The sequence below is a fragment of the Rattus norvegicus genome, chromosome 7 (genome assembly GCF_036323735.1).
Source record: "Rattus norvegicus strain BN/NHsdMcwi chromosome 7, GRCr8, whole genome shotgun sequence".
NCBI lineage: Eukaryota > Metazoa > Chordata > Mammalia > Rodentia > Muridae > Rattus > Rattus norvegicus.
Window position 1 is genome coordinate 110,423,516 of NC_086025.1, and position 141,238 is coordinate 110,564,753.

At 46.3% G+C, this 141,238-nt stretch overlaps 6 protein-coding genes, 1 long non-coding RNA gene, 1 other non-coding gene and 1 pseudogene across 19 annotated transcripts in view; 6 read left to right on the forward strand and 3 right to left on the reverse strand.

Moving 5' to 3' along the window:
- The first annotated feature begins 15,957 nt into the window (after positions 1-15,957).
- LOC134479930 (uncharacterized) lies at positions 15,958-21,975 on the forward strand. The gene is made up of 2 exons (XR_010053862.1): positions 15,958-16,858; positions 21,738-21,975. It is a non-coding gene; the product is annotated as an uncharacterized LOC134479930 (long non-coding RNA).
- A 3,703-nt stretch (positions 21,976-25,678) lies between these two features.
- Positions 25,679-55,703, reverse strand: Zfp251 (zinc finger protein 251). 3 transcript variants are annotated; one of them, NM_001191911.2, is made up of 4 exons: positions 54,947-55,703; positions 54,584-54,716; positions 54,140-54,253; positions 25,679-28,632 (listed from the first exon to the last, which is right to left on the reverse strand). In NM_001191911.2, exons 1-4 carry the CDS (start codon positions 54,974-54,976, stop codon positions 27,008-27,010), a joined length of 1,902 nt encoding a protein of 633 aa, NP_001178840.1. In that variant the 5' UTR covers positions 54,977-55,703; the 3' UTR covers positions 25,679-27,007. The 3 variants fall into 3 exon arrangements, with proteins under 3 accessions (NP_001178840.1, XP_006241916.1, XP_008763811.1); XM_006241854.3 differs by lacking the exons at positions 54,584-54,716; positions 54,947-55,703 and adding an exon at positions 31,066-31,158 and having other exon boundaries at positions 54,140-54,254; XM_008765589.4 differs by lacking the exons at positions 54,584-54,716; positions 54,947-55,703 and adding an exon at positions 31,066-31,161 and having other exon boundaries at positions 54,140-54,254.
- Positions 55,704-55,871: 168 nt separating this feature from the next.
- Zfp7 (zinc finger protein 7) lies at positions 55,872-76,037 on the forward strand. Of its 8 annotated transcripts, none has more exons than XM_063263601.1 (5): positions 55,872-56,006; positions 66,480-66,523; positions 66,859-66,985; positions 69,166-69,282; positions 70,480-76,037. In XM_063263601.1, exons 2-5 carry the CDS (start codon positions 66,521-66,523, stop codon positions 72,243-72,245), a joined length of 2,013 nt encoding a protein of 670 aa, XP_063119671.1. In that variant the 5' UTR covers positions 55,872-56,006; positions 66,480-66,520; the 3' UTR covers positions 72,246-76,037. The 8 variants fall into 8 exon arrangements, with proteins under 8 accessions (XP_063119671.1, XP_063119672.1, XP_063119674.1 ...); XM_063263602.1 differs by having other exon boundaries at positions 69,169-69,282; XM_063263604.1 differs by having other exon boundaries at positions 66,862-66,985.
- LOC120093953 (U1 spliceosomal RNA) lies at positions 57,768-57,930 on the forward strand. The gene has a single exon (XR_005487663.1). It is a non-coding gene; the product is annotated as a U1 spliceosomal RNA (small nuclear RNA).
- Positions 76,038-78,976: 2,939 nt separating the features above from the next.
- On the forward strand, positions 78,977-80,401 carry Commd5 (COMM domain containing 5). Its single transcript, NM_139108.2, is given in 2 exon segments — positions 78,977-79,049; positions 79,392-80,401. A coding segment is annotated over 1 exon segment (675 nt). The 5' UTR covers positions 78,977-79,049; positions 79,392-79,444; the 3' UTR covers positions 80,120-80,401.
- A 2,898-nt stretch (positions 80,402-83,299) lies between these two features.
- Rpl8 (ribosomal protein L8) lies at positions 83,300-85,591 on the forward strand. The gene is made up of 6 exons (NM_001034916.3): positions 83,300-83,324; positions 83,513-83,660; positions 83,750-83,891; positions 84,019-84,237; positions 85,132-85,247; positions 85,397-85,591. The coding sequence occupies exons 2-6, from the start codon at positions 83,523-83,525 to the stop codon at positions 85,553-85,555; spliced, it is 774 nt and encodes a 257-aa protein (NP_001030088.2). The 5' UTR covers positions 83,300-83,324; positions 83,513-83,522; the 3' UTR covers positions 85,556-85,591.
- Positions 85,592-89,350: 3,759 nt separating this feature from the next.
- On the reverse strand, positions 89,351-104,165 carry Zfp647 (zinc finger protein 647). The gene is made up of 5 exons (NM_001427380.1): positions 104,116-104,165; positions 94,451-94,543; positions 94,116-94,242; positions 93,768-93,881; positions 89,351-91,304 (listed from the first exon to the last, which is right to left on the reverse strand). The coding sequence occupies exons 2-5, from the start codon at positions 94,490-94,492 to the stop codon at positions 89,983-89,985; spliced, it is 1,605 nt and encodes a 534-aa protein (NP_001414309.1). The 5' UTR covers positions 94,493-94,543; positions 104,116-104,165; the 3' UTR covers positions 89,351-89,982.
- A 3,823-nt stretch (positions 104,166-107,988) lies between these two features.
- Znf16l-ps1 (Zinc finger protein 16 like, pseudogene 1) lies at positions 107,989-127,342 on the reverse strand (annotated as a pseudogene). The gene is made up of 4 exons (NR_175277.1): positions 127,048-127,342; positions 123,816-124,181; positions 112,222-112,446; positions 107,989-112,135 (listed from the first exon to the last, which is right to left on the reverse strand). The product of NR_175277.1 is annotated as a Zinc finger protein 16 like, pseudogene 1 (transcript).
- An 11,877-nt stretch (positions 127,343-139,219) lies between these two features.
- Positions 139,220-141,238, forward strand: part of C7h8orf33 (similar to human chromosome 8 open reading frame 33) — a 2,251-nt gene continuing 232 nt past the window's right edge. The window contains exons 1-5 of one of the 2 annotated variants that reach the window (NM_001398982.1): positions 139,220-139,482; positions 139,563-139,853; positions 139,996-140,080; positions 140,394-140,540; positions 140,997-141,238. The exon at positions 140,997-141,238 is cut by the window's right edge and continues 232 nt beyond it. In NM_001398982.1, the coding sequence (NP_001385911.1) occupies positions 139,477-139,482; positions 139,563-139,853; positions 139,996-140,080; positions 140,394-140,540; positions 140,997-141,136 (669 nt within the window). In that variant the 5' untranslated portion in view covers positions 139,220-139,476 and the 3' untranslated portion in view covers positions 141,137-141,238. The remainder of the gene's footprint in view (positions 139,483-139,562; positions 139,854-139,995; positions 140,081-140,393; positions 140,541-140,996) is intronic. The other variant, NM_001398983.1, reaches the window with a different exon arrangement.

Consider the following 141,238-nt stretch of genomic DNA (forward strand, 5'->3'; position numbering starts at 1 on the left):
TGAAGAGAGAAAGGATATATCTTGTCTAGGTTTCCTGCCCCTTGGAAATGGTGAACAAGCAGCCTTATGTTTCTTCCACAATGGCAAGCCACTCCACCCTCACCATGCCTTCCCTAATCTACTTTCAAAGTGAGAGGTAGAAGAAGCCTCTCTCCCTTGTGTTGGTTCTTGTCAGATACTTGGTCACAGTGACAAGAAAACCCACACAGAAGCACTAAGTGTAGAGGTCCAGGGCTCCCAGGAACTGACCCTGTCCGTTGTCTGCATGTGACACAATAGGTGTCGGTTTGAGCCGAGAGCAGGAGGAATCACATCACACAGTTGAGGAAAACACCACATGTGTCTTCTAGTAAGAGGACTGGTAGTGGGAGAGGGACAGTATGACCACATTTCTCCTCCAATATGACTCTAAGTAAGGACTCAGACCCAGGATGAGGGTTCCTTAGAAGACAGTATAGATCTAGGTGTTCATGGATCTTTTCCTCACTGATACAGAATAGCCGATATAAGACCCAATGGTGCACGCCTATAATCCCAGCACTCAAGAGACTGAGACAGGAAGAGTAGCAAGTTCTAGTCTAGTCTGGGATACATTGTAAGACCAGTCAGTGATGATGTAACAAGATGGTGTCTCAAACACAGAAACAAAGTCTGACATATGCCCCAAACAGCTCCAGAGAATGTATAGATACAGTAAAAGTGAAATAAAAATGAGAGCATAATTCTTAATTAAGAGCAGCCTAAAGGGGGTGAGGGCAGTGAGGTGGGTCATCCGGTGAGACCACTTGCTACTATAACAGAGAATCTGGGTTTGGGTCCCAAGGTCCACGTGGAAGCTCATAACCATAACAAATGCAGCTCTACGAGGTCCGAAGCCCACCTCAGGCCCCTCCCCTGTGAGCATTGCATACATGTGGCACAGAAACATACATGCAGGCAAAACACAGAAATAATAGAAATACACAGGAAATAATGACAAATCTAAAACTATTCATTCACAATATCAATTCTATTAGATTTTTTTTAGATTTATTATATGAATGCACTGTAGCTGTCTTCAGACACACCAGAAGAGGGCATCGGATCCCATTACAGATGGTCGTGAGCCACCATGTGGTTGCTGGGAATTGAACTCGAAACCTCTGGAAGAGCAGTCAGTGCTCTTAACCGCTGAGCCATCTCTCTCCAGTCCCCCTAATAGATTAGTTTTATTTAAGCTTTTTAAACAATATATTTTGAACATGTTTTCCCCTCCCCCAACTACTCTCAGATCCACCCCTCCAAAAAAAGGAAAATCAAAACAAACAGGAAGACGAAAAATAACAAAAGAAGCCAGGAGTGGTGCCACATGCTTTTAATTCCAGCACTCAGGAGGCAGAGGCAGGCGGATCTCTGTGAAGCCAGCCTGGTCTACGGAGCGACTTCTAATATAGCCAGGCCTAAACACAGAGAAACTCTGTCTCGAAAAACAATAAACAAAAAAAACAAACAGCACCACCCCCGCCACACACACCCCCACACACAAAAGAAAACCCTACAAAAACAAACAAAAAAACCCCACGGAGTCTCCTTTGCTTTGCCTAAGTACTCTTGGGCAGGGGCCTGCCTTGCACTGCTCTTTATATACCCAGTGATGTTCCAATGGAGAAAACTGATTTCCCCCCTTTCTAGCAGGTATCAAATGCAATTGTCTTCTTGGTTAGGGGTGAGACTTTTTTCGCCTTTTCCACCCTGGGATTTCTGTCACATGTGAACCTATACAGACCTATTGTGTGCTGCACCATCTGTAAGCTGATATGCATATCAGTCCGTTTGTGTCTGGAAGATGCTGTTTCCTTGGAGACATCCACCATTTCTGGCTCTTACAATCTCTCCACCGCCTCCTCTTCCTCATAAACCCTTGAGCCCCGAGGGCTCTGATGAAAACATCCCACTTAGGACCAAGTGCTCCAGAGTCTTGTACTCTACCTGTTGTTCGGCTGTGGGTCTCTGTGCTAATTACTGTCTACTGTAAAAAGATGTACTGTCTACTCTGACAATGTGTCATTTAGTCATTTTATTGCTCTTTATGTTGCTTTAGTAGAGTAATAATAATATCAGTTTTTCCACTCGGCCCGTGACCTATCTCGTCTCATCTTCCCGGCTACTCTAGCAGTGTCTGGTATGCATCCTGTTTCATGGAGTGGGTCTCAAATCCAACCAAAAAGTGGTCCGTAACATTGTGTCACTCTTAAACCAGTATTCATCAGGACAAGCCACTGTCGCCTATTACAGAAGCTGTAGCTGGGCTATGCTAAGGCTCGCCTTTCTCCTCCATTAGTGTGCAGAGTACCTTCTGGCATAGTGAACGCTAGTCAGTTGGAGGTAGAGAGACTCTAGTGGGTCTAGATGTCCAATTGGGACATTGTCTTCTCCATTATATGTTTATTCCATTTAAATTCCTTTCATATATGTATGTATATATTTAGGAAGCTTCCATAATAGTAGGTTTCGGTGTTTTTATTAAAAGGCCTTTAGCGTTAGTAGTCCCTCCCATATTCCCTCTCTTACCCTGCCCTCCCAGCTCCTCCCTGTTAATCCTGCTAGATTCCCCACCACAAGTCCTCAATAGACACATGTGTATAATATCTGTTCACATTGAAACAAGCCTATTGAAAGCTTAAATACTAACAGATGAGAGATAACATGTAACATTTGGCTTCTGGATTGTGTTACCTCACTCAGGATGACTGACCTGCTAATTTCATGTTTGTTTTTCTTAACGGCTGACTAATATTCCATTTTGTAAATGACCACATTTCCACCATCTAGTCACCAGCTGATAGCCCCTAGGCTGTTTGCAGCTTCATGTGAAGAACACGGGTGAGCAGATATCTCTGGAGTAGGAGTTAGCATGCTTTGGGTGTATGCCCAAGAATGATATAGCTGGATATTAAAGTAAATCAATTTTCGGCTTTTTGCATTACTTCCACACTGGTTTCCATGGTGGCTGTATCAGTTTTCATGCTCATCAGCAAAGAATTCGTGTTTCCCTATTCTTAGCATCCTTGCCAGAATGAGCTGTCTTGTGTTTTATTGATCTTGGCCATTCTGACTGGGGTAAGATAAAATTTCTCAGAAGTTAATTTATATTTCCCTGATGGCTAGGAATATTGAACATATTTTAAAGGTTTCTTTTTTTTTTAAATGTGGTACAATATTGTTTTCCTTTTTTTTTTTTTTTTTTTTTTCCGGTTCTTTTTTTCGGAGCTGGGGACCGAACCCAGGGCCTTGCGCTTCCTAGGTAAGCGCTCTACCACTGAGCTAAATCCCCAGCCCCTTGTTTTCCTTTTTTTATTGGATATTTTTTATTTACATTTCAAATGTTATCCCCTTTCCCCCACCCAGCCACCCACCCCTTTTCACCTCCCCTCCCTGACATTCCCCTACACTGTCGAGGCTAGCCTTGGCAGGACCAAGGGCTTCTCCTGCCATCGGTGCCCAACAAGGCCATCCTCTGCTACATATGCAGCTGGAGCCACTTTCAAAGGTTTTTTGTATTTCACCTTTTGAATACTCTCTGCTTCCTTCCTTACCCCATCTCTACCTGGGCTATTTGTTTTCTTGGTGTTCCGTTTTTTGAGTTCTTTATGTAAACTAGATACTAACCTCTACCAGATGCATAATGTATGTTCCGTTTTTTGAGTTCTTTATGTAAACTAGATACTAACCTCTACCAGATGCATAATGTAAAATGTTTTCTCTTACTCCGTAGGCTGCTGCTTTGCTCACACGACACTGTCCCCTGCCACACAGAAGACTCTTAGCTTACTGGGGTCCCATTTATTGAATTTTGGTCTAAGTGCCTGTTCCATCAGTGTCCAGGGAGTTCAAACCTGTTCCCCACCTTCTGTTCTGTGAGATTCAGAGAGCCTGGTCTCATATTTAGGTCTTTGATGCATTTGCAGGTAAGTTTTAGAGTGATATATTTGAATTCTTCTACATGCAGACATCCAGGTTGACCAGCACCATTTATGGGAGTGTGTATTTTAAGATTCTTTGTCAAAAATCAGGTATCCGTAGCTGTGCAGATATATGTTTGGGCATTCGATTTGATTTCACTGATATGTGTCTGGTTTTATACCAATATAACTTTTTTTTTTTTTACTACAGCTGTGTAATACATTGAAATCTGGGGTGGGATATCTCTAGCAGTATTTTATAGTTCAGAATTGTTTTAGCTATCCTGTGTGTGTGTGTGTGTGTGTGTGTGTGTGTGTGTGTGTGTGTGTTCATATGAAATTGAATTTTGTAGTTTCTCTGAGGAAATGTGTTGGAATTTTTTTTTATCTTGCTTTTTGTTGTTGTTATTTGAGACAAGGTTTCTCTGTGTAGCCCTTGTTTTTCTCAAACTTTCTGTTGTTGTTTTTTTTTTTTCTCAAACTTTCTGTACAGACCAGGCTAGTCTCAAACTCAGAGAGATCTGCCTGCCTCTGCCCCCTGAGTGCTGGGATTAAAGACATGCACTACCACTGCCCAACTTTGTGTTGGATCGAATCTATATATTGCTTTTAGTAGTACAACCATTCATAACTCCAGTTCTCCGTGTGTGGGTGGGGTGGGGGTGGGGGCTCCAGTGCCTTTTTATGGCTGCTATGGCCACTGCTCACATGTGGTGCCCGAACATACATGCAGGCAAAACACCCATGCACATAAAATAAAAATAGCAAATCTTGGGGTTGGGGATTTAGCTCAGTGGTAGAGCGCTTGCCTAGGAAGCGCAAGGCCCTGGGTTCGGTCCCCAGCTCCGAAAAAAAGAACCAAAAAAAAAAAAAAAAAGAAAAAGAAAAAGAAAAAAGGAAGCCAGAGAGAAAGGCACCTGGGTTCAGGTGGAGTGCAGCCTGCTCTATTCGAAGCTGCACTCTTTGTGCAGCTAACAGAAACATGTCTGAACTGCTGGAGTCCATTCCCTATGAATTTGTAGCTTAAAACACAAAGGAAGAAAGAAAGAAAGAAAGAAAGAAAGAAAGAAAGAAAGAAAGAAAGAAGGAAAGAAAGAAAGAAAGAGAAAAGAGAAAGGAAGGAAGGACCTAGACTGTAAAATGTTTTCCTTCAAAACATCATGAAGCTGGTATCATAGTGAGTATATTACGTGACCTTCCCTGGGGAGACAAGAATGGACCAAAATAAAGGATTCCATCCAGGTCAACCTTAGCAAAGCAATGCATTTACTGAGGTTTCCTGCAGAAGCACAGGCAAGGCAAATGCACAGAAGGCCACCCAAGCACAAAAGCTGTGCCACTGCAGCGCCCTGCCCAGCACCCTGCCCAGTCCCCTCCTCTCACCTGTAGAAATGTTTTGTCACCCTTGCAACCTTAGGAGTTTCCTGAAACTTGTAAACTTCATGAGCTTCCTAGGCATATGGGCTCCTCTTTCCTTTAGTGTTTCAATTGGGAGGAACGAGGGACACAATCGTCCACCACTTCGTCTGTCTCCTACATTCTTTCTGTCAAACATTCCCTGAGCCTTTGGAGGAGGTGGTAGAGATCTATGGTTGCTTTCTTTCACACACAGTTAAGCACTGTGCCATTATGCCACGCCATAGTGTCTTGTTCTCAGCAGCACGACCAGTTATGAGTCTTTATTATTATTTTTGTTTTTTGGTTTTTTTTGAGACAGGGTTCTCTGTGTAACAGCACTGAATATCCCCCTTGTAGACCAGGATGGCCTGGAACTCAGATCTGCCCCCCTCTGCCTCCCAAGGGCTGGCATTAAAGGTGTGCCCCACCACCAACCTGATGAGTCTTAACAGTAGCCACCAGTTCCCTGCATGGAGGATATTAGCAGCAGCGGTAATCCATGAGCGTAAACGCATGTCTAGAACTCAGTTTGAAAGCCAGGCAGGCTTATGCAGAAGGTAGAGGTAGGAGGATCAGGAGTTCAAGATCAGGCTTGGGGACACAGCAAGTTTGAGGCCAACCTGAGTTCCATGAGACCCTTTGAAGGAAGTCAATCTGAGACAGGTATAGCACATCCGTTTCATAAAATAATCGTTGTATTCCTACCGGGGCCTACCACCCTCTAAACCATAGGTTTTGCCTTGGCTTACAGTATCAGACGTGAGTTGTTTTCTGTGGAGCAGGCCTTAAATCCATTGGAAAGTAGTCGGATGTTTTTATGTAAGTTTTGCCGTTATTGTGCCAACAGATGACTCTGGCCTAGCAGGTTATGAGTGTCCATGGCTGAGCGTGATGGCCAATGACAAATCTCCCAAGCAGCAGACAGAGCATAGTCTGCCACTCCAAAGCCAGCCAGCAGGGAGGCCTGAGAGTGAGGCCAACCTGGGGCAGAGTGAGTTCTGTTCCTTTCCACCACCGTCTCCAGCCCCCAACTTGCTTCTTGATCATGATTGTGCAGGAATAGAAACCCTGACTAAGACAAATTGGTACCAGAAGTGGAGTATTCCTGTGACAACCTGACCATGTTTTGGGGAGGACTGTGGAAGGACTTTGGAATTTTGAGCTAGAAGAGCCATTGGGATGTTAAGAGCTTTGTAGGAGTTCTGTAGGAGTTTGGAGGATAATGTTGAGAACAGTGCAGAGATGGAGGTCTGGCTTGTGAAGTTTCAAAGGGAAGATTATAGACTCTTATCAGGGTCATTGCTATTTTGATTGTGACGATTCTGTGGTTTTGGTTAGCTGGGGCTGAAGAATCAGCTGTGATTAACAAGATATCAGAACTCCTAAAGCGAACTTTTGTGTTACTGGTCTATTGATGCTGGCTGGAGCTAAGAAATTAGCTAATGACTAAGAAGAGAACAGCATTGAGGTGAAATCTTCTGGGAAGTGTTTTCTGAGAGCACAAAGAGGCTGCGTTCCAGAGATAGCCAAGGTTGTACCTCAGGCTGCAGTGGACTTGGTAATGTGTGAGAGTCACCCAGGTGGCACTGGTTTTGAAGGCATGAAGGGTCATGGAGAGCAGCTGAGGCTTGGCACTGTGAGAGGCCATGGAAGGCCATTGGTGAGGGTGCAGCCTCAGTGTCAGTTGAAGGCCCAGGACTGAAGGGGTCAGGCAAAGGAGCTGAGACTTGGCACCATGAAGAGAGCCTGTGCAAGGCTATTAGTGAAACCTAGTTGCAGCAGAAGACAGCAGTGTTTTGGAGACGCCAGTACCATGAGATGACCACCAAGATCAGCAGCAGCAGTGGAGAACAGGCATCTGGAGCCTAGAAGGCAAGGTGTGTGCTACAAAGGGCAGAGCTGGAGAAGTGACCCAAGCCCTTGGGAGCTCAGAAGATCTCGTGGGTAGATCCCAGACACTGGACAGTTAGAGTTTGATTTTGCTTTTGATTGTGACTGTGCCCTGATACTTTCCCTCTTGAAGGTATTTTAGTGGCTCCCCCAGTTAAGAGACTTTGAATTTTAAAAGATATTGGATATTTTAAAGGGATTGAAATTTTAATATGTAAAGACTGGGGGACCCTTAAAGTTATTTAGATCTCAGGGATAAGTAAAAAAGTAGGGGTTGAGGCTTAATAGTGATGTGTTTGTGTGTCAAATTGACAAGGGGTCAATTGTACTGGCTGGTTTTGTGTGTCAACTTGACACAAGCTGGAAGGTGGTACCATCCCTGGGCTGGTCTTGGGTTCTATAACAAAGGAAGCTCAGCAAGCCAGTCAGGGTTTCTATTCCTGCACAAACCATCATGACCAAGAAGCAAGTTGGGGAGGAAAGGGTTTATTCAGCTTACACTTCCACATTGCTGTTCATCACCAAAGGAAGTCAGGACTGGAACTCAAGCAGGTCAGGAGGCAGGAGCTGATGCAAAGGCCATGGAGGGATGTTACTGACTGACTTGCTCAGCTTGCTTTCTTACAGCACCCAAGACTAGCAGCCCAGGGATGGCACCACCCACCATGGGCCCTCCCACCCTTGCTCACTAATTGAGAAAATGCCTTACAGCTGGATCTCATGGAGGCATTTCCTCATGGGAAGCTTCTTTCTCTGTGATAACTCCAGCATGTGTCAAGTTGACACACAAAACCAGTCAGTACAGTGATCATAATTAACTGTCAGTATAAACGCAAAATATTCATAACAAAGTATATTGAAAGGGGCAAGAGAAAAGAATGGGGATGGTTATAATAGTACACCCATGTAATTCCAGCATTCAGGAGGCACAAGCTGATAGACCTCTGTGAGTTCAAGGATAGCCTAGTCTACATGGTAAGTTCCACTGGCCAGAGATACACAGTAATCCCTTGGTATGGGTGGGGAGGGGTAAAATCATGGATTAAAAACAGGCTCATCAGAGCTAATGATAAAGCTCAGCGGGCGAGACTGGTTACTGCTTTTACAAGGAACCTGATTTCAGTTCCCAGCACCCTTAAGTTAGCTCACAACCATCTGTAACTCCAATTACAAGGGGTCTAACACCCACTTCCAACAGTTGTGTGCACTAGGCATGCACATGCTATACATACAGAACACACAAAACAAGATTAATAAGCCTAAAAAGAAGTAAAAGAAACGATAGAAACTGGGTATACATGACGTTAATCCCAGCACGTGGGCGGCAGGGACAAGATCTCTGTGAGTTCTGAGCCAGCCAAGATTACCGTTACCTTGGTTCTAATAAAATTAATGCAGTAGAAAAAAAAAACTAAATTTGAGATCCCATTTCACCTATGCCCAAATGGCTATCATCAAGAAAACAAGCTGGGTGGTGTTGGCAAACACGTTAATCCCAGTACTCCGGAGGTAGAGGCAGGTGGAGCACCATGAGTTCAAAATTAAACTTATCAACAGAGTGAGTTCCAGGGCATTCAGGGCTACTGTCTCAAGCCTTTGAACCCTGTCTCAAAACAAAATCATAAATAAAAAATAAAAGGGTAAAGAAAAAAAAAAAACCGGAGAGCACGGTGACACACTCTGATTCCAGCATCTGAGAAGCAAATGCAGGCAGATCCGCGTGTTCAAGGACAGCCTAGTCTACATAGTGAGTTTCAGTTCAGACAGAGGTACATGGTGTGACCTTGCCTTTAAAGCAACCAAAAAACTAACAATAGACCGGAGAGATGGATATAAGTGCTTGCCACTAACCCCCAAGACCCCAAGTTTAATCCCTGTTGACTGCATGATAGAAAGAGAACTGACTCAAGTTGTCCTACACACACACTCACAAACACAGGGAGAGGGAGAGGGAGTGGGAGAGGGAGAGAGAGAGAGAGAGAGAGAGAGAGAAGTAAAAACAGTTTTTAAAAGAATGATGTAGCCCTACGGTGAGGCAATAAATAGATGTTTTAAAGCTACTGAGTTTGGGACTGGAGAGATGGCTCAGCGGTTAAGAGCACCCAACTGCTCTTTCAGAGGTCATGAGTTCAATTCCCAGCAACCACATGGTGGCTCACAACCATCTGTAAAGAGATCCGATGCCCTCTTCTGGTGTATCTGAAGACAGCTACAGTGTACTTATATATAATAAATAAATAAATCTTTATAAAAAAAAAGCTGGGGTTGGGGATTTAGCTCAGTGGTAGAGCGCTTGCCTAGGAAGCGCAAGGCCCTGGGTTCGGTCCCCAGCTCCGAAAAAAAGAACCAAAAAAAAAAAAAAAGCTACTGAGTTTGTAGTAATTTGTTGCACAGCAAGAAAAAGTGAATACAGTCATATTAAGCTTTCAACTCATTAGCTTGTGTACAGTCCCACTTGGTTTGGCCAGCAAACCAATCGATAAAAAAAAAAATGATGTATTTTATTTATGTCTGTATTGGTTCCTATTCTACTCTGAGAAAACATGATCAAGGCAACTTAGTTTGATTGGCTTATGGTTTCAAAGGGTTAGACTCGATGATAGTGGAACAAAGGAATAGGAGCAGGAATGGCTGAGAGCTCACATCTTGATACACAACAGGAGACAGAGAACACACTGAAAATGCTGTGAGTCTTTTGAAACTTCAAAGTCTGCCCCCCTGGTGACACCTCCTCCAGCAAGTCCACACCTCCTAACTCCTCCCAAACAGTGCCACCAAGTATTCAAACATCCGAGCCTAGATGGCCACTCTCATTCACAGCACCACAATGTATATATGTGTGTGTGCATATGTAAGTGTTTGAAGAGGCCAAAGGGCATAGAATTCCCCGGAAATAGTGCTATAGGCAGTTGTGAGTTACCCTATGTGGATGCTGGGAACCAAACCGAACCCAAGTTCTCAGTAATTATATATATGTGTGTGTGCGTGTGTGTGTCTGTGTGTATACATATAATATGTGTGTATGTGTTATATATGTGTGTATATATTGTATAAAATATTTTTAAAGAAAGAAAAATAGGCTGGAAAGACAGCTCAACAGTTAAGACACATGAATACCCACATAGATAAAATTAAATACTTTTTCTTCTTTTTGTTTTTTGAGACAAATTATTCTGTGTAACAGCCCTGCCTGGAAACTCACTTTGTAGACTAGGCTGGCCTCAAACTCACAGAGATCTGTCTGCCTCTGCCTCTGCCTCCTGAATGCTGGGTTTAAAGGCATGTGCTACCATGCCCACCTAAAATAAATATGTAAAAAATAATAAATTTCAGAGACTATGTGAAGAAAACAAACACTCATTGTTGGTGGGAGTGTGGTCTAGAGGTTTTCAAAAAGCTAAAACGAGAACTACCATGTGACCCAGCCATAAAACACTGCAGCATATACCACAGGACCACAGTTCCCACTGTAGAACTATTTGCTCACCCATTTCTCTGGCTGCTCTACACAATAGAAGGAACATGGATTCTGCCTAGGATGTTCATTATCTGATGAATGGATCCTGAAGAGTGAATTTTATTCAGGCATAAAGAAAAATGAAATTTACAAGAAAGTGGTTGGGACTGGTGTCTTAGCCACAGTTCTGTTGCTGTGAAGAGACACCATGACCACAGCAGCTCTTATTAAGGGAAGCACTTAACTGACAGGAAGCATGGTGGCAGGCAGGCCAGTGTGCTGCTGGAGAAATAGCTGAGAGCTGCTTCCTCTGCAAGGATGGAGGGGGGGAGAGGGAGAGGGAGACGGGGAGAGGGAGAGAGAAAGAGAGAGAGAGAGAGAGAGAGAGAGAGAGAGAGAGAGAGAGAGAGAGAGAGAGAAACAGAGACACAGAGACAGAGACACAGAGACTAGGCCTGGCACTGTGCTTTTAAAACCTCAGAGTCTGGTTGGGGATTTAGCTCAGTGGTAGAGCGCTTGCCTAGCAAGCGCAAGGCCCTGGGTTCAGTCCCCAGCTCCGAAAAAAAGAAAAAAGAAAAAAAAAAAGTAAAACCTCAAAGTCTGACAGTGACTCCAACAAGTATCCTCCAACAAGGTCATACCCTCTAACCTCCTAATCCTCACAATTCTTTCAAATATTGCCACTCCCTAGTGATTAAGCATTCAAATATATGAACCTGGGGTGGGGAGCATTTTTATTCGAACCACCACAACTCAAAAATACAACCTTGAGTGAGGTAACCCAGGCTGAGGCGAACACCAAATGTTCCTTCATGTGCGGCTCTTCGTTTCTGGTTTTTATATAAGCACATCTACGTGGGAGTGAGCGAGTACGAATGCCAGGAACCTAGAAAAGGACCCATGAGACAGGAAAGAGGTTGTCAAGGAGAGGAGTAGGGACCGTAATAAATCATGAGATAGGATACAGGGGTGGGGGTGGTGGAAGAGTCTAAGTGGGGCTGGGAGCTGGGAGCCGCAGGAGAGGCTGGGGAGGGACAGCCAACCAACACCTCGTAGGTACAAAAGTGCCATCAAGAAACCTGCTGCTTTGTATGACCAAAAAAATAAGTGTTTTTTTTTTTCTTTTTTTTTGAGCTGGGGACCGAACCCAGGGCCTTGAGCTTCCTAGGTAAGCGCTCTACCACTGAGCTAAATCCCCAGCCCCAAGTGTTTTCTTTTAAAGGCCAGATATACTGGTTATACCTATAATCTTATCACTCAGGAAGCAGAGATATGTGGATCTCTGTGAGTTCAACAACAGCTTGGTTCACATGAGTTTCAGACCAGTTAGCATTACATAGTGAGACCCTGTTTCGTGCAGGCTACAGAGATGCTTACCAGTTAAGAGGAACTGCTCCTCTTCCGGAAGACTTGAGTTCCCTCCCCAGTACCCACTGGGGCAGCTTCTAACCTCCTACAGCTCCAGCTCTAGGGGAACTGGCTTTTTCTAACGTCTGTGTGTATGCACATGAGTGCGAACACACACACACACACACACACACACACACACACTCACACTCACAGACACTCGCCTGACTGAAAATAAATGAGATTGTAGAGGAAGGTCAAAGAAATTAAACAAATATAGAACTTGGTACCAAAAAAAGCAAGCATCACCCTTTCTGTGATGAACCTCCGTGATTTTTAACTGCTTGAACTATATCATAACCAAAAGGTGAAAGAGTCTGGAATATTGTGCTAAGAAAGCGTCAAATGACACGGGCTGAGCTTAACCGGCTGTTGCAGTAGAAGCTTGGAAGACATTAATGCTTAGAGCGATGCAGGCAGTGGAGCCCTGGCTCATGAATTTCAGAGGGGAACAAGGACTTCGTTGGAACTGACCCATTCATATGGTATTTCGATCAAGAATGTGGCTTCACTTTGCATGTGTTCCAAGAACTTGAGGGAAGTTGAATTGAGAGGTGGTTGACAGAGCGTTTAGCTGGGTGCTGAGAAAGCAATTGGAGTTGACAAAGAGGTCACTGCCATCGCAGGGGAGCCCTTTTTCACTGTACCGGGGAAATAAGCAAAGAGTTTCCCCAGGTTCTATCCACAGAAGCTGCTACGGCTGTGGCCCAAGGGGGCTGAACTGTATCAAGCTGTCAGCAGAGTCCCCAACTAGTGCAAGCATCACCCAAACGCTACTGGTTTCAAAGGCCAACAAGCAAGACTGCTGGGTCATGGACACCAAATGAGGCTGGGCACGGTGTGGTAAGATTAGAGTTCCTCCAAAATGAAGCCATGAGGGTGAAGCCTGGGTTGCACTGAGAACACCAGTATATTGGAGATGCCAGGACTGTAGGTAGGATGACCACAGGACAGCAACAGCTGGGGAATGTGTTGGGGTTCAGGAATCGCCACATAGACCATACGGGCACTGATCTCAGTTAAGCAAGAATAGTTTATTGAACGCACACCCCAAGAATGATCGATCAGGACCACAAAAAAGGGTTCAGGAGCCTAATTGTGGTACCAGTCTGTTCTTAGAGCAGGGTTTTCATAGGAAAATCCAAGTTCAGACGTTCAGAAGGCCAAGGGTGGAGGAAGTACTATATTTTGGCTAACAAATTGGCTAAGGGTATTATCAGCTAAGCTTTAATCTGATGGTCCTCGGTGAGGTAAGAGGGGTGGTGGAGGTGGACGGGGAGTTTCGGAACATTGAGATAGCAGAGCATAAGTAACAGAAGCACAGTGTTAGGACATTTTGGGAGAATTTTTCAGGGTCTGCTATGGAGAATTACTTCAGGGAAGCAGAGTCTGAGAACCTGAACTTAATTTCACCTTTGGAGCAAAATGGAGACTGAATACAAAATGACCACAGTTGTGTTAAAAGGAGCTGGCCTCAACAGAGTGGAGCTGGCCTAAGCCTAGAAGAGAAGCCATGAGTTCTGTGGGTCTACGAGATAGAGGTGGGGTCATACAAACCCCTTGGAGCCGTCAATGCCAGACTTGCGGGACTCGGCTTTTGCCTGCTAGACTTCGGGTTGCCTTAAGTGTAATTGTTCATTTGTTATTTCCCTGTTCTTCCATTTTGAAAATGGAATGCTCATTCTGTGCCATTATACGTTGCATTATACATTGCATTATACATTGCAAGTACATACTTTTTTTTTTTTTAAATTTTACTGAAGCTCACATCTAAGAGACTTTGGACTTTTAAAGTGAGACATATTGGAGACAAGGGGTAGAAGGTTGTAGTTTTTTTTTTTCTTTTTTTTCAGAGTTGGGGACCGAACCCAGGGCCTTGCGCTTGCTAGGCAAGTGCTCTACCACTGAGCCAAATCCCCAACCCTGGAAGGTTGTAGTTTAAAACCGAGTCTCTATCTGTGCCCAGATGGCAAGGGGTGGAGTTGTGACGGCGAGTTTTTTTTTTTTTTTTTTTTTCTTTTCTTTTTTTCGGAGCTGGGGACCGAACCCAGGGCCTTACGCTCACTAGGCAAGCGCTCTACCGCTGAGCTAAATCCCCAACCCTGTGATGGCGAGTCTTGATAGTTAGCCTGACAGTCTACTATCTCATCTGAGGGCAGTCTGGAGAAGAGCTGCCTAAATCAAATTGGCCAGTGGGCATGACTACGGGTCATGCCTTGATCACATCAGTTAATATAGAAAGACCGTGCCCACCATGGGAGGCACCATTCCTTGGGCTTGGGTCTGGGTGTGTATAAGAATGGAAAAAGTGAGTTAAGTGTGCATTTGTTTCTCTCTGCACTTGACAGTGGATGTGAAGTTCCTGTGGCCTTGACTTCCCTGCTATGATGGACAGTGACCTTTCTAAGCTAAAACAAATACTTTTAAGTTGCTTTTCTTTGACAGGGTATTTTATCACAGTGGCAGAAATGAAACTAGGAAGTGGGTTGGGGGCAGAGGCTACCAAACAATAGAGAACATTGCCATTGTCACAGTCCCTGGACGGGAAGTCACTATTGCTGATGACAGACTCCACACACTTGAAATGCAGATAAATCAAGTGGACCTAAGCTAGGACCACTGCATGATCATTCTGCCAAGCAAGATTCCTACTGGTGACAGCAGGATCGATTTGCTTTCTGATAGGATTTGAGGTCACTCTATGGGATGAAATACATACCTACCACTATAGACCTGATAGGAACCCATGACTGTGGAGGTCACAGTCTTAGAGGACCCAACTACTGGTACTAAACTAAATAGACATACAGCCAAATTGCCTTCCAAATAATTGTACGTGTGCCCTTAGACTAATGCTATTGTCTGCCTTGGCCAGAGATGCTTCTCTTTGCATTGGGTAATTCAGAAATTCATAACTGCTGAGAATGCTGAGGATAAATGCTTGTTGAGCCAGGCCAGTGACACATCCCTAGCACTAAGGAGGCAGGTATGAGTTGGAGGCCAGCCTGGTCTCTGTAACAGGTTTCAGGCTAGCCACAGCTACATAGTGAGACTGTCTCAAAAAAGAAAATGAGTGTTTGGCCCTAAAACAGGATATCTAAATTACTTCCCTCAAAGGGTTTGCATCCCATTCCTCCCAGAGCATTCTAATTTCTAACCGATCATGAGGGTTTGTCTTGGCCACTGCCCCTTCTGTGGCACAGAGGACAGGAGACACGCACAGCCTCGGGATTCTGGTCTTCTATGCCAGAGAGTAGCAGATAGGAGATCAGCAGGGTAATTGATTTGAGAAAAAATATCTGGGGGTTGGGGATTTAGCTCAGTGGTAGAGCGCTTGCCTAGCAAGCGCAAGGCCCTGGGTTCGGTCCCAAGCTCCAAAAAAAAAAAAAAAAAAAAAGAAAAGAGAAAAAATATCTGACCAGTTTGTGCCTCAATTTACCTTTCCGCAAAATCAGCATGGTAAGATTAATAATGTGATGGGGACTTGCGGTTTTTCCTTCTCTCTCTCTCTCTCTCTCTCTCTCTCTCTCTCTCTCTCTCTCTCGATAGGGTTTCACTATGCAGCCTGGTAGAAGTCACAGAGATCCACCTGCCTCCTCTGAAGAGATGACATTAAAGGTTGGGTGCTACGCCGCCCTCCCCAACTTTTTTTAATTTCCCAGGCTATGGTGGATCTTTAAGTTTGAGGCTGGCCTGAGCCTTAGATTTAGTTCCAGGGCAGCCAGAGCTACAGAGGGAAACCCCTGTCTCAAAGAAAAATCATTCTCTAGCCTGCCTTGCACCTAGATTGAGGCAATGGGACCTTCTGGCCAAACAGATGTGAGGATTAATGTGTGCCCCCAGCAGTTCCCTCTGAAATGAAAACCTTCATCTTGAAGCGAAGCTCAGTAAGACATCGGATGTGAAAAGGAACGTGAAACAAAGAATATATATTTTGGGGAGGGGCAGTTTTCAAGACAGGGTTTCCCTGGGTTACCCTGGCTGACCTGGAACTGCCTCTGTAGCCCAGGCTGGCTTCAAACTGAGAGATCTGCCTGCCTCTGCTTCCCGAGTGCTGGGATCAAAGGTGTGTGCCACTATGTCTAGCTAAACATTTTAAGACAATATGTTTATAGAGAGGTGGGTTAGGAGGCACTAAAGCAGAGGTTCCCAAGCTGTGTGTCGTGACTTCCTTGGGGATCGTCAAATGACCCTTTCACTGGTTATATAAGTCCATTGGAACACACAGATATTTACATTACAATTCATAACAGTAGCAAAATTACAGTTATGAAGTATCAGCAAAAATAAGTTTATGATTGGGTGGGGGGGTCACTACAACATGAGGAATTATATCAAAGTGTTTTGGCATTAGGAAAGTTGAGAACCACTGCAAAAGAAGGTGAACCATTTTAACCTTCAGGGAAGCTCGTTAAGCTCAGGAAGTAGACAATTCAAAATATCTTCAGGAAGTTCCTGAAACTGACCAGATTCACTCGGCTCTCCCTTCCCCAGGCATACATAAACTATAAGAACTGCTAAGAGACTCCCAGATGAGACAAGCTATTAAGAAGACTCTACACCAAGCTGAGCCATCTGGAAGAACCAGAGATGAACTGATCTGCCTGCGAGAGGCTCAGACCATCCTACTGAACTACCTGGAAAGGACACTGTCTGGTCTCATGCAGGCTATGTGCTGTGCTCCAGGTTTTCAGCTTCCATGAGCTATCACTCATGCTGGTGCAACACTTCCTTGATGCTGCTGTGTTTGCATCACAGCTGCTCTGTAAGTAGTTCCTCACCCATATTCTTATAAGTAACCCTAATAAAACTCATTGGTTCACCACGATGGACTAACTGGAAGCCTTACTTTGGTCTGTTGCTGGTTCCCAGTCTGGGGGGAGTAGGTATCTGTTTACTTTTCCTAAGAACAGTGTCACACAAGGCTTCCTTAAGGAAGTCCGCTGCCTTCCTTACCCATTCCCTGTTGCAGCAACCTGGAGACACGGCTTTCCTTGGTGGCACAGCTGTAAAATGTAGTGACCTAGACTGAGTCGCTGGTGATAGATGCTGGTGATCACTGACCAGGCTCTGCTGGATTTTGCAAGAGAAAGAAACTTTGCTTGTGTAAAGTCTTATGGGGCTATTACTTATTTACTGCACCTATCCAGGTCCACATGGAAAAAGAGCAAAAAGTTCAGCCTAAAGGTACAAAACAAACATATAGTTTGACAAGGAAGTTTGAGTCGAGGCCAACGTGTGTGCTTAAAAGAGGATTGTAACTGCTAAAGACTTCCTCCGAGACAAATATCTCTTCCCTCCTCACCCCTGTTCCCTTCCACATTCTTCTTCCGTTTCAATCTCCTGACTTTGTCTCTCTCTCTCTCTTTTTTTTAAATGTATGTATATGAATATACTGTAGCTGTCTTCATACACACCAGAAGAGGGCATCAGATCCCATTACAGATGGTTGTGAGCCACCATGTGGTTTCCAGGATTTGAACTCAGGACCTCTGGAAGAGCAGTCAGTGCTCTTAACCGCTGAGCCATCTCTCCAGTCCCCAATGTTGGGTTTTTAAAAAGTGGAATATGTGTTTGTTTTTCTAAGATCTATTTTATTTGTGTGTGTGTGTGTGTGTGTGTGTGTGTATGTGTGTGTGTGTATGTGTGCATGTGTGTGTTGGGGTATGTACATCTGACTTCAGGTGCCTACAGACACTAAAAAAGGGCACCAGATCCTCTGGAGCTGGAGTTACACCATAAATACTAGAAGCCAAACACAAGTCCTCTGGAAGAGCAACCACCACTTAGCTACTGTGCCCCCAGTGTTAAAGTCCATGGAGACTTTTGACATTGGCATAAATGCATTTGCATTATGAGATGGTTATAATCCTGAGACAAGGAAAGGTATGGCTTGATAGTAATGTGTTTGGGCGTTAACAAAGACTAGAATTGTGATGATGTCTTCGTTACTTTTCTATTGTGATGAGACATTGTGAGTAAGGTAACTTATTAAAGAAAGCATTTAGTTGAGGGCTTGTTTCCAGTTTTAGAGGGTGAGCCCATGACCATCATGGCAGGGAGCAAAGCATCAGGTGGCAGCATGGTGCAGAAGCTTACATTTTATCTGCAACTTGGAGCGAGGGAGTGACTGAGCCTGGCTTGGGCTTTTGAAAACTCAAAGCCCCCCACCCCCACCACCCAGTGACACACCTTCTCCAACATGGTCTCACTTCCTGATCCTTCCCAGACAGTTCCACCAACTAGGGCAAAACATTCAAATATATGAGCCCGAGGAGGGGGCAGCTATTCTCATCCAAGGCACCATAGATGGTAATATTGTCAGTGAGGGATTGTCTAGACTAGTTAACTGGTTAACTGTGATCAGCATCACTTTCTGAGCTGCAAGTCTGTGCTGAAAAAAAATGGAAAAAGCAAGGTGATCCCCTGCATATTTCTCTCTCTCTCTCTCTCTCTCTCTCTCTCTCTCTCTCTCTCTCTCTCCCCCCTCTCTCTCTTTCTCTTCTCTCTCTCTCCCCCCCTCTCCTTTTTGACTGGATGCAATGTGACAAGCCTATTCCTTGTTCCTACCAACAAGCTATCTCTGCCATGACGGAATGATCCCTCACATTGTCAGCTAGAATAAATCCTTCCTTAATTTGGTCTTTGTAAGATATCTGATCACAGCAACAAGAAAAGCAACTGTAATAAGACAGTAATATTCATTACTATGGCCTAGCCTGCTGCTTTGATCACACATTTTATGAACAGAATATGCACATATCTTTTCACTATCTGAAATTATTCCACATCCTAATCAGTGACTTCTTGTCTTTACTGTCAGAAAAGATTAAAGCCAACCTCTTCCAAAGAACATTTACATATACTTCTGTTGAGTACTTGGAAATTGTGGTTTAAGTAAGAATGGCTTCCATAGGCTCATGCTTTTGAATTCTTAGTCATCAGGGAGTGGGACTATTTGAGAAGGATTGGAAAGTATGGCTTGTTGGAGTAGGTGTGGTCTTGTTGGAGAAAGTGTGTCATTGGGGGTGGGAATTGAGGTCTCGAAGGCCTGCGCCAGGCCCAGTTCTCCCTCTTGGACTGTGGATCGGGCTGGAGCATGCTCAAACGCTCTGTAGGCTGCATGAGGCCAGTACAGTAACCACTGACTGTGAGCAGCCCCAGTGAAATGCTTTCTTCTGTAAGAGTTGCCTTGGTCATGGTGTCTCTTCACAGCAATAGAACAGTGACTGAGACAGAGCAACCAACCTGCGGTCCTTTAAGTCTGTACTTTCAAATCAACCTTAGGGATAATTTGTTTATTTATCTGGTTGGTTGGTTAGGTTTTTCAAGACAGGGTTTTTCTTTGTAGCCCTGGCTGTCCTGGAACTCAGTAGACCAGGCTGGCCTTGAACTCAGAGATCCACCTGCCTCTGCCTCCCAGGTGCTGGGATAAAAGGTACGCACCACCACTACCTGGCTATAATTCTCTCTCCCTCTCTCTCTCTCTCTCTCTCTCTCTCTCTCTCTCTCTCTCTCTCCTTTTTTCCTTCCCTCCCTCCCTCTCTCTGTCGCTCCCTCCCTCCCTTCCTTCCTTCGTTTACTTTAATGTGTATGGGTGTTTTCCCTGCATGCTTGTCTGTGTACTACTTGTGTGCCTGGTGTTCCCACAGGCCAGAGTAGGGCATCAGTTCCCCCAGAACTGAAGCTGCAAGTGATTGTGAACTACCATGAGGGTCCTTCCTTTGGAAGAATTGAGTGCTCTTAGCCCTTGAGACATCTCTCCATCCCTTGGGGATAGTTCTGTCCCATAGAACCGCCCTCCATGGTAAACATGTAGTTCGGTGGTTATTCTTGAGTTGAAAGAGTCCCAACAACTTTAGCGAATGTCCATCTGTCTCTCCCGGATGCTAGCTGTGCCCATTGCAGCTGATTCTGCACCCAGGGCTAAGTCTAAATCACCATGGACACCAAGCTGGCCCCAAACTCATGGGAAAGGTCTCCTGCCTCTGTTTCCCAAGTGCTTGGGATTACAGATAGAGACTACTGCTGCCCTAGTTTACACTGGCTGCCCTTGGTGTGTGTTTTCTTAATGGGACTTCACCTCCATTTTAACAGACAATTCTATTAATCCTTTGGAGGAAATGTGGGCAATGAAGTTCAACTGTTGGAAGCAGAGCAGACTGCTCTTGGAAGCAAAAGCTCACTTCTTTGCCGTACCCAAAGCGGGCTTGCCACCTCCACTCAGCGTTAATTTTGAGGTTGAAGGTGGGTGGAAATGTTTGCACATAGTGCTGTCAAACCTTTCAATCCTGGTAGCTGTGAGTGAGAAGAGCTCGTAAATACACACGGTTCTTTATTGGGGGGCAGAGATAGGCAGAGCTGAGGCAAGGTTTCAGGTGTGGGAGACCAATCTCAAAATCATTATGTGGTAGAAGATGATCCTCTTGTCTCCACCTCCCAGGGGCTGGACTTAGAGGTGTGCATCACCACACCTGGCTAGCAGCCATAACTGGTTGAACTGGTTTCTTAGAAGAGAAATGCAAATGGAACTTACTTAAGGTCAGATGAAAGTTCATGTCAACACAGGATGTGAAAAAGCCAGCATTGGCTGCTTTTGTCCTTCACCTGCCACGTCTCTGTCCCAGCAGCCCTTGGCACTAGTCTGAATTGAGACTGGAAATCCAGAACCCCCCAGCACACATCTGTTGAGGCCCCCAAGGGTTTGGGCAGCTCAGGGGTGCATGTGAGTGCAGATTCTGCAGTTGGGTTACATCTGTAGTGTACGAACCACTTGCCTATCCTGAACGCCTTTACTCTCTTGTTTGAAGACGTTTACTCCCCTTGCTTCTCTTCCTTCTCTGATCACCCTGGTCTCTTAGCTCCATCTCCTGCAGCCAATGACACTGCCCAGTGCCCCTGGTTGCAAGTGGGTGGGGCTTTTGTTTTGTCTTTCCCTGGTCCTCATACACAGTGGGGACAGACCTAGGGCTCTACAGCTGTGCACAGAGGTCTACTATAATTGTGGAGTCATCCTGGCCACACCTCGCCTGTGCATACTCCCCTCCCCCGTGCATATGTGTGTGTGTGTGTGCGTGTGTGTTTAGTCATAAATTTTCCTAACGTCTCTAGTCCCAGGACCCACAATAAGGAAAAGATCAAGCTGTTCCTCATGCTTCTGTGAACTAAAGTTCCTTTATAAAAAAATAGTTCAAAGCTCCACCTGTGCTAAAGGTATTGCACGGATGACTATCTGATTAGACGTTGGTAATTGTATAGTCAGAACGTTACAGCTCCAGAACCATATTCTTGAGTCTCCTCAATATCCACTTATTGCCCAACTTTGTGAGCTAGCATCCCTTTAACTAACAGGTAAAAACCTGTGGAATGTATCAGTTGAAGGGACCCCTGGCTTCTCCCAATACAAAAGCTAAAAAGTCAGCATCACCTGAGAACTATAGCCTAGAGTTCCCTGACCTGCTGTTGCCCACATGATTGATGCTCACACCAGTTTATTAAGGCAATGCCACAGTCTATGATTTTCTTTTGTTCTGTGGCTATAAAAGTTCATGTAACCACTTTAACATTGGAACAGCCTAAATCTATGTTCCCAGGCCATGGCTACTCAAATTTGACTCAAAATAACCTCTGTTGCTCTATTTCAGGCGAGATGTGGTTTGTATCAACACTTCCCAGGAGATCTGCCCCACCACTCTGCCCCAGGAGCTTAAGCTGGGGTATGGTTTTAATTTACTCAGTGTATTTCCAGGACAGAAGACTCACAGAAACACGGTGCCAAACAGAAAGTTCCATGGCTGTACAAATGCTTATGTGTTGCTGCGTTTCTCTCTTCCCTCCTTTCAGCCATTCTTCCTTCCCAAAATAAAGCCTAGACACATTTTCTACATCATGTGTTTGAGGGAAAAAATGTGCTCAAGGGTGCCTTATAGCATGCAAAGGAATCGGATTTGGAGCATGCCCACGATCAAGCATTATGGAACTAAAGGCAAGAGGATCTCAAGTTCAAGGTCACCTTTGAGTACATAGCAAATTCTAGGCCAGCCTGGGCTACATGAGACCCTGTGTCATTAAGAGAAAAACTCTTAAGAGAATTTTGGCTCTGGGATGAGAGAGAGAGAGAGAGAGAGAGAGAGAGAGAGAGAGAGAGAGAGAGAGAGCGCCCTGCAGGTAAAAGCACTATTTTGTCAATAAAATCTTGAATCACCTGTTGTGGTAGTAGGACTTCCTCACAGCGATGGACTCAAACCTAGAGTTGTAAGATGAACAAACGCTTTGTTTGCTAAACTGCTTCAGTGAGGGCATGTAGTGGTTTGAAGAAGAATTATCCCCTACACTCATGTATTTGACTGTTTGGTTCTCAGCTGGTGAAGCTGTTGGGGAAGAGTTAGGAGGTGTGGCCTTGCTGGAGGAGGTATGACACTGGGGGTGGAGCTTGAGGTTTCAAAAGCCCACACAGCTCCCCCCTCCCCACTTCTATCTACAACTTGCAGATCAGATGTGAGCTCTCAGTTACTACTCCAGCACCAGGCCAGCCTGCCACCATGCTCCCCACCATGACAATTCTGGACTAGCCTCTGAAACTGTGAGGAAGCCCCTAATTAAATGCTGTACTGAATAAGTGGCCTTGGTCAATGTGCTTCATCACAGCAATTGAAAGCAACCAAGTAGGTACCAGAAGTGGGGTATTTCTATTACAGGTCTGAACACACTGTTCGGTGGAGAAATATGGAACCTATTCTTCTACCAACTCTTTATCTCCCATTTCTGTCTACCCCACTCCCAACTTCCTCCCAGAAGTCCCACTAACCCCACTTTAAGACAGGAGTTAGAACAATGTAAAAAAAGAATATAGGAAGTTTCATATCCCAATATCCTCAAAGCTGGACCACACAAGGTCCCTTCCCATCCAGTGTACCCACTTACAGAGGTTCCCTTAGGGGGTGGTAAAACTGGACTTATGACTGCTCCCCTTAATGGTTTTCAAGTAAAAAGCCTTAAAAGAATTTAAACCTCTTTTAGGCGAGCCCTTTGGAGAATCAAACCAATTGGATCAATTATTGGGCCTCCAGATTTATATATTGGGTGAATTAATATCAATCCTGGGTATTGTTTTCTTAGGGGAAGAAAAGACGGTGATAAGGGAACACCTAGCTGGACCTAGTGTCAGGATCCCAATGGGATAATAACAATAAAGTCCACTCCCGGGGATGTGTGAGGAGTCTGAGGGTCCTTATTACCAGCAAATAAGAAAATCACTTCCCTGAGCTCAGAATGTTAAGGCCTTTTGCAAAACAAGGGACATGAAGTTCCAGCTGAATTCTCTTCTTTGTTCTTTCGAGGCAAGGTTTCTCTATGTAGCCCTGGCTGTCCTGGAACTAGCTTTGTAGACGAGGCTGGGCTCAAACGCAGAGATCCACCTGCTTCTGCCTCCTGAGTGCTGGGGTTAAAGGTATGTACCACCACTGCCTGGCTTCCCAGCTGAATGCTTAAAGGACCAAATGAGAAAATATTCTAGATTAAGACTGGAGGATTCCTTTGGCCACGGGATGCTAAAGCTATATTTTATGACCAACAGTTGGCCAGACATTTTTTAAAAGTTACTAAAGATAGAAAGTTGGAAGGGTAGAGAACTTAAAGATTTGCTTGCAGAGGCCCAGAAAGAGCAGTCTTAAAGGCACGAAAAAAAAGCAGAAACAGAAAGCTAAGGTCATGCTTTTCCTCTGTGAACCAAATGCCCCAGAAACAGAACAGAGGCTTAGGATCCCAACAATGTCATCACTATGCCGTTCTGGTAGTGGAGGCCCTGGGGTGCTTACTGCAGACCAGGAGTGAAGGAGAAATGATAAGAACAGAGAACAATTGTGTCCAGTGTGGAAAGGTGGGACACTTTGAGAAGGAATGCCCAGAATGGAGAAAGGATCATTATCCTCACAAATTTTAATGACAATTTGGGGAGGGGAATCAAAGGGCCTACTTTTCACAAGACCTCATGAGAGACTTTAAAGATAGTTCCTTTTTTTTTTTTGGTTCTTTTTTTCGGAGCTGGGGACCAAACCCAGGGCCTTGCGCTTCCTAGGCAAGCGCTCTACCACTGAGCTAAATCCCCAACCCCTTAAAGATAGTTCCTATGGAGGAAGAAATTATATTTCTTTTTGATCAGGGGAATTCCATTCCTCCCCATTCATCTCCCAGGGATGAACCTTTTCTCAGAAAAATTGGTGGTAACCAAGGTGAGGGGAGAATTCTCTCCTCCACTTTCTGAAAAAAAAAAAAAAACAAAACTATAATTAATTTTCAGGATAGACAAAGAGTAACACAGTTTCTTTGTGTTCCAGAAGCAGGAAACAACATATTGGGGAGAGATCTGATATCCAAATTAGAAGCGGAATTAACATATTTCAGGATGAAGTCAAAGGTCTCCCTTGATTTGATGGTTCCCTGGGCTGGAAAACAAATCAAACCTAATGTTTGGGCCCAAGAAGGCTGTCGGTGTGACTTGCAGGGTCCTCCCATCCAAATCGAGCTGAAACACCCTATACACGTGTTTAAAGGAGGCACTACCTATCCTATTCCCTTAGAGGGAAGATTGGGGTTTAAACCTATCATTGAGCTCATAAAGGACAGACTTCATAAACCCTGTATGTCCTCCTTCAGTACTCCAATTCTACCAGTCAAGAAATATGATTGTTCATATCAATCAGTCCAAGATCTTAGAGCAATTAACCAGATTGTTAAACACGACACCCTGTGGTCCCCAACACATACGCCCTCCTCAGTAAGACCCCAACAGTGGCTCAGGGTCACAGATCGCAAAGATGCCATCTGAGCTTGCACCCTTATGCTGACAGCAGAGACCTTTTTGCCTTTGAATGGGAAGACCCCCATCTTGGAGAAAGCAACAGTATTCATGGGTTCCAGTAATTCTTCCAATGTGTTTGGCCAGATACTTGAAGAGTTTTGAGAACTGTCTCGCTACCCAGAAGTGCCTACTGCAATATTCGGATGACCTTCTCCCATCTGGGGACCAGAACGAGGTCATCGACACTACCATTAGCTTCCTTGGTAGTCATGGGTTGTGGGCATAGAAAATAGGTAATTTGTACAAGATAAGGTTAGATACTTGGGGCATGAGGTCATTCAAGGTCAAAGGTTAGGGCCTGAAAGAACCAGTTGTAGCTGCTTCTAGTGCAGTCATTCCGCCGTGTGTGATGCCATACAGCTGATCTGCACGCAACAGTAACTTCCACACAAACAACTTCCTTTTCCAAGGTGAATTCCCTCAGGTTTGTTTCCAACTTTAATATGACTAGCAACCCCTTGGCTTGTATTGCTTGCCTAGTACTGATTACCTACATATTTGGCTTTCTGTTTTGTTTTAGGTAGGGTCTCGTGGCCTAGGTTGGTCTTGAATTTGAAGCTAAGCGTGGCCTTGAACTTGTTATCCTTCTGACTCAATCTCTAGAGTGCTAACATTAAAGGTGTGGTTCAAGATGCCCAGCTTCTACAGGGCTAGGGATCAAACCAGGGGCTTTGTACATGCTAGGCAGGCGCTGTGCTGAATCAAGCCATCACTCTAGAACAATAGTGATTTTCACAGTTTTTTAATTGGCATCATTAAGTCGAAGGAAACTGGGTGTAAGAATTCCTTAGCCAATGTGAATACAACATTGATGGCTTATTCGTACATCCTGCGGTTAAAAAGTACAATATAAATTAACACCATCAAGAACCTCCCAGTGTCTGCATTGACCCTGGGGCACACAGCATGGTGGGTATGCAGGCTGAATTCCGGCAACCTAGTGCCCATCCAACCATGCTTCACTGAGAAATGTTACATGGCGTTGGAGAAAAAACACAGTTTGCTCAGCTTCCAAAGGGGAAAAAAAATGGTAGATTCTGAATCCATTTGCTCTTAGAGTGGAGGCACCGACCTCACAGGATAACCTCAGTAGACGGTGAAAGGGGGAATACAGGCACCCATGCCCCCCATCAAAACCAAAACAGTAACAAAAAAACAAAAAAGGAGTACAGTAAAAACAAAAAGTGAAATCTAAAATACTTTTCAAAACTACTTTTTTTCTTTGGAGACAGGGTCTACGTAGCCCTGGTTGGTCTGGGACCTCAAACTCACAGAGATCCATCCACCTGTCTCTGTCACTCAAGTGCCTGGCAAAACGTTTAAAAACAAAACAAGGATAGCACTTTGTGAAAAAGGGAAGTCTGGTAATGAGGTTACCTGGGAGCGGGCAGCAGTCAGGCTGTGTAGGCGGAAGAGAACGGAAATCACAAGATTTGTTCGCTGCACATGGTTAATTCAGTGAGGACCAAAAGACCTTAAAATATAGCCAGCAGGACAATCTCCAGCCAGAGTTTTACTCTTTGTAGCTGTCCTTGTCACTGTTGGCCCTCAGCTCTGGTCACCACAGCTGTTGGTTTGTGCTGATGTCTCTGCAGCCTTTGCCCCTGGCCTCACAGTGGCTGCTCCCCAAAGCTTCCGTCTCCTCTGCGCCTAGAGAACCTACATTTGGTTCCACCAGCCACGGGCAGAGCCACCTCGGTTCCCAGACCATCCACATGCTTGCCATCCATGGCCATATCTTGTCCTTAGCATCATCAACATTCTCACACATGACAAGCCTAATCCCCCAGGTCTCTGGGTAATTACAATCGCCCATGAAGAGATACGTCATCATCTTGACGCCTCCCATCAACTGCTCTTCATTGTGGGAATTCAACCCTGCGATAAAACCCTAAACTTGACCCGATGCTAAGGTGGCCTGCTGTGTTGTGACACAGTAGGCCACACAGCCCCAGCCTCCTAACTCGCCAGTCTGTTGGTAACAGTTTACCTTTCATTATGGAATCCTACCTAATATAAAGCGAAGTTTCTAAACCGTTTTCCACATCTGTCACATTAAAAATGTCTTTCTTGGAAAATCTTTTTGATTTGAATTAAGTATCTTTCCGATCCATCCTTCAATTGTGGCTTCTCTCCAACACGAGTCACATGGTGTGGAGTAAGGGGCGACACCCCGCTCCCAGCTTTCCCACCACATTCCTGGCATGTAGAGGGTTTCTCTCCAGCCTGAATTCTCTGATAGTCCACGGACTGTGAGGAAGAGCTGTAAGTTTTCCCACACTCACGACAACCCCGGGGTTTTTCCTCACTTCGGATCGTCCACTGCAGGACAAGTTTCGCACTGTGGCTGAAGGTCCCGCCATGTCTCTCTCCAGCGGACAGGTGGCTGGAGGAGTCATAGACGAAATCTGGGCCACACTCGAATTCCTGTGGGCTCTCGCCCATGTGAACCCGCCGATGCTGAGTGAGGGCTGATCTCCTGCTGAAGGCCTTCCCACAGAGACCGCACTCGTAAGGCTTCTCTCCAGTGTGAACGCGCTGGTGGAGGGTAAGCTGGGAGCTCTGGATGAAGGCCTTCCCACACTCCGCGCACTGATAGGGCTTCTCCCCGGTATGCACTCTGCGGTGCTGCATCAGAGTGGAACTACGGCTGAAGGCTTTGCCGCACTCGCCGCAAACATAGGGCTTCTCCCCAGTGTGAATCCTAACGTGCTCCGTAAGATGAGAATTGAAGCCGAAGGCCCGTCCGCATTCTCCACACACATAGGGCTTCTCTCCGGTGTGAACCCTGTGGTGAAGGAAAAGGCTGGAGCTCTGGCTGAAGGCTTTCCCACACTGAGTGCATTTGTGGGGCTTCTCCCCCGTGTGGATCCTCTGGTGCTGAATAAGGCTTGCGTTCCGACTGAAAGCCTTTCCACACCAGCTGCACCCGTGGGGCTTCTCCCCGGTGTGGATCCTCTGGTGCTGAGTTAGCTGGGGACTCTGGCTGAAGGCTTTCCCACACTCATTGCACTTGTAGGGTTTCTCCCCTGTGTGTATTATACGGTGCTGAATGAGACTTGAACTTCTACTGAAGGCCTTCCCACACTCGTTACACCCAAACGGCTTTTCTCCAGTGTGAATTCTCTGATGCAGACGGAGATAGGAATTGAGCCCAAAAGTTTTCCCACATTCATCACACTTAAATGGTTTATTCCCAGTGTGAATTCGCTGGTGAAGAATAAGATTTGAGCTGTGAGTAAAAGCCCGCCCACACGGACCGCATTCGTAAGGCTTTTCCCCCGTGTGACTCCTGCGATGCCGACTTAGGTCTGAGTTATATTTAAACATTTTATTGCATATGTCACATTTAAAGATTCTCTGTCCCGTTTTATTTCTTTGAATTGTAACACCACTTTGGCTGGGATTCAAGTGTTTGTCAAATGCAGAAGAAGCCTGGGTGTTCTCTGGCAGGTGCTCCCTACAGACTGTGGAGTCCTTTTTAGCAACACCCTTCAAACCCTGAGTCGCAGAGCTTCCTTGGCTCCCATCTCCCTGACTTTCATGGGCACAAGCTTCCTTGGATTCAGATGCCTGTGAATTAGCCCTTGGGAACTTTTGTGATAATTCTGGGGTTTTTACTTCTTCGGAACATTTCTGGTTTAAAATGGATCGCTCCTTCTCAGACTTGATCTCAGAATCTGTTAAACACAAAGCACAAATAAATGAGCAGAGAAACCCTTGGCAGCAGAAATCACAATTTGCTTCATGTTCCCATAAGGTATGATGTACCAGTTATGAAGGCACACCTTTGATCCTGGCGCTGGGGAGGCAGAGGGAGGCAGATCTCTGTGAGTACAAGGCTAGCCTGGTCTACATAGTAAGTTCCAGGACAGTAAGACTACATAGGACCCTGTCTCAAAACAAACAAACAAAAAATAAAGCTATTATGCAAAAATCAGATGCTTCAGTAGAGTATGACAGAACCCTAAAATAAGGACGGCCAACTAGCAGAATAAAGACAGCGGTGTTCACTAGTCTTCAAAGCACAGGAGAGACACACAAACTGCCAGTGTTAAGGTAGCAAATTAACCTGTTCAATGATTACACGGCCAATGGTGTTCCAGATAAGGAACACAACGGGAAGACAGACACAGTCTCTGGTCTCAAAAAGCTCTTCTTGGGGGGCAGAAAATGATTTTTTATAGTTGTTGTTTTGGGTTTTTTGTTTGTTTGGGGTTTTTTTTTTTTTTTTTGGTAGTTGCTGTTTTGGGTTTTTTGTTTGTTTGGGGTTTTTTTTTTTTTGGTAGTTGTTGTTTTGGTTTTTTTGTTTGTTTGTTTGTTTTCTTGAACCAAGAGTTTTTGTTGTGTAGCCTATGGTGGTTTGGAACTCATGATCCTGTCACCGAGTGCTGGTATTACATCACATGCCTCCATTTTCAAAAAGGAATTGATAAATCCTGTAACATGATGGAAACAGTATATACAGTCAGAAGATCCCAAGAGGAAGGGTGGATCTAAAAGAGTTAAGGGTGCCAGTCAGCAGTGTCGGACAATGGCACAACTGTTGGAATGTGAGGAGGAAGGTACTGAGTCCAAGAACTAAGGAATTCTCACCATGGCCAGAGCAAGAGGAGGGTGGCAGAGACAGGGACAGGAACAGAAGGTGCTGCACAGAGGCTGAGAAGACTGGGTTTTAGAAGCAATATATTGCATACCCCTGAACCCCAAACTGCTCTCTAAGAATGTATCCCAAGGGTTAGAAGCCGTCCACTGGCTTCTGCAAGCATCCTATGATCACACACACACACACACACACACACACACACACACACACACACAGAATAAAATAAATCTTTTTAAAAATAATTTATTCCATGTGATACTACAGTACCTTCCTACATAGCAATGGAAGAACATATAATTAAAGGAAAGTCTATGGTATATTATTAAAACAAGTACATTCCAAAATCTGATGCACAGAATAAACCAATTTTTACTGGAATGGAAAGCACATGTATGAGCCATTCCTACCTTAACTGGTTAGTGCGAGTTGCTGAAGTCATCTGGTTGTGGCGGTTTCTCTGAGGAAACGTTAGGAAGTAGGTTTATAGACCAGGCAGGCGTCAGACTCTGCCTTTGCCTCTGGAGTACTGGGACTGACATGCACACATCCCTATGCTCTGGAAAGCGAGTTAACCTAATGTATTTCACTTACTTATTCATACTTCACCTCTTTTCCCTGCATCCCTGAGAAGTCAGGAGAGGGTGCTAGATCCCCTGGAATTGGGGTTACATGGGGTTATGAGCCACCTGAAGTAGCTGCTGGGAACTGAACCTGGGTCTTCTGCAAGAACAGCAGGGTCTCTTAACCAGTGAATCACCTCTCCAGGCCTTCAAATAACTTTTAACATTTATTGTATGTGTGGGACAAAAAGATAATTTGTGAAATGCTATTTTTTAATATTTTTTAAACTTTAATGTATGAGTGCTCTGCTGCATATACATCTGAGGCCAGAAGAGGGCAGCAGATCCCCTTACAGATGGTTGTGAGCCACCATGTGGTTGCTGGGAACTGAACTCAGGACCTCTGGAAGAGCAGCCAGTGCTCTTAACTGCTGAGCCATCTCTCCAGCCCATGAACTGCTATTTTTCCTTTCACAATTCCCTTCAGTCGTATGGGCAGTCAGGCCTGGGAGTGTGCGCTTTTACCTGGTGAGCCCTATCCCTTAGGTCTGCAAAACATTTTTGAAAATAATAATTTTAAGCAGTGTGGCTTTCTGATTTGTACCACAGGTCCAGGTGGCCAATCCTGGTTACTGCAGCTACAGCCTCACACTGGACAATGAAGACAACTTTGACGGTAATGACTGAAGGTGGAGGACAAGAACAGACCCAGGTGAATTGAGAAACATCTAGAAGGAAAGTCAAAGCATTGAGAGCCTCCATTTTGGAGAACGACCACAAGCCAATCATAGCCAAGTGTGAGTGTGAGTTCATAGGCTGGAGACCTGAACACCGAAGTGCTGAACACCGCAGTGCTGATGTGTACCCCCAGGGTTGGTGGTGTTGGAGTGATTGGGACCTTTCCTTACTGCCGTGAAGAAACCCAGGTCCCTAAAGAGCCCCATTACCTTCATCATTCATGGCGAGCTGCTTAGCTGGGAGCCCTGGGAGCTAATTATCGCTGACAGCTAAGCAGTCCTTCTAGCTGTAATCCCAGGCTCCTGCTTAAGGAGAAATGAGAAACAGTGTTTCAGTCACTGCTCCCAAGTAAGCTTCAAAAGAAAAAAAGCAGAGCCTCCAGGGAAAGAGAAAAAAATGTTTCAGGTTCTGTGTCAGGCATCAGTTTAGTAACTAAAATATACAAACAAGGGGGCTGGAGAGATGGCTCAGTGGTTAAGAGCACTGACTGCTCTTCCAGAGGTCCTGAGTTCAATTCCCAGCAACCACATGGTGGCTCACAACCATCTGTAATGGGATCTGATGCCCTCTTCTGGTGTGTCTGAAGAAGCTACAGTGTACTCATATAAATAAAAAAAATAAATCTTTAAAAATACAAAAATTAAACAATAACAACTCCGAAGCCATACACATGTTAAATGAGTTAATGAACAGAACAGACAGTTCTTAGAACAAATGGAAACAGTATCGGGTATGGTGTCGGACACTGTAGCAGCAGGAGCAGGGTTAATCTCAGCCACACAGTTTTCATGCCAAACTGAGCAACCTGAAACTCTGTCTCAAAACAAAATATAACAACGCACACAAAAAGTAAACACAAATGGCCTGTCTTTACTCAGCATCCTCATGTGATGCTGAGACCTACACTGAACCTGCTTTGAAATCCCATCTCCCTCCAGACTGGCTGGCTATCACCGGAAAAACAAGCATCTAATGCTGGCGAGAATGTGGAGAAAGAGTAACCCTCACGCACTGCCGGTGGGAATGTAAGCTGGTGTGTGCCGTACAGAAGTCAGCCCAGAGCCTCCTCAAAAACACTAAGGATCTCTGTGAGTCTGAGGCCAACCTGGTCTACACAGCACGTTCCAGGGACAGCCAGGGCTAAATAGACTCTGCCTTAAAAAACAACAACCAAACCACTGAACATGGATGTTCCGTATGGCCCAGCTTTACCACTCTTGAGTATATTCTCTTGGCACACTATTCTCCATAGCTAGAAAATGGAACCAGTGAAATCCAACAGACATGTTGATAAATAAAATGTAGAACATATACACAGTGGAATTTTATTTAACCGCAAAGGAAAATGGATACAACTAGAAATCACTGTGTTTACTGAAACTAGGCAGACAGGTAAGATCAAATCCTAAATGATCTGTTCATATGTGAGTCTAGGTTACTAGTCTTGGGGCTGGGAGATGGTTCAGCAGCTCAGAGAATTTGCTAATCCCACTGAGAACCCAGGATTAGTTCCCAACAGCCACTCAGTGGCTCACAACCAGCCAGAACTCCAGTTCCAGGGTACCTGGTGCCCTCTTCCAGCCTCTGCAGGCCTCAGGCACACAATGGTGCCTATACATGTGTGTAGACAAAATACACGCATGAGATAAATCTTAAAAAAAAATACTGCTTTCCCCCTGTTTTCTGAGTTATTAGTAATTTTCTCTCCAAGTGAAATCACTTTGATGTAAACGCGCTCATGGGCTGAAGTCTAGCTTACTTGATAGAGGGCCTGCCCAACTTGAGGGCCACTCCCAACACCACGTAACATCAGAGGTGACGGTGAACGCCGCTGATCTTAGCGCTCAGAAGGTGGAGCAAGAGGATCAGGAGTTTTAAGAAATTTCTGACTAAACAGCAAATTTGATGCCAACCATGAGACCATGTGTCAGTGTCCAAAGTGTCCTTTTGTTACAACCTGCAGAATCTGTGTCAATTGGTGTGTGTGTGTGTGTGTGTGTGTGTGTGTGTGTGTGTGTCTGTGTTTAAAGATTTATTTCCATTTTAAGTATGTGTGAGTGCTTAATGGCTGTCACAGAGGTAAAAGGGGGTTTTGGAAACCCTGGAATTGGACTTAGTTGTCAGCCACCATATGGGTGCTGGAACTCAGACCTATGTACTTTGGAAGACCAGCCAGTGTTCTTAACTGCTGAGCTACTGATCTGGTCCTCTTGATCCCCCAACACACACCTTTTTTTGTTTTTTTGTTGTTGTTGTTTTTTTTTTTTTTTTTTTTTTGATAGGGTCTCCTTCCATATCTACATCCCTGATCACACAGCCTAGGCTGGTCTTGGTGTTACTATCCTCATATTGGCCATTTGTTCCTCTGCTCTTTAATTTCTTTTTTTTTTTTTTTAAGGTCCAAGCTTATGCATTCTAGACAAATGCCTGTTGTACTCTTTTTTTTTTTTTTTTTTTTTTGGTTCTTTTTTTCGGAGCTGGGGACCGAACCCAGGGCCTTGCGCTTCCTAGGCAAGCGCTCTACCACTGAGCTAAATCCCCAACCCCGCCTGTTGTACTCTTACCACCTTAAACATTCCCTCTCAAATGAAATACTTCTTCTTGGAGAAAGAACCATTATACTCAAGAAATAAAATTTACAAAGCTCAGAAAGTCCTGAAATTTACAAGATTCACAAAGACCCTCCCCAGGGTTGTAAAAACAATAAACAAGTGTGAGGGAAAAGATTCTGACCAGCCTAGGTGCAGGCAATTTGGTTATAAAGCTCCAAGGACAGCTTTCATGAGTGGTTTCACATATATGCAGACAAAATATACACAAAATAAACGTTTGAAAAAATATTAGTTTTCCTCTGAGATAATAATGCATTTTATCTCCAAGTAAAATGCTTTTAACATAAATGTGTTCAAGAGCTGAAGATTTAGCTTAGTGGACACCATGCAGCCCTTAATTTGAAGGAGTTTCAGTTGCACTTGGTCCCTTTGTCTCACCCTGTTTACCACAATGAGAGGTTGGTGAGTCCTGGGCATCTGCAGGGGGAGGCATTTGGTGTTGTAGCTACCAGTGGAGTCACTCAAGCTCCCGTAAGTAACCCTTCACTCTCACTCATGTAAGTAACCCCAGTAAATACATTGATTCATTAGACAGAATTTTTTAGGTCAGAGTCAATATCTGGGGTGCAAATACATGTTATTCATGCCTAAGAATTCAGCATGAGGCTACCAACCAGAGGTCACAGTGCACTGGGATAACCACACTGGGTATGGTCACCAAACTCATTACTGCAAAGATGGAATGATGACTTCCCTTTCAAGTGACATTACTCAAGAGCTACCCAAGGGGCTCAGACACCTACTGGCTGCCATGAGGCCTATCCAATCAGAGAAAGCACCAGCCATGCAGCCTCCTCTTCCACCAGAGCAACCAGTTCTATGCTTCGCACAGAAGCAACCTCAGCTCTGCAAAAGCCCAAGCCTCACCCCCCAGCCTCACCCCCCAGCCTCGCGGGTGTGAACAGGCTGCGGCAGAGGGAGCAAACACAATGTAGGCTTCTCCACACAGACGGCTGCATGACGTCATTTTTTAGGAAATGAATAGCTAGACATAAAAGCCAAATACCAGGACTATTTGGATTCTTGGCCCAAGATGGTTCTGACCACTCACAACAACCTCATTCTTCCACAGGCTTGAAAAGCTAAAGTGTTAATGGGAAAAAAAAAATCCATGGTCTGGACGTATGCGCTAAGACATTTCACGCATGCGTGTGGCGGGAAAAACAGTGAGCAGGCACACGTATGTGATAACCGTATGAAGTTCCCCCAAATCTACTCAGTAAGGTTCTTTAGACTTAGTTTGTTTGTTTGTTTATATTTTTTCAAGACAGGTTTCTCAGTTTAGCCCTGGCTGTCCTGGAATTCGCTCTGTAGACCAGGCTGGCCTTGAATTTAAGAGATCCGCCTGCCTCCGATTCCTGGGTGTTTGGATTAAAGGAGTGTGTTGCCACCACCCCGCTAGATTCTTTTTTATATATGAATGTTTTACCTGCACTTCTGTGTATGCATCCCATGAATGCCTGAGGCCCTTATAGGTCAGAAGGCATTAGGTAAGATCTCTTGGAACTGGAAGTTACAGATGGTTGCGAGCCACCACAGAGGTACTGGGAACTCAGCCTGGGTCCTCTGCAAAAGCAACAAGTGCTCTGAACTACTGAGCCATCTCTCTAACTCCAAATCTACTTTTGAAACTTACGTTGGAGAAAGTGCTACAAATGACATTCTATTAAAAGTTGTTGTGTGGCAAGTTTCTCCAAAGTAAGCTACTTCCCGGAATGAAGCTCACTTGATATAGGACGTTTTAAAGAGGTGAAGCCTTCGATCCCAGTAAGGAAACTCGTTTGCCGATCCCAGTAAGGAAACTCGTTTGCCTCAGGATAAACATCTGAAAACGACCAAGTACATTAGGCCTCTCCTCCTCCAAGCAGACATAAACTGTAAGGACTGTCGAAAGCCATTCTCAGGTAAGAATCCTGACTGGAAGAAGTAGAGACCAGGGGCTTGAGAGATGGCTCAGTGGTCAAGAGCAATGGGTGTTGTTCTTCTTAGAGGTCCCAGGTTCAATTCCTAGCACCATATGGCAGTTTACAACTGTCTATAACTGTAATCCCACGACCACTTCTGTTGTGCAGATGTACGTGCTGACAAAGCACTCATACATATAAAATATATAAATAAGAAAATCTTAAAAAAACAAACCTCAAACCAGGCAGCGGTGGTGCACACCTTTAGGCCTGGCATTCAGAAGGCAGAGGCAGAGGCAGATGGATCTCTGAGCTTGAAGGCAGCCTGGTCTACAGAGTGAGTTCCGGGACAGCCAGGGCTCCATGTATGGAGGATGGGCCCCTCAGAATGGGACGGGAGGAGTGCAGACCAGCTGAGGTTCCTGGAAGAGGCTGAGACCAACCAAGAGGATACTCTCAAACCAGCTGAACCACCTCAGGCCTCCAGCTTTCAGGAACTGTCTCCCACACTGGAGTGGGTTGATGGTGTAGCTGTCTTGTCATCATTTAAGTAAGCAGCCCCTTACCCACATTCCTGTGAGTAACCTGTTGGTAGCATCCTTCCCCTATCTGCAGTGAGAAGACGTTTGCTCACTTTCCCCCAGGAAGTGTCACACAACAGTAGCTCATGACAAAAACGGAGTCAACAGCACCTCAACTACTGGGGCCTCTGTGGTTCTTGGAGTGAAATGTCCCCCATGGTCACAGGCAACTGAATACTTAACGCCATGCTGGAGTTAATACATTGCTGGGGCTCCGAGGTTTCAAGGCCTCGGATCACTCCAGTTTGCACCTGCTGGTGTTCCTGTCACTTACTGTCACGTCTTCCTGCCATGATGGATTCATCCCTCATGATGGATGTAACTACTAGGGGGTTGGGGATTTAGCTCAGTGGTAGAGCGCTTGCCTAGCAAGCGCAAGGCCCTGGGTTTGGTCCTCAGCTTTGGGAAAAAAAAAAGGATGTAACTACTACTTAAGCCTAAATTAAAAATATCCTTTGTGCTGGCAGTGGTGGCACACGCACCTTTAATCCCAACATGGGAAGCAGAGGCAGGTAGGTGGACTTGAGTTCAAGGACAGCCTGGTCTATACAGCAAGTTCTGGGACAGCCAGGGCTATTACATAGAGAGAAAAAAACAGCTCGTTGCAGGAGTCAGGAAATGCTTCAGTTGGTAAAAGCACTTGAGTTTAAATCCCTAACACCCACTTAAAATACCAAGCATGGCTGTAAACGCCTGTATCTTAGCACACGAGGCTGGGGGTAGAGCCAGGAGGATCTTCAGAGCTTGATGGCAACCAGCCTAGTCAAAATGTCAAGATTCCCAGTTTAGGCAGCAATAAGAGAAGAGTCCTAAGGTTATATATACTCTGGCTACATGAGTGCCATGGGCATGCCCATTCTCACACAAACACAGACACACAAACACACAGACACACACACACACACAGCATGCATACATCACGCAGTTTTGGAAAATGCTCGTTATCTTAAAGCACTGAGTAAAAGTTAACGTGTAGAGAAACACGGACAATATGGGCTGGGTGTGTAGCTCAGCGGTACAGCGCATGCCTCACATATCCCTGCCTAAATCCCTGGATCTAATCCCAGCATAGCAGTATGAAAACAAACGAATAGAACTTGAAAGGATATGTTACAGCTGATATACGGTACGTGCCTGTAATTATAGCACTTGGGAGGAAGAGCAAGGAAAAGCAGGACCTCAAAATCAGCTGCAGCTACACAGTGAGTTTGAGGCTAGCCTGGGCTACCTCTCTTTAAGGTTTAAAAAAAAGGGGGGGGGGTTGGGGATTTAGCTCAGTGGTAGAGGCCCTGGGTTCGGTCCCCAGCTCCGGAAAAAAAAAAAAAAAAAAAAAAAGGGCAGGCAAAATGGCTCAGCAGATCAACAGTTCAAGTCTAATGACTTGTGTTCAACTCCCAGAACCTATGGAAAGGTAGAAGTAGAAAACTCACTCTACAACATTGTCTTTCAGTTTCCATAACGTGCTAAGGTGGACCACATGGCGTGCCCACGGTCATATACCCAGCCACATATGCACATCCACACAACAACCACGATAAAGTAAGTTTATGACCTTTTTAAAGATTATATTTCTTACAAAAGAAACATCATACATGTGTAGACATGTTTGTTACTGTGTGGATATATACACAGGAATACAAATGCCTGCAGAGGCCAGAGGTATCAGATCCCTGGGAGCTGGGCTTACAGATGGTTGTGAGCCACCGGATGTGGGTGCTGGGAATTGAACTCTGGTCCTCAGGAAGGGCAACAAGTGTTTTTAACTGCTAAGTCTTCTTTGCAGCCCAAGCTTGTAACATTGTAATGGTTAACTTAAAAATCAGCTAAAGGTCAGACCTCTGGGTTACCTGTGAGGCTGTTACCAAAGAGGTTATCTAAGGGAATACGGATCCCTAATGTGGACAGCAACATCTGGTAGGTTGAATAGAGTGAATGGAGCGCCAGCATGCTCTGCTTCTTACGAACACAACGTGACCAGCTGCCGCATTCCTGCTGCTTTGCCCTCATCAAACAGATGGTTCCTCCTTAAACTGTGAGCAATTGAGCTACAATACACCACTCCTTAAGTTGCTCATTGGGTATTTTGTCACGGTAATAATTAATACAATGTTACAGAACATCTGCAAACCTGATAGCCAAAGGGGAAGATACTTAACCATGTCTGTTGCTGCAGCCTCCTTTTCTTTCTGTGTAAGCCAGAGGAGCACTTCAGGTATCCTCCCTTAGGAGATGACCAACTTGTTTGTAGAGACAGGATCTCTCAGTAGCCTGCAATTTGCCTAACAGGCTAGACTAACTGGCCAACAAGCCCAAAGGATCAGTTTGTCTCTACCTCCTTAGTACCAAGATTACAAATGCATGTCTGGCTTTTAATGTGTCCAGGGATCCAACTCAGGCCCTTGTTATTGCAGGGTAAGCTACCTCCCCAGCCAGGGTCTCGCTGTGTAGCTCTGGCTGGCTCCTTCTGTCTCTGCCTGCTGAGTCCTGGGATTAGAGGTGTGTGCCTCCACACCAGGTCACTTGACATGCATCCCTTGATAATAATTAAGACTCCTTTGGCTGCCTGTATTGGTGACTGTTTTATTTCTGTAAGGAAATGTGTGAGGTAAATAACTTATAAAGGGAAAAGCTAACTCATGATCTAAAGGTTCTAGCCCAAGATGTGACAACTGGACTGCTGTGGGCCTCTGGGCAAGGTCACCAGGTGGCAATGGAAAAGGAAATAATCAACAGAGGGAGACCCTCACACCATGACCACAAATCAGGGAGAACTATGTACCACAATCCTTTAGGCCATGTCACCAGTGACTTACAGGCCTTCTAAACCTTTACCACATGAACCTTTGAGTGACAACTGACCAAGTCATACCATTGCCTGAATTCTGCAACCACTCCTTCAGAGTTCCTGTGTGGATGCCACTTTCCCATCCCTACTCCTTCTCTAGCCAGCTAATTTACAACTTAGATTAAACTGTTGGCACAAGACTTTACCACCTTGGCTTTGAGTCTTTTTTCTGTGTTACCTCAGCCCCACCCATGTTTCTGCCATAGCCCTTAACCCCAGTTAAAGACTGAAACCTCGGGGTTGGGGATTTAGCTCAGCGGTAGAGCGCTTGCCTAAGAAGCGCAAGGCCCTGGTTTCGGTCCCCAGCTCCGAAAAAAAGAACTTAAAAAAAAAAAAAAAAAAAAAAAAAAGACTGAAACCTCAGGTCTTCATCCTGTCTCTCTGTGTTAATTGAAACCCACATGGCTGTTGGACATCCTAGGTACCCCTAAGTCTGTCAGTGCTCCTAAAATTATCTGCATTTCTTGTTTCTTCTGAGGGGGCACTCTTCACAAAGGAAAACAAAAACAAAAAACAAACCAGGACAGAGAGAAATTGTGGAGAAATCATGGATTCCTCTCTATATGCTAACAGAAAACATATGAATTGGAAATTGAATTTCAGAATTTAGTCTCTGAAGGAACATGACTTTGTTCTGAGTCTTGAATGCTCGAGAGACTGTAAGTTCTTCTAGTCCGTGTGTCACAATGGGTACCCTGCACAGTGGCAGATCCTCATTACCCAACTGCCACAGTTCAGGTTCCATCTTTTAAAACTATTTATTGTGGGCTGGAGAGATGGCTCAGCGGTTAAGAGCACTGACTGCTCTTCCAGAGGTCCTGAGTTCAAGTCCCAGCAACCGCATGGTGGTTCTTAACCACTTGTAATGGGATCCGATGCCCTCTTTGGTGTATCTGAAGCGAGCAACAGTGTGCTCACACAAAATAAATCTTTAAAAAAATATATTTATGGGGTTGGGAATTTAGCTCAGTGGTAGAGCGTTTGCCTAGCAAGCGCAAGGCCCTGAGTTCGGTCCCCAGCTCCGAAAAAAAGAAAAACGAAAAAAAAATTTATTGCATGTGTGCACATGAAGGGAATGTGTGGGGACAGTGCCATGGCAAGCAGATGAGGACAGTGGACAACCATCAGGAGTGGGTTCTCTCCTTCCACCCCTATATGGCTTCTGGTTATCAAACTCAGGTTGCCAGGACTGTGTTTCAAGTGCCTTTTTCCGATGGGCCATTTTGCTAGCCCCATGTACCTTGATGTTGTACATTGCCTTAGCTGGACAAACCAGTGGCATGGTCTCACCACTGCAGTGCTATTCAAGTGTTTCAGTGCTGTAAAAACCCTGTATGCTGCCTAGTTACCTCCAACCCTTTCACTGCTCCCTGGCAAATGTTGGTTTACTATTCTTGGTTGTCTATTTTTTTTTTAAGGGAAGGGGTCAATATAAGATCTCATGCTTCTCATGATAGTCTTCATTTCTATGCAGCCCAGAATGATTCTTAAGTCCTGATCCTCCTGCCTCCACTTTCTAAGTGTTAGGGTAACAGATGTGTGTTGGTTGTCTCTAGAGCTTTGCCTTAAGAATGATACAGAAGGGGCTGGAGAGATGGCTCAGTGGTTAAGAGCACTGGCTGCTCTACCTGCCAGAGGACCCAGGTTAGGTTCCCAGGACCCACAAGGTGGTTAACAACCATTTGAGGCTCCAGTTCCAGAGAACACAGTGCTCTCTTCTGGCCTCTGAGGAGGCATGAATGTGCTGCACAGATATACACGCTATTAAAACACCCATACGCATAAAATAAGATCTTAATCTTAAAGTGAGTCAGGAGGTGGAGGTGAGCACCCTGTCCCAGCACTTGGGAGGCAGAAGTAGGTGGAGCTCTGAGTTCAAGGCTACACTGGTCTACAGACTGAAAAGTCAAAACCAAACAAACAAAAACAAACAAAAAAATTAAATAAGATCTTAAATTTTTTTTTAAGTTTTAAGAAAAGTCATGGACTAGCTGAGTGGTGGAAGCACACATCTTTAATCCCAGCAGTGGGGAGACAGAGGATCTGAGGAGTTGGAACTCCCTTGGGAGTTTGAGGTTATCCCAGTCTACAGAGTGAGTTACCAGACATCCAGGGCTACATAGAGAAACTCTGTCACAAAACAAACAAACAAACAAACAAACAAACAAACAAACAAGCAGAATGTCACGGACTTAGTCTTTTCAGGTTGGCTTCTTTAATTTAATAATAACTAAAATTTTTCCATGCACGGGGCCTTGGAGACAGCTCAGCAGCAGGAGCTCCAGCTGCTCTTCCAGAGGTCCTGAGTTCAATTCCCAGCAACTGCATGGTGGCCCACAACCATTTCTAATGGGATCTGACGCCCTCTTCTGGCATGCAGGTATACATGCAGATAAAATACTCATGTTAAATGAATAAATCTTTAAAAGAAATTCCTCTATGTCAAGCTGGGTGTGGTGGCGCACTTCTGTAATCTTCCCTCTGGGGAGGCATAAGCAGGTGGGTCTCGATGATGTCAAGGCTAACCTGGTCTACAAAGATTCAGATAGGACTAGAGTAAGATAATGCCTCAACACCTTTTAAATTATTATTAATTAGATAAAATTCCTTCATGTCTCATTAGGTTCCTATAACTAATCATTTCCAATGATCAGCTTATCCATTCATGCACTGGAATATTAGACAATTGTATTGGTAATTGTAAATAAAATTGCTGTAGGTACCCATGTTCAGATTTTTGTTTGGCTATGGAAAGCTTCCATTTATTTGGAGACAGACTGAGAACACAAGTGTGGGAACTTTTAACAAGCTGTTAAGTTCGATGAGATACAAAGTGTCTTTTACGGCAGCTACATTTTGCATTCTAATGCAGTGAATGACAGTTACCATTATGTCACGTCCTTACCAGCACTGTTATTTTCAGGGTGCCAATTTTGGCCATTCTAAAAGATATGTAGTGATACCTCATTATTTTACTTTGTAATTCCTTGGGGACACAGCCAAACATCTCATATGCCTACCTGTCGCCTGTATCTCTTCTTGTGTCTGATCGGGTCTTCTGCCCATTTTAAATGTAGGCCGTACGTGTTTTGAATTGCTGAGATCTAAGGGGCTGTTGTAATAGATACAGCCACGTACTAGACATGATATTTGCAAATATTCTTTTTTTTTTTTTTTTTTTTTTTTTGGAGCTGGGGACCGAACCCAGGGCCTTGCGCTTCCTAGGTAAGCGCTCTACCACTGAGCTAAATCCCCAGCCCCCTGCAAATATTCTTAATCTCTGGACTTTTTGTTTCTTTTTGCAGTTTCTTTTTAATGAAGTCTCAGCTGTCAACCAGGCTTTACTGACGGTCTTCCGTGCTATATTTGAATATTCACAGCACCTTTTGTCCTGTTATCCTTTGGAAGCTTTGGAGTCTCGTGCTTTACATTTGGCTCTATAACCATTTTGCTTTGGACTAAATCGTATCCTTCCGTCTAATTCATAACGTGAAATCCTAACTCTCAATAGTGTCCTAACTGTGCCTCTGGGAGGTAACTAGGGCCAGATGGAAACGTGACAGGAGCTGGTTCTCACAGGGGATAAGCACCTTTTAAGAGATGCCATTTCTGCTCTGTTTAAAGGGAAAATTAGCCCAGTATGGAGGAGCACACTTCTAATCCCAGCACTCAGAAGGCAGAAACACGCAAATCTCTGAGTTCGAGGCTAACCTGCAAACTGGTCTACACAGAGTTCCAGGAAAGTCAGGGCTATGTAGAAAGACCCTGTTTTGAGGAAAAGGAGGGAGAGAGGAAAGAAGGGAAGGGGGAAGAGAGGAGGAGAGGGAGAAGAGAGTGAGAGGGAGAGATAGGAGAGAGGGAGAGAGGGAGAGAGGTGCTCTTTCTCTATCTACCACAGCAGGACAAAGTAAGGTTATCATCTATAACTGAGATCACCAGAGTCTAATAACATCGTCCTCATCAGAGACTGTCAGCCTCCAAAGTGGTGATAAACGGCTCTGTTGGTTAAGCAGTTCCTATAATCGCAGCAGAGTATGAACAAACCAAGACTGTTGACTTTCTGTTATCTTTTTAATTGGCCTGCAGACATCTAGTATTTGTTGAAGACTGTTTTTTCTCCACTGTGTACTTCTGTTCCCTTATCAAAGGTCATTTGATATTTACCAAGTCCTGCATTGATATACTGTTCCAACGATTGCCAGATCACTCCACTTATGTTTGACAATACCACACACTGCCTTGATAATTAGTGCTCTAGAGTTCAGCCTTGGGATCAGGTAGGATGAGGCCAGCTCTTTTATTGGATATTTTATCTTAATTACATTTCAAATGTTATCCCCTTTCCCGGTTTCCCCCCCTTTTTGCTTTAATAATGAGCTATTTGAAGTCTTTTACTTTGCCATAAAAAGAACTGAAATATTTGTTGATATTCATCAAATAACTGCTAATATTTTTATTTGGAATGTATTGAATCTATAGAGAAATTTGAAGTCAGTTAACATCTTGATATTATTCTATCCATGAACTCTATTTAATCCTCTTCTGTTATGTTTTTAACAGTTTTTTCCCTTAAATTTTGAATATATTAGGTAAAGACATCTTGAATGTACTAAGAATTTCATCTTCAGAGTGCTTATATAACATTTTTTATTTTTTAACAGATGGAAGGCTGGGCATAATGGTGCACACCTTTAATCTTAGCAGTTGGGAAGCAGAATAGATGTCTGAATTTGAGGTTAACCTGATCTACACAGTGAGTTCCAGAACAGCCAGCGCTACATAGTAAGACCCGGTCTCAAAACAAAACAAAACCAGATACAAAAGAAGTTTGGGGGCATGCTTGCAAGAGTTGGTTCTCTCCTTCTACGGAAGTTCAGGGAGTTGTCCTCATGTCCTCAGGACTGACTTCCTGCTGAACCATCCTTTAGGTTGTTTTAAAATACTTTGATCCCAGCATCCAGGAGGCAGAAGTCCCAGGCCAGGTAGGGCTGTACAGTGAGACTGTCTCAACTTCGCCTCCAAACTCTAAACAGGAGACAGGGAAAGCAGCCGACTCCCGGACACTGTGCGTGAAACTTTGCACTTCCGGTTACACGAGTCCTCACATTCAGGCTGTCTATAATCGCACTGCATGGGAACAAAGTCTGATTCCTCAGGACTCTCCAGGGTTGGAAGAGTGGCAGGTGACAACTTGCTGCACTGCTGACCTTAGGACGCTTCCAGTGTCTAATCTTCAGTGCATTAGCCGCAGGGCTTTAGAAGATCTTTACAAGCTGAGGAATCCCTCTTCTGTACCTTGCTCATTTAGGTTTGAATCACAAATGAGCATCTGACTTTGTTAAACACCTTTTTCTCTTTTATCCACTGACAGGATCATGATTGCTTTCCTCTAACAATGTGGTAAATTCTATTGACTTCTTGGATGTTGATCCAAGTCTTGCATACCTAAGATTAATTCCACTCTTTCTTTTTTAAAGGAGAGCTAACAGATTAAGAAAAGTGAGAAATAACTCCCAAGAGTTGGGGGGGGAGGTTCAAGGGAGGAATATTCCCAGACAGGTGTTCTTTTCATACATCGTTAAAGCTGATTTGCTGTTACTTTTCTTGACAACTGTCCCATCTGTGGTCATGGGACGTACCCGTCTGCAGTTTCCTTTCCTGTATTGTCTGATTTTGCTGCAAAGAGAACGCTGGCCTCACAGCCAGGGCCTGCTCTTTTATCTTCTTAAGGAGTGTTCATTTCTTCCTCATTTGTCAGAACCACAAGGGAACTTACCTGAAACAGGCAGGTACTACTCAGACTGCCATTTTGTTTTTGTCGAGTTTTAAAAATAGGGCATCTTTCAAGGAAGTGGTTTGTTTCATGTGGGTGAACTGCTCACACCATTGCTTTATCGCCCTTCGAATGCCCATGAGATGTAGCTGTAATAATGGCCTCTCTCGGTTGTGGTTTTTAAGGTATTTTATGTATATGGGTGTTGTGTCTGCACATAACATCTATAGGCCAGAAGAAAGCGCACATCCCCTGAGACTACAGTTATATAAGGCTGTCAAGCTGCTCTGAGGGCACTGGGAATTGAACTCCAGAGAGCTCTTACCTACTGAGCCATGTCTAGCCCCTTTATTTTTATGTATTTATTTATTTTTGTGTCTGTTTTTCTAGACAAGAGTTTCTCGTGTTACCCTGGCTATCCTGGAACTTGCTCTGTAGACCAGGGTGACCTCAGAGATCTGCCTCCCTCTGCTTCCTGAGTGTTGGGCTTAAAAGGCACATGCCACACCAGACTCATTTATTTTTTAATATTTGTAATGTCTACCTTCTTTTTTTTTTTTAAAGTTGGTCCTGCTAAGTTTTATCAACTTGATAATTATGTCACAGAACCAACTTTGGTTTTGTTGTTTTTTCTCTATCAATCTCCTATTTTAGATGTCAACGATCTTCCCAGTTTTGTTAATAATTTATGCTTCTAAGTTTCTTAAGGTAGATTAGAATATTGCTGTAAAATAGTTATATAGCTTATTTATTGACCCCTACAACCTCAATCACCAGCACCACACCTCACCCTACATTCAGACTGTTCAGCAGAGTTGGGCTTTTCTTGTTGTTTTTGAAGACAGTTTCTCTGTGTAACCCTAGCTTTCCTGACTCACTCTGTAGACCAGGCTGGTCTCAAAGTCAAAGATACACCTCCCCTGCTTCCCAAATGCCGGGATTAAAGACGTAGCCCACAACCACACTCATAACAAACAGAGAGTTTTAAAGTTCTAACTTATTCACGGCTAACATTCAGGCTGGAAATATTCACTCAGCCCACCACCTCAAGCCTTATAGGTCCGTGAGAAGTGGAAGTAATTCCAATGGTACATTATTTTCCTTTCAGGAAGGTGAGTTTGATACCCACAATATTTCTTCTTTTGTGCTTCAAAATAAGCTGGAGTTTCCACACAAACCCTTTTAATGTCTGTTTCTTATATAGCTTTTTCCTGGGCCTAACCAGATAGGGACCAGAGACATCAACACAGACCAGCAGTTAACAACCAGTACACTGTCCAGGAAATAAAGAGAGATCGCTGGTTTCTACCCCTGCCCCATGCCTTTGTTGTTCTAAGATCTTGAGAGGCTGCATCTCGTCACTGCTTATAAGAGAATTTCTGTAGTTTGTGGTACTCACCAAAGGGCAGGTCAAGGAATAAAGAGTCACTGAGTGGTCAGGAATCAGAGATGCTGTTCTTCTCAGGCTCCAGGAGTACTGGCTGCCTTCTGAGGTTTCCAACCCAAGCCTTAAGATCCCCTCCTTTCCAATAAGAGAGATCCCTGGTCTATGTTTATGGGTGGATGAAGCTGTTAGAGTCTTGGTTCTGAATAGCCATACTACCTACTACAAAGTTCACTAAAGACTATTCTTTGCTTTGGAAAGTTAATTCTAAGGTTTTTTTAAAAAGGAGGATGGTCATACCTGAAGAAATAAAACCTTAGTAACACAATCATCTTTCCTAATTGCAGTCTGGATTACTGAACAAGCGGCTTAATGCAAAACAGAAAAGAGCTTCAAATCTGAGGGAAATCCACGTATAACTTGAGGAAACAGATATCCCAGGAAGGAGGTAAGCGGGTCCTTTTCTGTTACTCAAGGGATCACATGGTCACATGCAGAAGGGAAAGGCTGAATGAAACAAGTGGCAAGATCAAGTCTTACAGCAATCGGTGTGGAACCTTTTGAATTTCAAAACGAGGATGAGTGAAGCTCTAGTTAATGTGGTCCCTCGGAAGGGTTTCAGTCAGTGAACAGAAGGCTTGACACAACAATGAAGGGACAAAACCATACCTACATCAGCAAATTAAGCTATTACAGAGTTACAGCTGTCCGTGCATAGGTCGTGCCTGCTATCCCAAGACACAGAGGAAGGACTCCAGCCTAGCCAGCGCTAAACCCCACTGGCCAGGTCTCCTCCAAAGAAAACTGCATAGAAAAACACAAGTATCACAAGTATGCATGAGAACCATGAGATTTCCCTGACATATTCCTGTCTCTTGTGTATATATATATATATATATATATATATATATATATATATATATATTGTATATATATATGTACATACATACATACATATATACACACACACATACACACACACATACACACACACACACACACACACACACACACACACACACACACACACACATATATATATATATCCAGCAATCAAGATTCAGAAACAGGAACTATGAACTATGACGGAAGCCAACCTGGGCTACATAAGAGTATGCCTCAGAAAGAATACTATCTTGTCTTTCAGTTTCTGTTGATAGGTAAGAAGATGTGTTTGGGAAGGAGCTGTGCGAGCAGGTCTCAGTAACATGCTCAGGGCTGGGGAGAGGAGAGGGCCACAGATCTTCACTTCTGATTGAATTTCAGACAGCTGCCCACACAGACTGGCTAGAAGGTGCTGGAATTCTCCTTCCTCAGGCCAGTTAGGCACTGGGACATTTGCTTATTTGAAGAGCAGCTGTCTTAAGTCAGGATACAATTTAACATACTTCAACATAGTTTTCTTTCTTTTTCTTGTGATCTTTACTATGAGGTCCTAGTTAAGCTCCTGAAGGTATAACTCAGAAAAATGTTCCCTCTTCCCAGTGCCTCCTTGGGTTCTGGTTTTGTTTTGGTTGGTTGGTTGGTTTTTTGGTAGTTTTTTGTTTGTTTCCTTAAATGTTTGTATTTATTGTATGTTCTAGTATGTACTGTCCAGTGTGTACTGTCCAGTGTGTGCTGTCCTGTGTGTACTGTCCAGTGTGTACTCTCCAGTGTGTGCTGTCCAGTGTGTACTTTCCTGTGTGTGCTGTCCAGTGTGTACTGTCCAGTGTGTACTTTCCTGTGTGTGCTGTCCAGTGTGTGCAGTCCAGTGTGTACTTTCCTGTGTGTGCTGTCCAGTGTGTACTGTCCAGTGTGTACTTTCCTGTGTGTGCTGTCCTGTGTGTGCTGTCCAGTGTGTACTTTCCTGTGTGTGCTGTCCAGTGTGTGCTGTCCTGTGTGTGCTTTCCTGTGTGTGCTGTCCAGTGTGTACTGTCCAGTGTGTGCTGTCCAGTGTGTGCTGTCCAGTGTGTGCTGTCCTGTGTGTGCTTTCCAGTGTGTACTGTCCAGTGTGTGCTGTCCTGTGTGTGCTTTCCTGTGTGTGCTGTCCAGTGTGTACTGTCCAGTGTGTGCTGTCCAGTGTGTGCTGCCCAGTGTGTGCTGTCCTGTGTGTGCTTTCCAGTGTGTACTGTCCAGTGTGTGCTGTCCTGTGTGTGCTTTCCAGTGTGTGCTGTCCAGTGTGTGCTGTCCTGTGTGTGCTTTCCAGTGTGTACTGTCCAGTGTGTGCTGTCCCGTGTGTACTGTCCCGTGTGTGCTGTCCCGTGTGTGCTGTCCCGTGTGTGCTGTCCAGTGTGTGCTGTCCAGTGTGTGCTGTCCCGTGTGTGCTTTCCAGTGTGTACTGTCCAGTGTGTGCTGTCCCGTGTGTGCTGTCCAGTGTGTGCTGTCCAGTGTGTGCTGTCCTGTGTGTGCTTTCCAGTGTGTACTGTCCAGTGTGTGCTGTCCCGTGTGTGCTGTCCCGTGTGTGCTGTCCCGTGTGTGCTGTCCCGTGTGTGCTGTCCAGTGTGTGCTGTCCAGTGTGTGCTGTCCCGTGTGTACTGTCCCGTGTGTGCTGTCCAGTGTGTGCTGTCCAGTGTGTGCTGTCCTGTGTGTGCTTTCCAGTGTGTACTGTCCAGTGTGTGCTGTCCCGTGTGTACTGTCCCGTGTGTGCTGTCCCGTGTGTGCTGTCCCGTGTGTGCTGTCCCGTGTGTGCTGTCCCGTGTGTGCTGTCCAGTGTGTGCTGTCCAGTGTGTGCTGTCCAGTGTGTACTGTCCCGTGTGTGCTGTCCAGTGTGTGCTGTCCAGTGTGTACTGTCCTGTGTGTGCTATCCAGTGTTTGCTGTCCTTTGTGTACTGTCCTGTGTGTGCTGTCCTGTGTGTGCTGTCCAGTGTGTGCTGTCCAGTGTGTGCTGTCCAGTGTGTGCTGTCCAGTGTGTACTGTCCAGTGTGTGCTGTCCAGTGTGTACTGTCCCGTGTGTGCTGTCCAGTGTGTACTGTCCAGTGTGTACTGTCCAGTGTGTACTGTCCCGTGTGTGCTGTCCCGTGTGTACTGTCCAGTGTGAGCTGTCCTGTGTGTGCTGTCCAGTGTGTACTGTCCAGTGTGTGCTGTCCAGTGTGTACTGTCCAGTGTGTACTGTCCCGTGTGTGCTGTCCCGTGTGTGCTGTCCCGTGTGTACTGTCCAGTGTGTGCTGTCCTGTGTGTGCTGTCCAGTGTGTACTGTCCAGTGTGTACTGTCCTGTGTGTGCTGTCCAGTGTGTGATGTCCAGTGTGTACTGTCCCGTGTGTACTGTCCAGTGTGTGGTGTCCAGTGTGTGCTGTCCTGTGTGTGCTGTCCGGTGAAAGGAATTGATTCTCTTCTTCTACCATCTAAGTTGTGGGGTCCAATGATTGATTTCAGCGGGTAAGTGCCTTTACCCACTGGGGACACTGCTGGCCTGCCATTGAGGTTTTCAACTCATGCGGGTCTCTGTTGAGCATCCAGAAATCTGTCACTCACAGACAGTCCCTACTTTACACAGTGACTCTGACTTCAGTTCTCCGAGAGCCATAAAAGTTGCTTCAATGTGTCAAGTTTTTTTGAGACAGGGTCTTATATAGCCCTGGCTGGCTCTCAAACTCACTCAGAGATAGCTGAGATTACTTAATTTTCTGACCCTCCTACCACTACTTTCCAAGTGCCAAAGTTACAGCTCTGCACTCCCAGGTCCAGTTTTATGCCATAGCAGGGATCAAACCCAGAGTCTTGTTCTTGCTAGGCAAGCCCTGCCACAATAACCTAGTTCATAGTTCTCTTTTCTAAATAAACTACACACAGCTATCTCCAAACCCGTTACCATGGCAAAACCCCTGGGATAATTAACTATTTTATACTCAGGTTATACATTCTGTGCTGCTACTTGTCCCCGCTTGACACTGTAGCATCCAGTGCATCATGACAGGGCAGAAGAGGCCTGCTTACCTTTTGGCAACCAGGAAGAAAAAGAAAGAGGAAGAGGTTGGAGTCTCAACATTTCCCTCAATGGCATGCCCCCGGTGACCTTTACAGACTCCAGGTTCTGAAGTTCCCACCCTCCCTCAGTGGTGCTCTAGGCTTTCAACACAAGCCCTGGGGAACATTTCAGATCCCAGTTACATCGATTTACCGTGATTTAACGGTAAATCAAAGAAACTTTCTACTTTTCTGTTTGCTTTGAAACAGGATCATGCCACACAGCCCAGGACAGCCTGGACTAGATGAATAGTCCTCCTGCCTCTGCCTTCCGTATGCTGGGAGGATACACGTGTGTGTATTTCCAAACTCCCTGATTTTATGTGCATTGGTGTTTGCCTGAAGGTATTGTCTATGTCAGGGTATTAGATGGGGGTGGCAGGAACGACAAAAACAAAACAAAACAAACAAAAAATCACTAACAGACTGAACACAGAAATTAAAAGACAGAATGAACAGAAAATGGGACCCTATTGTGTGCTATCTGGAAGACAGACACTTTAAATGTGCGCAGGTGTGTGTGTTTGAGTGTGTGTGTATGTGTGAGTGTGTGTATATGTGTGTATGTGCGTGTGTGTGCATATATGAGTGTGTGTGTGAGTGTGTGTATGAGTATATATGTGTGTGTATGTGTGTGAGTGTGTGTATGAGTATATGTGTGTATGTGTGTGTGTATGAGTGTGTGCATGTATGTGTGTATAAGTATATATGTGTATGTATGTATGTGTGTGTTTGTATGTGTGTGAGTGTGTGTATGAGTATATGTGTGTTTGTGTGTGAGTGTGTGTGTGAGTGTGTGAGTGTGTGTATGAGTGTGTATGTGTGTGAGAGTGTGTGTGAGTGTGTGTATGAGTGTGTATGTGTGTGAGAGTGTGTGTGAGTGTGTGTATGAGTGTGTATGTGTGTGAGAGTGTGTGTGAGTGTGTATGAGTGTGTATGTGTGTGAGAGTGTGTGTGAGTGTGTGTATGAGTGTGTATGTGTGTGAGAGTGTGTGTGTGAGCATATGTGTGTATAAGTGTGTGTGTGAGTATGTGTATGAGTATGTGTGTATGAGTGTGTGTGTATGAGTGTGTATGTGTATAAGTGTGTGTGAGTGTGAATATAAACCGTCACATCTGGAATTAAATAGATACCCCATGTTAACAAAAGCAGCAAGCAGGGGGCTGGAGAGATGGCTCAGCGGTTAAGAGCACCGGACTGCTCTTCCAGAGGTCATGAGTTCAATTCCCAGCAACCACATGGTGGCTCACAACCATCTGTAAAGAGATCCGATGCCCTCTTCTGGTGTATCTGAAGACAGCTACAGTGTACTTATGTATAATAAATAAATAAATCTTTAAAAAAAAAAAAAAGCAGCAAGCAGGCTGGAGCTGCTTTGCTAGCATCTCCTACAATGCCAAATTGCCAAATGTATCTGCCAAATTGGAGCAAGTCAGTACCACAGCCTCAAAACAGAGTCGGCAGACAGTGACTAAGTCAAAGGGAAAGACAACGTCCCATCCTCGGATAATCCTAGTAACTGAAAGAACAATTAAACAAGCAAACCAGCAACAAACAAACCAGGAAAAGTGCGGAAACCGTGACCCACACAGTCAGCCTCATCGACTTAAAGACAATGTACAACCCTATGACTACAGAGCACCCATCTTTTTTTACATAGATATTGTTGTGGTTGGAATGAGAAATGTCTCCCACAGGTTTCCAATACTTGGTCTCTACTTGGTGGTACACTGGGGAAAGGTTGTTGTGGTGGTTTGCATATGCCTGGCCAAGGAAGTGGCTCTGTTGGGAGGTGTGGCCTTGTTGGAGTACATGTGTCACTGTGGGTGTGGGCTTAAGACCCTTACCCTAGCTGCCTGGGAGTCAGTATTCTGTTAGCGGCCTTCAGCTGAAGATGCAGAACTCTCAGCTCCTCCTGCACCATGCCTGCCTGGATGCTGTCATGCTCCTGTCTTGATGATAACGGACTGAACCTCTGAACCTGTAAGCCAGCCCCACTTAAATGTTGTTCTTATCAGAGTTGCCTTAGTCATGGTGTCTGTTCACAGCAGTAAAACAGTTATAGAACCCTTAGGGGATGGTGCCCTGGTGAAGGACTTCCTGTCCCCATCCATGTGTCTCAACACCCCCTTTTACAGATGACATGTGATCACTCTGTCCTGATTGACAGGCAGGCCTCACACTCCTGCAGCTATGAGTTCCCCTCTATCATGGGCCCTGTCACTCTGGAACTCCAAGCCAAAAAAAAAGGAATCCTTTTCTTTTCTAAGTTGCTTTCTGTCAGGGCATTCAATCACAGCGACAAAAAGTTATTAATACATAGCATATTTTCTAAGAGAGACCTGGAAGTCATACGACATCTATAAAATACAAGAATAAAACTATACAGATGTTGTTTGACCACAATAGAATTATAGAATAAATTGAAAACAATAAGATAATTAGTAAAACAACTACTTAGAAACTCACACATGTCCAATTATTGATTAGCCAAAGATTTGTATTTTAAAAAGTCTGGATGGTAGTGGGAGCAGCGTAAGCTTTTAATTCCAATACTTGGAAAGCAGACGTAGGTGGATCTCTGTGAGCTCGAGGCTAGCCTGGTCTACAGAGCTAGTTCCAGGACAGCCAAGGCTACCCAAAGAAAGCCTGTCTTGAAAACAAAAAACCAAAACAAACAAAAAAGGACATTTTGAACTAAATGTTAATAAAGCATATGAAAAAATCCACGAAATACACACTAGAGTGGACCTATAATGCCCACTTCTCAGGAGGCTGAGGTAAGACCTCAAACTCAAAGCCAGCCTAGAATAGAACATGAGTCTAAAGCCACCATGAGCAACGAAGACACTGTCTCAAAATAAAGTAAGACAAAAAGGGCTCCAGGTATAGCTCATTGGTAGGGCACTTGCCTAGCATGCATGAGTTCAATACAGAACCCCAAAAATTAAAAAAACAAAAGGCAGATCAGAGAGATGAATCGCAGTAGTTCAGAGCACACATGCTCTTCTAGAGGACCTGGCTTTTGTACCCAGTACCCTCGCTGGGCGATACCTGTACCTACGATACCTGTAACTCCGGGAGATCTGATGCCTCTGACCTCTGCAGTTACCTGTGCTACAGTACACATACGCAAAAGTGGTATTTGAAAAAAAAATGTGAAATGTGCTTTTATAAAGCCTTGGTATAAACACCTTTAAGGAAATAAAATTACAGATCCACCATCTAAGCTCCCAATCTCAGAAAAGCTCCATACAGCCGATTTCAAACGTGTAAAACATGGAGGGTATATTATTCAAAAGAGCTTTTCTGAGTAAGCCCCTCAGAAACGGTGATGCAGTCACTTATGGTGAAGGACCAACGACGAGGAATAAAGGCAAACACTTGATGTATTTAACTCAGAGAATAAGAGCAAATGAGAGACCGTGACTGACAGTGAGGAACAGTACACAGGACAGACAGGGACAAGAGGAGCCAAACACACGGGGCCGGAGAGATGGCTCAGCGGTTAAGAGCACTGACTGCTCTTCCAGCAACCACATGGTGGCTCACAACCATCTGTAATGAGATCCGATGCCTTCTAGTGTGTCTGAAGTGTACTCACATATGATAAAACAAAACATAAAAAGGCCAGGTGTAGTTATACATCCTCTAACCCTGGCACTTGAGAGGCCAGAGGATCAGGAACTCAAGGCCATCCTCACCTACACAGCAACTTTAAGGCCAGCCCTAGCTACAGGAGCAGGCTGAGGCGAGGGAAGGGAGCAACTGAAGAGACATAATAAAAACACTAACGAGCCAAGCGTGGCGGCCTGTACTTATGGTCCCAGCTACTGTAGAGGCCAAGGCTCTGGAAAGGATGACTTTGATCCTAGGTGTTAGAGACCTAATCCCAAGAAGGAGAGAGAGAACAGGAGAAATTGAGGGCTGAAGGAGAAAGAGGTATGATACAGACCACGTAGCTGGTGTGAGGAGAAAAAGTGTCTTCTATTGGAAAACAATGAAGGTATAAAACAACAAAGCACATTATGACCGGAAACCACAATATTGGTTTTTGTTTGGTTGTTTTGTTTTAAGGCAAAGCCAACAGACCTTACAAGGCAAAGGAGTGCACCCAGCAGCTATGTTTCCCCCGCTGGACTGTACACCATTACCATACTTGCCTTCACGTCTAGCCTTCACTCCCGGCCACCGAAGGCGGGGCTGGCAGGCCACTCCTGAGCATCTAGATTATGCTCACCTGTCCCGCAGCTTCTCAAGACTTCTGGTTCCTCAGCCCCGAGAAGATCCAGGACCCACAGCTCCTCCTCTTGCTCCAGCTGGGAGATCAGCTCTGGCTTAGGGCCTGGGAATCCTGTTAAGGGTGAGGACCCTGGATGAGCTGCTGCAGCCTGCGGGACTGAGCAGAACCCTGTCTGCTGGGTCTTCCTCACTAGATAGGGTTTTCTGCCTGCGTGGGCACACTGGTCAGGGGAGGCCAAGGGGCAAGAGAGGTCAAATGCCTACAGCCTCTGTCATTACACTGGGGAAAGGAATGGCCCTGTAAGTCACTGGCAATAAGGAAAACAGTCCCTAGAACTACGTAGACTGGTACCTGGGGACAAGAGCAGGATTTTCCCTTCTCCTGCCTACGTGTCCCTCTGAGATTCCCCACTGTAAGCTAGGACTCCAGGGTAGTTCTCACCCAGTGAGGCCACGTTCCCATAGTTCTCCAACATCACATCCCGGTACAGCGCCCGCTCCTGGGGGCTAAGCTGCTGCCCTTCCGCCCTGGAGAAGTACACAGCCACATCCTGGAAGGTCAGAGGCATCTCACCCTGGAATGACAATATGCCAACAGTACACCAGGGGGTGTGCCTTGTTGATCCCTGCTGGGGTAGCAGAACTGAGACTGGTGGATCAGGCAAGGCCCAACTGAACACAGAGCGCTACTCTTACAAGAGGCAGTAGTCTGCATCCTGATCTCTTCCAACTTCACTATCTGACCACTTCACAGCTCTAGAGGAGACAGCTTGTGACAGGGCACTAGAGAGAAGGAATAACTCACCGGAGTCCGGGAGCAGGACTTGGCAGCCATCTGGGTTGGGATCGGTGGTAAGCAGGAGGCAGCCCCAGCCTGAGGCCTCTCCAACTTACTCTCAGGGAGAGAAAACAGACAAACTCAGCCCCATTCGGCTGGGGCAGTGGACAGATGGTCAGAAGAGGACGACAGACCTTGCTTCGGAAGTGGCCTTCTGGAGTGTCCTGAAGCCTCGAGAGCCAGCGTGTGACCGACCTGTCCCGTGCTGCTATCCAAACTGAGAACTGCCCCAAGCACGGCGCAAGTTGGCAGTTCCAGCCATGCACCAGGACACCAAGAGTGGACTCATAGCACCGCCTCAGCCTTAGAGGGCCAGCCTGGAAAAGGCTGCGGGCCTCACGGCGATAGGCCTCACAGGGTTGCGGGTGTGAGTGGACATGAAATAGGCGGCGAGGGTTAGCCCTGGGCAAAACCTAAAGGCCATCGTTCTTCACATCCATGCCCCCCAAGGCCGCGTCGCCGCCGGCCGCTTGTCCCTCCCGCGGGTTCTCCCGCTGCTGGGTGGCCCCTCTGGCTGCGACCACTGCCTCCTCCACTATCCCTCCTCCCAGGTGTCGCGGCATCATCAGCGCCCTTGGCCAGAAGCAGAGGCAGCCAGCCCGAGACGCTGTCTGCTGGCTGTCCTTGCCCACCTGCAAAGCGACAGCCTCACCTCAGCCAGGGCGCTCTGGACCAGGCATCCACCTACACCCAGCCTGGCCCGCGCTAAGCGGGCAAGCTGACTGCTGACTAGGGGCGGAACAGCCAAGCTGCGCACGCGCGGGTACGGTCGCCGCGCACTTCCGGAGCTTCTTTAGGGTCTCAGAGACCGGCGACCCTACGCACGGGCTGGGCGGGACTCGGAGATGCTCGCCAGGACGCTGCCAGAGCTAGCCAGGACTGTGCTCTGGATCAACCAGATAAGATCTGTACTCGGCTGCAAATAAAGCACAGGTTAAGTAACTAACACCCTGGCTGGGTGTTTGTGGCACCCAAGTCTGTAAGCCCAGTGCTTGGACAACTGAGGCAAGAGGATTGAGAATTCCAGGTCAGTGTGAAATATAGTGCAAGCCCAGTCTCAAAAAAAGCCAAAACATCGAGCCTTAAATCAGACCTTGAGAGACCGGGCGGGGCAGGCACATCTCTGAGACCAACCTGGTTTACATAGAGAATTTCAGCACTGCCTGGACTATGTAAAGAGACTCCGTCTCCAAAATAAGTACTTAGTAAAACAAAGGAGGTAGAGTTGGGCAGGACAAAGAAAGATTGTTTAAAACCGAGGACTATCTTCTCCCAAAATAGTTTGCGCACTCTGCACACAAACTTGAGCGTCAGAGATTAGACAGCACATACTGTTAACTGCTGAGCCATCTCTCCAGCCCTAAAGTTTATTGTCATAATATAATGTTTTTAAAAGTTGTGGAAATTGTTGGAAAAGTAGTCTTGATGTAATCTCAATTGTACCTGTGGGCATTTAGGCCAAAGAGAACAAGCCTTTGTTTGCTTTCAAACGGACATTATGTAGCTCTGGCTAGCCTTGGATTTCTTCCATTCTTCTGCCTGGGTCTCCTGAGTAGCCTCCTGGCTACAAAGCTTCCTTTGATTCTGTTTCTGAGTTTGCAGGTTCTCTTTTTACTCGATACTGCTGACCAGAGTAACTAAACAGTTCCCGAGGCTGGCCGGGTGTTTTATTTAATGGTCTATTTTATTTAATGGTCGTGAATAGAGAGTTGGGGTGTATTGTCTTCTCCCAGAGCAGACCTAAGGCCTGAATCTTTGTGAAGTGGTGAAATAGCAAAGACCAATTGTTAGTGACTTGCCGGTGTATTTAGTGGTTTACTTAAAGCACTGTTTGTACTGTTATAATTATCAAGCATGGCTTCACTTGCTACCTGAAACAGAATGACTTGGATGCATCACTGTCCTTAAAAACCTGCTTGCCTGCCCCACCCTGCTGTTGTAGAGATTGAGTATACAAACTGGACCCAGGGTGGAAGCCTGTCTGACTGATACCTCCCATCCCCCTGCCGCAGCACTCCTGTACATTTGGGAATATGCGATAACTTGGTCGGCGACTGAAAGCTCGTGATTACTGGTACAGAACTTTACCTACTTCTAGCAGGCAGCATCTGTAAATAACCAGAAACAGAGAGAAAAGTCAGCCTGATGGTAGTGTTTCACTGCTGGGCTACCAGCCTTACGGTAGTGCCTGGGCACACTGACAAGGCAGACAGACATCTTTTAGGGACAAACTACTACGTTGATACATCTTCATGGTGCCGTTCCTTTTTCTGTTTAGGTAGAATTTAGTAAACTGGGACTAAAAAGATGGCTCAGCAGCCAAAGAGTACCGACTGTTCTTCCAGAGCACTGGGGTTCAAGTCCCAGGACCGGCACAATGCACACCTGTTTGTAACTCCAGTTCCAGAGTATCTGATGCCCCCTTCTGGCCTCTGTGACTTCAGTTCCAGGATATCTGATGCCCTCTTCTGGCCTCTGTGACTTCAGTTCCAGAGTATCTGATGCCCCCTTCTGGCCTCTGTGACTTCAGTTCCAGGGTATCTGATGCCCCCTTCTGGCCTTTGTGGGCACTCCATGCACACGGCGCCCAGACATACATGGAGGCAAAAATTAAGAGAAAAAAAATTAAGGAAAATACATACATGGTTATGAAAAGAAAAATTTTTTTTGGTTCTTTTTTTTTTTTGAGCTGGGGACCGAACCCAGGGCCTTGCGCTTCCTAGGCAAGCGCTCTACCACTGAGCTAAATCCCCAACCCCAAGAAAATTTTTTTAAAGAAAGTACACATATGCTTACCCAGCAGGGGAGATGCTGTGATCTCGAAGGTGGCTTTCCCAGGGCAAGTCTTATCCATTGCACTCCAAATGAACTGACCCTTGCAATTTCCCCAAATGTAGGAAACTCAACTGCAAAATTTGTGGTAGTGGGAACTGCATTTTTGTAAACCAAACATCCCAAGAAGGTGTTCCTGTTTACCGGTTTATTTAGTCAGCTAGCTTTCTTTCTTTTCTTTTCTTTCTTTCTCTCTCTTTATTTCTCTTTCTTTCTTTCTTTCTCTGTGTAACAGCCTTGGCTATCCTGGAACTCACTGTGTAAACCAGGCTGGCCTTGAATTCACAGATCCGCCTGCATTTTCAGGTCTATTATTCAAGGCAGTAGTGATGCATCCTTTAATCCCAGCACTCAGGAGGTAGAGGCAAGGCGATCTCTGTGAGTTCAAGGACAGCCAAGACTCCAAAGAGAAACTCTGTTTCAAAAAAACAAAAAACAAAAACTCAGACCTGAGATTTTGGTCACTGGTCACGTTCTCATTTGCCAGCTTGTTTACAGCTTTTGGTACCGTTTCTAGGAATTTGGCATTTGTCACTAGGCTTGGACAAGGAAGTAGGTTCAGATAAGAATATTAGAAACAGTGGGGCTGGAGAGATGGCTCAGTGGTTAAGAGCACTGACTGCTTTTCCAGAGGTCCTGGGTTCAAATCCCAGCAACATGTGGTGACTGATGCCCTCTTCTGGTGTGTCTGAAGACAGCTACAGCGTACTTATATACAATAAATAAGTATTAAAAAAAAAAAAACAGAAGGGTTGGGGATTTAGCTCAGTGGTAGAGCGCTTGCCTAGCAAACACAAGGCCCTGGGTTCGATCCCCAGCTCCGAAAAAAAAAGAGAAAAAAAAAAGAAACAAAAATTAAAAAAAAAAAAAAAAAAACAGTGACCATGGGGATTTGTTTACTACTGAACTTAGTTACTATCTTGTGTGATCTTCTTGTTTACTATTTCAATTGTTACTTTGTCTTTGACCTAAGAACTGACCATGTTTTTTTGATGTACCTATGACGATATAAAAGCAGACTGGGAGAAAATAAAGGTGCTTCAGCCTCAGCACTGGCTAAAGTCACGTTTTAGTTTTGTCTAGTTGTCTTTTTCTTTTCAATCCTCACTCCCTCCCTTGAGACCTGTTGACTGATTGAACTGGCCTGGTCACCAGCTCCTTTAAGACATTTTCTACTCTGTTGTTCTTGCTGGTTTTCTGACAAGAAAGTTTGAATTCCCTACTAACTAGGGTCTTTTGCCTTTTTCTGGGTTTTTTTGTTTGTTTTGTTTTGGGGGGGAGGAGGGTGTTGTTTTTCAGAAACTTGCTGTAATTGATGCTGGTATTTGCTGAAGAAAACACAGACTGTACTGTGCCATTACCTAATCCCTAGGGAATTTACTTGTGGAGGTTAAGAGATCTCTGCTACAAATCTAGATCTCCTGATGGAGACCTCAAACTCTTGCTGGCATCAGGAAGTGGCTTGGGAACATACATGTTCTGATACCCTTTGCGTGTGTGTGTGTGTGTGTGTGTGTGTGTGTGTGTGTGTGTGTGTATGAGACAGTCCCAATATGTAGCCCAGGCTAGCCTCTAACTTGAGCTTCTCTTGCCTCAGTAGGTAACTTTGAGTGGACTTCTGTGGGGTAAAACCCATGTTAGATAAGACTTTCTCTTACTAGAGAGATGGCTCAGAGGTTAGCAGCCCTGACTGCTCTTCTAGAGGTGGCAGGTTCAATTCCCGGCTCATACATGACAGTTCACAATCACCTGTAACTCCAGTCCTTGGGAAGTCAAGTGCTTTCCTCTGGCTGTTAGCACCAGACATACATGTGCACATACATACATGTAGATAAGCACTCCTACACACAAAATAATAAAAATAAATATAATTAAAGGTGCCTCACACCTTTAATCCCAGCACGTTTGAAACAGGCAGTTAGATCCCTGGGTTTGAGGCCAGTGTGGTCTACAGGTTGAGTTCTAGGACAGATAGGGCTACACAGAGAAACCTTGTCTTGAAAATAACAACAACAACATCAACAACAACACACACACACACATACACACACCCCAAAGAATTCAAGCACTATTACTCATATACCTAAAATTTAAAAAAAAAAAAAAAAAAGGTCTAGGGGCTGGAGAGCTGGCTCAGCGGTTAAGAGCACCAACTGCTCTTCCAGAGGTCCTGAGTTCAATTCCCAGCACCCACATGGTGGCTCACAACTATCTGTAATGGGATCTGATGCCCTCTTCTGGCCTGCAGGTGTACATGCAGATAGAGGACTCATATACATGAAATAAATCAATCTGAAAAAGTATAATTAAAATTTCTCCAGGGAATCTTAGGTTGGAGTGGGACTAACCTGAAGCCATTGACAGAGGAGCAGCCAGTTACCCAGGGCAAGATTTTGATAATGTACAAATAAATCTTTACATGCTGCTTTGCGTTTTTGTTTTGTTTTTTTCTTCCTTTGTTTTTCTTCTTCAGGACAGGGATTTTCTGTGTATCCCTGTCCTGGAACTCACAACTCACTCTGTAGACCAGGTTGGTCTTGAACTCAGATCTGCCTGCCTCTGCCTCCTGAGTGCTAGGATTAAGGGTCACCACCATTAAGTTGCTTCTCTGACTTTTATTAATCTTTTCTACAAATTGTAATGCTGGTGCAGTCATGGTGGAGGGGAAGAGATTCTTTTCTCTCTCCCTCTCATTATGATCAAAATTATTTAAAATATTTATTTTCTCTTACCAACTCTGTGTGTGTGTGTGTGTGTGTGTGTGTGTGTGTGTGTGTGTGTGTGTGTGGTATTTGGGTAAAGCATCAGGCAGTTGACTTTAGATTATAGTTATAAAACAATGTCTATATTTTTTTGTTTTCTTTTTATTTGACCTTTCCAATCAATTCAAACTCCAAAACTATACAAGTAAATAAACCATAGTTTAGATGATTCTTAGAAACTGTGTCGGGAGACCGCAGTTCAGATTGCTCTGAATCAGTGTTCTGCAGGGCGATGGGATGGGGGGAAGTAAAGTGACGCCCTCCGGGAAGAAAGGAAGCATAAAGATTTAATCCAGGGAGCCTATGCATATTCTTATAGGGGTTGGCCCTCTCCTAAAAGAGTGTTCAGTTAAAGAGCACGTCCCTGAGCGTGCTCAGTACAAGAATGAATGTGAAGAACAGGAATATCTCTTTAAATGCTCAGCTTGGAACAAAAGTTTGTTGTTTTCTCTCTCTGAAAATGAAAGGATACTTTGAAGGTATACTAATGCAGAAGGTCGCCCGCAGAAGGTCGCCTGTCTCAGTGGGTGGCTATGACAATTCCTTCGTAATTATATTTAATGTTCAGAAAGAACAGGGCTTCCTAACAGGCTCTTGCTAAGACAGATAAAGCAAAGCTTGTGCGAGCCGAGCCGCAGAGGTGGCTGAGTGGTCAGGTCCTTGCTCTTCATCCACACAGCCCCCCTATCAGGGGACCACTCGCTACCATCTGTAATTCCAGGTCCTGGCTTCCTTCACATGCGGATACTCATACAGACGCAGAGCACATAAGTGGAAAGTATACTACATGTGTGTACACATAGTAAAATGTCTATGAAATGGAAATCCACGTAATCCAGCCATCTTGGTTACCCGGTTGGCTTTTTGTCTACTCTCTTTACCCTCCTGGCCTCTGGGTATGGTTCCCCCATCATCTCCCCTCTCCTCACATGGCTGGGGTCATGTCTGCTCAGGATTCCCTCAGATGTCCCTGCCTCTTCCTTTTATCTACAACAAGCTTTCTCCTCCATCATACCCAGGAGCAGCCATGGCCCTCCCATTCTTTTATTTCCTTTTTTTTTTCATTCACTTTGGACATAGTATAATGATCAGGTGGCTCCAAAAGCTTTCAGATGGGAGGTGAAAAAGCTCAAATCAAACACACACCCACACACACACGCGCACGCGCGCGCACACGCACATGCACACACATGCACACACACACAGAGCACACACACATATACACATATACCCCCCAACACACACACCGTAGCACTCATATGGCACAGACACACACATATGCACACACCACAAACATACACACATGCAGGGCATAGACACATACCTCATACACACGCATGGCACACAGAAGCCACAGACACAAATACATATATGTACACACCACAAATACACGGACACACAGCACACACAGGGAACAGACACCCACACATCACACACACACACACACACACACACACACGTCACACACACCACATTCATATGCACACACATACCACAGACACCTACACCCACAGCACATACATAGCACAGACACACACAGACTCACAGTACACACACAAACACATGGCACACATTAAGAGACACATACAAGGCTCATATACAACAGAGACACAGACACACACATGGCCCATACCCAGCACTGACACACACATACACATGCACACGTACACACATGTGAATGTACATACACACTCTCTCCTTCCTCAAAGCCTCCCGCTACTGTTAAAGCTCCCTCTGTGTCGCTTGCTTTCCGAGGTTATTTCCTCTCCCCTCACACCCTCTCAGCAGGGCGGACACAATAGGCCTCTATCTTCCTTGAAACACTTCTTTCTTTGTCACCAATGATGCCATCCTTCACGTAGTTCTGCCAACCTCCTGTTCCCTTGCTCATTTCTCTTTGTTACTAGAATGTAAAGGCCTAGGCTCTCCTACAGTTGAAGAACAATGTTAGGGCAAGGAGAGTTGGCAAGGGAAAAAAAATCAGGTTTAGTCAGGAGCTGGCATTCTTGAGAAGTTAGGATGTGCTTTCTCCTCATGACTCTATCTTTAAGGTTCAGGGACTCAAAGGGGCCTTTGGTAAGGGGAAGCCTTTGGTATAAGCAGTGAGACTGTGGCTGGGCAGGATCTTTCTCATCAGAAATGCATCCTTGTTCCTTCTGCGGTCGAAGACCACAGTTTAATCTATTGCACTTATCTAACTAAAGACTGAGGGGTTGGGGATTTAGCTCAGTGGTAGAGCGCTTGCCTAGGAAGCGCAAGGCCCTGGGTTCAGTCCCCAGCTCCGGGGGTGGGGGGGGGGGGAGGAGACTGAGGGAGGTGCTGGCATGGTGGTGTGCCCCTGTGATTCTAGCACTTGGGAGTTGAGGCAGGAGGATTGCAAGTTAAAGTTTGGATTACATAGTGAATTCTAGGCCAGCCCAGTAAACACACACACACACACACACACACACACACACACACACACACACAGAGAGAGAGAGAGAGAGAGAGAGAGAGATATCACAGTTTTTTGGTTTGTTTTTGTTTGAGACAAGGTCTCTCTATATAGCATTGGCTGTCCTGGAACTTGCTCACCAGGCTGACTTTGAACTCAGAGATCCACCTACCTCTGCCTTGGAAGTGCTGAGGTTAATGACTTGTGCCACCACCCCCACCACCTCTGGCAAAGCCTCATTTATATCTTGAAGTCCTGTCAAAGGGCAGGGGCAGAGACAGAGACAGAGAAGAAAGATAGACTAAGAAAGGGTTTTACACAGGCCATAAGATGTCTGGGGATCCATGAAAGAAGATTTTGGGAGTTGACATCTTCACTGGGCTGGCCAGGTTTTTTTGTTTTGTTTTGTTTTTTTTTTTTTTTTTTTTTCTTTTTTTTTCGGAGCTGGGGACCGAACCCAGGGCCTTTCGCTTGCTAGGCAAGTGCTCTACCACTGAGCTAAATCCCCAACCCCGCTGGCCAGGTTTTATCTCATTCCATATTATCACTGTTGAAGATGTATTATTATTGTTTTAAATTTATTTTATGGGCTGGAGAGATGGCTCAGTGGTTAAGAGCACTGACTGCTCTTCCAGAGGTCCTGAGTTCAATTCCCAGCAACCACATGGTGGCTGACAACCATCTGTAATGGGATCTGATGCCCTCTTCTGGTGTGTCTGAAGACAGCAACATATACTCATATACAAAATAAATAAATAAATCTTTAAAAAATAACAAAAAGATATCTTTAAATTTATTTTATAAGCATTGGCATGAGTGTCAGATTCCCTGGAATTGGATTTACAGACATTTGTGAGCCGTCATGTTGGTGCCAGGAGTTGAACTGGGATCCTCTGGATGTGCACTCAGTGCTCTCAGCCACTGAGGCATCTCTCCAGACCCACAGATACATTATTTAAGACTTTACCTTACTTTTTCACATTTAGTCTTGGCATTTGTATGTGTCTTCAGATCCAGTTTGTGACCTCTGCTCTGAGTCTTTAAGTCTCAGAGTATTGGTCTGGGGACAATCCAGCGATCCTTTTTTGCAAGAAGCTGAGGAGAGTTTAGACCATGGTAGCAACTGCCCCTTGACATCCAAAACAGAGAGCCCTGGGCTAGAGACCTCTATTGGGGTTCTCCCTCCATAGCCTCTCAGATCCTAGAGTGTCTGACCCAACAGCCATAGAGAACTCCACTCCAGCCTCCAGCTTCCCCTACCTGTTCCCTTAAAGCCCCAGACCAGCGTCCTCTCTGCCACCAGATAGTAAAGACATCTGGTGCTCACTAGCGTTCCTTATGCTAAGGAAAAGCTAACAGGCTACATCCTGACAGGGTAAGCCTGAAAAAAAAAACAAAAAAAACACAGAATCCTAAGCTGGTGATTCAAGGGGAGTCTGACCCAGCAGGGATGACTTTCCCTGAAGGCCAGCTCTTCCAGCCTGCAGATAGGATTTTTCTCTCACGCAGCTCCGCTCACCAGCCACAGCGGCCCACAGCAGGTTAAACATTCTACTGTGGGCTCCGCCTCCGCTAGACGATCGCCGGAATCTGACCGAGTCCCCGCCTCTGGCCCCGCCTCCTGCTCGCGCCTCCGCCTTCCTTGACCTTCAGCCACACCTCCCGGCCCACACTCCACGTCCTGCCCTCAGACTCTAGACCAGCTCTTTACAGGGTGACAACTTGTGGCCCCGCCCCCGAGGTTACAGGAGTGGGGGCGATGCTGGAGAAGCAACTGGGTGCTTTGGCCTGCGAGCGGATCCGAACGGACGGAAGTCGGCCGGGTGGGACACAGAGGGATAGGCGTGCAAAGCCGTTTCCGGTGGCTAGATTGTTGGCGGGTCCCTGACGCGTCCCGGCCGGTGAGTTGCAGTTGCTTTTCTTGTTGTCAGGACAAGGGGCACTTGCCTCTCCCTCCCCAAAAGAGATGGTAGGCGCAGGCGGCTCGGTGCTGTTGTGAGTGCCTGGTGGGCGACTTGGTCCCAGTGGATGCGGGTTGAATAGCCGAGCACCCCAGCCCCTCTAGCCTGCTCCCGAGCTCCAGGGTCGGGCCTGAGTAAGGTTGCTTCCCTCCAGGCCTGGGTCTGGCTGCGGCCTCCCTAGTTCCTTGAGTAATCACTTTCTGGGACCATCTCTCACCTCTGCACCTGAATGACCTGGAGTCGGTGACAAGAGGCTGACAGTGTTGTCACGGTTGTGGACTCAGATGGCACCTCAGGATTTGCCCTTCTGTATCTGAGACCGCGATTTCCCATTGGCTGTCAAAATGCTGAGGTCTGAGAGGGGAACCCTTTTTTTTTTTTTCCGGAGCTGGGGACCGAACCCAGGGTCTTGCGCTTCCTAGGCAAGCGCTCTACCACTGAGCTAAATCCCCAACCCCGGTAACCCTTTTCTAATGTTCACTGCTACTTGGGCTAGCCAGTGGCCAGATACCTGGGCCAAAAGCCAGCTAGGAAGCCAGCTTCCTCCCTCCCATTTTGACCTCCCTGTTAGGTGTTTGTGTGTGCCAGGAGGGGCCTCAGAGCTTTGGTCCTCTGTTGATGTCATTCTTGTGACTTTGGGCATCTATAGCCTGTTCTGGAATTTAGGTACGCGGGTACAGGGATTCTGTTTTTCCTTCTGAAGAAAAAAATGTTTTTTTCTGGCCCTGCCTGCTACTGCCTCCAGTTAACTCTACTGCCCTCGCCCACTCTGGTTCACAGACTGCCACACTTTGGTCTATTTTAAGGTCCTAAAGTGCATTTCATACCTTGACCACCACCTTGGCCTAAGTCCCCGGGGAAGGCATCCTTTAAACTTTACCAGAGTTTCTCATTAAACACATTCCTAGTCCCCGTACTTCAGCCCTATCATGGATGTGATTTTTTTTTTCTTTTTCTTTTTTCTTTTTTTCGGAGCTGGGGACCGAACGAACCCAGGGCCTTGTGCTCGCTAGGCAAGCGCTCTACCGCTGAGCTAAATCCCCAGCCCACTGGATGTGATTTTATATGTGGTTATTTGTCTTTTCTACCGATGTCCCATGAAGGCAAAGTTCCTGTAAATTCAGTTGTCTCCCTCATTGTTCAGTTGTGGCCTATGGCAGCCACTCACTCATTCATTCATTCATTCATTCATTCTTGGTTTATCAAGACAGGGTTTCTCTGAGTAGTCTTAGCTGTCCTGGAGCTCATTCTGTGGACCAGGCTGGCTTCGAACTCAGAGACTAAAGGTGTGTTTCAACACCCCCCACCCCAGCAGCCGTACATCATGGCTCAAGCCCTCACTCCCACACAGACAGGTGGCTCAGGATCTGATACTCAAATGTCAGTGCTGCCTTTGCCCAGTCTGGTGTGTCTGTATGTCTGGCATGGGTGGAAAAGAAACAGGGGGTTCACCCTGGGAATTGGGGGACTTCCTCCACTCTGACCTCTGATCTTTTCATAATTTCTCACAGGTGTCTGAGTCAAGACCAGCGGGTCCCACCCTCCCCATCTCATGGTAGGAAGCCTAGCTGCCTGTGTCCCCTCTCTACTACTGTTAAGCCCCCACTTCCTACTTTGAGGATCTATCCTTTCCCCTGGGCCTGATCACGCATCTAGCTGTGACCCTCATTGTGGCTTCTGCCAGGCTCAGCCCCTGCCTGTTCAGTGGGAGGAGCGTAAGGTCACTCCCTTGGATTAAGTCCCTTCTTTTCTTCTAAGATTTAGGAGCCAAAAGGATCCCCATGACTCTAATTCAATCTCATGGGTCACCTGCTTGAGATATAATATATTCTAGGGCCATAGAAGAGCTGGCACCTAGGGGTATCTGGGATGCTGTGTGTGTCCTTTCAGGAGACGGTGACATTTGGCGACGTGGCTGTGCACTTCTCTCGGGAAGAGTGGCAATGTCTGGATTCCGGTCAGAGGGCCCTCTACAGGGAGGTGATGCTGGAGAACCACAGCAGTGTGGCTGGGCTAGGTGAGGCTACTCCTCGGGGTCGTTACACACACTACACTTGTCAGAGACGGAGTGTGGATGCTAACTGTTTGGGCCTTAGGGGCTAAACTTTGAATCTGAGTGTCCAGGCTAGCTCCCGACGTTACACAACGTTACCCAGCTAGGTAAGGAGTAGGCTAGACAAGTGGACTTCTGGGAACCAGTCAAACCTGTTTCTCCCACACTATCAAATTATCAGGTGGGAAATGGAACCCACAGTTGAAATAGCTTAAACAAAACACAGGAAAAAAAAAAAAAGGAAAAAGATCTTGTTATTGTGAGGAATCTCCAGGGAAAACTGTTCTGGAACCAGTGTAGGGTGACACCTGAGTCATTTCCTTCCGTCTGCCCTGCCATCTGACAACTCCCGTTCCTGCTGCCTTCCCTGCAGGCTGCTCTGGCACACACAGCTGTGTATTTTGTTTCAGCTTTGTGGTAGAATGGTATGTCTTACTCCATGGGTGCTGTGCATCCCACCTCCTACTGAGCCCCCTTCAGAGCTGACCCCACATCATGGTGGTATCTACAACAGGAGAGTGTCCTGAGTTCTTGAGAGGGTGCCTGAGCTGATGGGCCAGGAGGAGCGGAGGTGGGGATGGGGTGTAGTCGGTTTATCAGGTACCTCTCTCAGCATTAGAGCAGGCCTATAACTGTCCATCCAGTCCAGCCTGACATCCAGTTCTGTGATGTTTTATCAGCAGAGTGTAATAAAGCCCGGAGGACTCGCAGCTCAATGGTCGAGCCATGTTCTCTCACATATAAAGCTCTGTGGTCAGTACCTAGCACCACAGTGAGCAAAAAGGAGAAAAAAAAAATCAAACGAACCCAACAGGCATGATGGTACACACCTTTGAACCCAGGCGGCGGGACAGTCTCTGAGTTCAAGGCCAGCCTGTTCTACAGAGCAACTTGGAGATGGCCAGGACTACACTGAGATACTGTCTTGAAACAATAACAATCTGAACAAAAACCAAACCAAAACCACAACAACAACAAAGGAAGTAACAACTTAAGATTCTGTTATTTGTCTGCTGGTCTGGTATTTGACGGTTCGGGCATCCTGTCCTGTGGTGTCTGTGGTGGTTCCTTTGTGAGTTCTGGAATCATGTTTCCTGCATCTCCTTTGCTCTCTTCTTTAGGTGGTTGCTATGCCTAATTGATGTGTGGCATTTAGGTGTTTAATATATCTTACGTTAGATTTCACCGAAACCAAAATGACCTCCTGTAAATAAAGCACATTAAATACACACCTTGGATTTTATATATATTTTATTTTACTTTTAAAAAAAGATTTACTTATTTTATGTATATGAGTATACTGTAGCTGCCTTCAGACACAGCAGAAGAGGGCATCAGATCTCATTACAGATGTTTGTGAGCCACCATGGGGTTGCTGGGAATTGAGCTCAGGACCTCTGGAAGAGCAGTCAGTGCTCTTAACCACTGAGCCATCTCTCCAGCCCAATTTTTTTTCTTATTAACCAGTATCTTTTTATGATGACCTTGATGGGTTCTGCTAAAGGACTTTCGTCGTCTTTTCGAGGATTTCCCTCTTGGTTTTGCTTTTTGTCGGTTGGTTGATTTTTTTTCCCCCAAGCAGTGTGAATCTGCTTCATTCATTTTGTTATCATTTTGTTTGTTGTTTGTTTTGCTTTGTGGTTTTGAGACAGGATTTCTCCGTATAGTCTTGGCTGTCCTGGAACTCTGTAGACCAGGCTGGCCTCAAACTCAGTAGAGATCTACCTGCCTCTGCCTCCTGAGTGTTGGGTTTAAAGGAGTGGTCACCACCACACAGTTAAATTTTGTTTCTTGGCTACTTCCACCTCTCTCGGAGTATCCTTGCCTTTTGAACTGGGGGAAGAAAACTCTTGGCTTTGCAGGCTTAGTGCTGTCCTGGGCTTAGGCTTCCCTGCTCCATCTGTACCCCAAGTAGCTCCAGCCCATTCTGTGAGAACAGCGTTCCCTGGAGACTGTGGGAGTCTGGGTACCCCTTCCTGTGTAGTCTAAGAAACTGGAGAGACTCCTGTGTATCCAGTGCCCCGTTCCTCATCGCCCTCCAGAATAGGCTCTGTAGATATTTAGCAGCTCCTGACCTTCATGGCTGCAAACTAGGAGGGTGGCTGACTTCAGGAAATATTTCTTCTTCTCTGCCTCACACACAGCAGGATTCCTGGTCTTTAAGCCTGAACTGATCTCCCGGCTGGAGCAAGGACAAGAACCGTGGGCCCTGGATCTACAGGGAGCAGAGGGGACAGAGGCACCAAGGATTTGCCAGACAGGTGAGGGCCAGGTCTCGTCACAAAGAAGGGTTGAATAAGAAGGAGCTGAGGTGAGGTCCTGAGACAGTGGGAGGCTGAGGTGAGTCCTGGTCACCAGGCTGGGCTGCTGAGGAACACTGCAGAGGAGGCCAGCCCTAGAGAGAACCGTGCCGCCACCTCTGGGAAGGCTGTCCCACAAAAGACAAGGACACAAACACTTGTGCATTCAGTGGCTATGTGTCACGCACTTAATGGTCTTAGAGAAATCTGGCCTGTGGGATCAGGATAGACAGGTAGCCTGTGTGGATTTAGAGAGTCTAGAAGGAAAGAAGATGTCATGAAGGCCTCTTGGGGGTTCTGGGCACTAAGCCCCTTGCATGGACTTGCCCCAGGGGAGAAGTCAGTGTGAACAACTGGGTGTGGCCACTCTAACCTTATTGTGTCACCGACAAGACATTCTGATTAAAAACCACTTAGGAAGGAAAGAGTTTACTTCAGTTTACATTTCCAGGTAATACGCTGTCGTGGTGGGAAATAGAGTAGGAAATGAAGCACCAACAGGAGGAACACTGTTACTGTCTTCTCTCTGGCCAGCGTTGAGCTTGCTTCCTTTTACAGCCCAGTATTGATGCTGCCCGTTGTGGGCTAGGTCTTTCCATAATAAATCATCAACCAAGACGCTCTCACAGACTGCTCTGGGGTTTCCTCTTTCCAGGTAGTCCTAGATGATGCCAATTTATCAGTAAAAATGACAAGGCTTGCCAGGTGTGGGTTTGAGGTTTGGGTCCTTCTCAGAGAAGCCTGCTGTAAAGGACAGCCATGGACTCGTTCCTGTCTGTTTCGATCAGTCACCCTGTTGTCCTTACTTGCCAGATAGCTTCCTTGGGGGCCTCTGACCTTCTCTGACGAATTCTAGACTGACATTCTGTCTTCAGGCTTGCTCGGTCCAGTCTCAGTCGCATACTGTGGAGTATTCCTGGGTGCCCAATAGGGTGGAGCTCTGCTTGTTACCCTCTTAGGACGTGAAGCTCTCAGCACTGTTTTGTAGGCATAAGCCTATCGTCACTGACCACTGAACTGAACGGTGAGGGCTTCCCTTGCTTGCTATACTTTGCACCTGGGCTATGTGTAGTACTATACGTCCCCACGTCCCTGGCTGTCTCTGCCTTTTTTCAGACCTCAGATGTAAGGAACATTTTTACTTTGTGTTTATTTCAGACTCCAATACTAGAACTGATTGCAGGCAGACCTGTGAGTACACGAATCTTCTCAAAAGGCAGATTCCTGACTTTGGAGGCAATTTGGATTCTAAGGTCTGGTCAGAGAATTGCCCAAGAAGCCTTGGGCTAAGAGTGAGTGGCTCCCTTTTCCAGGAGCACCATTTGAAAAACGAGACCATGATGCCCAAGAACTTCACAAAGGATGCTGTCAAAGAATGTAAGGAGCTGCAGGCCACTGATTTGGGTTATCAACCAGATGACCTTAGAGACCATGTGAAGGGGACATCAGAAAACTGTGAAGTGTGTGGCAGAGTCGTTAGGCCAGTTTTGAACCTGGATCCGTATGAAATGAATGGGCAGGAAAGACCATACAGATGTCAGGAGTGCCAGGAAACATCATCTGACTGCAAACAGGAGAAACACACAGGTGACTGCCATGGGAAGAAGCCATATGGGTGTGAGGAGTGTGGGAAAGTCTTTAGGCTGTGTTCACAACTCAATCAGCATCAGAGAATCCACACCGGAGAGAAACCATTTAAATGTGTTGATTGTGGGAAAGGTTTCCGCCTGAGCTCAAAACTTATTCAGCATCAGAGAATTCACACTGGAGAGAAGCCTTACAGATGTGAGGAGTGTGGGAAAACCTTTGGTCAGAGCTCAAGCCTCATCCATCATCAGAGAATCCACACGGGAGAAAGGCCATACAGTTGTCAAGAGTGTGGGAAATCCTTCAGCCAGCAGTCACAGCTGGTCAGACATCAGAGGACTCACACTGGAGAGAGGCCCTACCCCTGCCAGGAGTGTGGCAAGGCTTTCAGCCAAAGCTCAACGCTAGCCCAACATCAGAGGATGCATACTGGGGAGAAATCACAAATGCCCAGAGCTTCCGGGAGCCCAAGCCTTCTTGCCCGTCAGAGAAACAACACTGTAGAGAAGCCATTTAAGTGTGAGGAGTGTGGGAAAGCTTTCAGGTGGATCTCTCGTCTGAATCAGCACCAGCTGATCCATACTGGAGAGAAACCTTATAAGTGCAACAAGTGCACAAAAGCCTTTGGTTGTAGCTCTCGACTGATTCGCCATCAGAGAACTCACACTGGAGAAAAGCCGTTTAAGTGTGAGGAGTGTGGGAAGGGCTTCGTCCAGGGCTCACATCTTATTCAGCATCAGCGAATCCACACGGGAGAGAAGCCTTATGTGTGTGATGACTGTGGGAAGGCTTTTAGCCAGAGCTCCAGCCTCATTTACCACCAGAGGATCCACAAGGGAGAGAAGCCATATGAGTGCATCCAGTGTGGAAAAGCCTTCAGTATGAGCACGCAACTCACCAGCCATCAGAGGATTCACACCGGGGAGAGGCCCTATAAGTGTAGCGAGTGTGGAAAGGCCTTCAGTCAAAACTCAACCCTTTTCCAACACCAGATAATCCATGCTGGAGTAAAGCCCTATGAATGTAGCGAGTGTGGAAAGGCCTTCAGCCGGAGCTCCTACCTTATTGAACACCAGAGAATACATACTAGAGCCCAGTGGTACTATGAATTTGGGAACACCACTGAGAGTTCCACCTTTTTGAACCATAAAAAAGTGAACCCTGTAAAAAAGCTGCATCAGTGTGATGACTGTGACAAGATATTCAGGTGGCGCTCACACCTGGTTATTCACCAGAGGATCCACACAGGAGAGAAGCCTTACAGATGCAATGCCTGTGGCAAAGCTTTTAACCGGAGCTCGAGGCTCACTCAGCACCAAAAAATTCACATGAGATAAATCACTTACCGAAATGTCTTAGCTACTTCTCTTTCGCTGTGATGGCACCATGACCAAGGCAACTTACACAAGCGTTTACATAGGGCTTACAGTTTCTGAGAGGGTTAGTTTCAGAGAGTGTTCACGGCCATCTAGGCAGGGAGCGAGGCGGCAAGCAGGCAGGCAGGCAGGCAGGCAGGCAGGCAGGCATTGATGCTAGAGCAGTAGCTTAGAGCTCACATCTTGAGACAGCCAGTTACTAGGCAGAGAGAACTAACTGGAAATGGCGAGAGTCTTTAAAAGACCCCAGAGCTCGCCCCCAGCGACACACCTCCTCCAAGGCCGTACCTCCGAATAATTACCGAACACTTCCACCAACTGAGGACCCGGTGTTGAGACCTGAGCTCGTGGAGGCCATTCTCATCCAAACCACCACACTACGTGAATATGAAACTGTGAATACACCTGAAGCCTTATTTTATTTGGGTAATTTATGCTAACAGAAACTTGAGGATGCTAGGAAGGATTCAGATTTGTTCTTAAAGAATAGTCTACTTAGGACATGTTTTGTTTCTGTAATATTTTAGCATTCACCCATTAAATGAAAGTGCGTGTCACACTGAAGGTGTAGCCCATGCTTTGAACTCACTGTGAGTCTCTGTGCTACAGGAAAGAAATAGCTATCAGGAAAGCCTTGCGAGCCCTAGGAAACAGCTTAAGGGAAGCCACCAAATCCAGGCCTGGTGGTACATACTCGCAAGCCCAGCATTCAGGCAGATGCAGAACGTCATCTAGACCATGTCTTTAAAAATAAGATTAAAATTAAAAAGGAAAAAAGTCCTGGGTATGGTGGTGTGTGCCTTTAATCCCAGAAATTGGAAGGCAGAAGAAAATTCTGGAGTTATAGCTGGGAAGGATCTTACTCTCGAGAGCATCTTTTCTGTTGTTCCAGTTCAGAGCGTCTCTATAACAGTGCTAATCCCTTTAGCAATTACTAATTACTGCGTCTTGATCACATGACTTGGCTACCACCTTAAGCTTCCTAGAGCTTGTTTCCTCTCCACACTATACATTTTTCACTTCTTTTTTTAAGATTTATGTATTTTATGTATGAGTACACTGTTGCTGTCTTCAGACACACCAGAAGAGGGCATCAGATCTCATTACAGATGGTTGTGAGCCACCACGTGGTTGCTAAGAATTGAACTCAGGACCTCTGGAAGAGCAGCCAGTGCTCTTAACCGCTGAGTCATCTCCCAGCCCCCATTTTTCATCGCTCTCTGCCCCGATTTTTGCTTTTTTTTTCCATTGTAGATTCCCCAGAAGAACAATTAGTAATAACCATGCCATTGCTGTCTTGAGAGATCCTCCAACCAAATGAATTAGTTATGTAAGGATTGTTTAAAATATTCACTTTATGTATATGAATGTTTTGCTTGTGTGTACGCCCGTACCTGGTGCCTATGGAGGTTAGAAGAGGGCATTGGATTCCCCTGGCACTGGGATTATGGACTGTTGAAGATGCCATGTGGGTGTTGGGAATTGAACCCTGGTCTTCTCTAAGAGTGTCAGGTGCTGTTAACAGTTGAGCCATGTCTTCATCAACCTCTCCACTGCTTTTTAATTAGCCTCAAGTAAGTTCTTAGGATACTGGCAGAAGGCAGCCAGATTCTTTGCCAAAATAGCACAAATGGTTATTTTTAATAGAGACCTTGTTTCTTTCTGAAATTGTATGAGCTGGTCCTCCCCTCTCTGCACTTGACTGCCAGGATCCTACAGGAATGGTGCCTTAATTTCTCTTTAGGGCAGTTGATGGCCTTTCTAGTCCAAACAATGTTTTTAATTTTTTTGGGTTTGTGTGCCACCAGCACACAATCCAAACTTTCAAAATATTTCACACTCTTTCAAACCTTAACCCATCCTGTGCCAGCTCCTGGGGCATCTGCTAAACTGTATACCTCAGCAAGCCTGACAGAACTCAGTCCATAAAGGCAAGTGACTGTGTATTCGTGACTGCTTGGTACCCTGTGGTTGACTAACAACTCTACCAGGGTCAGGAACACACTAAACCTGTTTCCTCAGATAGTGGATGATTCCGTTGGGCTGGTATGGCCTTGCTTCAGAATTTCAGGCGTCTGTGCTAGCTTCCATTCCACATCTTTTTAATTGCTGGCATCATTGTACCATTTGCATTTTTTAAAATTTATTTTGAGACATGATCTTAATATGTATCCCTTGCTATGTAGACCGTGGTAGCCTTGGACTCAAGTTTGTTGCAATACTCTGTCTCTTCCCTGGAGTGCTTGGATTGCAGGTGTGGGATCATGGCCAGCCTCTTCACTGCGCCTCTTTATACTCCCTTCCCCTGAAATAGATCCTTATGTTACTAAGAGTGAGCCCTTAGCATGAAGCCACCGCCTTGTGTCACTCATTGTACCCTAACTTCCCGCCAGGACTGGGTAGTCTGTGGGCAGTCCTTTCCAAATGGCTATCAGAGACCCAGGCTTTGTGGGGTACTTCTGGCTTGTGTTGGCAGATGCCACAACAGGATTGTGTCTGGAAAAGATTTTACAAATGCCTATGAGGGGAAATAGGGAGATCACCAGAAAAATGGAACCATCAGACTATACCCAGAGCTTGGTACAGAAGGGAAAATCCTGAAAGGATCCCTGGCAGCTGTGCGGGGATGTCCTTCCTTCCGGGCCACACCAGCACATGATGCTGTGCTACTCTGGGACTCGTGCTTTCACGTCTTTCAAAAGGTGCTTTCTGGTTGATGATAAAGCTTGGTTGAATGCATACCTAGAATTCACAAAACCCGGATTCGTATCTCCCAACATCTCATAGAAATGATCCTTATGTTACCTGAGGTGGAGCCCACCTTTAAGCCCCGTACTTGGGGCAGAGGCAGGTGGAGCTCTGTGAATTTGAGGCCAACCTGGTCTACAGAGAGTGCTAGGACTGTTACACAGAGAAGCCCTGTCTTGGAAAACCTAAGTAAGTAAGTAAGTAAGTAAGTAAGTAAGTAAGTAAGTAAATAAAGTTGAGGTGTGGTAGTGCTTGCTCTCAGAAAGTAGAGACAGGAGGATCAGAATTCACAGTCCTCCTTAGCTCCATGGCAAGCTCAAGGCAAGGCTGGGATATGTGAGTCCTTGTCTTTTAAAGGAAGGACTTTGTATCAGCCTTACCTCCCATGATGTTACTTCATCCCCCTTTATAATAAACAACTATTAAGTTTATGTCATTAAAAAAAGAAAAACATTCAGGGTGGAGAGATGGCTCAGCGGTTAAGAGCACTGACTGCTCTTCCAGAGGTCCTGAGTTCAAATCCCAGCAACCACATGGTGGCTCACAGCCATCTGTAATGGGATCTGATGCCCTCTTCTGGTGTGTCTGAAGACAGCTACAGTGTATTCATATACATAAAATAAATAAATCTTAAAAAAACAAAACAAAACATTCTTCTTACTTTTTGAGATTCTTGTATAATTGCATCTGTCCCTGCTTCCCTTTCCTCCATCCTTCCCCTCTTTATTGTTACATGCACACATGTATATGTACATACATATATAGTCCTAATCATGTAATGACAACCCACTCAACCTGTACAATGTTACTGATGGTCCTGGGTTCCATAAGAAATCAAGCTGAGAAAACCATGGGGAGCAAGCCAGCAAGCAACACACCTCCATGGCCTCTGTACCAGCTCCTGCCTCCATGTTTCCAACCTTGCTTGAGTTCCTGCCCTGACTTGCTTCAGTGATGGACTACAATGTAGTGAGTTTAAGCCAAATAAACCCTTCCCTCCTGGACTTGCTTTTGGTCCTGGTGTTTCATCATCGCAACAGTAACTCAAATTAAGACAATCTCCAAGCCTTAGGTACAGACTTGTAAATGGGCCCATTGGGATTGGCCTTCTCAACTCTCCATCTTGATTGGTTGTGTTTTTCTGGCATGGTCTTCATTTGTTGCAAAGAGACATTTTCTTGTTGAAAGAAGAAGACTACACTTCCATCCTAGACCCTGGAGAGGGATGTCCAGGTTAGAACCCCTGTCTCAAAAGCAAGGTGATGACCAAGAAGATGGCTGAGTGGGTAAAGGCACTTCCCGTCAAGCCCGATGACCTGAGTTAAATTGCCAGAACCCACGTGGAGAAAGGAGAGACTAACTCCTGCAAACTGTCCTCAAGTGGGGGCACACATTCATGCATATAAACACACCCCTATAAACATACATAAAGAAATTAATTAAGAACAGTAGCAACAGCCAGATGCAGCCTTTGATCTCAGCACTACCGGGGCAGAGGCAGGTAGATATCTGAGTTTGAGGTCAGCCTGGTCTACAGAGTGAATTTTCCAGGGCTACACAGAGAAACACTGTCTCAAAAAACCAAAACCAAACAACCCTCAAACCAAAATCAAACAAAACTAACAGTAAGAAGCTCAGTATAGTGGAATGCATCTTTAATCCTAGCACACGGGAGGCAGAGGCAGGGGTATGCAGGTCTCTAGGAGTTTGAGGACAGGCTGGTCTATGCACTAAGTTCCGGGGTAGCCAGGGCTACGTAAGGCAGGGCTACCCTGGGTTGGAGTTCAAGAATCACCACATAAACAATACGAACACTGATCTCAGTTTAGCAAGAATAGTTTATTGAATGCACACTCCAAGATTAATCAATCAGGACCACAAAAAGGATTGGAGCCTAAATGTGGTATCAGCCTGTCCTCAGGGCAGGCTTTTTATAGGAAAATCCAAGGTTCAAAGGCAGTGACATGGTCTGACATTTTTGGTTATCCAGACAGCTAACTTTTGAGCTTATTGGTGTTAGGTGAAGCAAGAGGGGGAGGTGCAGTACAGTGAGACATTGTCACTGTATTGTATAAGTGAACCTTAACACTTTGGCTTATTCTCCAGGGTCAGCACTGGATAATTATTTCTGGGAAGTGTCTGAGAACCTGAATTTATGAGCAAGATGGAGACTGTATACAAAATTGCTACAGTTGTGTTCAATAGAGCAGGCTCAACACCCTGCCTTAAAATACAACCAACCACAGCAATAGATATAGCACCTGAGGTTTGACCTCTACCGTCACTGCGCACATGTGCACATGCATGTCCACATATATGTGCACCTACACACACACACACCTACACACACACACACACACACACACACACACACACACACACACACACAGAAATACACATCCCCTCCCCTCAAAAAAGATCCGCAAACAAGGCTTTTGTGAACACTTATTAGTTGTAGATTGAATTTTGTTCTTCAAAAGATATCCTGAACTCCTAAGGTCTCCAGAACCTGAGAGTAAATGTAACACTATTCGGAAAAATGGTCTTGGCAATTGAAGTTATTTGAGTGCTTACAAGAAGGTGGAAATTTCACATAGAGACAGAGGCAGAGGGCCAGGCAGTGGTGGCATGACATATGCCTTTAATTCCAGCATTCAGGAGCGCAGAGGCAGTCTGATCTCCGAGGCCAGCCTGATCTAGGGCTACAGAGAGAAACCCTGTTTCCAAAAAAAAGGAGTCAGAGATTAGAGAGATACATCCAAGCTAAGGAACGTCAAGGATGTTGGCTACAAGCTAATGCTGCAAGAGGAATTGATAGAACATGGTCCTAACACTTACGGCTGACTCCTACGGCACTTGGCCTTTCGAATTGTTTTCTGTGGAGATGATGAATATAGGGCTTCGAGATTTTTAGGCAAACCTAAAAATGGAGACTGATTTTGTTTTAAGTCTCCCACTGACCTATACCGTTCACTCTTGTAATTTAAATTTAAAATAAGCAGCTGGGCAGCTCTTCCCAGAAGCTGCTCTGCTTTACCTTCCATAGGTAAGTACAAGTTTCAATTACCGCACAGCACACACAGCATCTGAGGTGGTCGGTCTGTTTCTTTAGGTCGCTATGAAGGGTGGGATTCTAGTATGGAGTTTTTGTAATGGTGAGCATGTCCTCTTGTGTGTGTGTGTTATTATTTATTTAAGACAGAATTTCTGTGTAGCCCTAACTGGCCTGGAACTCACAGAGATCTGTCTGCCTCGGCCTCCCAAGTGAGGCCGAGAAACTCACTTGGAGCCCAGATAGCCCTTCCTTGGCTTTGTGATGATCCTGTCCCAGGCTCTTGCGATCACTTACTTGTATCACCAGGTTTGCTTCATTAGCCATTCATATTATCCTTGATGAAATATCTATATACACTTTTGCCCGCATAATTACTCCCCCACCCTAAAAGCTTCATGAGGTTATAAGGCATGTACCACACAAATTTACGACCCTCCTCCCCCTTGCGGGGAACTTTGGTTCGTTGTTATTTTTTTTTTTTCCCCAGACAGGGTATGTAGTGCTGGCTGTGCTGGAACTCTCTGTGTAGACTGGACTGTCCTTGAATTCACAAAGATCCTCCTGCTTCTGCCTCCCAGTGCTTAGATTAAAGACGTGGGCCGCCTCCTGGCCATCTATTTGAAAATATGCAATTCGTTGGAATCAACTACAATAATTCTGGCTTGTGTCCCTCACACAGGACTGCCTGGGCACAGGAAAACAGAAGCCATGCATCCAACCCAGAAGCCGATTGCGTTCTGCTTCTGTTCCCCAAAGTGTCAGAAGGCAAGCGATTGGGCGGCGCATGCGCTCGGTTCCGGGAACCACAGAGAGCCTGTCGCGCTTTCCTAGAGCGGCCCGGAAGTGTCTCTGGTCACTTCCTGAGACCCGCCAACTTCCAGCTGCTGCCAGCCACAGCCAGCTACCGCGGCTAGGTTCCTCCAGGTGCAGAGGGCGGTAAAGGCTTGGTTTGTATTTGTAATGTGAGATCCGGTTTTCCCTTGCTATCATGAGGATTCAGGGTTGAGGGGGTCTCAGCTGCATTGTCCACGTTCACTAATACTATTTACGTAGGACTTACGTGCGCGCTTCTGTTTCTTGGTTCTTTTCCCTGCCAACTGTTAAATCTCTGGGACGCCTCCCTTCTGCTAGACTCAGGAGGGCTCCTTTGCCACACGGTCTCAGCGCCACCTCCCAAGCACGCATCCTGTTTGCTATCGTTGGTAGTTATGTGTCCGGCGGATGGGGGCTCCACATCGACCCCCAATTTTTAGTACAGGAAGCTCCTGACTAGGGAGTCACTTGTCTCTCCTTCACCTCTCTAGGCAACTGTGGTTAGGACCTTCTCTTCGGACTGGTCAAGAAACGGGAAGAAAGGATGTCTGCTTTGGGGCCTGCAGCTCCATACTTGCACCATCCCGCTGACAGTCACAGTGGCCGGGTCAGTTTCCTGGGTTCCCAGCCCTCTCCAGAAGTGACGGCCGTGGCTCAGCTCTTGAAGGACTTAGACAGGAGCACCTTCAGAAAGTTGTTGAAACTTGTAGTCGGGGCCCTGCATGGGAAAGACTGCAGAGAAGCTGTGGAGCAACTTGGTGCCAGCGCCAACCTGTCAGAAGAGCGTCTGGCCGTCCTGCTGGCGGGCACACACACCCTGCTCCAGCAGGCTCTCCGGCTGCCCCCTGCTAGTCTAAAGCCAGATGCCTTCCAGGAAGAGCTCCAGGAACTTGGCATTCCTCAGGATCTAATTGGAGATTTGGCCAGTTTGGCATTTGGGAGTCAACGCCCTCTTCTCGACTCTGTAGCCCAACAGCAGGGATCCTCGCTGCCTCACATGTCTTACTTCCGGTGGCGGGTGGACGTGGCCATCTCAACCAGCGCTCAGTCCCGCTCCCTGCAACCGAGTGTTCTCATGCAGCTGAAGCTCACAGATGGATCTGCACACCGCTTCGAGGTGCCCATAGCCAAATTTCAGGAGCTGCGGTACAGTGTAGCCTTGATCCTTAAGGAGATGGCAGAACTGGAGAAGAAGTGTGAGCGCAAACTGCAGGACTGACTGAACCCTGGTACTGTGGGTGCTGAAGCTGGTACCAGAACACAGCCCCCCACTGGTGATGAGGCCAACTCCATTGAGGTCCTGCATGTGAGAACGTATTTTAAGTGAAAAGACAGCGGGACTTTCAGATTTTGTTTTATGAGTCAACAGCTGGGCAGGGTGGCACAGTTTATAATCTCAGCCCTTGGAAGGCTGAGGCTGGAGAATGGGAAGTGTAAGCTGGGCCTGGCTTTCATAGTGAGGCTCAGTGTCGAATTAAAGAGGTAAAGCAACTATTAAAAACATGTTGTTCTATTTGGGGATTAAACATCTCCAGCTGTTGGTACACGCTCCTGGATGAGGCCATGTGGAAATCTAAGTCCAGATAAAGACCTCTTGCAACATACAAGATTGCTCAGCGTGACCCGAACTCTGCTCACGTGCTTTCATAAGTCCACTGCTTTGCTGTGGGCAATGTTTATTCTTTTGCCCTAAATTCCTGCTTTCATGAAGCTGACATCCTAGTGGGAAGATAAGGGGAGAGGGATAACAACTACTAAATGTGCATTAAATAATGTTTAGTATATATAACATTAAATACATATTTTAAATATTAAGACATGAGAACAGGGCTGGAGGACTGGTTTAGCTAAGAGCACTTGCCCTTGCGGAAGACTTGGGTTCAATTTCCAGCATCCATGTGGTTACCATCTGTAACTCCAGTTGCAGGGGATGGGGGTGGGGGATCCAACATCAAGATATCCAGTACAGGCACTTACGCGGTACATACATGCAAGCAAGCAAAACATTCATACTCATAAAATAATATGTCTAAAACAAACAATAAAACCACGAGTACCACTTGTGACAATTGAATAGAGCCAGGTCAGATGAGAATAGGTGTTTGGAAGGAGGGCCATCGTGAGAAGGTTGGTCACAAGGTGATCTTTGAACTTGGTGTCTCTGCAGACATGTGGAATTGAGGGACTGAGGAGTACTCTGCATAGGGATCAGCTGGTGCACCGGCTGCTACTAGAGTAAAGCTTGTAGTGTTGGTGTATGTCTTAGTCAGGGTTCCTATTCCTGCACAAACATCAGGACCAAGAAGCAAGTTGGGGAGGAAAGGGTTTACTCAGCTTACACTTCCACATTGCTGTTCATCACCAAAGGAAGTCAGGACTGGAACTCAAGCAGGTCAGGAAGCAGGAGCTGAGGCAGAGGCCATGGAGGGATGTTACTTACTGGCTTGCTCTCCATGGCTTGCTCAGCTTGCTCTCTTATAGAACCCAGGACCACCAGCCCAGGGACAGCACCACCCACAATGGGCTGGGTCCTCCCCCTCTCCATCACTAGTTGAGAAAATGCCTTACAGCTGGGTTTCATGGAAGCATTTCCACAACTGAGGCTCCTTTTCTGTGATAACTCCAGCTTGTGTCAAGTTGACACACAAAACCAGTCAGTACAATGTATTAAAACCTTTGAATACGTCCAGTGTACTAGGTCAGTACTTTACTTTCCTCTCCATGGGTAGTCTGGAACCACTGGGGATATCAAGAGTGTCTTTGGGAGCTGGAGAATTGAGTCTGTGGTTAAGAGCCCTCGTTGCTTTTGCAGAAGACTTGGGTTTGAGTCCCATCAACCACATGGTGGCTCACAGCCATTTGTAATTCCATTTTCAGGGATCCAATGTCTTGTCCATTCCTGGGCACCAGGCACAGTCATATGGGCAAAACACCCATACTCATAAAATAAACCTTAAAAAAAATATTGCCTGATGCTGGTGGTGCACCTCTTTAATGCCACACTCTGAAGAGACAGGTGGATCTCTTGAGTTTGAGGTTCTCCTGATCTACAGAGTTCCAGGACAGCCAGGGTTACACAGAGAAACCCCATCTATAAATAAACATATAAGGTGTCTTTGTCCTCTGGAAGGACAGCCGAGTGGAAGATGCCTCTATAGGAAGAGTGTGACAGGGACTGAACATTGCACATACACTTATAGACTCTTAGAAAACTCTCACAGATAACCTAGTGGTATCAGGGCCCTAAGTACAGCCAGAAAGCTAACTATGGCCCTGCAAGGTTCACAAGACAGCACTAGCAGGTATCCTCCCACAGTCTTTGCTATATAAGGCATCTTTCTCTCTGGTTTTCTTCTGGGCTGACTCAGCCCTGGGTGGCCTAGACCTCTGCCCACTACCCTTCTGGAATACCCCATGCACTAGTACCTGTGGTACTTGAGCCATGCCAATGACAGGGTGTCCCTTCCTCTTTTCAGTGTGTCAGACCACCAGCCGTGTCCCTTCCTCCTCAATATGCCAATTTTAGCCTCTGCCGTGCAAAATCTCCTAGTCCTGACAAACCTCTATTATCAACTGGGACCCTGACCCTCAGTTACTTCCCTCTCCGTCTTCACCTATATGGCATCCACTACTTAGGTTTCACTCAAATGAAGACCCTCTGTTTGGGGGCTCTCTGGCACCAAAGACACACATAGGCCACTTTATTGCCATGCATCACTGGTCTTCCGGGTCACTGTCCCCACCCTCGTCCCAATTACTGAGGCCAATGACTTCTGTCTTCTCTGCCAGACATCTTGAGAACTCCGCAGGTGACCATCCTAAATCCCAGTCATTACCTTTTTGTTCTTCTCCCCGCTACTCCCCCCAGAGTGTTTTTTGTTTGTTTGTTTTGTAGCCCTGACTTGTCCTGGAACATGTTCTCTAGCCCAGGCTGGCCTGGAACTCCGGCTGCCCCAGTCTCCTGAGTGCTAGGATTAAAGGCGTGTGCTACACCCCGGCCTGGAAATCCCAGCCTTCCAGGTGTGCAAAGCACTAGGTTTCTCGTGACTGCTCACTCAATCTCTGTCTACCTCGGAGCCACCATCGGGAGCCCCACAACTTATATGGAAATCCTTCCCTGGGACCAACTCGGATTCTCGGATTCTGCGTGGCCCTGGACAAACCCTTCCACCTCTTGAAGCCTCCTCCACCGTCCACCTGCACTCCATAAGGCTTCCGAGTCCGTTTCTTTAAAGTCAGCCTCTCCCCAGGGAGACTTAGGTGTAAGCCTCAGTTCAGCAAGTTGGTAGAGACACAGGACCCCGCATAGGACTACAAGCCCCGACAGGCATTGCGCTGGGGAAGGGGCGGGGTTATGGCTCCGCCCCGGAAGATAAGGCTGCCGTGAGCCGTGTATTTCCTCTTTTGGCCTTGCTTGCCGGCAGGTAGGTTGTGTTTTGTCTACTGCGGGTTTGAAAGTATCCACCGCCATCCGCCACCGTTTAGTACTTGGTGGTCTGTCATGCGGCCTGGTCCACTCATCCAAGACCGGGAGGGAGGGATGGAGTGCTTTCGGCCTTGGGAGCTGGCCGGGACATGTTGTTTTTGGACGCTGAAAGTGAGCCATTTCCAGACTCGCCGCCATGGGCCGTGTGATCCGAGGCCAGAGGAAAGGTGCCGGTTCTGTGTTTCGTGCGCACGTGAAGCACCGTAAGGGAGCCGCGCGTCTGCGTGCTGTGGACTTCGCGGAGCGACACGGCTACATTAAAGGCATCGTAAAGGTGTGAGGCACCACCGGCGGGGGCAAGCAGGAGGGGAACAGGGCGTCTCGAGCAGACCTTGTAATACAACATGCCACCCTGACCCACAGGACATCATTCATGACCCTGGCCGCGGCGCTCCCCTCGCGAAAGTAGTCTTTCGTGATCCCTATCGATTCAAGAAGCGGACAGAGCTGTTCATCGCCGCAGAGGGAATCCACACTGGACAGTTTGTGTACTGCGGCAAGAAGGGTGAGCTTCAAGGCGGGGAAGGGAGTGTCGGATCCGGGCTTGGAATGCAGAACTTTCGTGGTATGGGAGCGGTGTGGGTTTGCGTTGCTTTTAGCGTTATTAGTTACTTTGCCACCTCTCTCCACAGCCCAGCTGAATATTGGCAATGTTTTGCCCGTGGGCACCATGCCTGAGGGTACTATCGTGTGTTGTCTGGAGGAGAAGCCTGGGGACAGGGGCAAGCTGGCACGAGCCTCCGGGAACTATGCTACAGTCATCTCCCACAACCCAGAGACCAAGAAGACCCGAGTGAAGCTGCCTTCAGGGTCCAAGAAGGTCATTTCCTCTGCTAACCGAGCTGTTGTTGGTGAGTGCCAGAGGGCAGTGGAACCCTGAAGACAGGGTGGTCACCTGCTGGGCCAAGGTCCTAGAACCAGATTGCTTATTTCCTTAATCATGGAGGAGGGGAGGGGAGCTTCTTTGAACACAGAATAAAACTCAGGGTTGAATTGTAGAGTTCTACAGTATCTACTCTGGGGTTGTTACAGGGCTGTCAGGGTAGTTGATTAAAAGCACTGTTTGCACTTTTAGAGAGCACCCAGATTATTTTCTCACCTCACAACTGTGACTGCTGTCCTGGGGATCTGATGTTCTTTGCTGGTCTCTGGGCATTGCGTAAATGTGGTGTATGGCTACAGACATGTAGGTGAAAATGCCTGTATGCATAAAATTAGGGTTTAAAAAAAGATTATACCGCTCGGAACTTTTGTACCTAGGACTTCCCTGCACTCGAGTTTAGTTGGTTCATTTTAGAAAAGATAGGACCAGAATTGGTTGACTTTAAAAGACAGTCAAGTCAGTGAAAGAGGACATGATTCAGTCTCTTGTTTAGTTACTTGGATGGGTCTTACAATCTGCCAACTCCATCCTTACACAGGATAAGTTGTGAGGGCACGTGGTCAAAGCACACTGTTTGGGTGGATTTGTCCATTTGTGTGGGAGGTGTCTTCAGAGGCCGAAGGACCTGTCTCGAGTCTCAGGCACTGACTCTTGAGGTGCATCCTTTGGAAACTTGGGCTGAGTCAACAGTATGCTTTAATATAGGCATGGGCCTTGCCTGTCATGGAAATGTCAGTTTGCAGAGTATACAGGGTTTCCTAGGTAGAACTCGTGGGCTTCTGTGGGGGTTGTAGATTCTTGGCACTAGTGTGACCTGAGGGGCTTGTGATGCACGTCTCAGAGGTGTTGTGTAATTCTGTAGGTGTCGTGGCTGGCGGGGGCAGAATTGACAAGCCTATCTTAAAGGCTGGCCGTGCCTACCATAAGTACAAGGCAAAGAGGAACTGCTGGCCACGTGTGCGGGGTGTTGCCATGAATGTAAGTAGCCAAGGACTGGGTGGGCGGGCTTTTCTTGTTGCTATGTTTGGGAGGGTCTGCAGCAGGGAGGTCCCTGGCGCTAGGATCTTCTACTGTGTTCCCTACATAGGTGAGAATGCTCTTACTCTAACTTCCTTCTCTTCCTATAGCCTGTGGAGCATCCCTTTGGCGGTGGTAACCACCAGCACATTGGCAAGCCTTCCACTATCCGAAGAGATGCCCCAGCTGGGCGCAAAGTGGGTCTCATTGCTGCCCGCCGGACTGGACGGCTACGTGGAACCAAAACTGTACAGGAGAAGGAGAACTAGAGTTCAGGAGCTAATAAAGTATGTGCTTTGGCTAATAAGCTGTGTGTGAGCCTCTTTTGTGGGGGGATTCCTTGCCACAGAGCCTTTTGGTATACAGGGAAGTAAAAGAAGATTCTGCCCTAGAAGACTCAAGAACATGGCATGCTGGGCTTGGAATTTGGGTGGATGACTTTGGTTTGAGACCAGGTCTCTACAGGATCCTTGGCTGTCCTGGAACTCACTGTGATAAGGCAGGGATTGCCATCATGCCCAGCTGGGTAGTTCAGTTTTACAGTATGTGGTGCTGACGTGTACTGGGGGCCACAATTGCTGGAATTAGTGGAATTACAGATTTCCCCCATTCATTCTCCTGCAGCAGAAGCTGGCACTGAGCTCTCAATTGATTTGGAATTACAGGCAGTCTTGGGCACTAGTGTGTGAGTTTAAACTGCTGCCCAAGAGAATATTGGACATCCCATTTGGGCCCTACTCTCTGCAAGTGACGAAGACCACAGCTGTTAACACAGTAAGATTTGCTCAGAGCAGAGGTGCTTCTGTACCTTTGCTGGTTTTGGTCACCTTCACAGATGGTGATGGAGGCTATAGCTTGAGATTGCTGTCTGCTGGTCCTAGATTCCTGTGTGCAGTGGGTGCTGACACTGAGAAAGCTACAGCCCCCAGACTACCTGAAACCACCCATGCAGCACCTTACGTGGAATAGCAAGGAGCTGCCATGTTTTCCTATAAAGGGACAGATCACTAAGAACCAGGTCTCACCTGTTGGTCCCACTGGGACAATGTGTGTAGAGTTCTGAAGCTTACCTCCCCAGGGTCACAGACCATGCAGAGGGACCACAAGTTAGGGACAGACTGACAGTGAAGGCAAGCAGGTTTCGTTGTAAAAACTTTAAACTTGGCCATGTCCTGTGGCCTCTTGCTCTTTGATCACTGATGTAATACCATCCCATGTTAACGTCTCAAGGCCCTTCCCCTGGCCTTGAGTACTTGAGTAGCATGTATATTCCTTGTGGGGTGGTTCTTCTGGAGAGACTAGCTCAGGACGATTGGGTTGTGCTCCAAAATTGCTTCTGCTGCTGTGCACCCTGTCTCAGTCATGGAGTGTAGTCCTTTTTCTCTGTGTATGAATTCCACCTACTGCTGAGCCACTGGCTCTAGGCAGGCCACTATCCTGGCTTCTTATTCACAGCTCACCATAGATGATAGGCGTTTATGGGAGGGGAGGGTATTGGGGGAAGCACTAGGTGTGGCTGCTTGGGCCGAGCCATTGGCCAAGAAATAGAGAATAAGAGATTTGTCTAGAAGGGCAGACAAACTCCTTTTCAGGGGGCAGTGGTGGTGCATGCCTTTAACCCCAGCACTCAGGTAGAGGCTAGGCTGGCCTTGACCCGACAAACCCTGCGGGCGGGGGGGGGGGGCGACTTCTAGATCAATTACAGGCCCATTTTGTATGGGCTGAGTGGGGACCAAGGCTCACTGCCGAATGGACTGATGCTTAGCCCCTACTCCAGGGAAGGGTTTGTTCAGCAGTGTTTGTGGCTTAAAAACTACTGAGTCACCAGTCCTCTGAGCACAGCCTTGGTTTTGAGGGCTCTCTTCCCAACAAAAACTCCATGCTTCCTGAAGCAGTCTCCATATTACTATGATGCTTGCTTCCCAGAGTCCTCTCAGTAAGACTGTCAGAGACCTCTCCTGACACAGCTTACTGTTTTCCTGATAGGTCAGAGGTCAGGTGGGATGGAGTCAGTCAGCTGAGGCGTCAGCATTAGAGCATCCAAAGAACTAAGTTTAAGGAAATTTAGATGCTGGGCTGGGGCTTGTGAGGTGGCTCTAGAGGGATCTGATGCCCTCCTCTGGTATGTAGGTGTATATGCAGGCAGCTCTCACTACATTAAAGTGTTTGTATGTCCTGAAGACACCTTAAATGTGAAGGGGCAGCAGTTGGAGGGAGCACCTGTCTCCCTTTTCAAAGAGAGCTGTGGGGGTTGGGGATTTAGCTCAGTGGTAGAGCGCTTGCCTAGGAAGCGCAAGGCCCTGGGTTCGGTCCCCAGCTCCGGAAAAAAAAAAAAAAAAAAAAGAACCAAAGAGAGCTGTGGGTCACAAAAGGTTTTAAGGGAGATAGCTGTGTAAAGGTATTTTCGAGGTGAGGTCTTGAACTTGACATAAGGTCAAGGATAGCCTTGCCCCTGATCCTCCTGCCTCTACCTCTCAAGTACAGATATTACAGGCCTGCACAACTCGTGGTTATGTAGCTCTGGGCATCAACTCCCTGCTTCATGCACTCCACCAAAGGATTTATATTACCAGCCCTTAAATTTTTGAGTTGACGTTGACATTTATTTAGGGTGTGGAAGTCAGAGGACAAGACGGAGTTGTTCTCCTTGTCTGCTGTGTGGGCTCTGGGGATTGAACTCGGATTGTCAGGCTTGGTGACAAGCACTTTTACCCACTGAGCCACCTTGCCAGCTCATGAATCAAATTTTCACTAGAGGTCTAGGGCATTCTATCTGACGAGTAAAATTATGGCACTACCTTTAATACCCCCTCAATTTGGTAAGGGGCTCTAAATTGAAAGAATGCCTCTGTGAGAGTGGGCAAGGCTGTGAGGTGTTCTCTTGATTAATAATATGGGAGGGCCCAGGTCATAGCAGGCAGTGCCACCCCTGAGCAGGTTGTCATGGGTTGTAAAAGGAAAGTTGAGCAAACCAGTACTTTTTCATGGCACGTGTTCCTGCCCTGACTTCCTTAGGTGATTGACTGTGATGGGGTAATGAAAGCTATTTAAACCTTCTTTCTTCTCAAGTTGCTTCTGTTCATGGTGCTGTTACAGCACTGGCTACCCTAAGAGAAATTGGTACCAATATCGTTAGCCATTTTGTGGGGGAGGCTGGTGGCAGGATTTTGTGCTAGAAAGTCCATTCGGTATTCAGAGCTCACTGAGGTATCGTGGGGACTGGGAGATAATGATGAAAGACTGTCGGGGTGGTCCAGTGTCTTCTTTCTTTTTGAGATGGTTTCTCTGTGTGGCCCTGGCTGTCCTGGAGCTCACTCTGTAGACCAGGCCTTTAACTTTGAGATCCACCTCCCTAGTGCCGGGACTAAGGACTACTGTGAAAGTGCAGCCCAGTGTGAGTGGAGGCCCCAGCATTTTAGAGATGCTGGTACCACGGGAATGGCAGTAACTGAACTTGTATAAGAAAGCAGACTGAGCAAGGTGTGAGAAGCAAGCCAGTAAGCAGTCACTCCATGGCCTGTGGGTGAGTCCCTTCCTTGATTTCCTTCAATGATCAAAGTGAAAAACCCCTTTCTTCTATAAAGGCCTCGGTGTTTTATCAGGGCAATAGAAACCCTAAAACCGGTGCCAAAAGGTTTTTTTTTTTTTTTTTTTTTTTTTAGTATAAATAAATTCAAATGTACTTATCTTTCCTTCTTTTAAAATACAAAACATGCATGTGGCTGGAGAGATGGCTCAGCGGTTAAGAGCACTGACTGCTCTTCCAGAGGTCCCGAGTTCAAATCCCAGCAACCACATGGTGGCTCACAACCATCTGTAATGAGATCTGACGCCCTCTTCTGGTGTGTCTGAAGACAGCTACAGTGTACTCATATACAGAAAATAAATAGTTTTTTTTTTTTTTTTTTTGGTTCTTTTTTTTCGGAGCTGGGGACCGAACCCAGGGCCTTGCGCTTCCTAGGCAAGCGCTCTACCACTGAGCTAAATCCCCAACCCCATAAATAGTTATTTTAAAACGTACAAAACATGTATTTCCAAACACTTAGAACTGCGATTTCAGAATATTTGGTAAGAATATTTTAAAATATAGGTTTTATTTGTGTGTGTTTGGAATTCACACGGAAGCCAGCGGAAAACTCGTGCGAGTTAGTTCTCTCTGTCCACTGTATGGATTCTAGAAAGCAAACTCGGGTCATCAGGCTTTCCCACAGAGCCATCTCTCTGGCCCAAGACCTTTGTTTGTTTGTTTGTTTGTTTGTTTTTTGATATCACTTTATCAACATAGCACTTAAGTGTTTTAAAAGGATACCAAAAATGGTCCAACGTTCTAAATTTAAGCACAATATTAGAATGATCAGATACACTTAGAACGTCATGAAGCTATGTAAGAAAAGGAACTTCACTTGAAATGTGAGTAGTACCTACACCGTATATATAGCTTTTCAGTTGCTTCAATAAACTAATTCATGTCAGACAAAGGTAGAATTATGGCCGTCTTCAGCAGTATCTACAATTGTAGGATTACTCTCTGATTTAACATCAAGATGTTGAGGAAAATAATCCCCAGGAGGGACATGAGACTGTAACACAGTCACCAAGGGAAGGGTCTCTGGATGTAACAGAATTCCTCCCTGGAGGAAGGTTGTGTAGGTCTTGTGCATGGTCCCCCTAAGTGTGGGCTTCTGACAGCCATGGATCACAGCTTCTTGTGCACTTTCTGATGCTGGATCAGGTGCCCGTGTTGATTGAAGGCACGACCGCACTCACCACACTCGTAGGGTTTCTCTCCCGTGTGGATCCTCTGGTGCTGGATGAGCACCGAGTACTGGCTGAAGGCTTTGCCACAGCTATTGCACTCATAGGGTTTCTCGCCGGTGTGGGTCCTCAGGTGCACGATGAGAGTTGCTTTCAGGCTGAAAGCTTTGCCACACTCTGTGCACTGAAAGGGTTTCTCACCTGTGTGGATTCTCTCATGCTGGATCAGGGACCTGCGTGCACTGAAAGCGTGCCCGCATTCGCCACACACGTAGGGTTTCTCTCCAGTGTGGACTCTCTGGTGCTGGATGAGGTGCGAGTGCTGGACAAAGGCCTTCCCGCACTCGTAGCACGCGTAGGGCTTCTCCTGGGTGTGAATCCGCTCGTGGTTCATCAGGGTGGAGCGGTGGCTAAAGGTCTTGCCGCACTCGCTGCACTCGTACGGCTTCTCCCCGGTGTGTACATTGTGATGCTGGATGAGCACGGAGCGGTCGCTGAAGGCCTTCCCGCACTCGCTGCACGTGTAGGGCTTCTCCCCAGTGTGGACCCGCTGGTGCTGCAGCAGCGTCCTCTTCACACTGAACGTCTTCCCGCACTCGCTGCACCCATGGGGCTTCTCCCCAGTGTGCACCCGCTGGTGGCTCCGCAGGACGGTGCTATGGTTGAAGGCTTTCCCACACAAGGGACACACATAGGGCCTCTCCCCGGTGTGGATCCGCTGGTGCTGGATGAGGTGGGAGAGCTGGGTGAACGCCTTCCCACATTCCAGACACTCGTGGGGCTTTTCTCCCGTGTGTATCTTGTGGTGCTGGGCAAGGTCAGAGCTCACTCGAAAAGCTTTCCCACATTCATTACACTCATAGGGCTTTTCGCCCGTGTGGATCCGCCTGTGCTTACTAAGGACAGAACTCTGGCTGAAGGCCTTGCCGCATACGTGGCACACATAGGGCTTCTCGCCAGTGTGTATTCGCTGATGCTGAAGGAGGTGAGAGCTCCGACCAAAGCACTTTCCACACTCAATGCATATATAGGGTCTCTCTCCACTGGGAGCCATCTGGGGCCGAGCAACTGGTACACTGGGGTTCAACACGTGGGCATTCTGGGGGCCAACAGACTTTGGACTCGGACAGAAGTTCGGTTCTGTTTTGTAATGTTCATCAACTTTCCTCAACGGTGTTTCCGCCAACATGGCTGACGCTTCGTCTGAGATTAAGGGTTGCGCATTCGAGTCTGTGTTTTGGTTCTCTTCCTTGGCTTTGCATTCTGAAGCACCGAAAACAACATGAAAAGGTTAACACTGGTTGCGATGGTGGGTGATCTATGCTGATAATCCTGGCACTTGAGAGGCTGAGGCGAGAGGACTGTGAATTCAGTGCCAGTCTAGGCTACCTACAAGGGCTGCTTTATAAAACAATAACCCAATTGGGTGGTGGTGGCACACGCCTTTAATCCCAGCACTCGGGAGGCACAAGGCAGGTGGATCTCTGAGTTCAAGGCCAGCCTGGTGTATTGGGTGAGTTCTAGGACATCCAAGGCTACACAGAGAAACCCTATCTCTAAAAACTAAGGGCTGAAGAGATGGCTCAGCGGTTAAGAGTACCCGACTGCTCTTCCAGACGTCCTGAGTTCAATTCCCAGCAACCACATGATAGCTCACAACCATCTGTAAAGAGATCCGATACCCTCTTCTGGTGTGTCTGAAGACAGCTACAATGTACTTATATATAATAAAGGGATAAGTCTTTATAAACTAAAAAACAAAAACAAAATAAAAAATTTTTTAAAATTTAAAAAAAGGAAAAAGAAAAAAAAAAACCCTAAATCAAAACATAAAACAAAACCTCCAACAGCCCAAATCAAAATAAAAACAACAAAAGGTTAACACTGACAAAACTGCCCAGTGCAATACTAAAGCTGGCTTTGCTGCAGTCTCCCATGTGAGAGCCAAAGGGAACATCTTTCTACAGATCAAAGCCATTGGTGGGAGGAAGGGGAAGGTATCAGCCTGTCTGCCCTGTGCAGAGTGGAAGGCACACAACAGTGGGAGCACATCCTCCTGTCCCCTGCAGTCGTCGTGATGGGTTTCCATCAGCGGCAGGTCTCAGCGCATGAGCAGCGAAGCAGGACCTGGGGCTGGCAGGGGAAGCCTGAAGCTTTTGAGGGGGCCAGGGGACCTGGGACCAATGGCTTCCTCTATTGTGCAGTGCTGACGGTCACCTCTGTGGAAGACAATTCAACGTGGAGAATGCGCTGTGTAGCAGGTGGTAGGGTGGATACTTAAAGAGACAGATCATGGGAACCTGGGGCCGAGTTTAGGTTGGAGATGAGCTGGGAGGGTGGCAGTGTAAACGGGAAGGAAGGCTCTACGGCAGACCGTGTGTGTATGTGAGCACTGGGAATAGCCATGTTTCATATCTCAAGTTTAAAGTTGTCTTCACATCAAGACTCTCGGGGAGATGGCTACACTGGGCCACGGCGTGGAGAGGTCCTTCAAACACAAGGCCTAGCAGGTCCCTTCAGGTTTCCTTTATACTGTCCTGTTGCAGAGGATAGTGGCCCACTCTACTAGTGCATTGTGTAGCCACCTACGACCTAGAGGCCAGGCTCAGGATGCCAGCCCACCTGCTGTTTCCAGGGTCTTAGCTGTGGATGCCCCTGAATGAGTTATCATACTTGATTGATATCCTTGGACAGGAAGCCCCACAGCAGAGAAGACGTAAGAAGGAAATTCTTACCTTTTAAATTAAAGCGTGTGTGTGTGTGTGTGTGTGTGTGTGTGTGTGTGAGACAGACAACTTTTTGGACTTAAGTACCTTTTTTAAAAGTTTTATTTACTTTATGCGTATGATGGTTCTCTGTCTGTGTGTATGTCTGTGCACCACTTGTGTGCCTGGTGCTTGTGGAAGCCAGTAGGAGGGCACGAGTTCCCCTGAAACTGGAGTTACAGAAGCTTGTGAGCTGTCATGTGGGTGCTGGGAATTGAACTCAGGACCTCTGGAAGAGCAGCCAGAGCTCTTCACCACTAAGCCATCTCTCCATATCCCAAGTAACTTTCTAATGCTATTATAAATGTTGCGACTTTAAGATTTATGCCTTTGCTTATTGATGATGATAATACAAATTATTTTTATTAGCTATTGCTAAATTCACATATAATTACCAATCTCTTTTTTTCCTAAGTTAAAGATCACATAAAGCTCAAATAATACTTTCCCTTCCAATTCATATATATATAAAACTCTGCTTCCTTTCATGCCTGGAGCCTCAGTACACTATCTTGTGGCTTAGGGGAAGTGAATTCTTTTCTGAGATGAACTCTCATCCCTTCACCCTGAGTATCAGGTTGAGAAACTTCCCTTCTATACTAAGATGCCTTGTTGCTTTCTAAACCACCAAGTAACCATCAGAACCCAAATCTCCCGCTAATACCTGGGTAGCCACCTATAGTCTTTCTGAGCAGTGACAAAATCCCAGGCCTCTCCACAGCTCAGCTACCCTGTCGTTTCTTCTTTGTACCAAGGTTTACCATCCTGTCTATCCACCTCCCTACATGTCCTCCTGTGGGCTATGGCTCAGACTTACACAGACCTATACCTCCTGGTCTGTGACATTCTGTCAAAGGAAGAATGACTGACCCTTCCCTGACCAATGGAAGCTTTTCCATCGGTGGCTCAGTCTGAATTAGTTACACCTTCAGTGAAAACAGGACCAATTCTCCTTACTCACCTGAGTGATCACTTCCTAGGCCCTGGCTCAGCTCAGTTTCCTGTCCATCCAGGACCCACGGATCTTCTCCTCGCTCCAGCTGGGATATCACAACAGGCTTAGATCCCGGAAGTCCTAGTCACGAGGAGGGAAACCCTTGTGTTACACAGTATTTACTAAGATACTCCCTTAACCCATGCTACATGCATGCATGCATGTGAAAATGAACAATTCCACTGGAGCTGAACGGATCCATTGAAGCAAGCCTCAGGATCAGTCTGGCCCACGTCCCCCTCCTCCCAGCAGCTGTCTTCCTCGGGAACTCCCCACGTGACTCCAGCATGCAAAGATACACAGATGGGGCCATACCCAGTGAGACTACATTCCCGTAGGTCTCCATCATGACGTTTCGGTAGAGGCCCCGCTGAGCAGGGCCCAGGCGGGCCCACTCTTCTTGAGAGAGTAGAACAGCCACATCCTCAAAGGTCACCTTGGCCTGAAATGACAGGATTTTGAGTGACTGTATATCTGACAGGCAGTACATGTGATGTGGGAGATTGGTAAGGCCTCCTTAGAGTCACATGAGCTCGATGGGCAGAAGTGATAGGGTTCAGGAGAGTTCGGTCTGCTATTCAGACTGTTTGGCCATAGGAGGACTATAGGAGTTTGGTTAAGACACTGAATAAGCTTTTGGAACCACTCACCTGGGGTGCTGCTGGCAGTGGCAGGAGTCCAGCTGCTGCCATCTTGGTTTCTTAGGACTGTGAAGACAACAGAAATCAGGAGATCCCGTGGGGCTGAGAAGGAAAAGAGAACACATGAGAGTCTGGTCCAACAGATCCTGACCTCCCAGGTTGTCCTTTGTCATAAATAGTCAGTGTAAGGCACGCCGAGGTGAGATCCAAGGAGCTGAAGCTACCACAGTCCTGCTTTATCCTGTCTCCCCTGCTCTTACTGGTGTTCTCTAGTACAGAGTTCTGAGCAAACATATGGTTCCTGGGCCTGTCCCATCTAGTAGGCTTAGTCAGGAAATCCCACTTAAAAAATGGGAAGGAGAACCAGAGGCTATTATATCTTTAAGAGTTCAAGGCCAGACTGGTTCACATGGTGAGTTCGAGGCCAGGCAGGGCTTCATACCCTATTTTGTTTTGCTTTTAAAAGATATGTAGGGGGCTGGAGAGATGGCTCAGAGGTTAAGAGCACTGGCTGCTCTTCCAGAGGACCTGAGTTCAATTCCCAGCAATCACATGGTGGCTCACAATTGTTAATGGGATCTGATGCCCTCTTCTGGTGTGTCTGAAGACAGCTACAGTGTATTCTTATGAATAAAATAAATAAATCTTAAAAAAAAAAAGTAGCCTAGAGAGGTAGCTCCTGACTCAGCGTTAAGAGCACTCATTACTCTTGTGAAGGACTCAGGTTTGTGTCCAACTCCAGTTCGAGGGAATCTAATGCTTTCTTCGTCTTCTATGGGCCATTACATACGGGTAGTACACATGAACTCACATAAGAACATACACGTGTCAGGGTTGGGGATTTAGCTCAGTGGTAGAGCGCTTGCCTAGGAAGCGCAAGGCCCTGGGTTCGGTCCTCAGCTCCGAAAAAAAAAACAAAAAAACAAAAAAACAAAACAAAAAAAATACACGTGAAAAGAAATAATTTTTTTAAATGATAAGGATTTCTAAGCAGGGTACCCATGTTCATTGTTTCCCAAGGGCTTAAAGTTCTGATTCATTACTCCCTGGACTCTCGGGGTCCTTACTGTTGGCTGACCGACCACATGTATGTTGGGGAGCCTATGAAGGCTCTGGTCGCCCGGACCTATGATCCTGCCTGCTCACAAGGACACTAGCTCTCCAGGGCCCACAGGTTCTATACTGAAGGCATTCACATGGCTCATGTGGGGCTGTAGGCATTGAGCCAAGCTGCCTCCCAAAGAAGTACTCCGTCCAGAGTGGGAAGTGAATGCCTACTCAAGGCCTACACTTCTGTGGGAAACCCAGGCTCAGATCCTTTAGTCAGACTTAGGTAACCTCTTGCTCACTGACAAGGGCTCAACCTCTGTATTGGCTACACAATCCTGGGCAGTGGTTACCGTGGGTGACCTGAGTCTAGAGTAACATAGAGTCTGAGACCTGAAAGATGTCTTGTCGCAAACACTCGGTGGTTGGTGGGTGCTGGACAACATACCGGGATAAACAGGTATTTATCACAACTAAATGGCTGGGGAAGAGGGGATTCTGAGAGCTCTCCTGACAGGGCTGGCCCTGGAGTGGATGGGTTCAGTCTTCTGAAGTGTTGGGGAACAGTCTACAATAGTGAGACGGGGCCAAGCTGATGGCAGATGGGACCAGAAGAAAAAACGAGGAGCAGGACTACGATACATTTTTCCGAGCATCTAGCTCTTTGACAATGAAATGGGAGGGAAGCACGGTTCTTCTCCCTTGTAATTCTAGCTGTTCAGAAGGTGGAGGCAGAAGAGGCCAGATTGAACTACATAGGGAGACCTTGTCTCAGGGGGGAGAGAAAAGGGAAGAGAAAGAGGTGAGTATCATGGTATCAGGACCTGCCGGTGTGTGTTGTGGGAAACAGGAAGTCAGGGTTACCCCATATTTTTAAATAAAATGTCAGACGTGTATATTTGCATGAATTGCTTTCAGGAAACCCAAACTAAGCAGTCTCTGAAGAACGGAGCATGGCGACAAGGAGGTTGACTCCAGCGTCTCACTCCTCCCCAAGTGTATGTGCGTAGTTTTATGCAATTTTCATTTGAATGCAACTGGAATCTGAATAAAATTCCTTTAGAATTTGCAGGAATAACAGGTGCAGAAAAGAGTCCAGAAGAACGAGTATGGGCAGTGGAGCCAGATCTCTAAACTAACGCGGGGTTGGTCTACCGAGGACAGACAGAGTCAGGCACGGGTCGACGTGGGGACCTAAAAGATGACAGGCAGGTTGGCAAGATGATCCGGGGTAAAAGTGCCTGCTGTCAAGTTCGATGACTGGGGTGTGGTTCCCAGGATCCACATGGTAGGAGGAAATCAGCTCCACACTCGCTGTGGCAAGCATGCTCACATGCATAGGCGAGCACGCATGTGCACACAGATACATCACAGATACACACAGACACAGACAGATACACACAGACACAGACACCCACCACCACCACCACCACCAACAACAACAACAACACAAAAGATTAGGACCAGCAAAACAGTTCAGTGGGCTTTCCACCAAGCTGGACAACCTGAGTTCAATTCTGAGACCCACATGATGGAAAGAGAACCAACTCCTTTCTTTCTTTCTTTCTTTTTTTTTTAAGATTTATTTATTATATATGAGTACACTGTGGCTGTCTTCAGACACACCAGAAGAGGGCGCCAGATCCCATTACAGATGGTTGTGAGCCACCATGTGGTTGCTGGGATTTGAACTCAGGACCTCTGGAAGAGCAGCCAGTGCTCTTAACCGCTGAGCCATCTCTCCAGTCCCAAGAACCAACTCTTACAAGTTGTCTTCTATATGCATGAGTGATCCCACCCCTCAGTCAATCAATCAATCAATTAATCAATCATATACCCCTATAGGCTTTAGAATTCAGCTCCTTATTTTGTAATGTTTGTTTCCACATGGAATATGATTAGATATAAAGTGCTCAGCCTCCTGCTTTCTGGCCCCCATATCTGAGCCCTGCCACCTCCTCATACGCTACCTCCTTTCCCAGTCCTCTGGCAGCAGCTAGGTCAGCCTATCTAGTCCCTCAGTCACCCTTTTCCAGTTGCTCCCCATAGGAGCAGATTCATCCCCTGTGCCCCTTCTGCTTTTTGGAAGAACACTGCGTTCACATGATGATGTCACCTCCACTGGACCCGGAGCAATCCTTGATAGGGATTCCTTTGGTCTCCTCATGGCGAAATCCAATAATATCAGCGCTTGGTCATTGTTTACTGCAGGCAGCAGGCACACTGCAGTCTCCCTCAGTGAGGCCTTCTCAGTGTCTCCCTTTGGCACAAACCTCTTCATTCACTTGGGTGATATTCCTCAGATATGTGAGAGAGTGACTGAGCAGCTCTGGCTCCCAGAAGCCTGACAGAGTGGCGGGCATTCAGTGTAGCAGAGTCCTGGCTACACCTGGGTGGGGTCTAGTGATGAGAATACAGAGAACTGCATTCAGGCCTTCTGACAGGTCCCCAGGCTCTTAGGGCTGATCTAGAAACTGTTGGCTCTTGGCTGTTGCAACTTCTGTGACCTTCAGGGTATGACAGTTTGTTACTATGTTTTCATTTTGTGAGCCAAATCAGAAGCCGATCATTTGTTTTGGAATTCTTAAAGATCTTGCTGGGACACTGCTTGCATGTTTGTTCTAGAGCGGTGGTTCTCAACCTTGCTAGTGCAGCAACTCTTTAATACAGTTCCTCACGTATGAAAGGCTACCTGTGACCACCAAAACACAATACTCGCAATTTTCCCTAAGTAAATGGTCATTATCCATCCATCCATCCATCCATCCATCCATCCATCCATCCATCCATCTATCCATCCATCCATCCATCTAATCAATAGCTTTCCTACACACTCAGTCCAAGACATGAAAGAACAGACACCACAAATCATAGTAATGCTAATTCGTATACTTTATTCACAACATCCATCAATACTTTGTTTTATTTTTCCAGACAGGATTTCTCTGTGTAGCCCAGGTTGTCCTCAAACTCAGAGATCCACCTGTCTCTGCCTCCTGAGTGCCAAAGATTAAAGGTATGTGCCACCACCACCCTATCCATCAATCAACAGTTTTATGAAAGATTATTGGGCTACAGGGTCTCCTAACTGAATATTTTTATTTTTATTAGGAAGACTCAGCAAACACAGAGGCATCTCTGAGCTACTAAGAAAGGAGCCAGCTGAGAAACCCACCACAGGGCCAACCATCTTAATGAGAGTCCCATGGACCTGAGCAGGAATGGGCAGCTTAGATAGAGCCAGGAATGTTGGCACTCACCTGTAATCTAGCACTTGGGAAGCTGAGTGGACGGCTAACACGAGACTACAAGGTAAGTCCTAGAGCAGCATATGTAAGAGACCAGTATTGGCTCAGGACCCCCAAAGCCAAGCTCTCAGCACAAAGATTTATTTGCCCCAGAGAGACAGAGGGCAGGGAATAAGAAACAAAGAAAGGAGATAAAGGATGAAAGGGGAGGGAGAGGGAGGAGGGCTGTTTGCTCAGGGGTTGGGAGGCAAAGGACTGCCTGTGGATAGAGAGAAGACAGTCGTGGCCCATAGGCAAATGGTTCATAAAGGTAAAATGGGAAACCTGAATCAGAATGAGGTGTTTAAATTTAACTGGGCATGCTATTAGGTGAGCCAAAGGGGGCTTTTGATTGCAGGACTTTGATAGCTGGACCTTGGTGGTCATTATCAGGAGAAAGAAGTGGCCAAATAAAGGACTAGACTTGGTGGCTAGCTTTAGGGATGGAATCAGTTTTTAGCCTGCCGGAGCCATGTTTCCCATGCTCCAGCTGGCTAGCCCCTTCACTATACACTAAGTTACATAGTGAGGTTCTGTCTCAAACAGAAAACAAACAAAAACCCCAACCAACAAACCATCCATCCAACCAAACAACCAAACAACCAACCAACCACCAACCACAACCAACCAACCAGCCAACCACAACCAACCAACCAGCCAACCACAACCAACCACCAACCACAACCAACCAACCAGCCAACCACAACCAACCACCAACCACAACCAACCAACCAACCACAACCAACCAACCAACCAACCAACCAACCAACTAACCAACCACAACCAACCAACCACAACCAACCAACCAACCAACCAACCATCCAACCACAACCAACCAACCAGCCAACCACAACCAGCCAACCAACCACAACCAACCAACCAGCCAACCACAACCAACCACCAACCACAACCAACCAACCAGCCAACCACAACCAACCAACCAGCCAACCACAACCAACCACCAACCACAACCAACCAACCAACCACAACCAACCAACCAACCAACCAACCACAACCAACCAACCACAACCAACCAACCAACCAACCAACCAACCACAACCAACCAACCACAACCAACCAACCAGCCAACCACAACCAACCAACCAGCCAACCACAACCAACCACCAACCACAACCAACCAACCAACCACAACCAACCAACCAACCAACCAACCAACCAACCACAACCAACCAACCACAACCAACCAACCAACCACCAACCACAACCAACCAACCATCCAACCACAACCAACCAACCAGCCAACCACAACCAGCCAACCAACCACAACCAACCAACCAGCCAACCACAACCAACCACCAACCACAACTAACCAACCAACCACAACCAACCAACCAGCCAACCACAACCAGCCAACCAACCACAACCAACCAACCAGCCAACCACAACCAACCAACCAACCACAACCAACCAACCAACCACAACCAACCAACCAACCAACCACAACCAACCAACCAACCAACCAACCAACCAGCCAACCACAACCAACCAACCAGCCAACCACAACCAGCCAACCAACCACAACCAACCAACCAGCCAACCACAACCAACCACCAACCACAACAACCAACCAGCCAACCACAACCAGCCAACCAACCACAACCAACCAACCAACCAACCAACCAACCAACCAACCATCCAACCACAACCAACCAACTAACCAACTAAAACACAGGAAAAGAGGAGTGGGGGGGATAAACAGCTCAGGCCCGTTTTTTGAGGAGAGACTCAAAATTGCTAGAAAAACAGATAATTAACCAAGTGCTTAAGTATTTTGCTAAGTATAAAAGTTAAATCCTTACACAATCCTCAACAAACTACCACAGAGCGGGGCCAAGACAGAAGATGTTAAAATTTTTAAAAAGGACAAAGAATCAGGGGTTGGGGATTAAGCTCAGTGGTAGAGCGCTTACCTAGGAAGCGCAAGGCCCTGGGTTCGGTCCCCAGCTCCGAAAAAAAGAACAAAAAAAAAAAAAAAAAAAGAAAAAAGAAAAAAAAAAAAAAAAAGGACAAAGAATCACAAGCTGAACTTGGAGGTGGAAAACTGTAATCCCATCACCGAGGAGCTGAGGCAGGAGGATCCTAAGAGTCCCAAGTCGGGGTTGGGGATTTAGCTCAGTGGTAGAGCGCTTGCCTAGCAAGCACAAGGCCCTGGGTTCGGTGTCCCCAGCTCCGAAAAAAAGAAAAAAAAAAGAGTTCCAAGTCAGCTTGGGGTCACACAGGGATCATGTCTCAAAGGAAATCAAGCAAACACTGTGGGGGAGGTCTGAGTGAGAGACAGTCCAGAAAGGAACTGGATTTCCAATGCATGCCTGGACCAGACAGCATCCTCAGCCCTAAAAGCCACAGCTCCATTCTGCCAAACGATAGATCAATCGACAATGACCCGAAACTGCAAGGGACTCAGCCTGTCCACCCATGGCCATCGCTGACCAGTCTGGCCGTCCACAGCCCACAGTATATTCAGGCAAATTTCTATCTTTGCAGTTCACCTTGCACTTTGCAGTATTCTATACAAATTTACTTTTGTTTTAAAGACTGAGTTAGTTTACCAAACAAAACCTCATTCATACTTCAAGTCCAACCAAATTAACCAACCAGTAAGAAACCTTAGGTATGCTGGGCAGTGGTGGCACATGCCTTTAATCCCAGCACCCGGGAAGCAGAGACAGGCGAATCTCTGTGAATTCGACGCCAGCCTGGTCTACAGAGCTACTTCCAGGCTGGCCACGCCACGCAGAGAAACCCTGTCTCAAAAAGCAAACAACTGGGCTGGAGAGGTGGCTCAGTGGTTAGAGCACTGACTGCTCTTCCAGAGGTCCTGAGTTCAAGTCCCAGCAACCACATGGTGGCTCATTCTAGTGTCCTTGACTGAAGAAAGCAACAGTGTACTCACAAAAGATAAATAAATAATTTTTTTTTAAAAAGAAAAAGTAGCAAGCAAGCAACCAAGCAGTCAAACAAACAAACAAAAAACAAACAAACAAAAAAAAAACCCTATGCACATTAACCACCCGAAACCCCCAAAATAGGGGTAGAGATGATGTCCGTTCTTTTAGAGACCGCGGGTTCAATTCTCAGCACCTACATGGAGGCTCACAACCACCTGTAATTCCAGTTCTAGGGGATCTGTCGCCCTCTTCTGGCACACAGGCACTGTACACATGTGCTACATAGACATGCACACAGGCAAAACACCCACACACACAAAATAAAGTAGATAAATCTGAGAACCGCAACAATCCTCTCCAAATAGGTCGGAGCACAGGGAAGAATTTAGTGTGACACTGGTGCACTTTCAAGTAAATGGGAGATAAAGTATCCAATAGAGAGTGGACAACGTTAGCAATGAGTATGATTGAGGGGGAGGGAGTCGAAGCTGGATCCTACCTTCATCCCTTATCTAAATAAATTCCATATAGAATCGACACTTTACAAGTACCTGACAAAAGTCAGATTATTTAAAAATAATCTTGAAATAAGGAAGCCCCTTAAAACACAGCAAAAAGTCAAAATACTTTAATGGAAAATACTTTGTGCATAAAACAAAACCAACAACAAAATCCTTCTAGTTGTAAAATAAGTAAATAGAATCAAAGAAGACACTTTCTCAATGGAATATATATTATATATATGGAAGTGTGTTTTTTTCTTTTTCTTTTCTTTTTTTCGGAGCTGGGGACTGAACCCAGGACCTTGCGCTAGCAAGCGCTCTACCACTGAGCTAAATCCCCAACCCCTGGAAGAGTGTTTTTTTTTTTTTTTTTTTTTGTTCTTTTTTTCGGAGCTGGGGACCGAACCCAGGGCCTTGCGATTCCTAGGTAAGCGCTCTACCACTGAGCTAAATCCCCAGCCCCTGGAAGAGTGTTTTTAACATAGAGAAAAAGAATACAAGCTAGTCAATCCAAAGGGGAATGCAAACAGCTAACAGACAAATGCAGAGGTCTCAACCTCAGAAATATCGAGAATCTTAATTGAAACATCTGCATGGTAAGAAAGCCCCAGGGACTGGTCACCTAGCTGGTGGGAAGATGGCTTACTAGCCCTAACCTATTAGCCCCATTCCACTTCTCTGTATCTCAGACAAGGAAATTCCCAGTGTGCAAAGTAACAGAACTGATGTCCACCCAGCTTTAAACAGCTAGTAGCGAAGCTTTCCTTTTATGTTAGGAACAAGAATGTCCACATGCACCAGTAGTAGCCCTTGCCTCCAGTTAATTATTCTAGAAAGATCCATAGGAAACTGCTTCCGGTGTCATTGTGTATTCACTGACAGGATGCTAGGCAGAGTAACATTTAAAAAAATTACTGTACAGCTTTTCTGTGTGTGCATGTGTACCTACACATCAGCAAGGACATGGAGGCCAGACGACAACCTTAGGTGTTATTCCTCCTAAGCCTTTCATCGTTTGGGGGGCAACATGGTCTCTTATTGGCTTGGAATTCGCCAAGTAAGCTGCTAAGCCGTAGGGACCTGCTTGTCTGCTCCCCAGAGCTGGGGATAACTGCACTCATCAGCACATCCAGATTCAAGTGTTTAGCTGAGCCACAAATGTGGGGGCTGGAGAGATGGCTCGGCTGTTAAGAGTGCATGTTATCTTCCAGGACCCACACTCGATTCCCAGCACCAACATGGCAGCTCACAGCCAGTTCCAGGGAACCCGATGCCCTCTTCTGGCCTCCGTTGGTACCAGGCATGCACATGATATACAGATACACATGCAGACAAAACACATAAATACATACAAAAATTAAACAAGAAAACGTCACGTTAGATAAGTTGTTGTCATCCATTAAAAGGGGCCGTTGCAAAGTAACAAGAGAGCATCAGCAGAAAGATAAAACAAATCCAAGAAGCTGGGTTATGTGGAAGAGAGCAGAGCTCCGTCGGTTTGACAAGAAATGCCCTTAGCTGCTGAAGATGCTAAGGACAGTGCATGTGACTTAAAATGCTGTATGGTGGCCCTGACTGTAGTCCGGGTTATTGGGAAGGATCGTGCGAACGCGGGACTTCCAGGGCAGTCTGGGACACGTTATTTTACCAGCCAAAACCTCATCCACAGCCCAAGCCAAACCAAATTAACCAACCAGTAAGAAACCGTATGCACACCAGAACCATCTAAACCTCGGACCAAGCAAGCGGGAGACACCGCGAGGGGTCCTGGGGAGGGGCCTGGAGGGTCCGAGGGATCGGAGGGTGCGGCCTGGGTCAGCAGCCCGGTCGCAGCCATCCGTCGGGGGAAGGGCTGGCATACGCTAGGGCGCGGAGGTTGGGTGCGGATGAAGGAGAGGGTCCCGCGCAGCCGACAGAGCGCCACTCACCATCTGCCGCAACCTCTCGCCCTGTGGCGGCTGCTTCAGCTCCCTAAGACAAAGGGGCCGTCCCGCCCCGTCTGCGCAGTCGTCAATCTCAGGGGACCCCGCCCCCAGGCCCCCACCCCCCAACTCCAGTCCTGGACCGGGACGCCCGAGAGTCGGATGGTCCGCCCGCCTCCTGCTCTAGTAAAGAACTCTGGCTAGCGCCCCGGGGCCACCGAGAGCCGAGGCCTCCGCTGTGCCTAGAGAGACCGCGTTCTGACCCCGACCGCGCCTGCTCTTTGAGGCAGTAGCGGAAGCCGGCGCGCGCAGTCCCTACAAATCCGAGTGCCTCCCTGCCTCGCCCCCTCCCTGAAGCCTCCGTTCTCCTGAGGGCCTTCGGTCACTTCCGCCAAGATCTGTGCTTGCCCTCTAGCGATTTCCCTAGTGGTCGGGCAGCCTGGACCACTGGTCCCGGAACCCATCAGGCTGACTCCGGCTGCTTGGGTTTAGTTTACGGTATTGTATGCGTTTAACTTCTTAAGGAACTGCCCGTCTCACGTTTCTTCATCAACACATTCCCTAGGCTAGCGATGTATGACTATTCCCAGTGCTGCTTGTATTCGCCCACACTTGGTATAAGCAGTCTTTTAAAAATGAGTTATTCCAAGCCTAGAGGAATACAACAGTCTAGGTGTTTGCTGCACATGCCCGCACAGGGGAGTAGAATAAGGCCGATCTATGTAGCGCTCGCTGGCCAGCCTGTCTAGAGTCGTTGGCAAGCTTCAGGTTCTGGTGAGGAGCTTTTTCAAAAAACAAAAGAAGGGGGCTGGCCAGATGGCTCAGCGGTTAAGAACTGTAACTTCTTCCAGAGGTCCTGAATTCAATTCCCAGCAACCAAACCACATGGCTCACAACTATCTGTAATGGGATCTGATGCCCTCTTCTGACGTGTCTGAAGAGAGCAACAGTGTACACATAAAATACAAATCTTAAAAACAACAACAAAATACCATAGTGGATGGCTCCTCAGACTGACCCTTAGCCTCTCCATACAAGCACATATCTCTGCTGGAAATTAAAGTCAGGGACTCTTTTTTTTTTTTTTTTTCTTTTTCTTTTTTTTCGGAGCTGGGGACCGAACCCAGGGCCTTGTGTTTGCTAGGCAAGCGCTCTACCACTGAGCTAAATCACCAACCCCAAAGTCAGGGACTCTTGAGTGTTAAGCATATAGTCTCCCATTTAGTTGCACCGGACCCTACCCCTCCATTATGGCTTTAATTTTTATTTCTCTAATTGTATTGGTTACTTGTCTTCTTTTGTAATGGGATCTGATGCCCTCTTCTGGTGTGTCTGAAGACAGCTACAGTGTACTCATATACATTAAATCTTAAAAAAAAAAAAAAGAGTTCTTGATTGAATGAGGAATGAACTGAGTGTGAGCATGATTTGCTCTCCTCCCCGTGACCACAGACGCAATATAACCAACTAGCTGCTTCAAATGTACGCACACATCATCCCACCCTCATGGACTGTTCCTGACCTTCGAACCACAGGAAACCTTCCTTTGCTATGTGCTTGTCGAAGCAATGCCAGCTAACTAAAATATCCATTAGCATGGCTGTTTCTAAGACTAGACCAGAGGTTGGAATGGCTTCCCAAAGGAAGAGCACCCAGGCTTTCCTATCAGCTGATCTACATGTGGGCTCACAGAGAGGAGGCAGTCTAAGGCTAATGCCTTCACTAAAACATGGGAGCCAGGGAGGCTGGAGAGGAGGCTTGGTGGTTAAGAACATTGGGTCTGCCAATGAAACTGAAGACCAAGAAACTGAATTCAGAGCCTAGCACGACCATGTAGCTCCTATTCCAGGGCATCTCCCGCCCTCTTCTAGCCTGTCTGGGTACTGCATGCAGGTGGAATACGGTATACAGATATATGCAGGCAAAACTCTCCTACATATATAAGTAAAATAGTAATGATTGAAAGATTAAAAAGCTGGGACGGCTATGTGGAGATGGCCCAGCATTAAGAGCATTTATATCTCTTCAGCAGATCTGAGTTTGATTCCTAGTCAGGCACCTCACAACTGCCTGGAACTTCAACTCCACGGGATCCAAGGCCTTTGGTCTCTGTGGGCACTTGTGCGAGCGAACGTACACACGCTTTAAAAATTGAGCCTCCGGGGTTGGGGATTTAGCTCTGTGGTAGAGCGCTTGCCTAGCAAGTGCAAGGCCCTGGGTTCCGTCCCCAGCTCCGAAAAAAAGAAAAAAAAATTGAGCCTCTGGGTGGTGGTGGTGCACCCATTTAATACCTGGCACTTGGGAGGCGGAGGCAGGTGGATCTCTGTGTTTGAGGTCAGCCTGGTCTACAGGGCGAGTTCCAGGACAGCCAGGGTTATACAGACAAATCCTGTCTCAAAAAACCAACCAACCAAATGAACAAACAAAAACCATCACCACCAAACTGAGTCACGAAGCTCATTATAGTTCAGCTCGTTTTTAACTGCTGACCCATCCCATTTCCCTTAACTGAATCTGAATTTGCTTAGTGTCCAGAGTCTCATATTCTGAGAAATGAATACTGGGGCTGGAGGGATGGCTCAGTGGTAACAGTACTAGCCGCTCTCCTAGAAGACCCAGGTTTGTTTGAGTCCCAGCACTCACATGGTGGCTCAAAACTGTAACTCAGATGTCAAGTGATCTGTCACTCTCTTCTGGTCTCTGTGAGCACCAGACATGTGGTGGTGCCATCCCTGAGTTGGTCAAAGCAGGCCGAGCAAACCAGCAAGCAGCACTCCTCCACAGCCTCTGCATTAGCTCCTGCCTCCAGGTCCCTGCCCTGTTTGAGGTCCTGCTCTGACTTCCTTCAGTGATGGAATACAATGTGGAAGTGTGAGCCAAATAAACTCTTCCCTCCTCAACTCACGTTTAGTCCTTGTGGTGGTTTGAATATGCTTGGCCCAGGGAGTGGCACTATTAGGAGGTGTGGCCCTGTTGGAGTAGGTATGGCTTTGTTGGAGGAAGTGTGTTACTGTGGTTGTAGACTTTAAGACCCTCATCCTAGCTGCCCGGAAGCCAGTCTTCTCCTAGCAGCCTTCAGATGAAGATGTAGAACTCTCAGCTCTTCCTGCACCATGCCTGCCTGGATGCTGTCATGCTCCTGCCTTGATGATACTGGACTGAACCTCTGAACCTGTAAGTCAGCCCCAATTAAACGTTGTCCTTTATAAGACTTTGCCTTGGTCATGGTGTCTGTTCACAGCAGTAAAACCCTAACTAAGACAGTCATGGTGTTTCCTCACATCCCTAGAGACACTAACTAGGACAGAGTCTCACTCTACAGTCCAGACTGGCTTTGAGCTCAGCAGTAACCTGCTTACTTCAGCCTTTTGTTGAGAACTTGGACATGCGCCACCATGTCCAATTTCTTTTTTTTTTTCATGTCCAATTTCTATCATCATCTTAACCATTTATAAAGAGTCGACATCACTGGGGCTAGAGGTGGCTCAGTACGTGAAGGTGTTTTCCAAAAGCGTGACAAACACGAGTTCAACCCCCTAGAACTGCATAGTAGAAGAGAAGTGACTCCCACAAAGTGTCCCGACTCCCACACATGTGCGTGTACGTGTACACCTCCCACCTGCAGACAGGTAAACTGTAGTGAGAGTAACATCACCAGAAAGGAAACACATTTCAGACTTCCCAGCGAAGACACATCTCTATGGGGGTTTCTACCGAAGTTATCAGGAAACACAGGACAGACCCGAGGTGAAGGACATTCTACAGTAACTGGAGGTGTGCTCCAAACACGCCAATATTGGGAAAGAAAGCCTTAACTGATACAGAAGGAAGGACAAACAGCCATGTATGTATGACAGAAGACTGTCCCGGAACAGCATGAAATATTTCTGTTTTTTACATAGAAAAGCACTGAAAAAACTGTCCAAATAATAATAAAGTTTAGAGATTAAAGTATGCCATGAACAGCCGCTTGCTGACTAACACTGTACCATCGTGTTGCTCAGACAAAAACAAAAACCCAAAACCAAACCGAAACAAAACTGTCTATAGAAGGACACGATTTAAAAAACAAAACAAAAAAAACCCCCAACAAACTTTAAAGGGGATCTCTGAATGTGTCTGCATACACAGTTCTCTGTGTAAAATTACAAAAATTACAATACAATCACGACAGCCATAGTGGACACCTTCAATTACTCCAAACGTCACGGGAAGCCCTGAGAGTTTGCTGCCTTTCTGTATAGGGCCCATGTCTTGCAGTCTCCCATCAGTGGACAGCAGCCAGTGACAATGGTGACTGCAGCTGTACTGGACACCACACCAAAGCGAGGTTAAACAGAGAAGCTGACGCTGACCCTGGCCTGATGGTGGGATTCCCAACCATATAGACAGTTCCATGCATGTCCGGAGCCTTTCCTTGATGTTTGGCTCTCCTTGTGATTCTGAGATTCTAATAGTCTGCAAATGAACATGGAGCTAGGGAAGTATGCACGTACCAGGCCCACTCTGCCTTCGTAAGTTTTACGACATGAAGAGCTCATGTCCATTCAAGGTCTTACTTCTCTAGAAAATGTACTGTGCCAAGGAAGGGGCAGGAAGAGAGCAATACCGTGTGGCGGTGCCTTCATGGCTCAGAGCAGGACCCATCCACTGTTCTCAGGCAAGCACACCACATACTGAGGTTTCTAGTCACAGAATGGTTCAGTTCCTGCAGGAGTCTGAGCCGCTCTTCACAACTTAACCCTGAGAGCCTGCTATGCTAGCAGGTAATGCACCCTATGCTGAGGGCGGCATCCTGGGGCAAAGCTAGGAACATCATTGAAAGGGCCACAATGTAAATGCTCCAGCGTTTCAGAGCACAGGGTATCTGTGGTGACACTTAATTCTGACATGCAAAAGCTGCCGGATATTTGCGAGCAAACGGGCATGGGCGACAAAGGTTTACTTACTGACAGAGGCTGACTTTGGTCTACGCTCTTATGTCTACCTAGTAGCTGGTACCTAGGGACCTTGCTGGGGACAGGTATGCTGTACCCGAGCTTTCTCCTGTTCAGAGCCTAGGGGCACAGCTCTGGGAAAACTAAGAGGTTAGTGAGCTGGTACTGTGTGTGTGTGTGTGTGTGCGCGCACCTAGACAGTTTTGGGGTTTGGGCAGTTTAAATATCCAGGAATCTTTCTGTAGTCCAGTTTGAGCAGGGCTTCGGCATCAGATGTAAAGGAAAGGGCACAGTAAAGGAACTGCCAACATGGCAGCTCCTTCACTAGGGATAAGGATGTAATCGTGCGGAAGAAAGACATCTGGAGCAGTGCAGAGCTGAGAGAGAGAGAGAGAGAGAGAGAGAGAGAGAGAGAGAGAGAGAGAGAGAGAGAGAGAGAGAGCGCAGCAGCCAGGGCTAGGAAGTGAGAGAGCTAGGAAGAATGCTGGCTTTCTTCTCAGTGCCAGAAATCCTCCTGTAGACCAGTGTGAGCTCAGTTCTGGATATCTGCACTGCCTGAGACGGAACAGGGAGTGCTCTGACTGATGATGGCCACACTGTGAAAAGGTGGCCAGAACCTGCAGAGATGTGCTGAGGAGAGTGCTTCTGGGGTCCTGCCCCAGAGACACAGCAGCTGGAGGCCTGGGCTCAGAGAGCGGTGAGGAGGAGACTAACCTGGCTCAAGATGAGTGAACACAGGACTACAGGAAGCTCTGGTATAAGACATCAGGTGGGACGGAACAGCAACTGCAGTATAACCCCTGGGAAGACGGCAAATGGATGCGAAAACCCCTCACCCAGTCCTCAGGTAAACAAACTCAACGACACTGAATCCCAACTCACTCCCTATAACTGAGGCTAAACAACAACAACAGCAGACTCTGTGAGGTTTTTCTCGTCACAAAGGTCGCATCACCAATTTTCACACCCTTTGATTACGATAATAAACTCCGATCATGAAGCCTTCGTCATCTTTTCCTTCTGACTAACACAAGTCTGTTTCCAAACCATAAGAACAACAAAATGCAGATGAGAGGCCACACGAGGTGGCCACAACAGCAGGGGAGCCCTGAAGGGTGATCCAAGGGAGGCCCCAGGTTCTGTGACAGCTGGACACAGTAATCAGTGAACTGGCCACACAGCTGGGAGTGGGGCGGCTGAAACCAGGGTCAGAAGAACAGAGGAATGGAGCTTCACCCCTCCCAGTCTCCAGGCTGCTCCTTATGAGTCAGCTCGTGTTTAGCCAACTTGGACGGCTGGCTGAAAGTCTTTCCACACGCCGAGCAGGCGTGGGGCTTCACTCCAGTGTGAGTCCTCTGGTGCTGGGTAAGGACGGAACGCTGACCGAAGGCTCGGCCACACTCGCTGCACTGATAGGGCCTCTCTCTAGTGTGGATTATCTGGTGTTGAATGAGATGTGAGCTCTGGCTGAAGCCTTTGCCACATTCAACACACGTGTAGGGCCTCTCCCCAGTGTGTACTTTCTGGTGGTGAATGAGATTTGAACTTCTGTTGAAGGCTTTGCCACACTGGTTACATTCATGAGGTTTCAGTCCGTTATGAATCCTCTGGTGCTGAATGAGGGTTGAGCTCTGGCTGAAGGTTTTTCCACATTCCGTACATTCATAAGGTTTTTCCCCGGTGTGGACTCGATGGTGCAGGATGAGGTTAGAGCTTCGACTGAAGGTCTTCCCACATTCGTGGCACTCGTAGGGCTTGTCTCCAGTGTGCACACCCTGATGCTGGATGAGGGCTGAGCTGTGGCTGAAGGCTTTCCCACAGACACCACACCCGTACGGCTTCTCTCCCGTGTGAATTATTTGGTGCTTTCTGAGCACAGAACTGTAACTGAAGGCTTTCCCACACACATTGCACACGTGAGGCTTCTCACCAGTGTGAATTCTCCGGTGCTGAATAAGGCTAGAACTCTGGCTAAATGCTTTCCCACAGTCACTGCACGAGTAAGGTTTCTCTCCTGTATGAACCCGGTGATGCTTAATGAGGTTTGAGGTGCGTCTGAAGGACTTGCCACACTCTTTACACTCGTAAGATTTCTCTCCGGTGTGAACTCTCTGATGCTTCCTGAGGTGTGCACTCTGGCTGAAGGCTTTACCACACTTGCTGCACTCAAAAGGATTCACTTGTGTGAATCCTGTGGTGTTTGAGGAGGTTTGAGCTCCGTCTGAAGGCTCTCCCACACCAGCTGCATACGTATGGTTTTTCTTCAGAATGGATTCTTCGATGTTGGATGAGGCTCGAGCTCCGCCCAAAAGCCTTGTCACACTCATTGCACTCATAAGGTTTCTCCATCACATGAGACTTTTGGTGGTTTTGAAGGCTTAAGTTCTGGCTGAAGGCTTTTCCACATTCGTTACACACATATTATTCATTGTGGTGCTGAACCTGATGCCTATCAAAATCTGTGTGCCCCACAAAGACTTCTGTACACTTGCCACACTGGTAGGCTTTCCCAGGGAGGCAAGGTTGACAGTGGCTTTTAAGGTCAGAGTTTTGGCTAAAGGCCTTTCCACATTCAGAACACATTAAAGATGGCTCTCCCGGGTTGGCTCTCTGATGCTGATCAAGGTCAAGGGTTCCTCTGAATGCCTTCCCACACTCAGTACATATGAGTGGGCTTTCAATTGTAGGAAGGCTCTCCTGGCCAGTTAGCCCCCTATTGTACTGAGAGTTCTCTGCAGTGTCATGTGGACGTGGCCTCTCTTCTGAAGAGATTCCCTGACACACTAGCGGACATGGGCTCAAGCTGAAGCTTGTGTCAAAACCATTGCAAAGCAGACGTTTCTCCCCTAAGGGTCTCTTCAGGAACATAGTCCCTGGTGTGAGGTGTCCCTACCAGTAGAGGGGCTGGAGCAGGCTGTCAGCTTCAGAGACATTGCAGTCAGTTTCTAATAGTTCATCACAGAGCCCTCCAAACTTAGGGGCTGGAGAAACATCACCAACAGACGGGTGTTGGTATTTCTGCCTGTGATTCCAGATATCTTCAGAAATGTGCTCCTTGGGGTAGAACGGCTCCTCCTCGGTTGTGCAATCTGAAACAACACACACTTGAGTCAAAGGAAGGACTGCTGTGACTGAAGCAGGGGGACAGACAGACACCCAGAACTGCTGACCTCACCCAGAGGAGGAAGCAGTGGGAGCAGGGAACCTCATCTTATGGAAGGACTGGGGCAGCCCCTAGCTGATAACTGCAGAGAAGCTGAAGACCAGCAAGGACCGCCTGCCCTTCCTGGGACTCTTCACAGAAGGACGCACTTTCCGTTTGCCCGCTGGTCAGGACAAGGTTCTGAGAACCCTTCAGCCACTCCTTCAGATCACACTCAGCAAAGTCTATTGGCTCCACCTAAAAACAGAATAAAATATAAAATAAATGACAATATGATTGATTACATAAATGTATATATTAAAAAGATATACCATCATATATATCTAATATAGATTAATAGATCATTAATATAAGTATATAAAATATAAAAACACCCAGGCCAAGGTACTCTTTCTCCTTCCTCTATGTAAAAGGAACTACCACAGGTACACATACAAAGTTTTAAAAAGTGTGCCACGTGTACACATCATGACAGTCACGACACCCATGTGGCAGTTACAGGACAACTTACTGAAGTCGGTCTTCCTGCTTCAGCTTCCTAAGTGCTAAGCGCACAGGCTTGTCCCCGGCGTATCCGTGCGGGTCATGTTGTTGTTGTTTTTAATATTTATTGACGTCACCTGTATGTGTGTGCCCGCGTGTATGTATGAGCACCATGCGTTTGCAGGTGTGCACGGGAACTGGAGTTACAGGCATCTGGGAGCTGCCTGCTGGAGGTGCTGGAAGCCAAACCCCAAGTCCTTCCCTTTGAGCTACTTCTCCAGAGTCTATTTATGTTATTTTAAAAACGACCTTTAAGAACTCGGGATACAGTTCAGTGGGAGAACACTTGCTTAGCGAGCACAAGGGTCTCTTTCCACCCTAAGTACTTACTAGAAAACCTCGGGGTGTGTGAGTCATGCCTGTAATCAGGTGTTTGGAGGGCCGATGCAGGAAGAGCGTCTGTCACACATTCAAGGGGAAAGTGGTGGACACAGTGAGCTCAAGGTACCCGGGTTACAGAGTGAAGACCAAACCCCTCAAGTCTGACCATGGCTTACAGGCTCAAAAGGATCTGTTAGCCGGATTTGATGACCTGACTAAAATGAAATGTTACTGAGTAGAAGAGATATGGCAATGGGGAAGGAACTTTCTACCTTGAGCCATTCCTTAATGAGTGTTTTACTAGGAAACAACAGTGAGCCCGCCATGGAGTGAGTGCACAGGCCTTTAGTAGCAGCTCTGGGAGGCAGAAATAGGTGAGCCTCTGTGGGCGAGGCCAATCAGGTTTCCACAGGGAGATCCAGGACAGCCAGGGGCTACACAGTGAGACCCTGTCTCAAAACAACAACAAAAGAGCAAATCCACTGTTCTGGCCATGGTGGCACATACCTTTAAACTCAGCACTCAAGGACACATGGGCAGGCAGAGATAGAGACCCTGCAGACCGACCGACCGACAGACAGACAGACAGACACAAGAGTATCGTAGATTTTATTCATATATTTACATAGGGTCCCAGTATGTGGTTTTGGCTAGCCTTAAACTCAGACTCAGAGGTCTACCTGCCTCTGCCTTCTCCTGCATGCTGGTTTTTCCTTTTCCTTTTCTTTTATGTGTGTATATCAGAGGGCACTTTGCCTGCATATCTGTCTGTGTATCACATGCATGGCTGTCTGAGAGGTCAGCAGAGGGTGTAGGATCCTCTTGGAACCAGAGCTATAGACTGTTTTTGGTAGTCATGTGGGTGCTAGGAATTGAACGGAGGCCCTCTGGATGAGTAGTCAGTGTTCATAACCACTGAGCCATCTCCTCAGCCCTGCAAACTGTGTTTATTTATACCTTCTAGAACAGTGGTTATCAACCTATGGATCAAGAACCCCTTTGGGAGCCCATATCAAATATTTACATTATGATTCATAATAGTGGCAAAATTACAGTTATGAAGTAACAACAAAACAGAGAGTGTTCCGGGACAGCCAAGGCTGTTACACACAGAAACCCTGTCTCAACCCCCACCCCACCAAATCCTTCACCAACAAACCAACTTAAACCAAAAACTATCCCCTGTTCCCCAAATCTAAGGGCTCATGTGCCTAGAAAAATGCTTTCTCTGCAGGGACATCTAGGCTCTGTGTTCTCTTCCCAACACTGACTGGTTTTTGCTGTTGTTGTTTTAGGGTACTTTGTGGACCCCTAGCTCTAACTTACTTTCTCAGTCCCTTCTGCCTCCAGCGGCAAGGTCTTATACACCGACATCAGGTTTTCCAGAACACCATTCTAAGGTGGAATGTATTTAATACACCTTCTGCACACACAAGCTGATACGGTACAGCGTAAATATGGATTATCCTCATGGAGGTGTGGTTGGCTGGGCACCTGTGACTTGCTGTTGCCACTGGGAATCAGCGTGTGTGGCATTACATATTACATATATGGTATTACATAGTACATATGGTATTACATATTGTTATTTAAGATCAAAACCTACCATGTTGTTTCTATTGAGTGTACTTGTGTATGTTTGCACCACCATGGAGAAAACGTTTTAAAGTCAAGCTGCAGTGTGTTGATGACTACAAAGGCTTGTAGAACTGTCTTTGAGTCTCTTGGGTGTTTATCTAGGAGTTAACTTTCTGGATCATGTGGCAATGCAATGTCTAAACTTTTGAGGAACTGCAAATGAGTTCCCATAGTGGCCAAACCATTTCACATCCCACCATAACTATATAAGGTTCCCAGTGTTTCCACCTGCTCCTGAGGAAATAAACTACTCACTGTGTTTTCCTTTAAAACTTGTATGTTTTTGAGACAGTGTTTTGCTGTGTAGCCCAGGTTGACCTCCTCTGCACTCTGTGTGTTGAGATTACAAGTGTGCACCACCATACCCTCGACTTTGTACATGACTAACACAGTGATCCAACTTCATTTTTGCATGGCCCTAACTGCTTGTCCCAGTATGTCAAAAGGCTCTTTCCTCTTTAGTTAAAAGGCCTTGGCATTTTTGCTGAAAATCAACTGACTACAGAGGTATGTGCTACTTCTAGATGAGAATCTATTGGCTATGGAGGTTGTGTGTTACTTCTAGATGAGAATCTATTGGCTATGGAGGTATGTGCTACTTCTAGACTTTGGATCCTCTTTATGCCAAGACCAAATTGTTTTCATTATTGACGCTTTGTAAAAAGTTTTGAAATTTGAAGGTCTGAGTTTTCCTTCTTGAAAATTTTGATTTTCAAGATTGTTTTGAGTGTCCAGGGCCCTTTAATTCCTTATGAACATGAAGATAAATTTTTATAGTTTCTGCCACAAAGGCTTCTAGAATTTTAAGAAGAACCGGAGTGAATTTGCACATCGTTTTAAGTAGTCTACGTATCTTAATACTGTTGTCTTCCAATGTGTGAACACAGTCCACCCATTGTCTCTCATTCTTTTTCGCAGCTCTCAGTGGACAAGTCTCCCCCTTCTCTGTTGAATTTATTCCTAGTGTTCTCCCCTTTAGTCGCTGCTATTCTCAGTGGAATTTCTTTGGTTTTGTTTCGGTCTGAATTTAAGAAAGGTGTCCACAGATAGACCTACATTTGAATACTTAGTCGTTAGGGAGTGGCACTATTTGAGCAGGGTTAGGAGGTGTGGCCATGTTGGGGTAGGTGCAACCTTGTTGGAGGAAGCATGTCACGGAGGGTAGGCCCAGCTTCTCTTTCTCTCCGCCCATGGATCCAGATGTTTCTCTGAGCCACTGCTCCAGCACCATGTACCACGCTTGTGGCCACATTCCCTGTCATGATGATAATGGACTAAGTCTCTGAAGCTGTAAGCCTTGGTCATGGCCTCTATTCACAGCAATAAAACAGTGGCTAAGACAGTTGGGGCTTTGTTTTTTTTTTTTTGTTTGTTTTTTTAAAGATTTATTTATTATATATAAGTACACTGTAGCTGTCTGTCTTCAGACACACCAGAAGAGGGCATCAGATCCCATTACAGATGGTTGTGAGCCACCATGTGGTTGCTGGGATTTGAACTCAGGACCTCTGGAAGAGCAGTCGGGGCTCTTAACCACTGAGCCATCTCTCCAGCCCATTGTTTTGTTTTAAGACAGTCTTTCTTATGTAGGTAGCCCTGGCTGTCCTGGAACTCACTCTGTAGAGCAGGCTGGCCTAGAATTCAGAGATCCTCCTGCCTCTGCCTCTTGAGTGCTGGGATAAAGGTGTGAGCCACTACCCCCCAGCTGGACTTTTAAATCTCTATAGACTGTTCATTACTCACGTAAAGAAACTGATCTTTTCTCTGCAATCTATTCAGTTAGTTCTAGTATTTTTTGTGAATTTTTTGAGATTTTTTCTCCCCTCTGTATGGCTTAAAGTCTTATGCAAATAGTTCCACACATTTCTTTCTAATCCATGTGTTTAAAGTGTTCATGGTAAGACTCTCTTATGATGATGAATGGCAATGGTGAGACAGGAACCTCGTCTTGTTCCCGCGCTCAGGGAAGCCTGTGGGCTCTCACTACTGAGGGTGAGGTCAGCTATGACTCTCCTAAGTACCTTTTACCATGGTGAAGAGGGTTGTGTCGCTCACAAACTTTCTGGGTATTTCTGGGTTCCCCACTCTGTCTTTAACTGTAAATTATACTAGTGGATTTTCCTGTTAAATTCTCCTTCCATGGCTGTATGGTCACGGCATATACTGTAAATACACAATTCATCTTACCATTATATCACTGAGTTTTGTATTTCTAATCATAAAGGCTACTGGTTTCTAGTTTCTAAGTTTTTCTTATTTCTTTAAAAAAAATGGTGCAGGGGATTGAATGCAGGGCTCAGTGCATACAATTTAAGAGATTTACAGTTAGGGGTTGGGGATTTAGCTCAGTGGTAGAGCACTTGCCTAGCAAGCTCAAGGCCCTGGGTTCAGTCCTCAGCTCCGGAAAAAAAAAAAAAAAAAGAGATTTACAGTTGAGTGATAGCCCATTTAAAAAAAAGTTTGGTTAGCAGGGCTAGGTGATACACACACAGCACTCAGGAGGCAGAGGCGAATCTCTGTGAGTTCGAGGCCAGTCTGGTTTACAGAGTGAGTTCTAGGACAGCCAGGGCTACACAGAGAAACCCTGTCTCAACAACAACAACAGTTTGGTGAAAATATTTCCAATTTCAATTCTGATTTTAGTTGTTCCATATTTGTTTGTTATTCTAAAAGTTTGTGTGCTCGCTTCAGCAGCATATATGCTAAAACTGGAACAATAATTCTTTATTTGTCCCCATCTCTGCTGGCATGGTTTATAGTTTCACAAGATTTAAAAGTTAGCTTTCCAATTCAATTTCTTTTTTTTTAAAAAGATTTATTTACTTTATGTATATGAGTACACTGTCACTGTCTTCAGCCACATCAGAAGAGGGCATCAGATCCCATTACAGATGGTTGTGAGCCACCATGTGGTTGCTGGGAATTGAACTCAGGACCTATGGAAGAGCAGTCAGTGCTCTTAACCGCTGAGCCATCTCTCCAGCACTCTTTCTTTTTTTCTAAAGCATCATTTGTTACTATTGCATGTGTGAATGTGCACGCTATGTGGAGATGCACAGTTTACTGTGGAGGCCAGAGGACAGGTTAATGGGGTTAGCTCTCTCGTTACCCTCACATGGTTTGTGGGGATGGACCTGAGGCTGGTAAACTTTCGCAGCAAGCACCTTTACCAACTGAGCTATCTTGCCAGCCCTTCTCCTCTCTTTCTTTCTTTCTTTCTTTCTTTCTTTCTTTCTTTCTTTCTTTCCTTCCTTCCTTCCTTCCTTCCTTCCTTCCTTCTTTCTTTCTGATTTATTTATTATATGTAAGTACACTGTAACCATCTTCAGACACATCAGGCATCAGATCTTATTACAGATGGTTGTGAGCCACCATGTGGTTGCTGGGATTTGAACTCAGGACCTCTGGAAGAGCAGTCAGGGCTCTTAACCACTGAGCCATCTCTCCAGCCCTCTTTCTTTTTTTCTTAAAATATTTATTTTCATTTACATGTGTGCTGCATATGTATAGGTCCCCGTGGAGGCCAGAAATCAGATGTCCGGCTGCCTGGAGCTGAAGTGAGACATTGTGAACTCTCCTTGTGGGTGCTGGGAACTGAACTCGGTTGTCTGGAAGTAAAGCAAGGTGCTCTTCGGCACTGAGCCATTTCTCCAGCCCCATCTTTCTTCCTTTTAAATGAAAGCATATATTGCAATAACCTTTGTTGCGTCTCGTAACTGTCTCCTCCTATTACTTTCAATCACTTATTTTTAGGCATTGTCTAATTTTCCTTGTGACTTCTTTGCTGATCCACTGGTAGCTTTATCTCCACAATTCTGTAAAATTTCCAGTTTTCCCGCTGTTGCTGGCTACAGAAGACATTCATATTATTTCAATAATGTAAAGTTTTTGACACTTACTTTGTTACCTGACAGACGGCTTGTGTTCTATGCACACCTGAGTGATGTTTTAGGTGCACGGTTTTGTATTTGGGGGTTGGCTGGGCCGCTGCTGTAGAGTGGTGTAGGCTAGAAGCTGGTCTCAGTAGTAAGAGAACCTGTTTAGTATGGCTTTGAGACTCATTTCCTGGCATTTCCCAGAAATAAAAGACCCCAAACACACGACAAACACTTAGAGGGGTAATTTATGAACAATACATTTATCGTTTACATTTCTGGAGGCTGATTAAGGTGCATAGATTCCATCTGATGTGGGCTTCTTTTATCTGATGATGGTCTCTTTTACGGTGTTCTTAGGTGGCGAAAGGGCAGGGCCAACCAGGAGTCCTCATTTGTATAAGGACAAGAACCTCATTTACAAAGGCTGTGCCTGGGTCACCCAGTCACTTTCTGAAGGCCCCACCTGCTAGTGCTCGTATGTTAGGGATTAGTTTTGGATGATTTTCAAATGAGCAGACATCTTTAAAGAGCAATGTGTACAGTTGGTTTAGACTATTGTCCAAGTCTTGTCTCTCCCTAGCTAACTCTAACAGTTTTCCATCATGGGTGTTCAACTTTTGACACTGACATGTAATAACAATCTACAATGTGGGTTGGGTTGCATTAATAACTATTTTGGGATGTATCCAGGCTACAGGAAAGAGGTTGGACATGGTTAGTAGATACTGTATGTTGCTTTTATAACTAGTATACCAAAGTCTTTAATGATAATAATAATAATTTTTAATATTATTATTTGTGATGTATCCAGGCTACAGGAAAGAGGTTGGACATGGTTAGTAGATACTGTATGTTGCTTTTATAACTAGTATACCAAAGTCTTTAATGATAATAATAATAATTTTTAATATTATTATTTGTTTATTTTGGTTTTTTGAGATAGGGCTTTTCTGTGTTTCCCTGGCTGTCCTAAAACTCACTCTATAGACCAGGCTGGCCTCAGACTCTGCCTCTTGAGTGCTGGGAATAAAGACAAGCACTACCATGGCCCATCGAATGATTACTATAGAACTACTGAACCCTTCGAATCTACTGCGATTTGATTCGTGTACCTGAGGGTTTTATCGTCATGCCAGGTCTCTTTGGATTAGTATTTCCATGGGATACTTTTCCCGTTTTTACTCTAAATTATGTCTCTGACTCTAGAGTAAGTCTCTTAAGACAGCTTATACTTGGACCACGCTTTCTTATCCATTTTATCAATATAAGTATTTTGACCAGAAGGGCTTTTTTCTAATTTTTTTTCCCCTGCAGGACTGAGTATTAACTCTAAGCCTTGTGCATACTAGGCAAATGCTTATGTAATATTGAGGCAGGGTCTCTCGCTGAACCCCAAGTTAGCCAACTAGTCTAGCTAGCCAACTTGCTCTGGGGCTCTCCGCTCTGCCTCCCTAGTCCGGGATAGTGATGGAGACCACATCTGCCTTGCTTTTGATGGGTTTCAGGGATCCACACTTGAGCTCTCACCACACATGGCAGATGCTCTATCTCCTGGGCTATCTGCGCAGCCCCCTTATTTTGAGGCACATCTCACCGTGTTGCCCACACTGGACTTTAAATTACAATTCTCCTGCCTTAGCTTCTTCAGTAGCTAGGGTTACAGGCTCACTAGTGATGGAAAGTTTCAGCCATGTTGCTGTCTGTCTTTGGTATATTTTTCATGTCTTTCTTCTTGGAATCTTCTATTGCCACATTCTTTTGTAGTCAACTTTTTTTCTTAGTGAAGTGCCATTTTGATCTCCTTCTTTTCGTGTGAATTTGTTGGATGTATACTTTTTTTTTAAGATTTTAAGTGTGCTGATTTTATTAATGTTATTAAGGACCAAGAAAAATATTTAATGCTAATATTATAACATTTAGAATTTAATACAGGAAATTTTAATTTCAAAATCTTTTCTCTACCACATTTTCCAAATTATTTGTTTAAAAAGTATTTTATATTTCCCAAACTACTGGTTTCAAATGCTTGCCAAGAATTATGAAATTTAGGTTTCCTGTCTCTTCTAACTCTATATATTTATTGCTATCAGACTTACCATCTTGCCCCTGAATATTAAAACAATTTAAAGCTAGCAAAAAGTTATGAGGCTTCTTTCTACCACTAAAATACGGAAACTTAATTTTATGACTGCTACTTTCACCAAAAGAACATTTGTTCATGCTACAGATCTGAGCTCCCACAACAGAAACACAGCAACATGAGATAAACACAAGGTCACTTGAATATCCCCTAAAAATTCTCCATTCTGCAAGGTGGACACTCACAGCTGTGTTCTGGAGTACAGTTTAAAATGTAACTAAAATTAAGTTTTTACTTGAAGTCCTATCTTCTCATAGGGGTTTAGACAGTTTTGACCCTAGGTGGATGTCTGAAACATTAAAAGCTACCCAACTTCCAGCAAAATTGCCAATGTTGATGTTCATCATGTTGGATGTATACTTAATGTTTACCATGGAGTTATAAAGAACCCCTGTTTCGGTAAACGAAATAAAGTTTCTTTTATCCTGGTGCCGGCGCCACAGTGCTACATGGCATCCGTGGGATATTTTCATCTCAGTCAGCCAAGCATCTCACCTGCTTAGCTCCATCCCATATCTCACTGCCGATGGCTTCTCTCTGAGCCCAGCAACAATCTCTCTACCCATCCAGTTCCAAAGGCAGGCTGTCATCATGCCTAACAGACACATCCCAATTCCATGGCGGCCCAGCTTGCCCAACCACCACACACTCTCGAATTCAATTACATTGACACATGAAAGAACATACAACACAATAATCTCTGATTCAATCAATAAGATATAATTGTTCATCTGGATAACATACAGTTTGCTCATCTAGATACACAAAATCCTGTACACATCCATCCCTTAAGACTATTCATAACAACCTGTAAATGTGCAGAGAGGAATCTTAACATCCGCTGCCGTGTTCTCTTAGCGGCCCTCTCCTCCAGGCTCATCCTTCTCTAGAACCTTTATCCTGCCCATCCTTCCTTCTTGTTCAATGACAGGCCTTGTTCTGTCCTCTACCCACCTTCACCTGCATAATGACATCATCCTACAAACACCCTAAAACAACTGATGCCGAAATCCTCCCCATGCATCTGTTATTCTTTTAATTGGTTATCACAAATTCTAAATAAATTTCTGGGTCAAAGGTTATTAGACTAGACGGTTAGCTCAGTGGGAGGGTGCACATTTAGAATGCATGAGGCACGGAGGTCCATCCTCAGCATGCATGCATGTACATATATATTATAATATAGGTATATATGTGTATCTATGTACATATAACACACATGCATCTTAGAGGAAAGGTGCATCCATGACAACTGTCCCCACAGTCTGCTATTTATTTGTCTTAACCACTCCTTCATTCTGTGTCTTTGTTGCTCACAAGTTCTTGGGTGACAGGTCCACTGGCACTTTCAATATGTCTCGCTGCTATAGCTTCTTGATTTATCACTTTCCCCCTTCAGGATATAGCGGTGTCACTACGTGGACCTCACAACTTTCCCGGGACCCTCCACCCTCTCGCGTGCTAGCATCAGATCCAAGCCACCACGCTTGACTCTGGTGTGATACACCAAACACCTTCCTTCTTATCATGCTCAAATTGTCTTTCATCAATTTAACTATAATGGCCTTTGTGTGGATCTTTAAACTTATCCTCCTGAGTTTGTGGGGCCTGGGTCTACAAACTGAGGTCTTTCATCAAATGTGGGAGATTTTCAGCTCCCAGCACACATATCCTTGTCCCTGTCTCTTCTCTTTGAGTCCACAGAAGACACCTGGTGCACCTGATGAGACCCTCCGGGCACTTCCTGTTTCTCAGACTGGCCAATTTCACCACCAGAACCTGACGTTTCCTCATCCTTGCCTCCTCCCTGCTCAAGCTGCCTCTGAAATGTTCTAGTGACTTTTCATTTTAGTGGCCCTTTTGGTATTAGATTTTACACTAGGTTCCTCTCTATTGAGAGTCTCCTCTCACTAACACTTCTGGTCTCCCTTGGTTTCTTTAATCTCTGCTCATGGTTTCATCTAGCTCTTTGATGCATTTAAGGTAGCAGACTTAAAGTCTTTTTTTTTTTTCTTTTGGTTTTTCAAGACAGGTTTTCTCTGTAGACCAGACTGGCCTCGAACTCACAGAGAACCAGCTGCCTCCCAAATGCTGGGATTAAAGCAGGCGCCACCATCACCTGAGCCAGTTTGCACTCTTTATCTACTAAGCCCAGTCTCCACTCCCCAGCTACCTCCTGCATTTCTATTTCCTTCGTTGTGGCAAACCTGGGACATTCCTCTAGGTTTCTAGCAAAGTTGACAGTTTCTGGTTTATTTAAACATTTATGTTGGAAAACAGGTCCTTGGAGATGCCCGTCTCGCCCACTTGTTCCACAGCAGCTTAGAGTCGTTCTCTAAGATAATGTTTATGGGTGTTTTGCCTGCACGAATGCATGTACACCATGAAGAAGTCTGGAGAGGGCACCGGAGGCCTTGGAAGTAGAGTTTGGATGGCTGTGAGCCACCTTTGTGGTAGAGAACTGACGCCCGGTCCTCTGCAACAATAATGAGTGTTCTTAAGGGCTGAGCCATCCCTCCAGTCACCAGCAGTGGCTTTTAGAACATGAGTCAAAACCAAAACAGAAAAAATGGAAACAAAACCAAAACAGAGTATGAGTCCCTATCAGCACAAGCCTCCAGCCCACCCTGGAAGGGCTGTGCTTCCTATCCTCTGCTCAGCATACCCAGCAAGGACCCCTTGGCAAGATACTTAACATCCTGTATCTGCTCAGTCTGGTCAGTGGGTCTATCCTCGGGCCACTCTGGGACCTTCTCACATCTCTCACCGCCCCACCCCCTCCCATTTACAACACACTCTGTTTAGCCTAGGCTGATCTCCACATGGTCTGCACCATTCTCATCCTTAACCTAGCCATCCCTTTCTGCACAGTGAGCTGGTAGGGAGTCTTTGCAAAGAGATCACTGAAGGGCTCAGAGTGGGATGGGAATGGCAGAGCGCTGTGGACATAGCCAGGAGAAACCAGGATGGCATGAGGCAGAGAGCTGACGCCAGCCTGGTTACGGGGCCAGGCCTATAGGGCCAAGGATTCTGACAGGTTAGAGAACATTCTTCAGTGTTAAAAGGAAGATGAAGGTCCTACTTACAGTACAAGGGGCTAAGAGAAGTCAGGTCCCTGGCATCCAGCTCTGGCCTCTTGAGTCTGTGCATGAAGCCTAACACAGATGATTCCTTAAAGACAAGCTTCGGGTGAGGCGGTCATCATCATTCCAGAATGAAGACACCAGTGGAGAATGGTTCCCAGTACCTGGCTGCTGATGGTGAGGGTGGATGGCTTCCAGTTTAACAGTGTAGCACAGGGGGGCCCACAGACTGAAGATCCAGGTGGGCCACAGCAGAGTGTCACGCAGACAAGCCTGTACCACAGGAGTCCAAGGAAATGGTCTAGGAGCCGAGGGCGTCACCTCTGCCTCCTCGGAACGCACTCTGAGGGGGTTGGGTATAGGTGATGCCTGAAGATCAGAGAGGACGCAGTAAGTGGACACAGAAGCTAGTACCAGGGACCCACTATCCTACAAGACAAAGGCTCTTCCTCTACCTCTGATTAGAGATATGGAGAATAGGTATGTTGATCCCCAAGGCAAGGCAGGCCCCTGGTGCATGGCAAGTGTGTCTCTGAAAGGCTCAGATAACACAAAGAGGGAACAACCCTGACAAAGCCTTCTTGGTGGTGGGCCCCTCTATTCCTGGCTCCTGAACAGTCCCATGGACTGTAAAGTGCAAGACCTCGCCTGCTGTGAGGAAGCGGCAGCCCTAAACGACCCAGGGCAGTGGGTACTGTGCACACAACAGCCATCATGCTCAGAGACTGCCGATCTTCCAGTCAGGTTTGTTTGAGATTCGTGTGGCGGCAGTCGTAAGGGGTACCCTTGTTTCTACCCTCCTGGAACGCTCTCCTACTGCAGCAACCACCCATTAGTTCAGCCTCTCACTTCCCCTCCTCTGCTGGTGTCCCAGGGTTCACTTCTTACCTACTTTAAATCCCCAGTGATTTTTGTCTTGTCCCAAGATAACAACACCCTTCCTTTATCCTGTGGAGCCTCTCAAATGTGTGCTCATCTCCAGTCTCCTTGCTCTGAGCAGAAGATTGAGCTTGCCCATCTGGAGGCACACTGGCTCTTCACAAAGGTGAACTGCTGACTGCCCCCTACCTTCTCTACTGGTACCTCGCCCCCAGGGGCACTGAGGAAAGGAGATTGACTTTCTTGTCCCTTCCACCACTGCATTCCAACATGGTCCATCTCTACGGTAGAGAAAAACGCAGGAAATGTCGGTAGGAACCTCTAGCAGATGATGTCTGTCAACCTAGGAACTGGATTTCTCCTCTTGGGTACTTTTTGTTTTGTTTTTTTAAAAGTGTTTCCTAAACTGGGTGTAGTGGGACATGCCTTTAATCTCAGCATTTAGGAGGCAGAAACAGGAGGATCTGAGTTCAAAACCAGCCTGGTCTACAGAGCAAGTTCAAGGACAGCCAAGGCTACACAGAGAAACCCTGTCTTGAAAAAGAACAATGAACAAACAAACAAGCAAGTGCATATTTCCTGAATACCAACTATACTGCTTGTTCCTTGGGGTTAACAGCAGGGATAAAAGATCAAAGTAAACACGCCAGTTCAATAGATCGGGCAGCAGAGAGAAGTAGAGTAGGTCTCACCGAATAGGCAACCAGAAGATGAAGTGGTAGAGGTGGGAAGGGTAGAGGCACGCAGGTCGGGTTCTAGGAACAATGGTGAGGATAGGCAGGAAAACCTGGAAGCAAAGCACACCCCAGAGGTGCCACAGGCCTGCTCTCTGAAATGCTGGCTCTGCAGCACAGGTCTGTGGGGCCAGAGGGGCTCAGAGGGCAACACTGCACCCCTAGCCCACACACAATCTGTGTTGGACCCAGGCTGTCCAAACACAGTGTCTTTGGCCAACGGGCTCTTCTTTCTCTTTCCAGAGGAAGGATGCTCTGTTCTGCTTCAGGATGTGATAAAGCTGAGGGTGAGGGAGGCAACAACAGTGTCATCTATGGAGTGTGGTGAGGAGGCTGGCGGGAGGGGCTGAGCAATGGCTTCTGGGAAAGGTGTCAGGAGGATGGTATAGCACTGGGATGCTCTGAGAAGGAAGAAGGGCTGGACAGCACTGGGCCGAGATCCGAGGAAGGTCAGACAGCAAGTGGTCAGAGAGAGGTCAGAGGACAAGATGCCACTGGGGATAGAGTCTAAGCGGTCTTGGCTGCCTGATGAAATAAGGCATGGTTGATATTTCCGTACTTTTCCCAGAAGAATCAAAACAACCCCTCTTGTGATGATTTGAATGGGAGATGCTCCTGTGGGCTTGGGTTTTGGTGGGACTGTTTGGGGAGGGTTGGGTGGTGCAGCCTTGCTGGGTCTGTCACTGGGGTAGGTTTTGCGATCAAGCCCTCGCTCTACGTTGGGTTCTCCCATTGCTTTGTGCTTGCATCTGAAGATGTGGGTTCTCAGCCTAACGTCTCAGCTGCCGTGCCTGCCCCTTGACGCTGTGTCTCCCTGCTGTGAGACACTCTTTTATTTCTCTGGAATGGGAAGACCAGAATAAATTCCTTCTCATATAAGTTGCTTTGGGCATAGTATTTTTATCACGGCAACAGAAAAGTAATGAATACAAACACAATTCCCTTTCCAGGGTTCTAGCGTATCCATCGAGATTACTCTAGACGTAGGCAAGCAGACATACATCTTTTTGTTATCAGGTGTACCCAAGTGTGCGCTTGTTTCAATCATCTCGTCCAGAGGTCATTTACTCAATCTGTGGTAGGCCATGTCTTAATCCCCGGAACCTGTAGATACACTACACCACAGGGCACGGGAGGTTTTGCAGAAGTAATCAGATGGACCCTTGTGAGTCCGATCTGTTAACACCAACCTGTAAAAGCCCTTGTAAGCCAATGCTAGTCTCTAGATGTGCTGCCTCGTTAGGAACCTCCAGGAATTACAGGCTGCTCTGGCCAGAATGAAGAGAAATATAAGCCTCTGTGTAGTGACCACAAGGTAACCAGTCTTGCCAATGCCTTGAATAAACTTAGAAGCATTTTTTTTTCTTGGCTAAAGGCTGAAATAACTGAAAGACCCGATATTGCACTACCTCAGCAGGACTTCCACCACCACCACCCCAATCCCTGTAACAGGTACAAAATTCTTCCTTCTTGGAACCGGTCCACCACCGTCGGGCATCAAGGATAGAACACCAGACATGGAGCTAAACTAATGAACCCCGCCTCCACCCCCCACCCCCAGGCTGTGTTCTTCTCTAACATCAACTTTAAGTTCCCACGTCCAGAGCTCCTTCGTCGCATACCTGTCAAGTCTCCACCTCCTGCACAAACCCTCACACGCCTCCTCACAAACTCTCCAGAGGTTCGAACTCTGCCCCAGTTCGAACCAGCTTCGCGCTGTGTAGCCGAATCTGCATCCCGCCGCCTCCACGCTGCACTGGGGACACCAGATGACGCTTCCCAGGCGGAGGCTTCGTCTAGTGAACTCATCAAGGGAAGTCGTACCCGGCACGGTGTTTATAGGAGGGACCCGTTACCATAGTCTGCTGCCCAAATCAACCGCAACTGACCCTCCAAGTCCCGCCCGACTTCCGGCCCGCGGCCCCGCCCCGTGCCCCTCCGCATGGCCGCTCTATACCCAAGCACGTCTGGGGGACTGAGGCTACTCGATGGTTCAAAGCTGTACTCTGTGAACGCGCCGTCCCCTTACTGATATAAGGGGTCATAATGGACCCGAGCGCACAAGGAAGTTTCAACTTAGTAAGAGGATACTATCAGAAGCATAGTAAGAACTAAACATCTAGGGTAATGGAAAATTTTAATTCAAAGGTCCCACAAGTTAAAACAAATTGCTTAAAAAAGTAACATAGTTGGTGGGTAGCTCAGTGGCAGAGAGATCCCTCGTGTGTGCAAGTACACAGCTTCATTGTCTAGCACTGGAAAAATGAAAAGCAAACACTTAAGAACGAATCAACGATTGGACAGGGGAGTGAAAAACCCAATCTCCTTAAGCAGTTAGTTTATTTTTTTAGGAGTGTTCAGAGAACATTTATAAAACTTAGTTAAATGCTTGATTTATAGGTTTATTAGACAAAAACTGTTATTATATAAAATGTTCACACAACAAGTCTTGTTGGAATTTCAGAAACACTGACTAGATAACCTTATTAAATTTACCTGAAAATTTGTAGACTATAAAGCAAAGAAAAATAAAGGGTTGGAGAGATGGCTCAGCAGTTAAAGACACTGGCTGCTCCTCCAGGGGTTTGATTCCTAGCATCCACGTAGCTCACAACTATGTGTAAATCCTGTCCTGGCAGATCTGCAGCCCTCTGACTGCCCTGGGCACCAGGCACACAAGTCCTGCATAGACTCACAAGCAAACAAAACACCTGTGCACATAAAATTAAAAAAAATCAAATTAAAAGAGTAAACACTTTATTCTCACATGTGTACTCAAGAGAAAACTATTTTTGTTGATGAAGACAAATGTATTTATCCTAAGCTAGTATTTTTTTTTACTAGCAACAATGGACAAATATATAGTCAAGCACACACGCATGTGTGTGTATGTATGTATGTATGTATGTATGTATGTATGTATGTATGTATATCATGCTTTGGATAGAACTCAGTTGGAAGGACGCCTTGTTGGAATTCACAAAGCTTTCTCTTGGTTAGATCTCCAGAAATTCACAAACTTACATCCTAGCATCAAAGAGGAGGAAGCAGGAAAATAAAAAATGGATCAGAAATTCAAGGTTATCCTCTATTACACAGTGGGTTTGAGGCCTAGGACATGAGATCCTATCTCAAATCCATCACATCAGAGGCTGGGGAAATAACTCATTAGGTAAAAGCTGAGCTGAGTTCCAGAACCCATGTAAAAGCAGGGTTTAGTGACATGCTCGTAATCCCATTGCTGGGGGTTGGAGGGAGGGAGGTAAAGACTAGTGAGCCTGGGGCCTGCTGGCAAGTCATCCTAGCCTAATGGGTTGGCCTACATCCCACTGAGAAATCCCATCTCAAAAAATAAGCTGGATGGGTAGGATGGCTCAACGGGTGAAGCACTGCCACCAAGTCGGAGGACTCAAGTTCCAGCCAGGGACCCATGAGGTGGAGAGATATCTGTAAAATTTTCCTCTGACCCTCCCTCTACATGTATGCCATGGTTTGTACAGTGTATACACACACGCAGACACACACACACACACACACACACACAGAGAGAGAGAGAGAGAGACAGAGAGAGAGACAGAGAGAGACAGAGAGAGAGACAGAGAGAGAGAGAGAGGCAAATAGACTCACTCATCAACCCAACCTCCCTCGAATTCTCCACATTACAAACAAAAGATACAAATTATTAGGGAATACATTATTACAAAGCAGTTGGCATTCTTTTTTAAAACTTTAGCTTATCTCTTTAGTGACAGAAGGTACCAAGGAAGAATGTGACCTTGGAGTGCCTGAAAAAAAAACCCCAGCTCCTCTGTAAGAACAGCTGGTGCTCTTGACGGCTGAGCCTTCTCTCACCCCCGTGTGTCAATCTTGCTTCGCACGCTTGCATGCACGCACGTGTGTGAGTGTTGCATTGTGCTTTCAAGCTCAGATTATTTCATAAAACTGTACCCATATTGGACATGCCTAGACTGTTTTTTCTCTAAATAGTATAGTATTTATACAGAATTTTCATTTTATTAATCATATGCAAATATGGTTACATTTTAAATAAGAAGCTTGAACATCTGCAGACTTTGTTATGCTTATGGTACCTGGAACCAGTCCAGCGGGGATTCTGAATAGTTGTCCAAGACTGTATCTAGGTATACTGTTCTACCTTAAAGGGAAAAAAACCCCAGCCACAAACCCCCAATGTAGCATAAGCCGTTACATAAATCTTTATTTTAGAAAAGATTTATTTATTATATGCCTGCAAGCCAGAAGAGGGCACCAGACCATATTATAGATGGCTATGAGCCACCATGTTGCTGTTGGGTATTGAACTCAGGAACTCTGGAAGAGCAGTCAGCTCTCTTAACCTCTGAGGTATCTCTCCAGCCCTACATGTAGAGTCTTAAACAGTCAAACTCAGGAGCAGAGTAGGAGAGGAGCTTCCGGGTGCTTATGGGGTGGTCCTCCAAGGGTACAAATGTTCAGCATGAGGAAGTTATAGACGTGACAATAAAAAGAACGAGTGAAAACAACATTCAAGTATTCATAATTTCATTCCCTGGATAGTTTTCTGAGTAGTTACTGCATGGCATACTTTCCTAAGATCACACACACACACACACACACACACACACACACACACACACACACACACACACAGAGAGAGAGAGAGAGAGAGAGAGAGAGAGAGAGAGAGAGAGAGAGCGCGCGCACAGCTACTCACTCTAGAAAGGGAGTGTACAACAGACCGAAGAAATGACCGATGGGTTTCTATTGGGGTTACTAACAGGCATATGAGGGAGCAGGGATGACTCAAGACCACTGTATCATGGATTACTGTACTCCTAGCATGGGCAGTGACCCCAGAAAGCGGCATGCAGTCCTGGGGCTGTCTGCACAGCCCGCAGGCAGTTTCACAGTCCAAGAACCCTCTCTACAGCACAGCTGGCCAGACTCCCCTCCCCAAGCAGTTGCTCACTCTTTTCTTTTTTATACAGATGTCAAGGATCTTTCTGGTTTCCCAGACCTTCTGTTTACTTCTAGAACCTCAGGGGCCCCCTCCTCATGTATTTCAGGAATTCTGAGAAAAATGCCACACAACGGTAACCACAAGGTTGTAGGCTTCTATTTTTCAAAACCTACTTTAATGAAGGTTCTTAAATGTTTCAACATCCCTTACAACCCAAAGGTAGGGGAGGGAGATGGTTAACAGGACTTGGGGGACGTGGAGCTGTTTAGAAGCCCCCCCTCCTCCCCCTCCTCCTTGTTCTTATTCTTGTTTTTCTTCTTGTTGTTCTTGTTCTTGTTGTTCTTCTTGTTCTTGTTGTTCTTGTTGTTCTTCTTGTTCTTCTTCTTCTTGTTCTTGTTGTTCTTCTTGTTCTTGTTCTTCTTGTTCTTGTTCTTGTTGTTCTTCTTGTTCTTCTTGTTGTTCTTCTTGTTCTTGTTCTTGTTCTTCTTGTTGTTTCTTGTTCTTGTTCTTCTTCTTTTCTTGTTGTTCTTGTTGTTCTTCCTCCTCCTCCTCCTCCTCCTCCTCTTCCTCTTCCTCTTCCTCTTCCTCTTCTTCTTCTTCTTCTTCTTCTTCTTCTTCTTCTTCTTCTTCTTCTTCTTCTTCTTCTTTTTCTTCTTCTTCTTCTTCTTGTAGTTCTTTGGAGGTGGTTCCCACCTTTGTTGTCAGCAACCCAGTCCACTAGCAAAACACCAAACTTGAATCCACCGCAGCTCAATCCAGAAGAAACCACCAGGCTCCATGATCAGCGTGAATCTGCTGAAGTGGCAGGAAACAGTCAGAACACCACCAGAAGTTCTTTGGTGTGCTCCTCTCTCCCAAGTCATGACAAGTGAAGATCAATGAAGAAAGTAAGGTTAACCATCAGCAGCATCAGTGAAGACCAGCAAGGTGAAGCAAAATGAAGACCAGCAAGGTGAACCAAGAATCCACTGTCTGTTGGGTTACACATATACTCTTTCCCAACAACATGTGTCCTCTCAAGCATCCGTTCCAGCAAAACATCACATGACTCAGACCTGGGTCTGGACCCAAAGACCTGTTCCCCACCTGAGCTGCCAGCTCCTGCAGTCACACTGCTTTTCTGAACTGCAGATGCTCCCCAGGCTGTTTGCCAAGGTAGAGGACAAGAATGACTCCCAGAGGTGTGCTTGTGGGGGCAGAGAATGGATACTGACCTTGGGCCATACTCACTGGGGGCACAGGACGGGAAGGAAACGTACTTGGGGCCATGTTTCCTGGGACATAGGATGGGCAAGGAGCGTGGCTGCCACTTTTGTAGGAGACATGAGACTGAGGAGCTGAGCACAAGAATTCTACGGTTATTTCTGTCAGGAGGAGGCTTTGTTATGGACCCAGTGATAGGAAATGAAAGAACCTAGCTCAAGTCTCAGGATGGCGCGCCCCAGGAAACACCGATCCCGGACGAGCCCCCAAATGAAAGATCCCTGAAGAGAGACCCTTACTCAAATTGGGAAATCTCGAACCCCAAACACAGAGAGACCATTTTGGATGTAATAAGCAAAGGTGAGGTTTATTACGGAGATCTATTATGGGGATCTCCGGGCCGACACGTATCCCACGCAGGAGACAGAGGTGTCGACCCCGAAACTCAAAAGTCAGGGGTTTATATAGGGAAAGCTAGGGGGTTTGGCGCGGTTACACACAATTGGCTAATTTCTGGCGAGGCTATAAGTGATTGGCTCATTCAAACATGGCAGTGAGATTACAGCACAGCAGAAGAGTACGTGTTGACTAGAGCGTACAGGATTTTAGAAGCCTGGGCTGGTTCCTGTATTCCTTTTCTTTATCTTTATGGCCTGTCAGTCTTGGCTGCAGGGCGGGCCCCGCCCTGCCTGGACTTGCCTGGGCTTGTTTCTTATAGTTTTTGGCTCTGAGTCTGTGGATTTTATAACTTACTCTTTATATTTTATATTTTAAATCTTAAATCTGTATAATTTTCTTTTCAGAAACAACTGTCCTCTTTGGATTCTGCCATCACCCCTAGGAACTCCTTCCATTCACTCTCGTAAATGTGAGGTTTTTGTTTTTGTTTTTGATATTTTTTTTTTTTTTTGGTTCTTTTTTTCGGAGCTGGGGACCGAACCCAGGGCCTTGCGCTTCCTAGGTAAGTGCTCTACCACTGAGCCAAATCCCCAACCCCTGTTTTTGATATTTTTTATTTACATTTCAAATGTTATTCCCTTTCCCAGTTTCCTGTCCACAAGCCCCCTATCCCCCTATCCCCCTCCCAACCTCCCCCTTCCCACCTCTTCCCCCTGACTTTCCCCTACACTGGGGGGTCCGGCCTTGGCAGGACCAAGAATTTCTCCTCCCATTGGTGCCCAACAAGGCCATCCTCTGCTCCATATGCAGCTGGAGCTATGGGTCTGTACATGTGCACTCTCTGGATGATGGTTTAGTTCCTTGGAGCTCTGGTTGGTTGGTATTGTTGTTCTTATGGGGTTGCAAGCCCCTTCGGCTCCTTCAATCCTTTCTCTAACTCCTCCAATGGGGATCCTGTTCTCAGTTCAATGGTTGGCTGCGAGCATCCGCCTCTGTATTTGTCACGCTCTGGATGAGCCTCTCAGGAGACGGCTATATCAGGCTCCTGTCAGCACGCACCATTAGGCTTCATCAATATTGTCTAGTTTCGGTGGCTGTATAATTATGGGCTGGATCCCCAGGTGGGGTAGGCTCTGAATGGCCACTCCTTCAGTCTCTGCTCCAAACTTTGTCTCCATACCTCCTCCCATGAATATTTCTGTTCCCCCCTTTAAGAAGCAAACTTGAGGTTCTGCTCCTCACTTCTCTGCTTCATCCCTTCCCTCTCACCTCACACAGCAGCAAGCACTTTACCTCTAAGCTACATCCTCAGCTCTCGGCTTTATGTTGAGGTTAGGATAGGTAACTTCATGTTTGATTAACTGATCCAATTAAAACAGAACAGCCAAGGTTCGAAACCCAGTATCAGTTCCAGGCTGGAGCAGGGATCAGAGCCTTGGGCCCCACACTTGTCAAGAGTCTCTGAGGAGTCAAAGCTGGTGACGTTGTTTCCCCTCCTTCACAGCCAGCCTTAAGGATCTGCTAGGCACCCTCAGTTGGATTGTTTTCTTTGCCCCAGGAAATTTTCTTCCGTTTCCAGAAAACAGCTCAAAACAAAACAGTCCCTGGTTACTGACTAGTCTCCTCACCTCCATGCTATCTTTGCCAGCCACTCTGCCTTGGTTGTTTAGGACACTTGGACAGATACCCTCAAAGAGAGCGGGGAAGAGGCCATGGGTGAAGGTATGGACTCAGTACAGATTTGTGTTGAAGGGGTCTAGAAAGAAGTTGAAGGTTGGCACCATGTTCAGGATTAGAGTCCTGAACGGAGCCCAGGAGAAGCTATTGGTGAAGGTGCAGCCCAACTGCAGCAGGAGAGCCCAGCATTTTGGAGATGCCAGGACCCTGGGAGCCGCAGGTGTGAGTGGAGCCAACCTGCACTTCTGCGACAATCTGTGTGTGCTGTGAAGGTCAGAACTGGAGAAATGGGGCTCTTCTGAGCTTAGAGGATCCAAGAGTGGATCCCAGGCACCGAGGACTGAGCTTTTGTGTACCACTGACCTTCAGTTTTGCTTTGCTTTGAATCTAATTTCACCAATTATCCCCTCTTGGAATAAGAAACTAGTTTACGGGCTGGAGAGATGGCTCAGCGGTTAAGAGCACTGACTGCGGGGTTGGGGATTTAGCTCAGTGGTAGAGCGCTTGCCTAGCAAGTACAAGGCCCTGGGTTCAGTCCCCAGAAACCACATGGTGGCTCACAACCAACTGTAATGAGATCGGATGCCCTCTTCTGGTGTCTGAAGCTACTCACATACATAAAATAAATAAATATATCTTAAAAAAAAAAAAAAGAAACTAGTTTACTTCTTTTCTGATTTTACAGGGACCCCCACTTAAAAGACTCTGGATATTTAGAGAGATTTAGGATTTTAAAACAGACTTTGGATATTTTAAAGAGATTGAAAATTTAAGATTGTCTGTTTGTTTGTTTTGTTTCGTTTTTGTGAGGGTTTCTCTGTGTAGCCCTGGCTGCCTTAGAACTCGCTCTGTAGACCAGGTTGGCCTCGAATTCACAGAGATCCACCAGCCTCTGCCTCCTGAGTGCTGAGATTAAAGATGTTTCTCACTACTGCCCAGCAGGAGTTTGCATTTTGAAAGACTGAGACTTTAAAAAGCTGGAATGTTTTATATAGTGACATGCCTTAGGTAGAGTTTCCATCGCTGTGGTAAAGACTGCAGAGGTTTGAATACGGTTGGCCCAGGTAGTGGCACTATTTGGAAGTATAGCCTTGTTGAAATAGGTGTGGCCTTGTTGGAGGAAGTGTGTCACCGTGGGTGTGGGCTTTAACACCCTAGTCCTAGCTGCCTGGAAGCCAGTCTTTTCCTATTGGCCTTCAGATGAAGATGTAGAACGTTCAGCTCCTCCTGCACCATGCCTGCCTGGATGCTGCCATGTTTCCGCCTTGATGATAATGAACTGAACCTCTGAACTTGTAAGCCAGCCCCAATTCAATGCTGTCCTAATAAGAGTTGTCTTGGTCATGGTGTCTCTCCACAACAATGCAAACCCTAAGACAAGGACCATGACCAAAAGCAACTTGGGGGAAAAAGTTTTTTTAATCTTGTACTTCCACCCAACATTCTATTCGTGAGGAAAAGTCAGGCCAGGAACATGAGGAGGGCAGGAACCTGGTGGAAGGAAGTGAAGCACAGGGGTGGGGGAGGGAGGAGTGTTTCTAAGTGGCTTTCTCCCCACAGCTCACTCAGTCTGTTTCCTTACAGCACCTAGGGCTGGCACAGTGGGCAGGGCCCTCCCACACCAATCATCAATCAAGAAAGTGTACCTCAGGCTTGCTCACAGAGAATCTTACGAAGGAATTTTCTCAATTGAGGGTCCCTCTTCCTCAAATGACTCTAGTTGACTCCAGAGTCTGTAAAAATACATAAAGTCTCTCTAAAATTCCAAAGTTTCTCTAAATTCCAGGGCCTCATAACCATGGGTTCCTATATAATCAAAACACAAGTTAAATACTTTAGTATTTCAAGAGAAAGTAACCAGGGCAGTTATAATCCAATCAAAGTAAAACCAGGATTTTTAAAAAAGTACAAAAAGGGGGTTGGGGATTTAGCTCAGTGGTAGAGCGCTTGCCTAGCAAGCGCAAGGCCCTGGGTTCGGTCCCCAGCTCCAAAAAAAAAAAAAAAAAAAAAAAAAGTACAAAAAGTTGGTGCTTGATGGTGGGATCCACTCTTGATCCTCTGGGCTCCAAGAGGCCTTGAAACAGCTCCACTCTCCTGGTTCTGATGGCCATAACACATGCAGCCCATCTCTCAGATCCAAGCTGACTCAATCCTTACCAGTCATCCCGTGGTACTGGCATCTCAAAATGCAAGGGTCTTCTGCTGCAACTGTACTGTGCTTTCCACAATCTCCACCTCCCTCCCCTACCACACAGTGCCAAGCCTCGGCTGCTCTCCATGACCCAGTCATGCATTCAAAACCAGTACCACCCGGGAGACTCTTGCACTTCTAAGTTTGGTTGCCAACATTAGATGCAGCCTTGCCCACCTCTGGACCATAGTTTCTCCATACTGACCCCAGGGGAAAACTTCCCAGGAGATTTGACTTAGCAAAGCAAGGTTTCATTTTAGTGGTTCTGGTTTCCTTTCCAACTCTTCAGCTCCAGATGACCAGAATCAGATTCTTTTTTTTTTTTTTTTTCAGAGCTGGGGACTGAACCCAGGGCCTTGTGCTTGCTAGGCAAGCACTCTACCGCTGAGCTAAATCCCCAACCCCCAGAATCAGATTTTTTTTTTTCAGAATCAGATTCTTAAATCAAGATATCAGGGCTGGAGAGATGGCTCAGCGGTTAAGAGCACTGACTGCTCTTCCAGAGGTCACGAGTTCAATTCCCAGAAACCACATGGTGGCTCACAACCATCTGTAATGAGATCTAAAGCCCTCTTCTGTCGTGTCTGAAGACAGTGGCAGTGTACTTATGTAAATAAAAATAAATAAATCTAAAAAAAAATCAAGATATCACATAAACAGCCCTAATAGAGTCACCGATTCCCTCTGGAACTTCACAAGCCACACCCCTGTCACCTGCAGACAAAGCAAGTCAGTAAGCAACATCCCCCAGGGCTTCTGCATCAGTTCCTGCTATCAGTGATAGAGTATGACCTGAGAATTGAAAAGTTATAAAAAAAGAAAGAAAGAAAACCCTCCCCGAAGATGCTTTTAGTTCTGGCATTTTACCACACAATAGAAACCCTAGCCAGACTGATGCCTTCTGGCCAAGTTTATTGTTGTTACTTGGGAATACCCGGCTGCTTCTGGGCCCTGGGAAAGCAAAGTTACAGGGTTCACCCTCCGTTCAGGAAGAGGCCTGTGCTTGTACACAGAAACAAGAGTCTCAGAGTGTGGTGCAGGCCTAACTCAGCAGACAATGGACTTAGTGCTCTGTCAACAGCCCTGTAGGGCCAGTGTTCTGGAAGCGAAGGAGCAAAGAGACTAATTTGATTCAATATTTTGAGATCATAAATCACACCAGGCTGGGGGAGAGTTGCAGCTTTGACAGAACAGTCCATCTGTCATTCTGTGATTTCTTTTTCTTTGAAGAAACTGCTGCATAGCACTGTAAACCCAGCAAAGAAAGGCCGAGGCAGGGTGGCAAGTTTAAGGCCAGCTTGGGTGACAGTTACACCCTGTGTCAGAGAAACCGCTTTACTGAGGTCTACTGTGGGGCCTTCAAGGACCTGCTTGTAGTTTAAACAGGACATGAGACTTCTATATAGTTTAAAGCTCTAGGCCGTTAGCTAGGGCAGACTCAGCTAGCTTCTAACAACTTGAATTTCAGACTGGCCCTGCCACCTGGCTAGCTCTTTACTTTCCTGTTCCACTCACTTTCCCTTCTATGTTTGCTTCGATCCTCCTGCCTCTGTTTGCATCCCATCTCTCGGCCCACCAGAAGTCCCGCTCCCCCCATACTTCCTGCCTCAGCTATTGGCTGACAGATCTTTATTATAACCAATCAGCAGTAAGATCGTGCTAGAACATCTCTTAGGTCGCCTAAGGCATTCTTCAATTCGTGACCTTCATCTTTTGGGAAGGTGTGGAAGACAAGCATTTACAGAATAGAAAACCTGGGGATGGGCCATACAAATGACAGTACCAAAATCCTGCCTGCACTTAGCTCTCTGCCTGTACAGAATTCACAACTGGAAATACAGAGGCACACCTTAATACAACAGGGGTCTAACTGGCATACAGCTTGTTATAGGCATTTCAGGTGTGTGGCTTTACATGTTTTCTCATATCCGTACTCTGGTGTCACTGTGTTAGTTACTTTTCTGTTGGCTGTGATGAAACACCCTGATCAAAAGCAACTCTTGGAAGCAAAGTTAATTTGTGTTTATGGTTCCGGTCCATTATGGTGTGGAGGCATAGCAGCAACTGCCAGGAATGGCACGAGGAGTAGGAAACTGAGAGATCACATCTTCAGCTGTAAATGTAAGCAGAATCCAAACCTGAAGTGAGGTGTCTGGTGTCCTAGAACTCACTCTCTAGACCTGGCTGACCTGGAACTCACAGCGATCCCAGTGCTGGGATTAAAGGTGTGCACCACCTCCTTGAGGCTATGAACTCTTCCTACTTCATACCTTCAGGAACTTCCACTAGTGAGATGGTGCCACCCCGTAATCGTCCCAAACAGGACCACCAGCAGGGACCGAGTATTCATTTGCCTTTGGTGGAATTCTCAAACACCCACATTCCATTCCCTGACTCCTGTAGTGTTTTAAATGAGATGTCTTCTATAAATCTCTGGAGTTTGAATCCTTGGTCCCCAGTTGTTGGCTGTTTGGGAAGGATTAGGAGGTGTGTTCTTGTTGGAGGAGGTGTGTTACTGAGGGCTGGGTTTAAGGTTTTCAAAGCCTCTTACCATGCCCATGGTGTTCGCTTCCTCCTGCTTTTGGATCGAGATGTGAGCTCTCAGCTGCTGTTCCAGTCCTCCTCTGCCATGCTTTCCTTCCATCATCATAAATTTTGTCCCCCTGGACAAATTTGTCCCCTAATCAAACTATTTTTCTAAGTTGCCTTGGCCAGAGTGTTTTATGGCCATATCGTAAAGTAAAAATGCATTTAATCTAACTGTAAAAGTTCCCATCATCTTTTTCAGTTTCAACATTGTTTAAAAAGTCCCAAGGTAATCTCTTAACTATAGACCCCGGTAAAGTCAAAAGTAAAATTATATACTTCCGACGTACAAGGGCACAGTATGTACGCTGGCATTCCAAAACTGTGGAATAGAGGCATAGCGAAGAGATACAAAATACCAAACCCTGAAGCTCCGTGTCTGGTATCTGCAGTCCCACGGTTAGACCGCTATGATAGCTATTGCTATTCTTGGTTGTCAACTTGAAAACAAACGTCTGGAATTATCCTAAAACCCACGGGACTGGGTACACCTGTAAGAGAGTTTTTCTTGAGGTGGGAAGATGCACCTTAAATCTGGGCCACGTCTTCGGGTGGCAGCCTATATAAAGGTCGTGGAAGAAGGACGTTCTTGCTCTTTGCATGCTTACTCCTACTCTCGCTGGCAAGTTCACTCCTTCATTGCTATTAGAGCCTAGTTCTTCAGGATTGTGATGTATACTGGAAACCAGCTGAACCATCTGGCTTTATGTGTGCCCCGCCCCGAACCGCCCTGCATGTCCACCTTGCCCCACCTCTGGGCGTTCCCCTCCACCCCGCGGGTTCCATTCTCCCCAGGGATCGTCTTGTTTTTTGGCGGCGCACTCTGCTGGGTTTTCCGAGGCCTTAAGTTAAGTTCCTGTGCACTCTGTCAACCCAAATTACAAGCACAACCTGGAGCGCTCCGTCCCGCGGTGAGCATTGGCTCTGGGTCCGCTGTACTTTCTGCGGAACCTTGTGTCGTAGACCTGTTTCCAGGGGAGTGAGTTCGCTATGGGATTTTTAGGATTTACTAGCTTCCGGTGACCTCTCCAGCTAATGGCGGTAAGCTGTGCGAGGTGTGTTTGTGGCGAGGCCCTAGGTGGGGAGACCCTGTGAATTTCGTCCTGTCCCACGTTTTTCAGGAGCCAGGGCATCCTGCTCGGGAGGCACCAGCAGCCTCAAGCCGGAGAACTAATCGCGCTCCGCGCAGACCTCAGCTCTCTCGCCCAGCTTCCGGTGCCTCGGATCCTCCTCTTCGTAATTCAGTGCAACCTACATGTGACTCCGCCAACAGGACACATCCCGTAGGCAACACAGTATCGATGAAGCAAAAGAAAAAGAAAACCCCGAACAGGGTCTCTGGGACAAATGGAAAGGAAAAGCCCTCCGAGAATCCTACTCCAGATGAAGCTCCCCCTAGTGCTGAGGCCCAGGCAAGGATGGGACTCCCTGTGAGCTTTCTGGATGCTAACCCGCCTACCTGTGTGGGCTAGGTGTGCGGAATTAAGGCGCTGAAGGTATGGGAGTGGAGTCTGCGGGATCCTATTGCCTGCCATGTCCTCCTTTCTACCACAGGCGGAGCAGCTGGCGCGGGAGCTGGCCTGGTGTGTGGAACAGCTGGAGCTGGGTCTCAGGACGCAGAGACCCACCCCGAAACAGAGTGAGGGACCCTACTTTATAGTTAAGGAAATGTAAACCATGACAGTGCTGTGGCCTGGTGGTGTTGCCAAGGGCTGGGATTGTTGCTTTTTGTTTGTTTACGTTGTTTTGGTTGTTTTTTTGTTTTTTTTTTTTGTTTGTTTGTTTTCCCCCCGCGAGACGGTCTCATTGTACAGATCCGCTTGCCTTTGCCTCCTGGGATTAAAGGCATGTGTCACCTCAGTCGAATGGGAATTGTTGCCTTTGTAGTAGGATGATATGGAGTGTGTTTGAAGTTACTAGCGCTTTAATTTTTTTTTTTTTTTAATCTGCAGAAGAGCAGGCTGTTGGGGCAATCCGAACGTTGCGGAGTGAAAAAACCCCCTTGCCCCGGAAGAGACAGCTGATGCGCTCCTTGTTTGGGGACTACAGGGCTCAGATGGATGCAGAGTGGCGGGAGGCCCTACGGGCTTTAAAGGCTGGTGAGGAACTAGAAAGTGATTGGTTCAGTACATTAACTTCAAGGGAGTGGCTCAGCTCAGCTGGGTTAGTGGGGAAGAGATGGGCTTGGGGGGGGGGGGAATTGTAAGCATGGAGAAAAGTATATACCTATTTGGGGACAGAGGTCCCGGAAGGAGGAGGGCCGAGGTCCTCACCTCAGTCTGTTTTGGAGATGGGAAAAACCACTCATCTGTCTTGGCCTGGGCTCACTTCACTGGCTATAAAGCTAGATCCCAGTTGGACTTTAGCTCCTGAAACAATAAATAACTTTGGCATAAATCCTGGATACGTTATTTAGATTTAAACGTTTTTGGTAAGTTACTGCATCTCTGTGAGTCTCATCAGAGAAGGCATTATTTACTTTTAGTACTGAGAAGTTAGGAGAGTTGTAACTGCACAGATCACGTTAGCTGACTCTCCACTCCCCCTTCCTACAGCCACCCGCTCGGCCCAGGTACAGCTGGTTGGCGAGGCCGCCAGAAAGAAGAGTGGAAGGGTCTGCAGGCCTCGTCCTGCAGGAAGAGCCGGAACCATGTCCGACTTGACCAACGAAGAGTTCCGGTTCAATTTCTTTTAGAGGCTCCTACATGCTGGACTAGTCATCCCCTCCGGGGTGGTGAGGGGGATTTGTCTTGAGTGCAGGGCCTTTCCAGGAATCCTCTCAGCAGAAGTGGGATTG

Coding starts and splice junctions, on each gene's coding strand:
- Zfp251 (NM_001191911.2), bottom strand. CDS start 54,976: ATGGCTGCCAAGTCCTGCTCCCGGACTCCG. Junction 54,717..54,946: donor AGTCCTGCTCCCGGACTCCG/GTGAGTTATTCC, acceptor TTGTCATTCCAG/GGTGAGATGCCTCTGACCTT. Junction 28,633..54,139: donor CTTGAGAAGCTGCGGGACAG/GTGAGCATAATC, acceptor TGTGTTTAACAG/ATTCTGAGATCAAGTCTGAG.
- Zfp7 (XM_063263601.1), top strand. Junction 66,986..69,165: donor CAGCAGTGTGGCTGGGCTAG/GTGAGGCTACTC, acceptor CCTCACACACAG/CAGGATTCCTGGTCTTTAAG. Junction 69,283..70,479: donor ACCAAGGATTTGCCAGACAG/GTGAGGGCCAGG, acceptor TGTTTATTTCAG/ACTCCAATACTAGAACTGAT.
- Rpl8 (NM_001034916.3), top strand. CDS start 83,523: ATGGGCCGTGTGATCCGAGGCCAGAGGAAAGGTGCCGGTTCTGTGTTT. Junction 83,661..83,749: donor ACATTAAAGGCATCGTAAAG/GTGTGAGGCACC, acceptor CCTGACCCACAG/GACATCATTCATGACCCTGG. Junction 85,248..85,396: donor TGCGGGGTGTTGCCATGAAT/GTAAGTAGCCAA, acceptor CTCTTCCTATAG/CCTGTGGAGCATCCCTTTGG.
- Zfp647 (NM_001427380.1), bottom strand. CDS start 94,492: ATGGCAGCAGCTGGACTCCTGCCACTGCCAGCAGCACCCCAG. Junction 94,243..94,450: donor CACTGCCAGCAGCACCCCAG/GTGAGTGGTTCC, acceptor CTGTCATTTCAG/GCCAAGGTGACCTTTGAGGA. Junction 91,305..93,767: donor CCTAGGAAGTGATCACTCAG/GTGAGTAAGGAG, acceptor TCGGTGCTTCAG/AATGCAAAGCCAAGGAAGAG.